This window comes from Papilio xuthus, unplaced genomic scaffold (genome assembly GCF_000836235.2).
Source record: "Papilio xuthus unplaced genomic scaffold, Pxut_1.1 DF826949.1, whole genome shotgun sequence".
Classification (NCBI taxonomy): Eukaryota; Metazoa; Arthropoda; class Insecta; order Lepidoptera; family Papilionidae; genus Papilio; species Papilio xuthus.
In genome coordinates, this window is record NW_013531700.1 from 495,905 (window position 1) to 640,083 (window position 144,179).

At 33.4% G+C, this 144,179-nt stretch overlaps 2 protein-coding genes across 3 annotated transcripts; both read right to left on the reverse strand.

Moving 5' to 3' along the window:
- Positions 1 to 56,986: 56,986 nt before the first annotated feature.
- kek5 (leucine-rich repeat, immunoglobulin-like domain-containing kekkon 5 protein) lies at positions 56,987 to 117,202 on the reverse strand. Of its 2 annotated transcripts, XM_013316206.1 has the most exons (4): positions 116,648 to 117,201; positions 78,850 to 78,892; positions 59,272 to 60,715; positions 56,987 to 59,106 (listed from the first exon to the last, which is right to left on the reverse strand). In XM_013316206.1, the coding sequence occupies exons 3-4, from the start codon at positions 60,698 to 60,700 to the stop codon at positions 58,016 to 58,018; spliced, it is 2,520 nt and encodes an 839-aa protein (XP_013171660.1). In that variant the 5' UTR covers positions 60,701 to 60,715; positions 78,850 to 78,892; positions 116,648 to 117,201; the 3' UTR covers positions 56,987 to 58,015. The 2 variants fall into 2 exon arrangements, with proteins under 2 accessions (XP_013171660.1, XP_013171659.1); XM_013316205.1 differs by lacking the exon at positions 78,850 to 78,892 and having other exon boundaries at positions 116,648 to 117,202.
- Positions 117,203 to 129,684: 12,482 nt separating this feature from the next.
- LOC106120839 (venom acid phosphatase Acph-1) lies at positions 129,685 to 137,321 on the reverse strand. The gene is made up of 8 exons (XM_013316298.1): positions 137,185 to 137,321; positions 134,016 to 134,126; positions 133,660 to 133,770; positions 132,941 to 133,198; positions 132,120 to 132,302; positions 130,881 to 131,001; positions 130,375 to 130,592; positions 129,685 to 130,087 (listed from the first exon to the last, which is right to left on the reverse strand). Exons 2-8 carry the CDS (start codon positions 134,124 to 134,126, stop codon positions 129,920 to 129,922), a joined length of 1,170 nt encoding a protein of 389 aa, XP_013171752.1. The 5' UTR covers positions 137,185 to 137,321; the 3' UTR covers positions 129,685 to 129,919.
- Positions 137,322 to 144,179: the final 6,858 nt, after the last annotated feature.

Here is a 144,179-nt window from a genome sequence, read left to right on the forward strand (position 1 = left end):
AGTATTTTATAACGTAATATGGTCACTTAACGCGCAAACTTTTTCAAATGAACCAACTTTGGTGCACACGTTGAGTTGCAGCGTTATTAATTTAAAGTTTAATTGCACTCCACACGACACACGACACACGACACGGTACATAGGATATATGAGACAAATTAATTTACTAATATTCTATCAAAGTGATATAAATGCGAATGTTTGGATGGATGTATGGTATCTCCGGAGCTGTTCAACGGTTATTGCTGAAATTTGGCATAGATGTAGAACATAGTCTAGTACTTAAGCTCCATTTTTTTTTAATTTTGCGGTCGACAGCTAGAAATTAATTACGTATTCGCGCGTCGAATCCACGAGCGAAAAAATCATCTCAATATGTTTTAGAAAAGTAAAAACTAAAAACACACAACAATACAAGTAGACAACTTTATATTAAAAATTTAAATAAAAAAACAAAAGCTTAAATATGTTGTTCACTAACATGAAATATTTTTAGGCCTACAGCTTTAGACCCATTAGCCACCGACGCTCGAAAATATAGACAATTTAACTTCATTTCTAACAAGTAAGCAAATAATCTTGCTTATCCATGTGAATGATTTTATAAAATGAAATCAATATTCGGTTTTCTAGGAAATACGAAAACGCTACGGAGTTTAGTTTTACAAAGCGGAATTTTTTTTCGTGGAAATTTTGTGCGTCGGAATATTAGTTTAGTAAATATTCTATAAACTTAATACTATCGTTTTTAATCTCTTTGAGTATGAAATACATTTTTAAATTTTCACTCTATGGAAAGATAAAATAATACACAAGAGATTAATTAAAAAAAAAAAACAAACTGATTCTATCCTATGCCGACCCTCCATTGGGATTAAGTTGATGATGATTATACCCTATGCCCTACCCTACATATACAAATACAATCATCAAGAAGCGACTGTAACTCTTTCTGTATCCCTGTATGTATCAAACAAATCCACTTCCACTTCTCATCCTTTCCTTATAAGAAAAGGATGGGAAGGGAAAGAGGACTAAATTTAGGTCTCCGGCAGACGTAACACTGAAATACTTTCACTTCATTTCTGTCTTCAGTATGATCATTGTATTGCCGCTTTTTTGATATAAAAAGTGGGTTCGGAGTTAAGTGCGAAATTACATTATAAAATATCAAATTACTTTGTCATCGATACAACGTAATATAGAGTTAACACCCTTTATAGTATATGAAATTCGATAAAAAAAAACTTTATTGTAGTCATCATCAAAGCCATTACGTAAAGTGCGAAAGCGTTCGGAGACGAACAAAAGACTTTGAATATCATAAAAATCTGAGGAATCGCGTAAAAACGGTGTAAAACCTACTAATTCTATCTTCGGCAGTAATCATAAAAATATATAACATAGAGAATTTTGTTGGGATTTTAATCAAATATAAATCGAGTCCATTTTTACTGTTAAAACCCAGTAGTTAAGAAAATACAAAGATCGAAGGAAAAAGACTGAAGAAAGAATGTTAATATCTTCAATAAAAAAAAAATTGTCTTACTTAATGTCCTATGTCCCCGTAGTAGGGGAGAGGGCGCCTACAGTTCGTCACCAGCTCGCTCTATCTTGGACTCTGCGTTTGCTATCAGGCCATGTCAGCGTGATCGTCTTCATGTCGGCTGCCACAGAGCACCATCACGTTTGTTAAAACAGCCATGTCTTCTAGTTACTAACAGGATGTAAAAAGCTATAGGGTTCTATTAATTATATTATCTTGCCATTGTCATCCGTTGTCGATGGTTTTGATTAAACTACAAAAAAGATGTATAAACAACAGAACATTTTGTGGTTGTCTGATAGAAGATAACGTTGTCTTTGTCCGCCGTACCACAAAGTTCTGTTGGCAATTTCATGCTGCGATGCATTTAATAACTTCTGATCAAATTCTAGGAACAGGACCAGTGTTTCGAACACTTTGTATTTGAAAATGGTTTCCCGTTGGCTGATAGAATCAATATTAATAAATACTCTGTAGAGTTTCTGTTTGACGGAAAATCAATACAAGCTTAGTTCAAGGCATATTTATTTTGAAAATAGAATTCCGAATTTAAATAGGGTACTCAATAAACTTACGCAAATGTTTGGAAGTATGAATGCATATTTGTTAGAAGTTATGTCTACAAAGCCTGCATGGATCTCGCTAAGATTTAGCATAGATGTAGAACATGGTCTGGAAGAACATATAGGCTACTAGTTAAGTTTTTTTTTTAATTCGCGCCGACGGAGTCGATGGCGGTATCTTGTTCTACACATACAAGGCAGTAAACATGAAGTTTACATTTCAAATATATTATAAAAACAGAAATGTCGCTCAGAGGAAATCAGAAAAAAGCTTTCATTCCTTTATTACACTTTTAAAATATAACCGATGCATGAAAACATTTTGTCGTTTGTAAAATGTGTACTTTAAAGAACACTATTTGTAGGAAGATTTAAAACATTAGTTTAGTGAGAACGAGCGCGTCAAGACGAGGCATCGTATTACGTGAAAACAACATTACCTGTGTCGCTAAAAATACATTTCGCAAACATTTTGTCTCGAGAAAGTTCCGCACTGCACAATGCAGGGGTTTTGTATTTTAAATTGCGGTGAAAATTCTCGCAACCGGCTCACGTCAATTGTAATTTTTTTCAATAACGGTGGACTGTTTTAATTTATTGAACTAATATATTTTAAAGAAAAACATGAATGAAAATAATAAATTATTCTGATACTTCATCATCATCAGCTCACTATACGTCCCCACCGAGGGGCTCGGAGCCTACCCTATGTTAAGGGTGATTAGGCCATAGTCAACCACGCTGGCCAAGTGCGGGTTGGTTGACTTCACACATATCTTTGAATTTCTTCTCAGATATGTGCAGGTTGCATCACGATGTTTTCCTTCACCGTAAGAACGTCGGATAAATGTACATATGTAAATCGGAAATCGAAAAACACATTGGTACATGGCGGGATTCCAACCTAGGACCTGCAGATTGCAAGTCAAGTGCTTGACCACTGAGCCACCGACGCTCTGATACTTAGTGACATGAAATTAATGAGTAATAGTAGCTACAGTAATAGCTAAGTAATTTATACCTTGACTAATACTTGTAATATAAACATAAATTGTATAAAAACTAGTTGTACTCTACTCTACTTGTATAGAAAAGACACGTTAAAGGCTGCAAAATGTGCAAAAAATATTTTGAGAATGGACAATTCAGAATGTAAACGCAAAAGCCAACCTTACATTCAAGATAAAAGAATAAGTTAAGTTATTAATAATATAAATGCGATTGTTTAGATCGATGGATCGATGTTTGCGATGGATACGCTTGTTTGATCGTACCTCCAGAACGGTTGCATGTATCTCGCTGAAATTTGGTATAGATGTAGAACGTAGACTGGAAGAACGCATAGGCAATTCGAGAACACGAGCCAAATCTAGTAATTTAATAAATGAGCATTGAAGTTCCATACAAAGTATCACGAAAGTAGACTTCATGAATAATATATTCCATGAAACAAAGTGAAACATATAACTATATCTTAATGCTCAGATGTTCGGGGACGCGAGTGCACAGAATTTAGCATCACCTTTGTAAAACTTTCTGTAGCATGCATAAAACATCGTACTGTATTTGCATGTGGAACAAGCACGAATTTCAAATTCTATTCCTTTCTCAGAGACATTACGATGACTGTCAAATGTTACACATTTTCATTAAATAAAAAAAATGACGATCATAAATCGAACGGAATTTTTCATATTTTATTATTTTTAATTACCATCCAATGATTCAAGAAACATCAACATAGGACTTCAGTGTTATTCTATAACTATTCTATTGGTGGAGCGTCAGTGGCTCAGGGGTCAAGCACTTGACTTGCAATCTGCAGGTCCTGGGTTCGAATCCCGCCATGTACCAATGTGTTTTTAGATTTCCGATTTACATATGTACATTTATCTGACGTTCTTATGGTAAAGGAAAACATCGTGATGCAACCTGCACATATCTGAGAAGAAAATCAAAGATATGTGTGAAGTCAACCAACCCGCACTTGGCCAGCGTGGTTGACTATGGCCTAATCACCCTAAACTTAGGGTAGGCTCCGAGCCCCTCGGTGGGGACGTATAGTGAGATGATGATGATGATGATGATTCTATTGGTAATTTCTCATATTCTGTCGATACATTGAAACAGGCATAATAAAAACAAATGAATGCCGCGGATTTCATTTCTAATTGATAACGTATTTAATAAATCATTGGGCGCTGTCTATTCTTCAATAAAATGATCCCTTCTCAATCTAAACTTATTATATTCAAATCATGACCATAACAAAAGGCCGAGTTATTCGAAGCGGCGCGTCGACTGATTACAAATGAAAATCGAAGGATCAATGGACTGTGCAAGTCTGCTCCATGAATAACTAGGCCGTGAAAACAGCTCAAAGATTTTCTTTATTATGAATCAATCGTTTTTCCCAAAGTTATTTTATTCGAATATCAAATAAATATATTTCATCTCTTTTTATAAAAGTTTAAAAGAACTTTAACCTCTTATGATTTAATAATCTTTGATGAAAAAACTTTAGGAGAATGGTGAACAAATAATATTCTTTTGACAAATTATACAAACTAATTTTGAAACGTCTACACGGCGTAGCATTACACGAACTGCTACGTAGACATTCTACGAACAATCTACTTGATTCGAGAAATAACATCAAGGTTTATTTTTAAAAATTTCGTTCAACTCAGCAATGCAATTACAGAAATAGGAACCAAGCAATATTAAATTCAAAACATTTATGGGTCACCGAAACATGTAACAAAGAAAATTTTAATAAATTGAAGAAATTTGCTAACAAAACATTATATCAAAAATGTTTGCTGCATCTAAAAAAATGGAAATTCCGTGGCCAACACAAGCTTAACACTTCTTTTCTAAGAATTGGCAGAGACTAAGGTCTTCTCAAGATTTTGTGATACTAGTTGTAATCTACATACTCCTCCTACCCTTATGTTTCATCCTTGCCTTATCCCATCCTCTGCCTCATTATTGTAGTCAAGTATTAAAATTCGGTTGCTGCTTACTTGTTCCTGATAACATAAATAAACTATATAGGTATAGACTAATATACGCTGACGTCGAAAAACAGGAATTGTCAGGAAGCAGGTTTTGCGTCAGGAGTTAGACGCTACCGTCAGAAAGCAGGTGTTCATGTGATTAATGCAGAAGCAGTAGTTGGCAACGTGCCAAGCGTTTGCTCGCAACTAACGCTATTTTCAAAATATTGTTCCTGTTATTTTAAAAGATTTCTGTATACAGTATGTTGTTTTATGGCTTACGATAGCTTGTAATAGAATAATAAATATAAGAAATTATTATTTAAAAAACGGGAAAATAATTTCAGGAATATACAAATTTGTACATTTCAATGCAATATTTAGTATAAAAGCATTTCTGAGTCGAACTTTCGTTCCTCAGGCGATATGCAAATTAGTTACCGCAACATCTCAAAGTTTGTCTTACCTTTACAAAAACTTGTAGTACAATAAACTTCTCGTATTTTGCGCAATTTCTATATAATTATTCTAATAATTATTCGAAGACCTTAGCGATCTCTTGTAAAAGCCAAGACCCTCTTTGGGTCGCTGCGCCAATGTAATAAGTATTTAATGTTGGGAATTGATGTTTTCTTTAAAATATTATTACTAAGAAGTTATTCACTTCTTGATAGATTTAAATTAAAATAATATGCTCTATTTCCTTTAATTCTGGTCGCTATACTATACATGCGGATTATCAAGAGAAGTTAGACATTAATATGACAAAGTTTAATGAAATGCGAATTATATTTCTTACGTCAACTATTCACTCACTGGCGATATCGAAAATGTTTATACAAACTTCGTTTATTTTGTATTTTTTTATGGATATAAATGTACATTCCAGTGAATTCAAATATACAATATTTTGTATGTGGGATAGGATACGAGTTGAAAGCTTTATTTCACAAAGCTGTCGACATGTTTCCACCGATTCAGCCGCATTTATCGAGGCTTAGCTAATTCATCTGTAGGAATATAAATTCAAAACACAAAATTCTTTTCAATATGTATTTAAATTTATTAATTTATGTATACTTGAAAAATGCTTATGACTATCTGTCGCCCGTGGATCCGTCCGTGCGGAATTAAAAAATATATATTTAATGGCCTATGTGTTCTTCCAGACTATGTTCTACATTTATGCCCAATTTCAGCATGATCCATGCAGCCGTTCTGAAGTTACCTTCAAACAAACATCCATTCATCCATCCATCTCAACATGCGCATTTATAATATTAGTAAGAAGTATAATGTATGAGATCAATTTACATTTAACTAGCTTTATCCCGTGACTTCGCCCACTTAAAAGTAAGCAGAGGAATTCGTTTGTTACTATTTTCGATTTTTATTTGTTACAAAAATAACAAAAAGCATCGAATCGTTCCAAACAAAAACTTTGCACGTGTATTTTAAAAGAGCATATAACGCTTGCTCTTTGTTTCAACTGTAAATCCTTCTTTTTTGTTTTTATATTCAATCATACAGAATCAATCACTGAATGTAAAAAACCATATTTTTTTTATAAGGCACCAAACTGCTGACAGTCGACATTGTTGTTGTTTCGTATCACAATTGTTTTAAAAACTAAAACATTGATATTTTTTTCAACTGGTTGAAGACTATTCTTATTCGTACTTCGTATCCTTTAAAGAGTAGTATTGGATAGACTCACCAAACTCTATGAATGAACGGGCTATAAGACGTTATATTTTGTGCGTATTTCATTTTTTTATAACACAAGTTGGCAAACGAGCGAGCGGCCACCTGAAATCGGTGAAATAGCGAAGTGACCGTTGCCCATAGACGTACGCAATTGCATATGCGTTACCTACCTTTAATCGACGGAGGAGAGGATGTACAGAAAGAAAATATTTTCCCATCCTATGCATCCTCTCATTCAGAAAGTCCACTTCCACTTCCCATTCTTTCCGTATAAGAAAAAGGGTGGGAAGGAAAAGAGGACTAAATTAGGCCTCCGAGACACACACTCATCAGACGAAACGCGGAATTGCTTCCACTTGACGCCTGTCTTCTGTGTGGTCGTGGTATGTCACCTTGCGAGCCGGGCCAATTCGTGCGAAGATGTTAAACCGGGCTCTACCACTGTTATTTTCACTGTTGTTTTCGCCATATTGGCGCTGATGGTAGCAGTTGATTGCGGTGGTGAGGATTCGAACTAATATTGACAATATTAACTGTTACATAACATCATCAGCGTTTAAATCGGAACAAAGCAAAAGTTGTAATTTCAAAGCAATGGCCTATCCATTTATAGAGGTCACTGGATATACGACAAAATATTTTTCAATTGTGTGATATAATATTTAACAAATGACAATCAAAGTAATAGTAAACTAAGTGTAATAAAAGATGACATACAATACTTTAATCTTTATATCTGTGATCCTTTAAACAACATCCGGCAACTGCAGACGCGGTGTCCTGGGAAATACAACGTAAAATGCTTTTACGTGCATAATTTAATACCTAGTTTATGTCTATAGTTTCAGTACATTTCAAACTTTACAATCTAGTAGTTCGTACTCAAGGCAAAGTTATCATTGTTACAAATAAAGTTATTAAATTGTACTTACTAAAGTAATGCGTACCTACTTATGAACCTAGGACATTATGGAGAAGCTGTTCTTCGTTTGAATTTCGAATGAACGTCGTTATATAAATGGGAAAAACAGAGACATGTCAAATTCCATACATAGCAGCCATATTGATTATTTATCTTTTTTAATTATTTTGTATAAAATATGAGATAAAATTAATTGATTTTATAATATAAATGTAACTAATGTTAAATATAATAGTTGTGTAAGAAAACGTGTTTCATTAGAAATATTATGATATTTACGAGTTTTGGTGTAAATTGTAGTTTGCCTTTGGTTAATGCTTTTATTGGAAAATAGATGTCGCCAGCGACACCATCCGCGCGAAATTAAAAAAAAACTTAATAAGTAGCCTATGTGTTCCTTTAGACTATGTTCTACATCTGTGGCAAATTTCATAAAAATCTGATTAGCCGTTACGGAGAAACCTTCAAACAAACATCCATCCATCTAAACATTTATTATATTAGTAAGATTGATTTACAATAAGCATAGTAGAAGTACGACAGTGGAATACTACGGTTAAGTGTAAATAACGTTTCAAGGATATTTTATTCTTGTTATGTGTACAATGTAAACGTTGCGGATGCAAGTCTGCTATTTCTTTTTGTTACTTTAGCTCTCAGGTTCGCAAGTGCGAAAAGATTAATGTTTTGTTTGCTTAGAAGTTTTTCATTCTGCGGAGACATTCACTGAAACGTTTAATGGAACGAAGATTTTATTTTTATATTATAAAGATTATTTTAACGCTTTTTTATATAGTTAAGTATTTTCTTACATTTCTTTGAATTCACGTCAGTAATCTAGGTAGACATTGAAGTGTCAAACGAGTTAGCAACCTATAGAAGAGGGGACACAGAACAATAATATTTCACCTTCCTATGCGTGCCTTCTCTGTCTCTTCTTGACTTTCTTTCTTTATAAGAAAAAGGTGGATAGGGAAAGAGGATTAAAATTGGACCTCCGAAACGCAAAAACTTTTCCTTTGTATATTATTACCATATTAAATATGGTTGGTCATTTCTGTATTTTCGCTGTGCTACGATATTTCACAAATGTATTCGACTTTGTGTGTAAATTGTGTACCGTGACACGATTTGATTAATAATTGAGTATACAAATGGCTATCCTTTTGTGTTCGGTTTACTTTGATTGAATATTCCGGTCGCTGTCGGCGGAATTAACTGGCCCCTGATAAATGCTAACCGCTGACACGCGTCCGACCGTCGACTTTGTTAACAAGACAACGCTTTTATACATTAAAATAATATATAATTCCTTTTTAACTACATGTAGGTATTATTATAGTTCATTACTGTGTATCAGGTTACCATCAAGTAGGTTTGTCGTCAAGGACTAGTTTCATGATAATCAGCTCACTATACTTCCCGGCTGAGTCGTTCGGCGTCTTACCTAAGTTGACTTGGGTTGACTTCACACATATCTTTGTATGTGTTCTCAGATATGTGCAGGTTGCATCACGATGTTTATCTTCGCAATGACGTCGGATAAATGTACATATGTATATCGAAAATTGAATAACACATTGGTAAATGGACGGGTTGAAACCCAAGACCTACAGATTACAAGTCAAATGCTTTACCCATGAGCCACCGACGCCCTAAGGCATTAGTTTATTCGTATTAGTAAAAAAACTTTATTTAAAAATGTTAAGAAGCAGTATTATAAGAATGAAATAAGAGAATCGATAGCTATTGTAATATAGGCGGTCTCCGAGGCCAAACCGGATGCGACCTACATAGCTTAATGTCTCGTAAGACGTCAAGAGGCCACAGTTATTGTGCTATCAATGGAAACATAAATTGAAACGTCGCCACTTTCTATGGTGTTGTGGAAATTTAACACAAACATTGTCGGATATGCTAGATTATCGCTTTATAAATGTAGATTAGAACTCAACTCCAAGGTACTTAAAAAAACCTGACTTTAATGTCAGTAAGAGTATATACTCTTATAAAAGTCAGAAGAAAACGACAGGACTTTAGAGACAGCTACCAAAATACACTTCATACTAATATTTTAAATGGTAAAGTTTAGATGGATGGATGTTACAACTTCTTTGATTGATTAAACGGATCTTGATTAAATTTTAGCACTGATATAGAACTATTCTATCCATATTGTTAGGAAGAATATGCGAAAATGAGCCAGTGTATTGACGCAACACTAGCCTTACTAAAATGTCGACGTTTGTGTCCGTCACTAATCATTCTGACCCTGGACACTATCCCAGAATTCCACTACACTGATAATTAAATTAATTTAGCTTTAATTAAAAGTATTTTCTACATGCTTCACTTATTTGTTTGCGTAAAAAAATTCTATTTTGTACCAAAGTATAAAGAGAACATTACTACATAGAAAGTGTACAAAAGGCGGGAGTAATGCTGACATAAATTTTAGTTTATCACCTCCAAGTAATAACGGAGTCCCCAAAGTTACCGAACTATGTTAGTATCGGTGCTTACAGTGTTCTGATTTTATTTCTGAGGTCACGAAAAGAAACTTCAATATTGTCTGTAAATATTTATGTAACTAACTGCAACTTCAACTGTAAAAACAATTGAATGTTTGTTTCATAGTATTGACAAAAAACAAAAACTAATCTATATCACGCAAATATAAATGGACAGGCAATACGACTTAGTGTTTTGTGCCTATTTGATATCGCCATTTTGGCGCTGATGGTAGCAGTGGTGTGGATTGGAACTATAAATATAAATAGAATTAACTGTCACGTAACTTCAGGTGTGTTTTAATCCTAGCGAAGTAAAAACTGTCATTTCCAACCAATTCCCTATCCATTTATAGAGATCTCACGGGACCGTTATATTTTTCACGCTAAATATAATATTATTATTTACATTTAATGCAACGAAAAAGAGTTTTTATATAATCACTTGTTGAGTGCGGTAGGTTTTTAGCATTTTCAACTTTTACCTTTAGTAGAATCATTTATCTTTCTTAAATATCTAACAATGTTCAGTGGATTTAATAGAGACTAGAGAGATGCGCTACATAAATTTCTCTCGGGTCTTGGATAAAATGAAACATTCAGACGCAACAAGTTGTTAGTGAAGACTGCTCGAGCTCGTATACTTTTTTCTCTAGACGTTTGAGATCTTTGTCGCTTTTATACCTGAAGATTCACTAATAGGAAGGGAAGGTGATTTTGGTGGACGAGGGAATATCTATCTAGTAAATGGATTTCCTTGTAATTTGGTATAGATGTAGAACATATTCTGGAAGAACATAGGCTAATAATTAAATTTTATTTTAATACCGCTCTGACGGCGTCGTGGCCGACAGCTAGTCTGTCTTAAGGTAGAAGACGCATTTGCAACCTGCTGCAAGTGGTAGGGGTTGCTTAGGGCATAGGCAGCGGTTGCTTTGCTTTTTACTTCCTGTGACTCTGATGTCATCGTACTGAATTATCATGTTATCGTGACCGGCTTGTATAAGATCCACCGATTTTCTGATTATTAAAACCATTGAACTTTGGATTCCATTTGTAGTCGGAGGCTGAAAGCTGAGAATAATTCACGCCTTTGTTATCCCCAGCTGTGATTTGAATTTATTAAGAGCACCTGCTCAGATGCGCGAGTCACGAATTTTAATGGACGTTAGATCTCCCTACTTTACGGAGGATTCCCTGTTTACGTTAAGAAACACTAACAATTTTACAACATGATTCTTAATGCAAATATTATATTATAATAAAAAGGCAGTTATTTAGAAACCGCGCACGTCGTGAAAAGGTTCCTTTCTCTGCAGCCTTGACCACTGGTTGCTTGAGTCATGGGATTCCGCAGCCCGTGGTGCTCTATTTTAAATATATAATTTAAATTGCGAAATAATAATAAGACTTTTATCCGTTTAAAAATATTATAACACTTACAGTTATTTAAAAATACGATTCAATTAAAATAATCCTCTTCCTAATCCGAGCAACGTTTATGGCGCTTGAAGAATCATTTGGAACAGCGTGTCTATACGTTACCAGAAATTACGACATCATTACATACGTACAGGGGAGATGTCTCAAATTGCGACGATGTTTTATCGATGTGCGTGGTACAAACGCATAAGCGAAAGCGGAGAACTATGAACCTGTATTACTGTTTAAAATCTCCACACGATCACAAATTATTATTTTCTAAGGAGTGTGTGTGTGCGTGTGTGAAATTAAAAGTAATGTATTAACGGTCTTCATGGTCAGTGGGAATTAGTATGTCAAAGTATATTTCAGACCTTATTAGCGATAGTCTTTGTCTATGTTTCGTTAATATAAACAAAAGTATCAATAAATTTTATCATTAAGTGTACAGCCAATTAGGAGATTTTTTTTGGGTATGCTTAAGCTGCATTTTGTAGTGTAATATTAATGTCGCAAGTTTGTAACTTGGACCAAACACCGCGAAGACAATAACCATAAGGAGTAACTCATGCGGCAGCGAACATCCCCTTTTAATGGACGCACACCGTTTGTTTCTTCTAATGCTCTCAGAGTTAAGATGTTATAACATTGTTCTACGTCAGATTATTTTCCATGTATATGGAAAACTCTCTTATAATTTAAAATAAATAAATAAATTAAAGTTAATACAGTATTTTTAATGTGTGTGTAGTGAATAGATCTTAAGACACACTCCTTGTCACTCCCTAGTTTATTATTCAATAATAACAATAAATAAAAGAAAACTATCACTTCTTACTAATATTATAAATACGAATGTTTAGATGGAAGGATGGACAGATGGATGTTTGTTAGAATGTATCTCCGTGACGGCTCAACAGATCTCAATGAAATTTGGTACAGATATAGAACATAGTCTGGAAGAACACTTAGACTACTCATTAAGTTTTCTTTTAATTTAACACGGACGGAGCGCAACAGTTAGTTTAAGTTTATAAATGTTACCAACTGTAGTGTAAGTTGTCAGAAGTTGAAATAAAAAAAACTCTTGCATAAATAAGTGCGTCAACAAAATTCGATTCAATTATAAAAACGCGTCGAAAACGTCCGCGTCAGAGGATCCACAAGTTTTACTTATTAAAAGTTTCTAGGTAACCTAGTTTAAGCTTTGAAATAAATGTGAAAGTTTTGTTGAATGGAAAGAAAAATGTAGCCGCTTGCAGTCGCGGGAATTTATGCAAAAGACGAGGAAGGTAAAAACTGAATGTTGGTGATGATATTTTATAGAAAACTTGATATAAACATGAAGAGCATTGCTATCAGTTTTTAAAGCACTTCGCTATTTGTATAGTTTTACATTTAAATACTGAGAACAACAAATAATTATTATATTTTACTGCTAAAGGTACGCGTCCATTGGTCCACACCGAACGTACCGTACGCACGGAATTAACGGATTTGCTTTGTCTTTTGATGCCAGCAGCGCGGATGATGGACGCAGAGCTAAAATCATACAAAGCAAACTATAATCCATTGCGTACTGTGCGGGCCAATGAACACGTACCTTAAGAATACATTAAAATAACTGGATATAATTTAAAAACGGTGACAATATTAAAAAGTCTATGCAGATTTATTTATTCATAATGTCGCCAGTATCACTCGAAAAAATAAATTATTCAACTTAATCTATATCATTGGCAGCAAACCTAATATTTACGTCAAAGAATATACGACGCAATAAAATTGGGTATAGGCATAAAACGTTGGCACATAACCACGAGGTCACGAATCCTGTAGCCCATGAAGACGAACAAAGGAAAAAATGTTCATTACTCTCTCAAGATGGCTGCCGAACAAATAAAAACGGTACCAAAATTTAAGTGGCTTAAATAAAACAAAACAACATTAAACCTGAAGTAATCCAAAGTTGTTAATAAATAATCTGTTAAATATATTCAACACTAGCTGTCGCCCGCGACTCCGTCCGCGTGGATATATAAAAAACTTAATTAGTGTAGCCCACCCATCCATCCATCCACATCACATCCACCTAAACATTCGCATTTATAATATTAGTAAGTTATATAAAAAGCAGCTATTCAAGGCATAAATTCGTTTTTTTTTTTTTTTTTGTGACTGAGTAGTCACTGTTTGCCTTGAGGAGGCATTTACAGTTTCACCGGGCTTGAGGTGGCCGAGCGCAGATGGCGCTTAGCCTGAACCTCGTTTATGAGTAACAAGACTCGAGGGCTCCCTCAGGAGCCTCGGCTCGGGCTGTTACTTCATTATAGTTACCGGGTTGGGAGGTCACCGAGCTCTTAGATCGCTTAGGTGGACGCTCCATGGAATGACTGGTCTCAAGGGACCCCGAGAGGGGACCTCGGCTTGGGCTGTCACTCATTACGCGTTTAGCATTCCGATTCAAGGGTGCCCGAGAGGGCCGAACCTCGGCTTGATCGGTTGCTATTATCTGATTGCTATTAATACATCTAACATTACTACCACTTCGGAAAGCGTTATCGCTGGGAGAAGAAGTGGCGGAAGAAACTCCAGCAACGCTTCTATTATTAATAGGAGAAAATCTACCTGCTATGAGGCCGTATCGCGAGAATGATTGCCGCAGCCGACAGCGACTGCGGCGTGTGGTCTGTCTGTGTTGTTTTACCTTAGCTTGAGCGATAGTAATTGGATCGTCTTGAAAGTCAAGTACGTTTCTAGGTCTACGATGATCCCGACGGAATTTACCGAGCGCGATTGGATTGTAAGTGGCGGCACTTACAACTAGTGGATTAGGATGGCCGACGGCAGAGTCAAAATAACGACGCGACGCTAACTTCAGGTGTTGGGCGATGGTGGGCAAGTCCAAGTCTATATGAAGATCACTGTTGCGCATGTACCACGGGGCTCCCGTGGCTCTACGCAAGAATCTATTCTGAATCACCTGAAGTCGGTGTATTTGTTTCGGAGCTATGTGCGCGAATACCGGACTAGCATACGTCATGACGGGACGTACTACTGATTTAAAGAGTGTCACCTTGTTCCGAAGGGACATTTTACATAAATTCGAAAAAAAAATTGAATAAATAGTATCCTATGTTCGTCTCCTGGCTCCAAGCTACCTCCTCACCAATTTTCAGCCATATCAGTAAAGCCATTCTTGAGTATAAATAGTGTAACTAGCATGACTTTCTTTTATATATTTAGATTAACTAACGAATGGTTTAAATACATATTAAACTTATTTCCCACGATTCCATCCGTGCGGAATTAAAAAAAAATAGTATGTCTTTTTCCAGGCTATGTTCTAGATCTATGTAAAACAGTGTGATACATGCAGCTGAAGATACCTTCTACAATTATCCATCCAAATATTGGCATTCATAATGTTAGTAATATAGTTCCAAACAGAATGATCAAAAATGTGGCGAAGTTAATACAAACATTAAATTGATTTCCGGTCATGTTACGTCACACGTGGCTCGCTGGGAATTAAAATAATGACGTCAGGGCAGCTCCCAGCTTATAGTGAATAACGTTGATATAGAAAATAAAAGATTTCTTTCTACAGCACAAATAAATTACGTAAGAATTCCTTCAGAAAGTCTTGTATTAAAATAAAAATTATGTGCAACCTGTAAAAAATTAATAAGGAATCTTTGTAGACTAATGGTCACTAAGGAACTCCCCTTAGTTTAAATTTAGTATGATATCATCATCAGCTCACTATAGGTCACCAACGAGGGGCTCGAAGCCTACCCTAAGATAAGGGTGATTGGGCCATAGTCAACCACGCTGGCCCAATGCGGGTTGGTTGACTTCACACATATCTTTGAATTTCTTCTCAGATATGCGCAGGTTGCATCACGATGTTTTCCTTCACCGATATATTAACGCTAAAATACTGATTTACTAATTATGTTAAAGAAATTAAATAATACTAAAATACAATTAATTTCTTTCACACAATTCATAGAAGTTTTTAAATTTTCAGTGAACAATCATTATATTATGGGAAGCAAAAACTTTGTACCCCTTTTTAAGGTAATTGAATATTAACACAATTAAAAGTGCATAAATTTATTTATTATTATTATAAAAATAACTATTTATTTGACAGTGAATTATCATCGAATTTCGACCAATCGGATACTAAAATTAATAAAAATGTTAAGTAAAATACAGTTACTTAAAAACCACAACTCGTTAAATGTAAATTAAAAGGTTTAAATTCTACTAACGTAGCGGCAAAAAAAGCATAAATTGAGGTCAAATTCATTATTCTCTCTCAACAAAAGCTTCACATTTTTACAAATGACATTTTAAATTATTCGCAAAATGCAGTACAAATGCACGTTCATATTATGTAAAAAAACTGAAATAAGAGATCTGTTAAGAGTTTTTTTTATATCATAAGGTGGCAAACGAGCGAGTGTGGTCGTGGTATTTCACCGGGCGAGCCTGGCCAATTCGTGCGAAGATGTTAATGCGGGCTCTACCACTGTTAAGAGTGAAAGAGAGATGTAAACAATTCAGTTAAAGTAATAAATAAACAAATACTATTACTAATCGTAACTTCTACTTTTTCTGAGGTTTTCATGAGAATCGAGAGTTCGGCCAAAAAAATTTAACAGTTTACCTTTCGATTCAACCAGACAATGTAACAATCTGTAGGCCTTACATGAATATTTGCGACATGCTTCATTTTTTTTTTACAAAAGAAGGGGGCAAACGATCTGCGGGAACACCCATGGACATCTGCAACACCAGAGGAACTGCAGATGCGTTACAGGCCTTTAAGGAGATGGCATGCTTGCTTCTTGAAGGTCCCAAAGTCGTATTGGTTTGGAAATACCGCCGAGGATAGACCGTTCCACAACGCGGCTGTGCGAGGCAAGAAATTCATATCGTTATTGTAATTTATGGTAAAATTAGTAGGAGATTTTGGTATATAATACTTTATTAGGGGCACAAATAATATAAATTTTGTCGATTAGGATACGATGGCGCTTGTCACAAACATTCGTTTTAAAACAATAGAACGAGTTAAACATACGATGTGTTCAATAAACAGATATTTATGAGCGTGTTCCAAATTTAAAATACTAAAAATTAAAACGTCATTTTAGCTCAATGTAGTACTAAAAGATTATATAAAATATTACATAAGAAAAGAAAGAAGTAAAGGTTGAAAGTAACTTGGAATAAAAATACTTAATACATAGAACTCAGTCGGCGGATTCAAATTGAAAACATACATCACATGACACATCCTCAGCTCACTATACGTCCCCACCGAGAGGCTCGGAGCCTACCCAAAGTTATGGGTGATTAGGCCATAGTCAACCACGCTGGCCAAGTGCGGGTTGGTTGACTTCACACATATCTTTGAATTTCTTCTCAGATATGTGCAGGTTGCATCACGATGTTTTCCTTCACCGTAAGAACGTCGGATAAATGTACATATGTAAATCGGAAATCGGAAAAACACATTGGTACATGGCGGGATTCGAACCCGGGACCTCCAGATTGCAAGTCAAGTGCTTGACCACTGAGCCACCGACGCTCTTATAAATTGAAAACATTACTCGTAATTATCCTTCTACTCCAAAGATATATTAGTTTCGTATATCTTACATTAATTGCACTTAAAGAAATATCTTAAAACCTTTCCCCGAGCACTAAGTGAGCGTAATGCAATCTATTTTCCAACTTTATCTTTGCGTCGGTATTAACTTCGTTTGGAGACATAGCGCATTTCGCAATAAATTGAGCAGAGAATTTAATCCCCCGAGGACATTCAGTTGACAAACTCATCGGATGCTCAATTAGAAAAGTTCTGTAACAAGACGTTTCAAATGTCTCACATAACATTCTATTTTAATTTAATTTCGTATCAAGTTAATTTTACAATCTAACAAAATATAAAACGATAAAAAGCATTGTATTTTGTTTAAAAAAAATCAATATGCGATACAAATGAGTTTATCATCGTCCAATTGCTTAAACAGTACATTAGTATAGACACGGTCTACGCTAAGACTGAAATGTATAGTTGATACTTAAACTTTGCTTAGACCTTACGCTTATCTCAGAATCGAATTTATAGTCGTTATGGGTAAAACATTTGCTAAGCCAGAGCTAATACAAATTTTGACAGTGTTTCTATTTGCATAATATATTTTTGGTGATTAAAAAAATCGATATTTACAAAATTAATATTTATAGAGGCACTCTTAGTAATTAGTTAACCACTATGATTAAGCTTATCTGTTTCATAGGAGTACTTGTTTACTGGACAGACTTTGTCCTGTCTTAACTATAAATATTGCATTTATACGATCCGCATTTTCTTTTTTTTTAGTTTTTCTTTCATCCAAAATTTTTCCAGTAATAAATAGTGCAAGGTCAATAGACATTCGTTTAGTTTTTATTTCAGTTTAAACTTATCGTTGTTGGCTGACTTCAAAAGGAAGGAGGTTATCAACTCGTCTGTATTTTTTGGTTTAATCTTTATTACGTTTAATAAAGACCATTTCTTTTCTTTCTTTATAGATAACTGGAGTATAAAAAACAAAAAATTAATGTCGCGAGTTTATTTTTATATTTCGTTGTTTTACAAACTGTAAAATAACGAACAATTCTGGCGAGGGGCAATGGTGACCGTCATAAATCACTGGTTAAAAAACGACCGCCTTAGTTACTTAATTAGAAAAGTTTCGCTAATGTACTCTAAATAATGGAAATCAGCTTCGCTAGCCGGCGTTAATTCTACTAAGTTTAAGTAATCGATGTAAGTAACAACACAACAAATAACACATTTAATCTAAAGCACAATTACAAAAACATAGTCATCTCGCTCACTCTCTTTGAAATAATGGAGTTAACTATATGTGTCTTTTTCGAAAGACAACTGTTAATAACTCTCGGTTAATATTGAAAGCTATTACTTAAATATGATTTTTAGGACAAATATAATAATATAATTTTACTAAAATTCGCTGCAACCCAGGGGGTGTAGGCAAAGACCACGGACGTTTGGCGCGGTCCCGACACACCTCTCGTATCTATGTTCATAAATCTACGTATTCATGCACGTTCATACGTAAAGCACACGACGTAAAAACAATCTGAACCTAACTCCTCTCCAAAGGTCCTGAATATTACAACTAAAAGTTGACTTGTAACCCTTGAATCATCGACGCACTATAACATGAAAATTGCGAGCAAATTCCATCAAAACTTGTATTCAAAAATGATGCAATTCTATGAATAGATTATGCATACTTAGGAATTTTCTATAGATTTCTGTGAAACATAGTTTTTTTCATTTTACAGGAGAGCCGGTACGTTATTTGCATTTAAAATATCCTTCGCTTAAAGTTACTCTGATAAAGTAAAAAGTACGCTTAGTATGCGGCTGCTGTTGTACTTGAAAAAATAACCGACGGCTTAAGTAAAAAGTTATAACTTTAATTTCCTATCCAAAGTTTATAAATAAACAAGAAATACGAATATGTTAATATTATATAAATATTTTATGAATACTTCGTAATTCATGTATCTTATAGGTAACTAGCTATCGCCCTCGAATCCGGCCGCTCGGAATTAAAAAAAATAGTAAGTAGCCTATGTGTTCTTCCAGAGTAAGTTCTATATGTACACCAAATTTAAGCAAGATCCGTTCAGCCGTTCTGCCATCAAACCTTCTAACAAACATCCATCCATCCATCCAAATATTCGCATTTATAATATTAGTAAGATGGATTAAGCAGTGACATAAAATTTCATTAAGCACAGTCCTAAATCTTATATTTAAATTGATATGAAAATAAATATAGATTAAAAAAGACAAAAATATTTCAGTATTTAAATACAATTTTCTGAAAACTAATCGTTGATAATATTTAAAAGCATTTCTTTATTGAAGAATTTTTCTTTGCATAAAATGTTGAAAATAATTCGATTACACTGAAGACACTAATTGGCTCTTATTTCAAATGCCCTTTTGTTTTCTATACGTTCGTGAGATTTCTTTTTTTTAATTTCATCGTAAAAATCGGTCAACATTGTTGTTATTGTACACAATAGGAAAACATCACAATGAGAATTAAAACTTGTCGAAATATTCATTTGTTCACTGCAAAATGCGACCAATATTTATTTGGAACAAATCTTTTATCAATGTTTTATTCAAAGAGAATTATCGGGACCGATATATGTTTTGGTCACTACAAAGAACTGTTTTGGAAGAGGTAACCTCCGGTATATTGTGGAATAAATCTATACATTTTAACTCTATACACATGTTAATAAAATTATATTGTCTTTATGATAAGTAAAAACAATTTCCAATTTTTTCTCGTTTGCCTGCACGCAGCCGACCGAAGTCGCGGGTGATCGGTTGTATTAAAATAACAATTGCACGGTTATATTATGTCGATTCGAATTCAAGACCAATCCATCATGTCATTTGACAAGTTGCCATTTATCCACGGATAAAAACTAAAGTTTGGCACAATTTATATACTGAAGCGTATACAGAGCGACATACGACAAATTAGCTCACTAGCGCCCCCCTGGCAATGTCAAAAAGTATCACAAAGTCCTTTTCATACTAAATCCGTCTTGTCATGTTTTTCTTTACATATCTTCTGACAGTACTAACTACGGAAGCTGTGCCAGATCCGGCCAAATATTATTTGTTCCTGTATATCTGCATATTATTAACTAAAGTAGTATATGTGGGTAGATTAAGAAAAATCATCACCTAAAATTAAAAATAAATTATTAAGATTTTATAACCTTTGTTAAGACAGTTAAAGTTAATTTGGAGAACTGCATAAAGCTATTTTTAAAATAAGTAAGAAACAAGAATTCCGAACCACTCACGACTAGTAATGTTGATTGTAATTTCACTTTTAATTACCCGCCAATTGTATTCCGTAGCACGAGAGGACGTTTCGTTGAAAATAATTACGATACGACCCTGTTCGCATAAAAATCATGGAAATTAAGATGAAATTATAGTTTCCATTACTTGTAGAAACAAATTAATTAACAGCATTTTAAATATCACAGGAATTTTGTAATGGAATAACAAACATTTACATTCAAAAATATTATTCCATATTGTATGATACGAGCGAAAAATATCCTCTATCAGTGCACTTCCCTCGTCCGATAATTAAAAGTAAGCAACGCATCTACAATTGCGGATGTCTATAGGCATTTGCTTCGCTATTTGGACGAATTCAGGTTTGCTACTTTTTCGCCTTATAATATAAGCAAATATCACAAGAAAAAATGAGCATAAAATGTTTTCATATTTCGTTATACACTGCTTTTTACTTCGTATCTCGACATAATTTCTTTTAGACAAATAGCGAGAAACTCGACAAATTTTTCATCTTACACGAGCAAAAAAAATATTATCTGGTCATGTTACAAATGACGTCAATAACTCAAGGCAGTCTTATATCTCATTGCTCGTCCGTGTCGGCTGTCTGACATTTATCTTACCTTTAACGTGTTCCATTCACTGCGAAAAATTGTACTTTTTTACCTGACAGCTGCGAAAGCGAAGCGGAATCGAAGCGAAATAAGATGGTTATCAGCGAACCATTTATAACAGCTTTATGCCCCACACCTCTGTGGCCACAGGGAATCTTTGTGTACAGTCAGCTGCATAAATATATGCACACAAACTTTTTTGTATACATATTTATGCAGCTGACTGTACACTTCTCATACTAAATGTACGCTACGATTCTTGTTAATGACTAATATGGCACTAGAACGGTAGTTAAAATACAAAACCAAATTAAGCTAACTGCTATCGATTTTCGCTTCGTATGTGGATCTCACGTTACTTCTCTTCGGTTTCGGTTCGTTTTCCCGGTACTGTTTCAGCTGTGTAACAATCCTGTTACATTGGAGAAGAAATTGAACTATTACTTTATTAATATTAAGAGTTTTAACCTTTGCGTGTTATTATCAGCTCACTATATACGTCTCCACTGAGCCTCTGAGAGCCTACCCTAAGTTAGGGGTGACATCTAATAAAATACATTATTTGCTTCTAACAAACGAAAAATACCTCATAAATGCACCAAAAAAGATCATGTGTCTTAAATTAATATATATTTTAATGAAGAAACTAATTTCGGAGCCCTGAATTAAGTTTGTTTTCCTAAATACGTTTAATCATTCATATTATAGCAAAAATTCCTAAACAGTTACAACAAAAAGCATTTTCTAAAGGCTAAAAAAATGTTTCTTAAATTAGCATCGTTATAAGAAATGTTGTTCCGTTTACGTAAAATAACAAACGTTATTTTTCAAATTTCTTTCGCTAAAAGCAGATAAAAGCGAATCGTTATCTTTATTTGATAAAAAACCTGAATTTTTCGCTTTGAATTACATCAATTGCGTAAACAAAAATCTTCTAGATATTTTTAGTATAGTCTTTTCATTTCATCTTATCCATTTATAAAATCATAATCCTTTTAAAATTAAATTTAGTGAAAGAGTTTGTATATAGTTCATCAATAACAAATAGATAAAAGAAATTAGTCATCTGATAATCGAATCCTGGATTCAATATTAACTATACTAGAATTTTTTTAGTAAATTAAAACAGATAACTAAATAAAAACAGTTGTCGAACGTAACCGCATTTAAATCTATATATTAACCTAATTATAAATTATACGAATACTAGCTGTCGCCCGCGACTTCGTCCGCTCTAGATTATAAAATACACAGACAGACCTACTCAATATGCTCACAAAATGTCATGAGAATCGGTCAAGCCGTTTCGGAGGAGTATGGGAACGAAAATTGTGACACGAGAATTTTGTATATAAGATTTTACTTCAACCATTTATTTCTATTCTAGTCAGTTTTTTGTTTTTGTAATTACTATAAACAAACAACAACACAACTTTAGCTCACATCCTAGAGTGGAGAGCGAAGACCACGGCATTCGGTGTCTGGTTTTGGTCCGGGTTTGGTTTTGAGTTTTAAACCAATCGGGATATTTAAAAATACGTTTTTATTAAAAATACTAATTTCTAAACTGTCTACTTGGGCTTTATTTTAAATGCTTTACTGAATTCTCAAAATATCTGTCTACTGGAAATGAATTTAATCAGCTAAAGGCGACTCAATTAATAAATAAATACCGCAAAATATAATACATAATAATAAAGAGATATCTGAGATCTGTCACAATATAGAAGCTTTAATACAAAATGTATGCTATTTCATTTAAATGAAAATCCAATTTAAAAAATCTCTCGAGACAAATTTGAGCAATTTCCTCGAGCAAATAAAGGGATTAACGTCAACAATTCGCTGAATACGTTAAAGAGCGGATTAGACGCGCGTCTTCCAATTAACGCGGTTATTTACGCGGCTGTGCTGTTGTAGCGAGAAGAGGGTTAACTATAGCTATATGTATTCGTAAAGAAACATTTACTTGTGTAAGCAGTCAAAGGGTTAAATGCAAATGTTCAATTTATTTTCCTTTCGTTAAAGTAATAAATTAGTAATCCTTTTCATAAATAGTCTTACAACAGATGTTTATGTCTAAAAGTGGATTGCTTCTAAAACAATTAGGATACTTTTAAATGCAAATTAAGACATGATTAAAGGAGGTTGTATGCAAGTTTTATTTTTAATTAATTAGCATCGCAAATAATTTTTACTTATCTTTATTAATTAGTTATCTTTATTATTAGTTAGTTAAGTTCATAAATATTATCATTACTTGGCAAAAGCATGAAAATCACTTTTGGTGCATTATTTTTCATATCACTTTATACACTTTTTAAATACCTTGATTTTGTGATATTACATGTCAATAAAATAAAAAAATACTTAGTAATAAAAAAGAACACAGATTAGTAGAAATCTTCATAATCTGACAGATGTAATGTCCAAAATAAATAAAAAAAACTGAAGATATGCACACGCCAGAAAGCTTATGTCTATTTTATGGACAGTCAATTCGTCACGTAAATCCGCCGATAAGTCGCGTTGAAAAACATGTAATACACATACAATTTAAAAGCGTGCAGCAATAAATAAAATTGTTACAACAAATTTTACCTATTTAAAAAGTATTATAAAGGTGTGTTTACACATGCATTCACGAACCCGGATGTCAACGAGATTTGGAGTCCGTAAGTACATGTCACTTGTGTGCACCACATTACCAACAGTTGGATACCACATATTGTTTTCACGTCTACAGAATACGTGTAAACGCCTCCTTAGTGATTATTCAAACTTTCGTGAGACATTATACTAAACTGATATATAAACGGCTAAACACTCACGTATATTCGTCAGGTGGCGGCACCGACTCTCATCGAGTGAGCGACCGGCCGCGTCCGCGAAATAATACCAGCACCACTCATCCTGATGAAGGGCCCCTGATGGGCTCGAAACTAGTCGGTGCCGACACTGGACTGGACTGGTCGGCAATACGTAATTGTTTTGCCGTTTTTATATCAGCTTCCTTAGTGCTTGGTAATAGTATAATACATATAGCGAAACAACCATATGACGTTGTATAAAAGTGTTCCCATGTAAAGCGGAGGATCTCGCGATTTAGTAATGATATCAAGTAATTTAAACTGGTTTGAACCGGTCTATCGCGCCAATGAACCGGTTTAAACCGATCTAGAGCGCGCTACCCTTGTACATATGACCGCTAGCGCAAGCACTTCGGAAATTAATGTTTTTCATATCGCAACTATAATTTGACTTAATCTAATAATAGATATGAAAGCAATGTAAAATAATAATTTGAAACGTAGCATAACACAACTTTTAATTGACTTTTGTTCATATTATATTATACGTAGCGATGGGAATTAAAATAATTACTCAGGGACCAAGTTCAGGATTACATCGAATACAACGGAAAAGAAAACTTTGCTTATTTACTTGTTTACTGATAAATATATAACGTTATTTATATTAATTCTTATATATGTTTACATTAGTAAGCAATACGTAGTTATTAACGTTGTGTAAAATTGTTAAAAAGCCTTGAATTGTTTTGAACGTAATATGCAATCTAGTTTTTCATTTTATTAAATCATAAAATATACTACGTTCCTTATTTTTAAATCTGAGAAGATACATCTCGCTATGGAATCAAAGTAAATCCGCGCCAAAATAGCTCGGATCAGGCGAATGATAACATATTTCGAGATTCTCTTCTCAACTGAAACACCTTTTGATAGAAATCCCGCATCCGAAAAGTGGATTTATTTATAGAAATTTTGGTTTTTTTATTTATTTACTCAATTACTTTAATTAATGTTGTATTTGAAACACATTTTGTTTATGTATACGTAGAAAAGTAAATCCCATTCTGAATAGATTCGACCCTAAACAGTGACAATTATAATCATAGATTTATACTTCTAGATGGAGAGTTTGGAGCATAAATGTGTGGCGTGGTAATGCCTCCGGTGGCATTTTTTGTGACAAATTTCCCTAGTAATGTCATTTAAATTCATCATCATGAGCTCACTATACGTCCCCACCGAGGGGCTCGAAGCCTACCCTAAGTTCAGGGTGATTAGGTCATAGTCAACCACGCTGGCCAAGTGCGGGTTGGTAGACTTCACACATATCTTTGAATTTCTTCTCAGATACGTGCAGGTTGCATCACGATGTTTTCCTTCACCGTAAGAACGTCAGATAAATGTACATATGTAAATCCGAAATCGAAAAACACATTGGTACATGGCGGGATTCGAATCCAGGATCTGCAGATTGCAAGTCAAGTGCTTGACCACTGAGCCACCGACGCTGATTTAAATTACAATATTTAAATTAAAGAAGTAAATCGAATACGACCTTTTTTGTCATATTTATATTTGTCACGTAGTTTTTAATAAATTTTAATATTATAATTATAACAAATGATTAAGTTTATATTACTTCTAATTTTTATACACTAGTTTTTCGAAAACTTGATTAAAAATGTACTCTTAAACATCTGTGTCAAGCACTAAATAAAAAACAAAATGACATTTGAAAAATCTTCTTACAATTAAACGTCAAACTTGTACGATATACCCCATCTAGATGTTATATATCAATGTTTCTAATCTAATTAACTATTTGATTTATTATGTTTTCGGATGTGGCCTTTAATTTATTTATTGTCTACACTGAGCCAAAAGCTTGTCGACCTCTACAGCTTTGCTTATTACGTCAGACTAAATTTAATTTATAACTTTAGAGAAATTATTATAACACAATGTCAAACATGAAATGTTTGTTTTGTTATTTTAACAGTAAGAACATGTCAAAACTTTTATAATAGGTTATATCTTCAAGTTATAGATAGAATAGCTGTCGTCCGTGACACCTTCAGCGCGAAATTAAAAAGAAACTTAATTAGTAGCCTATGTGTTCTTCCAGACTATGTTCTATATAAATGCCTTTCAGCGAGATCCATACAGCCATTCTGGAGATACATTCTAAAGATTACCATCCATCCGCAAACATTCGCATTTATAAGTTTTTAATATTTATAGTAATCATAACTATTCTTTGAATAAAGCACGATTTTATACAAATTCAAGTAACGTAAGTAAGATGTAGGTCTTCTGCTGCGCAAGAAAGATATGTCGGGTACTTTAATATTACGTCGTGAAGATTTATGAGGACATTGTAATATTCGCCACGCGAGACCAAAATGATAAAAAAAAATGTTTAACGTCACAATGAAAATATATCTTTCTATGACAAATATTTAACTTTACAAATATATTGACAAGAAAAAACAATATTTTTAAGAATAAATTAATGATGAATGTCATAAATAATTATTACTTTACTTTTTTTTTTTATTTATTTATTTATTTTTCATACAAAAGATTTCACAAAGAATTTTATCTCGCCAAGCTGTAATGCTTAACGGCGAGACGCGCTCGTTATCACAAGAAAACAAAAATGTATTCAATCAATAACATTTACATTTACTTGATATTATTCCATCTAATTCACTGGTATTGCTGATGTCCATGGGCGTCGTTGAACACCTCGGTGTTCCAGCTGCTCGTTTGCCTCCTTCTGTTACAAAAATACAAACTAAGCTTGTACTTCTTGTACTAAGATATGGTATACATCAGTTTAATAGTTGGATTTCGAAGCAATAACCACATGATCAGATGTCCGTAGCTTTAACTATTAAGCTATCGGTACTTTCACACTACGAAAGACTACTTATCGTTGGTTTCCGAGACTAAAATCTCTGTCTAAAGATAATGAGAGAAATAACGATATGTTTTACACAGGAGTTTTGGTCTCAGAAACCAATAATAAATCTGGGTGATTTAAGTAATAGAACTGATCGCCAACCTTCTTTAGTCGCAGAAGCACCTCAAAAAGAAGAAGTAAAGTTTAGGGCTTCCCAGGCACTGTAACAAACTAAATTATTATAGGTAAGCAAGAAGTAACGTAACATAAATTGATTTTATTTCCTCTTTTTATGTAAGGTTAGAATATTTTAGGGTTTAAGGCCGAGTTTCAAGTGCTATTAACCTGAATATTTTAGTTTAAGTTTACTGCTTCTTGGAATAGAGGACCATTTACTTGATACCTTGAGTAACTTAATGCTTTGGATTTATTCCTTCGTGTGGCTAAAATACTTTAGAGCAAATCTGTACTTTCTTTTGTAGTTAGTTCATCATTAGCTCTGTTTACCTCGACACTGAGGGGTTCGGAGCCTACCCTAAGTGTGGTGAATATGCCATAGTCAACCAAACCCAATGCGAGTTGACTTTACACATGCCTTTAAAATGTTTTCGCAGATATGTGCCGGTTGCATCGTGATATTTTCCTTCACCGTAAGAACGTCGGATAAATGTACATATGTAAATATCAAATCTAAAAACACATTGCCATATAGTGGGTTTCGAACCCAGGACCTGCATACAAGAATAGTGCTTAACCCCTGAGCCACCGTGGCTCCATAACAGAAACTGAACATTTACTACTTATTTTAAAGAAAGAATGCGTACATAAATAATTTAGCAGTTCAGAAATGTTAATTTCAAAAGTATGAAAATTTAAATTTTTAATTTCCTTCGTGATTATTTGAAAGCTTTTTAACTGAGCACATTGTGATGAAAAGAATTCTTTGAAATAAAATATTTTTTGTATTATTTCTTCTTATATAAAAAGTATTTTACTCGTTTATTAGGTAACAGTAAATTAACTGCTGTATAATATTTAACGTAGTTCTAATTTAATGTTTATTTTTTGTTTATTTTAGAGAATTACTTGATAACAACATGTTTTAAAACAAGTGTAACAACAATGGAAACCCACAGCTACATTAAGTCGAAAACCAAAGAGGCGAATAACCCTTTTGTGCTATATTAAAATTTATTCGTCGGTTCTTAACAAGTTTTGACATTTAAATGACAGGACCTGTCAAAAGCGCGCATTCCCCTCTGTCTTACTAAAAACAAATAAGTTCTAAGCTTGCTTGTTTGCTCTAATTAAAGTTCTTATTAATTATAAATCTAGCTTAATTGTGTGCTCGCTTTGTTCGTATCAGCATGAAATATGTGTGATTTTCATCTTTATCTCCGCGAACAATGGCAGAATTTTAGTACAACGGCGGATTGCCTAGTCCGTTTCTGTATAATCAAGGTAAACAAGAGTAGCCACTGTGGTCATGTCTAATACTCATTAATCACGTCTCGTCTTAGTAAGAAAATAAATTATAACGAGACTTGCATATAAATTGCTTTCGCTTTATAAAAAAAAATGTTTACAAAAGTATCACATTCTTTGCAATTTAAGACTTTTGTATTTTCAAGCATTAAACGCGAAGTTTTCAAGAAACTGTATCTTTTAATAGTTAATTAAATATTTCCGCGTTTTGTTTTCTCTGTTGTTTAACAGTCTGTGTTAACCCTTAATTCGATGATGTCCAGTGTAACGAACAACTAATTTAAAAAAACTACTGAACTAGTTTAGAGAAAATTACGTAAGTATGACTTTACTAAAAAAAAAACAGTTTTTTATCTACAAAAAATTTTGTCGAATTAAGTGTTAATTGATCAGAGATATGCAATCTCTTGGCAAAATTGTTTTTAAAGAAATTACGACAGTGGAGACGCACCTTAATTATACAATATACAATCCTACTTCTACGGAATGGCTCAACGAATTTTGATGATATTTGGAACACATGTAGAACATAGCCTGGCTACTTATTAAGTTTTTTTTTTTAATTGAGACGGACCTTGCGGGCGTCAGCTATTTTTAAGATAAATATATTCAGCTACTGTGTCTTCCTTAATCTACGGCCCTTAAATTCTTAAGTCAGCACTTATCATTAATTCCCACACATTGTCAGCCGTTACCATGACGACGTGTTTCCCCTATTTACTTTCCCCCCGTTGAACAGCATTATTAATGTTAACTGTCAAACACACTGCAGGGAAATTGTTGTACATAGAGAATATATAAGTATGATAGAGACCAATTTAAAGTATACGCAGTTTGCTTATTTTTATGATATATATATAGGAAATTATTGTTTTGGACCTCAAGATAACGTTGGCATTAAACACTATATTATAAATAATATAAAAAAAAAAACTAACAAGCCTTAATACTACCTACTAGTTACCCTATGATAGTCAGGGAAAAAAATCGATTAGAATAGTCGGGAACACCGAGGCGTTCAACGACGCCCATGGACATCAGCAATACCAGAGGAACCGCAGATGCTTTCATGTTATATTATAAATTATAAAATCCAGGATTAAGTTAAATGTATCAATGCTTATTGTTAATATTAATTCGCGAAAGTTTAATTTGCGGGAAATATGTTCAATACACTAATTATTATAAACTTAATGCATATATCCGTTAATTATTAATTTTAGTTACTGAATGGATTTCATTATAAATTAATTAAGTATTTGGTTTTCATACGGGAGCTACAAAATAATCTCGCTAAAATACTGAAGTGAAGCAACACAGATATTATGGTACTTCGTACACAAAGCGACTTGAATCCTCGAAACCCAGTTATTTTAGTCGCATCGGCGACATTTCTGTCTTCGCAAAAGAGAGTCGCTCGAAACCTACAAAGATCGTTGTGAGAAACGTTACTGCAATTTTCAAGATGGCGGAACAAATCTACATAGTTGACGTGTAGTCGCTATACTTATACTGGCCGAATAGACAACTCGCGTAGAAGATTCAAAGTTGTGTGTACGGAGCACGCACAACGCGATTCTCGCAACGCAAATACAACATAAGCTTCAATAGCCTAATGGTTAAGGGTACGGATTTCCGACCACGAGGTCGGGGATTCGAATCCCACCATTCGACTATTGTCGTAAACCATATCCTAGCACAAGCCTAGAGCTTAGTTTGAATGGTTAAAGAAATATTAGTAAATTAACAAAAAAAATTGCTAATATTTTACTAAGAAATAAAAAAATATTATAAAAAATAATGAGTTTCGACGTTTTTTCATTGCTTTGTGTACAGGAAGATCTCCTTGTGATCTTCCACACTTTACGCCTGTCTTCTGTGTGGTCGTAGTACTGCGGACAAAGTCGTTCGACTTCAAAGTACCAGGAAATCATAAACCGATATGTATACAAGTAATATTGTACTACTACAAATTCTGCGGACTTATTTGGTAATGTTTCGATAGTTAGATATATAGTTTCGACACGATGACAGCGTGTATCACATATCGTGTAATTAACGTGACTGCATCAAACAGGACGCGGAATAAATTAGCATTTACTTCCGTCATTAATCAACATCACTTACTGCTTGTATTACACGCTTGTCAAACTCTTCATTACTATGAGTTCTCATTGACGAAACATTTAAACATGGAATAAATCGATACATACCAGGACTTCAGCTGAAGAGTTTCATAATTTCTTGTATAGAATCCTATACTGCACACGTCCTTTTTTTCCAGAGAGAAATGCTTTATGCATACTTCGCGCCCCCAGGGGGGGACGCGGTAGTTATGTGGGATTCTCCTCCATAGCGGAGGTATACCCACTAAACCTCTCTGTTCCGCAACGCATCGGGACGGGACTACGGGCACGTTTTCGCTCTCGTCCGCGGCCATACTGCACAAGTCCTGGATTGCTTCAAGCGATGCGATTCACTCCCAACTTTTTCAAACCAAAGCAAAGTTATTTAAATATTTTTATTTACTTTTTAATTTAACAATTTTAATTCAGTCATGTAACGAATTAATGACCTGAAAAATATTCATGCCTTCATATCATAAAATGACAAGACAATGGCAATTTATTCCAATGTAATTTTATTTAGACTAGCAAATGCTTACGCGCGGAATAATAAAAACCTTATTAAGTAACCAATGTATTCTTCCAGACTATGATCTACATCTATGTCATATTTCAGCGAGATCCGTTCAGCCGTTGTGGTGATACCTTCTAACAAACATCCATCCAACTATCTAAACTTTCTAATTTATAATAGCATTAAGATTCACTTTAAAATATTGTCAATAATATAAACCGTATTGGTATTCTATAGCGACTAACCTGCATATAATCTTTGAGTACAACTCCAAAAAATCATCTCCAAAGGGCAATTTCAATTCCATTTCCGTATTTTTAATTGCCTTCTTTCCCGGCTGCGTCAACTTATCTGTGCCGTTAATTATATTTAGCTTTAATTTACGTTAATAAAAACGTTTTGCTCTTTTAATTGTCCACAAAGAATTTTAACGACTATTCTTTTTAGCAGACTTTATAAAGCTCTTCAAGTATTTAGATAAATATTTTAACGCAGTATATTTACTGAGGAATGTTATGTAAGAAAGTATATAAAATATAAAAAAACCCTGCATTATATATTATATATGTATTATAATAAATGCAGGTGGAAAACGCGCAAGCGACTACCTGATTCGTTAAAATAACGAAAACACTGCTGCTCAAAGACATAAGCAATTGCAGATGTGTTGCCGACCTTTAACCGACGGAGGAAACACACAGAAAGAGACTATTTCCTTTTCCTATGCGTCCGTTTCCTCTATCTGCTTCAAATCCTTTCCTTCGAGTTTTATGATTTGTAACGAGTGTAATAAATAAAATGAATTACTAATAGATTTATTATTAATTATGATTTTATTTGTTTTATTTAAGATAAATGCTAAATCATTGAATTCATCGTGATTGTATCTCGGACATATTTGGTTTAGTGGAATTATCTGTTAATTGTGTTTTGTAAATTTAGGGCACTCTTAATTGGATTAAGTTGTCTAAATAACGTGCAGTTTGTAGCCGTTTATTGTAATGGAATGAACATTCCACTAAATTTATTTATTTATTTATTTATTTATTTATTTATTGGAAGACCAACAGCCATTTTTACAAATTAAGTATGGCAAATGGCTATATAGATATACTGACATTCCTAGCATACTATAATACATACAGGTTTGACAACAGAAGTACGTTTAATATAGATATCCTCTAGTCTGTGACAAACTTAATAGTTATTACTTTTAGACATTATTTAGAATCTCTTGGCGCGAATGACGTGCTTTCGTTACAAAGTCCAGTGTCGGAATGAATAGGGAGGGGACATAAACGTCGAAAAGGTGACTAGTGTTAAGTCAATATACTACCTCATTTCCGGATTTTCTTCCTAACACTACTTTATTCTAATTTAAGGAGTTATTTAAAAAAAAAATATATTTACTGGTTATTAGGTTTTTCTTTTCTCTTGTGCTTGAAAAAAAATATTTGCGTTCTTTCTTTATTACTGTTTACAAATCCATCCGCGCGGAATAAAAATAAAATTTTAGTAGCCTATGTGTTCTTCCACACTATGTTCTTATACACTATGCTAAATTTCAGCGAGATCCATGCAGCCGTTTTGGAGATACTTTCTAACAAATATCCTAAACATTAACATTTATAATATTAGTAAGGGTATTAAAAATTTTTTTTTTTTTGAGAAAAACTCAAATATTACTCAACCGATTTTTAAAATTCTCACATAAAAATAAAGCTTATAATAGCGTGTAACATTGACTATATTTTTTACAAATCGAGTCAAGAGAATATGAAATACGGTAGGCGGGTTACAGGTTATAAAATAAATCTCTCTTTTTCAAACATTTTTCAGTATCACTAAAGATAAATAATTCTATCACTATTTAATGCTCTGTTGCTTTTTCCTCCGTGAAGTTTGGTTTTATATGAATTTATCCTAGAAATTGAGGAACGAATAAATCGCTTACTTTTGTATTCATATAGCAGATCCTATAAACAATAATGCGTGAAATATAAATTCTCTCTTTTATTGAGATTGTTGAGTGGAAACATTTGGAAATATATAATATGAACTTTTGCAATAATCTCTTTAGAAATATTCTATGATATAACAGTCGCGGTGACTCCGACCGGGGAGTATTAAAAAAAATAGTAACCCATGTCTTCTTCCAGACTATATTCTACATGTTTGCTAAATTTCAGCCATATCCATTCCGCTTTCTGGAGATACCGTCAAACAGACATCCATCTATTCATTTATCCAACATTCGTATCTATATATATATATAAAAGAAGTTGTGTTACTTACACTATTTATAACTCAAGAACGGCTTTACCGATATGACTGAAAATTGGCGAGGAGGTAGCTTAGAGCCAGGAGACGGACATAGGATACTCATCATCATCAGCTCACTATACGTCCCCACTGAGGGGCTCGGAGCCTACCCTAAGTTAAGGGTGATTAGGCCATAGTCAACCACGCTGGCCAAGTGCGGGTTGGTTGACTTCACAGATATCTTTGAATTTACATAGGCTACACTAATTAAGTTTTTTTATATAATATATCCACGCCGACGGAGTCGCGGGCGACAGCTAGTTTATAAGATTAGTAAGATTGCTAAAACATAAACTGTTACCCTCAAAGCCGTCAATTGGTTACTAAGCGTGTTGTTTTGATTTAGTTTGAAGTTTAGAAAAACTAAGCGGCTGTTTAAGTATCCGTTAAATGTCTTTGAGTGCCCAAGTTAATTATGTATTTAGTGACAATTGATAGTATTATAATTTGCTCCTATTAGTATTGTTATATTCCAAACCAATACGACTTAGGGACCTTCAAGAAGCGAGCATACCATTTCCTTAAAGGCCGGCAACGCATCTACAGTTCCTCTGGTGTTGCAGATGTCCATGGGTGTCGATGATCACCTCGGTGTTCCCGCCGCTCGTTTGCCCCCATCTCTTATAAAAAAAAAGACGTCACAATTTTCAATAAAAATAAATACTTGAATTTTAATATCAATGTAAAGTGGACCATAATAATATCACATCTGTTAAAAAGAATTCTGTATCGTAATTTCGTTTATTCATAAATTTTACCTCGAATCAAAAGATTTTGCATTGAAATTCTATCGAATAGAACGGAATATTATAAATATATTTTTCGTTATATGAAAACAGAAACCTCATTGCTTGTTGAATTGAAAACCAAAATTTATTATTATTATAAGCAATTTCATAAAAATATTATTATAGCTTTCTAACAAAATATCCATTGACTTAATACTATCTTACTAATATTCTGAAGCTATTGTTTAGATCAGTCTTTCCCAAAGTTGTTGATAACGCCCTCTTGTGGGCGCTGCAGGTCTCAAGTTGCGGGTTATAGTAAAAGTTTTCTTTAGAATTCTCCGTTAATATACATATATAGGTCACAATAATTAATTAATTTAATTTGATTTATAGTTGTTTTTAAATATGTGAAAATATGGGGGACTAAAAAAATATTTATTCTCAAAGTGGGCAGTAGACAAAATAAGTTTGGGAACCACTGGTTTAGATGGATGTATAGATGGATGTTTGTTTTAAGGTACCTCCAGAACGGCTCAACTGATCCCGTTGATATTGTAGTTTTATGACATAGTCTGGAAGAACACATAGGCTACTTATTTAGTCTTTAATTCCGCGCAGACGGATTTGCGGGCAACAGCTTGTTTTATATTGTATGAGCATTTGGACATCTGCGATATTATGTTTTATGTATTCATAGTATTTGCATTCCTATGATCGAACGAAGTAATATTTTGCCACTCCTGAAGTAAAAAGTAGTCTTAGCCATTGAAATCGTCTTCACTAGCAAAACTTTGTCAAGTTATTTGTCTATGTACATCGTACATCGAAACATTATTGTCTCCTTTCTTTTCTAAGCTAATGAGCGAGACAATATTGTATGCAAGTATCAAACACTAAACCCACAATTTAGCAGTCTTAATAAAAACAAATTGAATACTATGTAGTTGTCAACAGACAACGTAGTAGGATTAAATTCTCTGCTCAATTTATTGTGAAATGCTTTTAGTGTTGTCTCCAAATGAAGTTAATACTGACGCAAAGATAAGTTGGAAAATAGATTGCATTACATTCATTTAGTGATGATGATAGAAATAAGGATATTTTTAAACACTGTAACGTAAAAGTTTGTCTTAGGGTTTATCACGAATATTTGTGTGAAAGTTGCGAAAACGTAATCTTTGTTGTTGGTGTAATCTACAGCAGGTAGATTCGCTGCACAAATTTTGTCGTTACAAAAACGTTTTCACGATTATTCGTGCTAGGCCCCCAGTTATAACGATTTCGGGCACCACAATATTAAGGCTATTTATGGTTTTATGTTTATAATAATTACAGTAAAAACACTGTTTTCTAAGCAACACAAACAGCGGAGTCTGGTATCACAATTTAGACGAGAATGTAAACGCATTATAAATTGCTTTAAAAATGTTATTGCAATCTTGCGAAGACAGACTTTTTCCATTCTTTCTAATTCGTTTTATTTTTCGCAAAGTTGCACCGGGCGGGTCGTCTTGCGGATTGTCGCCAATAAAGAGCAATTTCGCAGGCGATGGGGGAGGCAGAAAATTGTCTCGGCTTTACCAAATAGCTACAAACAAACCATTACAAATGCGCTTGCTGTTTAATAGGATCAAGAAAGTCGTTGCAATAACTTCCATTCAGTGATCATCGCAAATGTCTAAAAACTTTATCCTTGTCATCATTTATTTTATAATTTGATCTATTTAATTTTATACCTACTTAACGGAATAGCATGCAATCGGAGCTATCAAAACACCTAACGATAAACCAATTATAGAAGTTAAAACATCTTAAATTAATACCAACTAAACAATGAGTTTCTGAGACCATACTCTGTATAAAACATATCGTCATCTATGTCATTATCTTTAACAATATGTTTTAAATGTGGATTTTGGTCTCAGAAACCCATGATAAATCATTTACATTGATTATGTTTCTTTAATTATTCGTTAATTTCTTATGAAAGTAGACAAAGAGTTGGTTTTTTAATTGTCGTATAATTGAAAATAACGTTTTGCGCATATATTTAAAGAAAAATTCTAATAACTAATTTTTCAGAAGCCTAAATATTATCTTCTACTTATGTACATACCTAACTCTATGTATTATGTCTGTGAGTATTTTAACCTTTAAATAATTGTTAAAACGGTACGTATTAATACAGCGTCTGCTTTAAATTATTGTCGAGCAACAAAAGTAATTAGTATTCACCCCTTATCCGAGAGGTTGATAAATGGCATTAAGACACGAGCACATTGCCCTTACTGTCCGCCTAGTACCGAATTGCAATGCTGTTGTTTCCTGCGTAGACAGTACATATAGCTAAAAATAATAGTTTACACGTTTGTCCATAAATTCTCTTCATTATTTTACTTATAAACCAAAATCTTAAGGTTTATAAAACTTTCAGCGCTGACCCTATATTAGTGGGTTAACACCAGGAAGAAGAAAAATATTATATTGTATTGTTTTGAAGGTTATTTCACCTTTTATCTGTAAGCACGAATATTTGTGACAATCGCCATCGTATTGTCATTTATGTAAAAATTAGAATGAGATTTTTGATGTAAATTACGACCGATGTTGTACTAATTTTAATACAATTTTTTTCAATGACGATACGATGCCACAAATATTCGTATTAGACCCTTTGTTCAAACGAAAGAATTTTATATGACAAATTAATGATGATTAAGTTCACAATTTGATGTCTTTTATAACTAATTTATTAACTAACTCGACATCACAGGGGGCCGAAGAGCTGGCAGCTACCTCGGTCAAAGATTAAGTTTAGCTGTACAGAGGGGGAACGCTGCCAGTATCTTCGGGACCTTGCCTAAAGGGACTCCTTTTAATAACATATTTTAGTTAATTATTCGTTTTTTTTTAATTTTATTTTATATCATAGATTTAAGACTTTATGTAATCATAGATTTAAGGATGTAAATTAATTAAACGTATTATTATTACTAATTAGGCAGATTGTAAATTGATGAAGTTTGCAATTGAACTGTGACATATTTGAAATGTTTGGTTTGTGTGTTTTGTTCGCTTTATTAATTTTAATTTTACCGAGTAGAGACTTATAAAAAAATTGACGAAATTAATTATTCATTTAGTGTGGGAAGTCTTTAACTTAAAAATCTTATTACGAAGAAATTTCTTGAGCCTTCTCTTAATTCAGATTTGAATAGACTTAATTAACGTTTATATAAGTTGTGTTAATTATAATAATTATTTGTAAGGCCACATTTCTTAGCTTCGTTACTTGGTTACCTTTCTACAGTCAAAGTTCTTCTAGCAATTATAATTTTTAACAAATGTCTTTTTTCTAAAAGTTCGATTTTAACTTAATTTGAAACGTTCTTATAGTGATTCAGAACTTAATTATGTAGCAATAGACACTGTAATCTGACAATAAAATTGTCGAGTTTACGATTTGTTAAACAAAAAAAACGTTTTACATCTTTTACAACAATGAACAAATCAAGACGTATGCGCATTTCAAATATTGATGGCGAACTTTAAGCTGGTCGATGTGCTCTCCTACCACCACTACTGCGCAGCGACTCGTGTGTCATTTTCGATTGCCAAGTATCATCCTTTTTATTTAAAAAAGAAATAGCAATGTGTTTTGTTTTTTTTTTTTTTTAATTTGGATAAAATCAGTTTAGATTATTGTAAGTGAACACATACTTTATAGAGACAAAGTACCCGCCCGCGACTCCGTCCGTCAGCAAAAAAACCTTAGTTAGTATCGTATGTGTCCTTTCAGACTATGCTCTATATGTATGCCAAATTTTATCAAGATCCATTGAGCCGTTCCGGAGATAGGTTTAAACAAATCCATCCATCTAAACATTCGCATTTATAATATTAGTAAGATAGACAAATTTCTTTGTTATTTCAGTATTTAAAAGTGGTAATGGTAACGCCTCCGATCATTGTGTTAAATAACGATAATTATTTTGATGTGAAAATAATGTTGACTATTGTCTTATTTCATATTCCGGTCCCTCGACTCGTCTCGCCTCAGCTAACCTTTCAATTTCACGCCACTCTCAGAGCTTTCAAGAGCTTTAAGAGAATTGTAATTTAAACAAAATTTCATAGTTCAATCAGAATATACAATTTCGAAATCATAAAATGTAATTGCTTTCAAACAATTCGTAAGTCAAATGATTAAGGAATTAATTTAAACTTTATTTTTGTATCCGTATCCATTCACTATTCCGTCAGTTTATAATATACCTAGTTAGATTATTAATTAAAGAATTTATTAAAGGATGTTAAGTTAATTAAATCTCTAATCAATTGTTTTAAACTAGAAATATTGTATGTTATTTTTAGCCGACTTCAAAATGAAGGTTATCAATTCGTCCATTTTTATTTTATGTGTGTAACTCCGCCCCTTTGCGCTTCAATTTTGTTTTGTTTGATCGAAAGGTTTTACTTATATGTGAGTCCCATTTTTTTATTAATTTTTAAACTGAAGCTTAGTAGATTTTTAATTTAAGATTAAAATGCGTTCCGAATTTTTTTACTAATCAAAGGTCGCTTCATCAGTGTATTTCGTTTTCAATAAAGAACACTCAATCACTATAATTTATCATTTTTATTTGCATGCATATGGATTCTATTGTTCATACCACCTGCTGTGGTACAGTCGCAATCAAAAAGCATTTCAATCAAGTGAAATGTACGCATAGAACTATACAAAGAAGACAAACAATGGTACTTCGATTTCTAAGCGCCTTTAGAAATATTATAGCAAAGATAATAGTTGAAGGATAATAAGAGGTGTAATAAAAGAAATGATTGTCATAATTAATATCGAAATTATGAGATACAAAAACTGTATACTTATTATATGTATAGCAAAGTTGTCTATTTCTTATTTCAAACAATTTCAATGAGTTCAATACATAAATGATGTCCCACGAAATTCATATTTTGACCTCCCCCCCCTCAATGATGATGACACAAATTTAACAAAAAAATAGCAAGGCACAGTGGTGTTATGTTTATCAAAATACTACCTGTCGCCCGCGACTCCGTCCTCGTGGATATATTAAAAAAACTTAATTAGTGAAGCCCATCCATCCACATCCATCTAAACATTCGCATTTATAACATTAATAAGTTAAATAAAAAGCAGCTCTTCAGAGTTCATATTCTTAATAAATAATACTAAATAAATAAATATATACAATCGTCCTAAAGTAATCAAACTTGTTTAATAATATTGTAACAGAATACAGGCTTCAACTGATGCTTTCTGACAGCTTTGGTAGCAAAGTCGCTGTCACGTTATATTAATGACATTGTTTTGTCTTTAGGCGATCGGTTGTTGCTTCGTTGACGGTTTTTAAAACGTCAATTTCATTATCTTAAAATTAATTACACTTCAGTTGAGTTATAATACAACTACGTAAAACAAAACTCTTTTGCTGTCTTTAATTTTAAGTTATTTAGTATTATGATAAAACTTTTGTTGCTAAGTGTACAGTCGATATTAAAAATATTTAACTAATCGTGGATTTCTGAGATATAATCCCCTTTTTAAAATATATAGTTTCGTCAAACATAATGACAATTTTACACAAAGATTTTGGTATCAGAAACCAACCATAAATAAGACAAGAGTCAGAAAATAAAGGTAACTGCATAAAGCTCTGTGTTAAATCTAATTAATATTTATTCTTTTATTCAAAATATGGAATGAATATTAATAGTAAATATTTAAACTAGTTGTCATTTGTGACTTCGTCCGTGTGAATTTGAACCGAACTAATACAGACTGGAGTTTAATTTGTTTCTAATTTCATCCAAATCCGTTCACCCGGATTTATATAATAATAAATATCCATAAATCCATCTATCAAAACATTCGCATAATAAAACGTGTGTCGTCTTCCTACGACAGTAGGTTTTCGAGCCAACTTTTTGTCTTAATGTTGGTACAAAATATTTGTATTTCACATCGCCTGTTGCATCAAAATACTTTCAGATGATCTATCCCTTTCCAGTCAAATAAAAAGTGAACAAAAAGGTATGGAGTTAAATTGTTTTCTAGTATTTTCCTTGTATATATTATACAGTTTGAGTTATTTGTCTAGACTCTAGACTCTAGACAGACGGTCAATGGTAACAATTTTCCACAAGCACACGAATGCAATTTGTTTTGCTGCAGTTAACATTTACATATGAATGTAATAAAATTTTATCATTTCATACATATAGCAAATATCACAGTTTACATTGGATATTGGATTTCATTTTCAAAATGGCTGCCGATACAGGTGACCGATTTTAAGATAGATATTTTATTCATATTAATGTAGATGCTGGAAAATATTAGAAGCAACAATAAGATATTTTTCAATCTTACTAATATTATATATGTATATTTTTATATCATAAGGTGGCAAACGAGCGAGCGGCCACGTGAAATCGCTGAAATAGCAAAGTGACCGTTGCCCATTACCATACGCAATTGCATATGCGTTGCCTACCTTTAATAGACGGAGAAGAGGATGCACAGAAAGATAATATTTTCCCTTTCCATGCATCCTCTCATCCCGAAAGTCCACTTCCACTTCCCATCCTTACCTTATAAGAAAAAGGGTGAGATGAGAAAGACGACTAAATTAAGCCTCCGGGACGCACACTCATCAGACGAAACGCGGAATTGCTTCCACTTCACGCCTGTCTTCTGTGTGGTCGTGGTATTTCACCGGGCGAGCCGGACCATTTCGTGCGAAGATGTTAAAGCGGGCTCTACCATTGTTAAATATTTAAATGGATGAATGCTTGAATGTATCTCCAAAACGGATGAACAGTTGCCGATGAAATTTGTACTAGATATAGAAAGTAGTCTGAAAAAAACATATTGGCCACCTATTTTTTTTTTAATTCCGTGCGGATGAAGTCAAATTCTTGTAAAGCTAAATATATAATTGAAAGCTCTATTTATATAATACTAAGGTCAAAGTACATAACACTATGTAATAAGTTTGTTTCGTTAAGCCGATATACACGGGAACTGCTAATGAGAGAGAGAAATTGCGATGTCATCTCCTGTAACCAACTTTTCCGTTTACGGCTTTATACGCGTGAAGGATGGGAATACGTGACCTTCACTAGGCACTGATTTTAGTCAATTTCTTATTATAAGTACTAATCAATTGCATTTATGATAAAAGGACTTTATTACGTATTTTTATATCTCTGGCATTTAAGAAGCAGACTCTGCTAGATATTTCAAATTGTGATGTTTGAATGGATCAATAGTTAAATTATTATATATCGGATCACTAGTTGTTTTTGGTTAAAAGGTATCTCCAGAATGCCTGCATATATCTAGCTGAAGTTAGACATAGATGTAGAACATAGCCTAAAATAATACATAGGCTAATAATTAAGTTTATGGCGCGCAGACAGCTAGTATTGCATAAGATTAGTACGTTTTAAAGCATTAAGCATAAAACGCTCGTTTGTACACAACTGAAACGAAATAGTATAAATAAATTTCACTTAAAATGCATCATAATAAATGCAAGGAACATTTATCATTTGTAGGTACCGTATTTTGTTAAAATAATTTAAGCTGATGCTATACATCTTCATATACATGTACAAAGCAAAGCCTTTACAATGCACAATTTACTGCGCCCTGGGCAACTGAGGTGTTAGCTAAACTAAAATATTTCTACAAATGAGGCTTTTGCTTACATTAACATTGCATGTGCAATTTCTTATAATTTCTACAATTATTTTCCGAACATATAAAGTTTACTTTTGTTTCCCTAAATCATGAAAGATTTGAAATGTAATTTTTAAAATTTAAAACGACATTTTAATTTACGTTATTAATGGATTTTTAGTTGCGCTGCATATTGATGTTAACATGAATATATGTACTTACATACCAGTATAAGGCTTCACTTCATGATTTTTAAAATTAATAGATATAAAAACACCTTTATATTTTAATAAAAGTACTTTAGGTGAGACATTTTTAGCGCCTACTAAAATCTTGTCGGCAATGATTATATTTCGTATTATTGCATCTAAATGTCAGAAGAAAGAAGTTCACCCAGCTTCCATTTCAACTATTTCATAACATACACTTAAAAGTGTAGTACAGAGTATAGTATCCATTACAGAAAACATTAACCCTAATTTAGAAGCCAATGTTCGACCTAAATGATAATAGTCGATATTGTAAAGTTTGCCCACCCCTTACCACCCAACCTAAAGCTTAATGTATCGAAAGATGTCGGGCAGCCGGGAACGTTATTATGCTATCAGTGCCACAGAAAAGGGGAAAGAAAGTTGTCTTAGCGCTCGATGACGTCACGAAAAGATTGCTCTTATTCGCTATAAAAAGTGGAACAAAAGCGACTAATGAACATATTTAATAATAAACAATTATTTAGTAATAATTTATACGGGTAACTATTTTCAAAATTTTAATTAAATTAGGTTATGTTACAAATTGTCTTAGTATTACAAATGCGAATGGTTGGATAGATGTATAAGGTATCTCCAGAATAGTTCAGATGTCACTGAAATTTGGCATATAAGTATGTAGAACATTGCCTGGAAGAACCCATAGATGGTCTACTAAATATCTTTTTTAATTTCGCGTGGATTGAGTCTTAGACGCCAGTTGTGTATGTATTTTCAAAATTTTGGTATAGAAGTAAAATGTATTTATCTATTTATTTCTTAAAGTATTTAAAGCGCTGAGCGAGCTAGTTGGCATTGAGTTTTTCACAAAGACATAGCTAACTAAGTTACAAAAGAACAGAAGAGGACGCTTCGCTAAGAAATTGAGCTAGAAATTTAATTACACGCCGGACATTGTGCAGGCGACTAACTCGCTTGAATTATCTCATTACAAGTTTCACCGCGTTGTGTACCAGTCGGCCAGTCGACGATCTCTTGTAGATATTTCTTTGAACTTTGATTGAATATCAGGAAACTTTTGCGACCTCGTTATCATAACGAGAAGGTCAAAGGTGGACGAAAAATAATACCAGTGTAGGAAATATTTATGTTTATTATTTAACTAAATTAAATCCAACGAGACTTTTATATAAAAATATTGATGGATGAATCTCCGGAACTGCACAACGAATCTTCATGAAATTTAACACAGATACGGAACATAGTCTGGAAGAACACATAGGTTACTTATTATGTTTTTTTAATTCCGCGCGGACAGAGTTGTGGGCGACAACTAGTACCTAATATTGAATTATTATAGTAAACTAGCTGTCGCCAGCGACTCCGCCCGCGCGGGATTAAAAATAGATGTTGGCCGATTGTCAGACCCACTCAATATGCTCACAAAATTTCATGAGAATCGGTCAAGCCGTTTCGGAGGAGTATGGGAACGAAAATTGTGACACGAGAATTTTATATATAAGAAGAATATCAATTAGCACGACTCTCATGATGCCACAAACGGTAAGGCCTTCTAAACTATGGGAAGTCAAAATAGGATTAATATTCATATTTCATATAGCAGTATCCCGCGACTTAATCCGCGCGGACTTTAAATAAATATAGCCTATATCACTAAGGGACAGTATAGTGTATCAAAAGTGAACAAAATCATATTGATTCAGTAGTTTCGAAGTCCATGTAATACTTCAAATCTTTTTATATAATATATTTACATATCTGCGAAAAATATAACTTGTAAGTAACAGATGAAGTGGATAGAGATTTGAAAGAAGAGAGAAAAGCTTTTATTGTCAATTTTCTAGCCGCAACTTTTATTGTGGTGACTTTATATTTTCTTTGTTCTAACCTTTTGTACGCCGGACGTAAGCTTTCACTGTTCTCTTTAATGTTGTCATTTCTGTTACAAATTGAACATCGGGAAAAGGTTAAAAATATATAGATTTTAAAAAGATCTTTAACAAAAAAGTTTAAACTGGATTTACTCTCGGATATTCAATTTGAAAAATATTTTTTAGTATAAAAGCCAAATGAAACCAATAACATACTTAATAGTTTTACTCATATAAGAAAGAAAAAAAATTTAAGGCAATAGGAAGTAACGTATTTTCAATATGTCCTAATTATCTACAGCTGGTATGCTGTGATGACGTCATAATGAAATAACGTGACGTCAAACGTCAACACATGAGAGTAACAGCAACGTTTGTCACATGTTTGGTATTAATTGAGGGTCTATTACGAATGTAACGATATAAGTTTTCGTAAAGTCACCGACAAAAAGTGCAAATGGACGCTATAAAAATCTCACAAATTTTTTTTTTTGATTACGAGAACGTTCTCACGAATATTCATCATAAGTTCTACGACTGCAATACGTATGGTGCCTTTTACAAAAAATTTTTCAAATAAATGCCAAAAAACCTATTGTCATCTGGTAATACTAGCATTTTTAATCTTGTTTTTTTTAAAAAAAAAAAAAGTTTTTTGCAGAGAAAACTGACAGTTAATTTCTTAACTGTAAACAAATAAAGAGCGTCGGTGGCTCAGGGGTCAAGCACTCGACTTGCAATCTGCAAATCCTGGGTTCGAATTCCGCCATGTACCAATGTGTTTTTCGAGTTCCGATTTACATATGTACATTAATCCGACGACCTGCACATATCTGAGAAAAAATTCAAAGATATGTGTGAAGTCAACCAACCCGCACTTGGTCAGCATGTTTGACTATGGTATAATCACCCTCAACTTAGGGTCGGCTCCGAGCCCCTCGGCGGGGACGTATAGTGAGCTGATGATGATGAAACAAATAAAGTCCATTGTGGACAAAATCATTATTTGTCAAAAACAAAAAAATAGTATTATCGGTTGGAATAAACGACCCTATCCAATGGATTACTGGTTTAGAGTTTAACGATTAACCGTTCGTTGGTGATTTGGACCGCGCCAGTAAATATTCAAGGCTTTATTTCACATTAGGATTTTATATAGCATTCAAATTCAATTGCCTTTATATTTATTTCAATGAAGTCATTATTTTTTTACAAAGAAACATAGAGAAATTGTAAATAGACTAGATCAAGAGAAAACTACGGAAATTTTCATAGACTAAAAACATATTGTTATTTCTGTTTTGTCAAAGATAATGACAGGGATGACGATATGTTTTACATAGAGAAAAGGATTTAAAAAATATGCTCTTTGTTTTGTTATAGAATTAAATGAAGGTTTAAGTATTTTATTTAAGTTAGTTAATGTTTTCATACGACAAAACTTCACTAATATTGTTTTCAAAGTTATCCTTGAACAGCGTTGAGACAAAACGGAATTCAAGAGAACTCTCAACAGTACATTTCTAAATTAAATCTCGTAAATCTTACTAATCCGATTATAAAGTCAAGGAAATCTTATTTTGAAAATTAACTCGTTTATATTTAATATCATTGTTTTAAAGTAATTAATAATATTTATTTGTCTAAACTAAAATCGTAAGCAACCGCTATATATGTTTTGGTAAATTTAACCATCAACAGTGGAAAAATGAGTGCCGGGGGCTCAGTGGTCAAGCACTTGACTTGCAATCTGCAGGTCCTGGATTCGACTCCCGCCATGTACCAATGTGTTTTTCGATTTCCGATTTACATATGTACATTTATCCGACGTTCTTACGGTGAAGGAAAAAACATCGTGATGCAACCTGCACATATCTGAGAAGAAATTCAAAGATATGTGTGAAGTCAACCAACCCGCACTTGGCCAGCGTGGTTGACTATGGCCTAATCACCCATACGAGCCCCTCGGTGGGGACGTATAGTAAGCTGATGATGATGATGATGAGTGGAAAAATAGTCATTTCAAATCATTACAGCCTAGGATACATTAAGTTTATTATGCAAAATAAGTTTTGCAGATTCCAATCTAATATACCTTCCAAGTCTTTACTTTTATAACCCGTTGATGTTTCCAAAAAGTAGCCAATTCAGTTGCAACCCACTGACTAGGGGTCATGTAAGACCACGTTAAGTGTACAGCATAATATTTCCATTAAAAACAAAAGAAAATCAATCACCAAGATAGGATTTTCTTTTTATATCAATACTAGCTATCGCCCGCGACTCTGCCTATATGTTCTTCCAGACTATATATACAGACTAAATTTCATCGTGTTCCGATAAACCGTTCTGGAGATACCTTCATATAAACATCCTTCTCTAAACATTCGCATTTATAATATTGGTAAGATAAAAGTATAATGACATCATCAAATCAGTAATTCCCCCGACCAATACTTCATACGGCTCTACTCGTATGATATGGAACGTAATATTTACTTAGTGGAGTTTCATAACCTCAATATAAACGATGTTAGTACGCATAAAATATTATAGCTCTAATCTCTGCTACTTTATTGATGTTAACTAAACATATAGTAAACTTATATTGCCAACTTGTGTTCGTTATTATATTATACTAGCTTTCGCCCGCGACTCCAGACGCTCCAATTAAAAAAAAAATACTAAATAAGTAGCCTATGTGTTCTTCCAGACTATACTCTACATCCATGTCAAATTTAATTTGGATCCATTCAGCCGTTTTCGAGATATTTTATAACAAACATCCTTCTAAACATTCTCATTTATTTTTTATACAAAATATTATCAGATTTTTTTTTTGTAAATTTTTTATTAGCTGATTTTTTTTGTAAATTTACTAATATTTCTTTTACCTTTCCCAACTAGGCTTGTGCTAGGATATTTATTTACGACAATAGTCGAATGGCGCGATTCCAATCCCCGACCTGGTGATCGAAAATCCGTTGCCATAACCATTAGGCTATTGACGCTTAAATTTTATTAGTAAGATTGAATAAAACATCACATTGAGGCAATTCGTTTTATTCTTTACATTATTAGAATAAAATCGAAGTTAATATTTTAACATCTATCATAATTATCTGAAAAGGTATACTCAGAGTATGCGTATATAAAATAATTTTATAGAACAAACGTGAGGTATGGAAGCTACTAATTTGCACCCCCACGCCCCCTGGTGGGTGCGGACATGTCGCTAACTTTGTACCGTCGTTCAACTTCCGAACACCTTTTAGTTTGAAACATTACATACTAACGCGTTTAAATATTTTTTTAATTACATTATATTATAGTTATTTACATAAAGTTATCTATGGATATTCTCACTTAAATTCTAGATTTAAAAAACCTCTTGTTCTTCATACATTTTTCTAGAGTATTTTAAATTTATATTCCATTGGGTTCAAAATAAACAGATTGCAGATGCGTCCTTTATTCAATGGAGGAGGGGACGCACAGAAAAAGGACATTTCCCCCTTTCTAAGCGTCCACTCCTGTGACACATTCACTTCTCCTTCCTATGCTTTCTTTATAAGTGGGGGAGAAAATTAGGCCACCGATAGTCTGACGTGACTGACTTCTACATTCAGAGTTATTATATGGTTACTTAAGTAGTATTTTAATTAAGATTTCTTATATTATATCTACACTAAGGGTCTGTTATTGACAAATATTTTATGTATTATACTTACAACTTTAATATCACCCTTTTCTCGAAACCCCAACGCGATATCGCCTTTGTCTTCCTCAACATAAAATACCCTCCATTTATAATGCTCACAATGAACCAGTTGTAAGAAACTTTTAAACGCTTCGAAGACTTTGTTTTTAACGACATATTGCGCTTTGTTTGGGCACAATAGACTTTAACGTCTCTGACTTTATGTTGCGCCGTAAACGCGAAATATGCAAGGAAATCTGTAAAATATATATGGTAATCAAGAAGTATAACATATACATTATATGATTTTAAAAGATTATTCTTTAAGCTATCAAAATATATAATAAATAGCAGTTTCTCACGACTTCGTCCGTGCGGAATTAAAAAAAAACAAACTTAATAAGTAGCGTATGTGTTCTTCCAGACTATGTTATAATTCTATGGCAAATTTTAGCGATACCCATGCAGGTGTTCTGGGGATACGTTCTAACAAACATCTATCTATCTAAACATTCGCATTTATATTAGTAAGATGTCAAAAACAATGGCTATCCATTGTACCCGGAAAACGTCTATCGAATACCCTAAGCACGTCAAAGACAAATCACTGGGTAAACTTCAAAGGGGAATAAGTTTTTCAATTTGTCATAGAAAATATATTCTCCATAAAACTTGTTATAGTAGCTTATATACGAGCTAAATTATAGCGCTTATTTTACCTTTTGATATGAGATATCTGATACCAAGTGGAAAGCAAATTTAATTCTTTGATTTTACTTACCTAAAATATTTATTATTGAAAATGTAACTTAAAAACTATATTATTGATAATCTTGATATCATTGAACTCATATAAATACTAGCTGTTGCCCGCGACTCCGTCCGCGCAGAACGTAAAAAAAAAACTTAATTAGTAGCCTATGTGTTCTTCCAGACTGTGTTCTACAACCGGGATCCGTTCAGCCGTTCTGAAGATACTTTCAACAAACATCCATCTATCTAAACATTCTTATTTATAATATAAGTAAGATTAAATTTTATTAAATAAATCCTAGACCCTAGAATATTCTATCTATAAATAGTAAATTAGTCATAATATTTGATAGTCTTCATAAAACCTAACATCGGTAGCTGACCTCAAGAGGCCATAAAATCTTGGCAAGTATTAAGCGTACATTCGAAGAGACGAAATCTCGGTTAATATTGATTTAAGATAATCCTTATACAGGAAGATAACTTAATCACGTTAATGTCAAAGCTTTCAAGTTCTTTACTTTAACGATAAAATTATTCGGATTTCGTAAACTTAAGTTACTGCCATTATGTACAAAATCATGTTATATCAGGAAGGGAAGTTGATTTGATGGTGGAGGAGACGCATAGTAAGGGCGAAATTATTTGCGTTGCCTGCCTTCAATCGGCGTCTCTTACACCGCCGATTAAAGGCAGGCAACGTTCCTACTTTGCCGCTTACTCTTTTACTATTTACATACCTCGCTAGCGCCAAAGTGGGTCTTGGTTTCTGACACAAAATATCCAGAGTCCATCGCCTATAGGTCTCCGCAGGTCCAGATCTATAGCGTCTCGCCAGCGGTATCTGGGCCGGCCGGCGACGGCGGCCAATCGGACCAACTTGCCACCTTATGATATCAAGGTGGCAAAAAAACAAACTTATAAAGATAATGAATGTTTTGGCAACTAAAAACAATTGAAAGATCATTCTTAGATCGCGTGTTCTTCACCACGACTATGAAATATACATTCACCAATTCGTTAATTCGTTCGTCTTGAGCTAAACTTAACTATGTCTGGTGATAATAGATAAACAGTTTTATAGTTTCTAAGTCAGTTTTAAACGTTAACTTTAACACTTCGATATGTCGCACCGCAAACTTGCCGAAGTTCTCCGGCGATATTTCATATCAGCTCGTGCGTTATTCATGCTCCCTCAATAAACCAAATTAATGAACGTTTACATTAATTAAAACTTAACCAAAGTATTCCATTGTCTACACGGCCATTGAGCTGGCTAATTGGCTGAATTTTGAATGAATTGATATATTACACATTGATTATTATCGGGACCTTGCCTAAAGGGACTCCTTTTATTAACATATTTTAGTTAATTATTCGGTTTTTTTTAAATTATATTTTATATCATAGATTTAAGAGTTTATGTATTCATAGAAATAAGGTTGTGAAATTATATTTCCTATGTTATTTTGGTTTCTAATATTAAATCAGGAAGTTACACATGTAAAGTTAAATGTTCGCACATGACTTATGAGTGAGTAAGATTTTTAGTTTGAATTTTTAATTTTTTAAAATTATTTCAAATAAAATTGCTTCGTATTCAATATTTACAGTTTCCTTAATTGAAATTGATACTCTTAGTATTGTACTAAGTACTTAAATAGTTTCCCTTAGTGTAGAATATCAGAAACGTACATTAAGAATCCTTAGTGACCAATTGTGAGTAAGACAGTAAGACAATCCCTTAAAGGCAAAAATTAAAACAAAAACTAGACCTATTAATATAGTATTATTCTTACAAAATATGGATTATATTTTATGATATACATAAATTTCATGAAACAAAAAACTCCTTGTAACCCCTTTTAATAAAATTTTATTGAAAAACAATAATTTTCAAGGCGACGATCGACGAGACGCGGCTCAAAAACAGCGGGCATTGTTTGTACCATGAGGGCGCTTTGTGTTTGGTCGCGACACTTCGCACAAATAAACGCTTAATGACAAAAGTTTCGTACAAAGCATGTGAAAGTTGAATCTCAAGCCAAAAATAAAGTTGAGTAACGTTTAAATGCACACAAATGTATCAATAAGCTAAAGTAAATGTAAGAATTGTGAACAATAATCAAAAATGTAAAATGGGATATAATTGTTGAATATTATTAATGCTTTAAATTTCGGAATTTTCAACAGCAATAAAACTTATTAATCTTACTAATATTATAAATGCGAATGTTTCGATTGATGGATGTTTGTTTTAAGGTATCTTCGGAACGGCTGAACGGGTTTTAATGAAATTTGGCATACGTCTAGAGCATAGTTTGAAAGAACATATATAGGCTACTTATTATGTTTTTTTAAATTCCGCCCAGACGGAATCGCGGGCAGCAACTAGTTATTACATACATTAGCGAACTAACCTAATGTCTGAAATTACTTTCATAGGCATAATTCTAAAATGCCGTAACAGGAAGCAATAGCGGTCATTTGGCGGGAAGCCAACTTATGTAGCTTAAAAATAAATCATGCAAGGCACCTGCATACTGCGTTCAGCAATTACTGAACTTAACGCGAACGACTGAACATTGCATAGGAATAACTTGTGCACTACATTAAGGACTTAGGCAAATTTTTCAGCTTTACTTTTTGTTAACATAAATAATAAAAATGTATTTTGTTTGACATTGATAATTTTTTTCTTAATATTCACAATTTTAAAATGCAGAATGATCGGAAAAACAATTTAAAAAACACTAACGCGGTTAATAAAATGGAAATTGAAATAATAAAAATATTTTAGATAAAACATGAAGAGTGTAAATAAGAGTGTCGGTGGCTCAGGGGTTAAAGCACTTGCAATCTGAAAACATCGTGATGCAACCTGCACATATCTGAGAAGAAATTCAAAGATATGTGTGAAGTCAACCAACCCGCACTTGGCCAGCGTGGTTGACTATGGCCTAAACACCTCTAACCTAGGATAGGCTCTGAGCCCCTCGGTGGGGACGTATAGTGAGCTGATGATGATGATGATGGTGACGTTTAAGGTTGAAAATTTTCAGTAATTAACATAAAGCGTAACATGTAAGTTTTATTGTACTTACTGTTAGAAAGAAAACCCGACACCGTGCCGGTGTATCGGCGCAACACTAGCCATATTAAAATGTCAACCCTCACTAATCAATCTGACACTTGACTTGATAAAGAAAGCGCGTCATTCGCGCCAGAGGATTCTAACTAATAATGCCTAAAACTACTTATATAGTACATAAGAAGGTAAACACTAACTTTATCAAATGTTCTAAAAACAGCTGTTCTTTTGTTCTTGAAAACTGTGGAAAGTTTAATGATTGTTTAATAAACATAAAAATGTAAACAACGTTAATATATTCAGAAGCGTGATTTAATTTGGGCAACGACGGTTTATTTAGGATTATTTTGTTAGTTCATTATAAATAATAAATTTAACATAAAATTTTGATAAACAACTCATAAAACTGTACCGTAGACGAACTTGATCTCAAGAGAATCGTAAAGCGATGTCAGGAATTACTTATATAATATTCATGAGTAAAAACAGTGAATGAATTTCTCCTAAATTAAAGAATACGCTTAAGATTGTCAGATCATGTTTATTAGTCGAAAATTAATATACGAAATGAAATAGCAAAATAGCTAACAAGCCAATTCCGCTATTCAATTTAAAAAGGCGCTATTATTTTACCTACATAGTTTCGCTTGTTTAATTTGGGTTATATTAAAACCGATAGATGGCGCTGTATTAAATTATGTCAAAAACCTTAATGATATTTTGTTACTGGTAAGGAAGTAATCATTACGAAAGTCTCTGTCAGTTACTGGAGTCATTTACAAACAAATGAGGATACCAATGTCAATTACTTGGACACGATCGGCTTTATATTGTGCGGTCAACAGCAAATTGAAGCAATTATCGATATTCACTTCACTAGGCTTGCTTTTAATTGGTTCCAATGACACATGTGCTTTTAAGCACAAGTGCATACCAGTAAGGCACCTGATTTGCAGTTACACAGTTGAGAGGATAGCAGAAAAGGGACATTTACTTTTCCAATTATCCTCTCCTTTTCCCTTCCTTATTGGAAAGGAACATTTTCATGTAGTCGGTACATCTGATACCGCAATGTTTACTTTGTCCGGTCATCGCTCTCCGCCCAGTTATTATTTGTAGTTACAATGTTTACGGAAACGTCCGGCACCATGTGCGAGAATGTACACTTTTTTATATTGGAATTCATTGCGTCGTCATAGTCATTGCGAATGAGATTTTAGTTGTAATTAATGAGAAATTAGTAGTCTAATTGTTGAGACAATAATCATTGTATTAATCATTTCGTCATAACTCTCATTATCTTTGACAAAAATGAGACAATGTTTGAAGGAATTTTGGTCAATAAATCAAAAGTATTTGGCTTATGTTCTTTGGCAACTTTACCGACTTTTAGTCGGAAATAAATTCGATAAGGTTGACAAAAAATATATTTGTTGTGAATATCAGATTTCTAAAATAAAGTTTATATATTATACATTATTATGTTACTAATTTTATGTATTTCTTATCTACCTATATTTGAGTAATTCTACATGGATGAATCCTCAGGAAATATCGCTGTGTAAAAAGCAATACAATTTGTTTCAATTTTAACACTAAAAAGAAGTTTTTACAAACATTTTTTCAAGTTCGTCATCTATGGTCGAATTTAATGGATTTAAGAGATTATATTTACACATGTAACTGGCTGAAAATATCATTTATTGGATTTATATTGGAATTTTTCAATGTTTAAATTGACGTTACAAAGGTAAACTTGCTTAGCTTGTTTTTTAAATATTTTTGTCATTACTTATTTAAAAAAAACTTGTAAGTAACTTAAAAATAAACTAGCTTACGTGTTACGCGTGACCCGAGTAGTCATTAAGCTTAAATAATTAGGCGACCACGTCTCAGATGACGCTCCAACTAAAATAAGACATCTGGATAAATTCTTTCATCTACCCTCACTTATGTTAACACGATCGTTAATTTGAGTAACTGTATATCTTTGAATAGTTGTCAGCGGACGGAGATGTTTATTTAAGTTTTATTATTAAGTCTCTATCTACAATTTTAGTAAAGAAATGATAATCATCAGACTTACCGTGAGTTTTTGAGACCAATGTCACCGACAGTGATGATAATTTTATACAAGGGTTTATGTCTCAGAAGTCAACGGTCAAATGAAGAGTAGGTTTCATTACGATAGTGAATTGTCACGTAAGTAAACTTGTAAAAAATGGTGGTAATAGAACTAAAATAGTAATAATAAAATTAAATGTAAGAAAACAAAAGTTAAATTTACTTTTAATAGTAAAAAAGGGATTATTTGTAATCCGAAACCGACAAGGACGAATCTGTACTCAGAAGTACTTAAACAATAGCCTTCAATCCTTTGTTCTAAAAAATTTACACAGCTTAAAAGTGTAAACTTAAAAATGTTAAAAAGGGAATCGTCGAGTGTCGTTCATATAAAAAACACTTTTTTATTGAAAACAGTTCTCGAATTAACGGCTGTGAAAACAAAGGGGGCGCTGTTGCGCTTTAATGAGATTTTATAATTATTACAGAGTTAAGTGCGTGCAGGCGTTTCGGCTTAAGAGTTTTACGAGGATTTGTTGGGCTCCAAACTTGAAGAAATGAGAGTTGCAAGAATGTCTACTTTGACTCTGATATATTTAACTAGGGGCTGATTCAACGAATTATCGTGAGCTGAAGTTAAACAGACGTATTTATACTTTTACTTACGTATAAATTAGATATTTAAATACCCATCTTCTTTCTTCTAGAAATTGGAATAAAGCGTACCAACGAATTGGATGAAATTTAAGTTGTAACATTATTATACAAAACTAACGTCGCGATCTTTAGCATTTTTCTAGTTATATCAAAACTGCCTTACACCATACAAAATTAAACATATTTTTTATTATTTAAATTTTAGAGGTAGTGCGACAAGTGGTTATTACGCATTTGTTTCAGACTAACTCCCTTTGGATTACTGCGCTGAAGAAGTAACATATCTTACTAATATTATAAACGCGAATGTTTAGATTGATGAATAGATAGATATTTGTTAGAAGGTATCTCAAGTATGCATGGATGCTTACTGGAAGAACACATAGGCTACTTAAGTTTTTTTTTTTTTAATTCTGGGCGAACGGAGTCGAGAGCGACAGCAGGTTTTAGCAGCAATTTTGTGTATGTTGTGGTTGCTTAAAATATTTTATAGCACTTTCTGCAGTTATTCAGTAGCCAGGCTTGAGCTGAGTGCTTCAGATCCGTAACATTTTATGTGCACTTCTACTTTATAGATACGTTATTAAACTCTTAAGTGGCCATGTTACATACGTTGGTACTTTGTAACTTGAAGTTGAAACATCTAAACTTGGCAAAACTTAATATAAGTAAACAATTTTAGTTGCTATTTTTGGAACACACACAGCCACAGCCTAAACACTAGAATACCTGAAATCACTCTCAGATTTTTTGATCAGAGAAAACATTCTTTTGCAGTATGTTTGAACACCCTAATATTTATGTACTAAATTATTTTTTTGGTAAGCAAGGTTATTAAAGAATATACAGGCTGTTCAAAATTATAAATGTTATTCTATTTTGTTAGTTAGGGATGTAATTTTCTGCAGAAATTTGTGTAATTAAATATATTTTAGTACAGCAAGTAATTGTGATTCACTTTGGCGCGTTGCCAACAGGTCGAAGCTTTAAATAAATCATGCTAAGTTCAGCACCTGCACGCAGAGAGCAGCCTTTATGTTGCAGTTAAGCGTATACAGCATGTTACAAAATGAGAATTTAATTAATTTACTTTTTTTTGGTGATAAAGTATAATTTTGTTTAGTTTTGTTTTGAAACAAAATCCATTCGGTTTTTACTAGTTTTCATTTTTAAATTGAAAATTTGACGCAATCGAAAGATTCGAGTTGTGTCCACGTTCTTGGTTTTACAAACATATTTTCCTTTAATATGAGTTTTTATTAGCAAAATATTTATGAAAAATATATATTTTCTACGTTTTTTAACGACAATGAAACATGTTTTTACAGATGTTTGGGTGTAAATACATGATTTTTCGAAGTATTTATAAACCGAGAGCTAGTAAATAAAATATATTTTTCTTTATGTGTCTCTTTCAGTGAAATGATACATGTACATATCTTATCTTTGCTTCCTTTCGCTTTGTTGACGTGTTCGCAAACAACACGAACAAAATTCCATGAAGTATTGTGAAGCGTTGATACGCCTTCTAATTATTTAGGGTTTTACGATTTACAAGAAAAAAATAAAGATCAAAGTAGATGTATTTCAAGAAGAGTATTAAATATTCCATAAGAAATGTGTAATATAAAAAAAATTGAGTCAATTTTTATTTTTGCAGAAAAAATTGTTTTAAGGAAAATTTATAACATATTGTTTTATTCTTTAGGTAAAGTTAAGATGAAGAAAACAATATATTTTACTGAAATATAGCTTTAATCAGTTTTTAATAATATGTTTGTATGTACATAGCACTTAAAGACTACATAAAAAACTGGATGTCTACAGTAAAATTGTAAAATACCATACATTTGGGAGCGTCCATAAATTACGTGAGGTGTTAAAGGGGAGGGGGTCGAGTTAAATCTCATCTCATCTTACGTTGAAGAGAGGGGGTTCTCGGCAAATATCACGCAATTTTTTTTCTGATTAAACAAAAAAAAAAAGAGCACGAAGCAATTTTTCTTTTTACAATAACAATCCAACGAGTTTATGTAAGAAACTCACATTTTGAAAAATCTAACGTGAGATTGGGGGTTAGGGGAGAGGGTTAAATAAAATCTCACGACATCACACCAGGGGGTGAGGGAGGGGCAGAAAATAAAAAAAAAACAACTCACAAAATTTATGGACGCCCTATTTTCGATAATGTAGACGTGAAATAAAAATGAACCAATAATAAAGTTCAATTTATCGTTATTTGTAAAAACATAAACAAGTTAGTTAAAAAAAAGTGATAAAAGTTTCTCATTAAAATGAATCATACTGTATATCTAAATATTGATATAGTTAAAATGATCACTTCATTGATTTTCTTAATACGTATTGTAATTTGTGCAAGCAATTACAGGGTGATATTGTAAATTAATGATAAAAAAGAAAAAATATTAAAAAAAAATTAGCACCAGCACAAGTCTTATAAAAAATCCTTGTATTCGACTTGTGCTAATAAATATTACTAGATTTTTTTCTTTATAATTTCATTTATCTCTATTTTGCTAAATAATGATATCGTTTCATAAATTGTTAGCTTTTAAAAATCAATAATTGATAAAATACACAAACTAAATAAGATTTAAAGAAAAATTTACAATTCCTATATTATATCGTCAAATATGTGACTTAGAGTGGGTTTCTGAGACCAAAATCTTTGTATGAAATATAAAGTCACTCCAGTCGTTAGAATCATTATGTTTTAAACAGAGATTTTAGTTTTCATAAACCCACGGTTTTTACAGAATTTTAAAACAATAGTTGTCATTTTAGGAACTATATTTACTATTGGAATTACACACAAAATCCAGTTATCAAGTTTCCAATACATATAGAAACAAAACTAAATAAACATTTAATTTGTTTATCCAATAAAATACGTCGATCATATTATAATGTTGAACGCACTGACGAAAACATTCACATAAAGATGTCCTTTCTCACAGAAAAGTGAGATCGCAACATGTTTTGTGTTAATATTTAGCCAGTGCGAACTCATAAGTAAACATACATCTGAATATTATTTCGTAAAATAAACCGTTGGGCGTAAATAACTAAAATAATATTAACTTAGAAGAAATGAAGTTAAACATTCTAGTATGGGATGAATGGAAACCACACGTATTGCAAATTTTATAATTGCCAAATATTAAAATTATTGATTTAAAATTAGAAATATCATTTTTAAATTTCATACTTTCAAACTGGTACATGAGATCATTTTTGTTTGCAACAAGTGTGATTTTATTTGAAGAATAAATGAGGAACGCTTTTAGTGAACTATTGACGTCATCAATAGTGCCAAAGCGATTAACATTTTCAGTCTTCCAAATAACTATCTAGCGTTTAAACAAACTAGTATCACTATAAATATAATGCCAAAACTTTTAATATGCTGATATCGGGAATGTCATGAATCAATTTCATATCAGTCTTGGAAATGAAGTTATTGATGTAACTGGCAAGTTATAAACTACCCTCACTCTGCCTTAAATCAGTACCACAAAAGAATAAATACTTAAACGTAACACAAGATTTACAATGTCAAACTGTTCTGGCATGTAACACTACGTTAACTTACATTAAAACTTCCAAATGGTCCGTAATATTTTACGCAATAGTAAAAAATCTAGCACAAGATTTATGTACACGAGCACCGCAAAACAAATTATCCGATTGCACTTTTCTCAGTTCATTGATATCACTGCACTGACGTAATTACTAAAAGCTCATTGGCACTTGGTAGTCCGTATTCCTCTTTAGGCACATCACTAAACCTCCGTGCCATCTTCTCCTTCATCTTCAAACAAAGGTTCGTTGGAATTTACTTCGGCTGTAGGCTTTTTCTTAGGTTTAGGAGGTGGTCTCGGTGGAATTTTTCCACTTCTACCCAAAGTCCCAGATTGATTCAATGATACGTTACTCTCATTCTTTCTCGTATCGTCTTTAGACGGTGAGCTAGGGTCTTCTTTGCTGTCCGTTCGAATGTTCTTCCGCAATGAACCAGTTTCAGGTTTTCCTTTACGGCTTAATGTGTTACTTTCGGAATTATGCGATGGACTTTCAAAATTTCTATTGTCTGAATTAGAAAACAAGGCCTTTCTCGGTTCAGGTTGTGGGGTAGAAGTACTCTTTGCTGTCCAACTCATTCTTTGATTGACAGGTTCCTGAGGCCCTGGTGTAGATAATTGAGTAGACAATTGCGAGCTGATACTATTTCTGTTGGGAATGAAAGCAGGCGGCACGGGCGAAGGTGCAGGCTCCTGTTCTTCAATGGGTGCGTAATACAATTGATGTGGGCTCGGGAAAGCTGTCGGTGTTGCTGGCAAAGGCCTGTTCCTCATAGGAGAAAACTGTTGTTCCAATCCAGCCTTGTTTAAAGAGAGTACTGAACTCCCGTCTGCTGTTGTTCTTAATCCAAGATTATCGTATAAAGGTTCTTGGGCCTCGGTGCTCGGGAGGATTTGCGTGCTGGCTGTGCTCGACCAGCTTGGTACTCTTGGTCTTCTCGGTATAGTGACGTATCCTTGACGGGGTGGAATATTTGGAGGCGTAATGGGTGCTGTGAATGGCGACTGAGAACGGGAGTAAGGTAACGTTCTAAACAGATTTTGGTTAGTTGCCACGCCATATATTGGCGAATGTATGGGACTAACAGGATTGATTTGCAACCTGCTTGTGTCAGGCACAGTGGAAGCGTTGCTAGCCGCCGGGGATATCTGTGCCGCTCTTGCTGGGAAAGAGAGCAGGTCAGGTGGATATGCTCGACCATCAGTACGACCGTATTCCACATTGAGAGCATCTTGAGATCGCTTTGTTTGTTGTTCGAAATCTAGCGACCGTTTTTCATCGTCGTTGTGAGCTGCAAAGAATAAAACATGTATTAGTTTGTATGTTGAAAAAGTCTTCTTAAATTTTCTTGCAAAATGAAATATTTATGTTTGATAATTACTCAAATTCCAAGTTACTGTTTTTTACTTATGACAACTTTAAAACATTAACTGAACATAAATAAAAAAAATCTTACCGAAAACAGAATCATTATCCAAAAGCGTTTTATTAAGTTCTGACATCTCTGTGGCGCCATTTGTAATGGTGGGCGGCATATCATACCTTCTTGGTGGTTTTGTCACTGGGTTAACTGCTGTAATCAAACTTTTCTCCATTTCTGGGATAACTGAACCTTCTATTAATGCTTCCCCATTAGATGCATCTCCTTTCTTCTTTTCTGAACTTCTTCTACGACAGCAGCAATAGCAGATAATCACTAAGAGTATCAATAGAATAGCTGCTGCACATGAAACTCCAACTAATACTGGTAACATATTGTTATCCATACCAGGTGGGACTATGATTCCTGGCGTTGTAGGTGCAATATTTAAAATTAGGCTTTGTTCCTCTACACCACCAGGGTTCTTGGCTACACATAAATATTCACCATTATCAGTAGTACCAACGTCGATAATTGTTAAGTTGACCCACTTACTGTTCTCTGAATTACTCTGCGTAATAAGGTACTTTACTTCACCTTGATATCTGTAAGTTCCGTCGATAATTTGGGCATTCAATACCCAATTTACCTCGGGCAATGGATTGCCATCAACCTGACAGGAAAGTGTAACATTTGTATCTGAAGAGCGTAAAGTAGTTTTCGTTGTGGGATAGACAATGCTTGGCCGGCAAGCAAAGTCACTGGAATCCAGTTCTTTCCACAGTTTGCCGTGAACTTTAGGCGGTTCACTACATGCTATAGGCGAGGTGTATAAATTTTTACTGATGACCCAATTCCGGAACGGTTGTAGATAGCAATCGCATCGCCATGGGTTATCGTGGATGTCCAAATTCGATAAAGGTAATGAATTTATAGTATCCAATTTCATGTGCTCCAACTTGTTACCGTCGAGTCGCAGGATATTTAATTTGGGTAAGTTCATGAAAGTTTTCAATCCCAGTTGAACAATTCGATTATTACTTAAATCGACTTTCTGTAAGAAGGGAAGATTATTGAATAATCCGTCTTCTAACTTCTCTATTTGATTGTCGTTGAGTAATATCCATCTTATTTTCGCTGTCTCTCTGAAAGTTTCCGGGTGTAATGTTTTTAAATCGTTTTTAGATAAATCTAATTCGATCATAATAGCGAGACCGCTGAGTCCATTTTTGTGTATCGTTATAAGTTTACATTCTCTTAATATTAGTTTCTTTAGATTTATCAGTCGGACGTCTTCGAATGCGTGTCTCGTTATTTCGTATAATTCGTTGCCTGTTAGGTCGAGAATTTGTATTTCTGCGCTGAGAGTCTTGGGTATGTCGTGAAAGTTGGCCTCTGAACAGTCAGCCTGTTTGTTGCCGCTGGCCCACACACATTTGCACTCCTGTGGACAGTTCGCAGTGAAGTCAGCTGCCGCGGACAACAGGAAACACAATATCAATATTGATATCTTTTTCGCTTCCATTTTTGCAGCCAGTATCTGTAACAAATGAAAGTAATTTAATAAACTGTTAGATAATAATGCAATTCTTATTTTAAATTTTCAAACGATTCTTAAATAGTAAACATAGTATTTGATGCAATGTTCTTTACATTTTTTTTAATATAATAGGTGGAATGAAAGCAGCGTATTTTATTAAATAGTATTTAGATGTTAACACGTGTCTTACAGAACCATAAAAATCAACCGCAGTATTTTCTTAGAGAGTTGTTAACCTGGTTATAAATGTAAATTATAAACAGTCGAGGGAGGCAACCGCGTCTGTAACATCTTGATAGTTTTATGAAGTGTTGCTTTGTTAATTTATTGCCTATAGCGCTTTAAGTGCTTTATTTGAGTTTCATAATCTTTTCGGTTTACTACAAGTTAGTTGTAGTAATACTGAATTATTTACATCTTACTGACACACTTAGTGTCGCTAAGTACGACTCTCGGTATATATATTTTATACTAAGTCTACAGATGACTAAAATATTTAAATAACTTATATAAATGCGAATGTTTCGATAGATTAATGGATGTTTGTTAGAAATTTGGAAATAACCTGGAAGAACACATAGGCTACTAATTAAGTTTTTTTAATTCCACGCAGACGGAATCACGGGCGTCATCTAATGAACATTATAATAAAGTCGAAGTCAGCGGACCTATATAAAGATAAATTAGTACCATTACGGCACAAATTTTAGTAAAAGTTCTTTTAAAATATAACAATGTCCAATGCGAATAAAAACTGAGTTGTATGACTCAGTGATCAGTACTTATAAAAGGTTAGAACTTTTATTGACACAATGAGTTGGAAGGAAAGAAATTAGTTGGACATAACGTGGACAGGCCGCTGAAAAAAATATAAGCTTATCCTTCATAATGAAAGCCAACAGTACGTGTTTTTCATTAACCTAACAAGATCCCGAACGTGCTATACATATCAATGTATAGTAATTTAAGTATAGAATTTTTGTTGAGAAATAAAACGGATTCAGGTGTTAGAGTAAACCTATTAGGTTTCTGAATCTCGATTAATACAAGTACAAAGTTTAGAAATCTTAAGATAGCATCTGGTTTGTCTCTTGATAGTTTGCTGCCAACTTTATATGTAAAATAGGTAATCGTCTTGGCAAAGTAATTTCCATTATCCATGTCATTCGTGGAAAAGACAAATGTGTACAACACGTATAAAGTCGCGTGGTTATTTCTGACTTTTTACTAGTGTTAAAACTATTCTAATGTTTCTTTGTCTCTGTCATCAGTAATATTGTTTTATCTTCTGCTCTCTACTTCGGAACAGCTTACACAACCCATCCATACTTTTTCTTCGTCGTATTTATAAGAATTATGATAATTGTCAGGTCCATACATTTCTAACATATATCAGATTAGTTGCGGCCGAGTTAAATGAATCAATTCTCAGTGATTGCTGCACGTTCTAATATAAATTGCTTTATTACAAAACTTATTTATTCGTAGCTTTATTGAGTTTAAGATTGAGTCGGAAATATATTACTTAAATCAGGACATAAATCTCGTGACCTTGAAAAATTCGATTTCCTGGTAATACTTTGCTTTAAGTCACGGGAGGTTTTATTGTGAATTACTTTCTTAAGGAAACAGATTTACTTGCATGTGCTTGATTTCGAAACATACTGCGCTGTTAAAATATTTGTATTTAAAATTAACATCTCTTTTGTTTCCAAACGAAAGAAAGGGATGTCAATAGGTTTGTACATTTCGCTATCGTAACTTCCGTGAGTTTTAAGCATCTTTTATTAATTAAGCATTTAAGAGATTTTAAGTGTTAAACCTACAAATACCACATAGATATCGTGTGTTAAACTCAGTTGAAGACCACAAATTAGGGCAAATATTAACAGATGTTAATGATGTTAAAGGGCCTGAGGATAATTGACATAATATGACGTTCAACTAATTGTTGCGTCAAAGGGATTATCCTATCAGGAAACGAACGTCGTTTCTTGACCCTATTTATAAGACCGATATTTTATAAACAAAACAGATATATTCAACAACAATAATACAACTCACGCCCGTATCCCAAAGAGGTAGACAGACATCTAGACATCTATTAACTAGGGAAAAACTCTCTCGTTTCTTCCGCATTTATAAATTCCCTGAGTGAAGACTTCTCTTACTTAACCTATAATAAGATTTCCCGCTTTATGATGGGGTCTCGATGAATATTTTTTTATATTATTTAACATTAAAAAAGTGTGCCAACAATAATCGTACTGTCCTTGTCCGTCTGACCGCATCTGAAGGCTTTGTTTACGAAGGCTTTCAAGGTCCGCAGGCTTAATGGGCATGTTTATCTTTTTCTTTAATATTATAAGCAAACAAGTTTCTCTGTTTCTATAACATTTTTTGCAAAATATTATTATATATTATTTTTTTTTAATCTATCTACTTTATTTTTAAAAGAGTTTTGATTGAGTTTTGTTTTTTGCGAGATTGATGCGGTGTTTGAGAGAAATGTTATAGATTAAACAAAAATATAGTCCCCGTTTTTTAAAAAAAATATATGAATATCCTTTTGACATAGACTTGAGTATTGAGTATTAAATAAAAAATGTTATGTCATAATTATATTCTCCGTCTGAAAATCTGTAATTTCTACCTATATTTATGGGTTATTATTGTCGGTTCTATTGTTGTAAAATTGTGTAGTTTCATATCGCTATTGAAAAAAAGAGAAATTAATAATTTTACAACATTCAATGAAAATAATTTATAAAACGGAAATATAGTTTTTTCCCGTACGTACTATACATTGTTATTATTCCCAAACCGACATTGATTCTGACCTTTTGTGTGATTATATCGTAAATGGAAAGGTGAAGGGAACGCGACGAGGGATTTGTTTGGTCAAAATTATTACTATACGGTTATTTTCATATAGAAATACGCAACTTAAACGTATCAACAACATATTTTGTCGCACAGAGATTCGTTAAGTCACTAAGGTTCTTCCTTATAATAGATTTAGTAAGAAACATTTCCACTAAGCTATTGTTAAGGTAAATTAAACAATCGAGTGAGACAGTTATATAGTTTTGATATCTATCTCTTTCTAATTGTACTGTAAAGATTTTGTGTGATTATTGCTGTCTCTGTCTAACTCTATAGTAATAATAGAGACAAAAGGTTTAGTTTAAGTTGTAAAAATGTTAGGTAAATGCTGGCGCTTTGCAAGTGAACGTGTGAAATCCATCAAGATTTTCTCGAATAAAAATAGATAGTATAACGTGGCTGTGAATACTAAAAAGCTAGGAACGAAGAGGACGTGGACGAAAACGAATTAGTTTAGTTTTTTTTGATAGCGAAAAGTTAGTGATTTACTTGTGAATTACTATGCCAAAGACATGTTACTTTGTTAGTCAGAATAAAAGAGGACTTATGTGAAGACTGTCTGCTGATTAAAAAAAAATAGTTGCCTATGTGTTCTTTCAGGCTATGTTCTACATCTATGCCAATTTGAGATACATACAGTCGTTCTGGAGATACCTTCTAACAAACATCCATACAAAACATCGCATTTATAATATTAGAAAGAGTTCGTCAGTGTGTACTCGTTTTTAGAGAAGCTATATTGATTCATATAAGTAAACTTAACATACTGCGTATAAATATGCTACTATGACGTCACCAACTATAGGTATCACTTTAGCATACACAGGCTACCAATTTTTTACTATCTCATAACATGTTAGTGTTGTTTTTATTACGTTTTTTGTATGAGTCAAACTGCATTACCGCTAATCTTACATCAAAGTAAACACATATAAAGTGGTAAGCACATCTATGAGTAACGACTGGAAGCGCTAAGTGCTCCCCCTAGTGGAGGGAGTGATAATTAATGATTCACCCGTACAAGTAACGCAGAGATTTAGTGGTACGTTAAAATTGTGTAAGATTTGAACTTGTTAGTGGCTGGATGCTAATATTATGGATACGATGTTTGGTGATTTGATATACTAATATGATAATGATTAAATTATACAAATATGAAATATAATATACATACTTTTAAAAGCACTTTTTACTCGTAATATGATTTTGTAAAACGCCTACTTAAAGAGCTCAAATCTAGGGCTGGGTAAAGACGGCGCGGGATTAAGGAAAGCGAAGACTTTATTGAAGGTCAAGGCTTGCTTGGTTCGCTGCGTCACACTGGTTAGTTATTTTACTTTAAGATTCAATTAACAATTGGTTAAAAATCATATGAGGTTTATCTTACTCTATTATAAAAGATATGAACACAACACGTTGAATGTGAAATTACGACAAATAGAAAGCATTGCACGGAAAGTTTGTCTGTTATAAAACAGAGCAAGTTATTATCAAACTTGCACAAACAATTCTACTTAGCGTAATAACGCTTAAACCTCTTTTGCACTAAGGAAGTAGCCGCGCGAATACTCTTACTATAAGCAGTAGTAGTACTATTATGGCGGACGCGTCTGGGATTGTCTTATTACTGATAGCAATAGCGCGGTTAGTCTGTTAGTGAAATAAGGGTTTAAGGTGGGGCGTTCATTCACAAATTAGTGTACGTTGCGTTCATTAAGAACTTCCGATCTACTGACCTACTAAGAGAGCAAACAGTTTTGTTGTAGTAACTGGGCCGATTGGCAGCAATTAGTGTTTGAAATATTATACCGATTACAATTATTAACAATCAAACTCGACTTCTAAAGATGAGAAATACACTTATGTTTAGTGATGTTCGTAGTATCTTATCAATTATCGATATTTAACCTAAATTTACTTTGACATTTAAAACGCAAAGAAATCCTTTCAGGAATTAAATTCATATATGCAACGAAAAGAGTTAGGTACTTGTCTTTTGAGATCTCTTAAAATGTAACAATTTTCGTCGAATGATTCAAAACGTGTCCCTTATCTTATAAAAACTTAAAATCTCGCTAACTTTTTTGGTATGAGATGTCAAACAAGAGTTAATCATCACCAAAATAGCAAAGTAACTACTGCTTATAGACATTAGCATTCAAACATTTGTTAATAAAGATATTTTGGTAGTGGCAGTAAAAGTCATAGATGGTCTCTCTTAACGTTAAAACTTATACTATGAATATTTTATATTCTGTATAATTTTAATGAAAACTTAATGCCAAAACGTCGCAGATTTTGCTAATAAGTATATTCATTATACGAAATTAGCTCTTAGAACATTGTAATAAAGTTGGTTATTGTCTAGTTTGTGTTACGACTATTTTAACGACATAGAGGGACTTCCGGTCGCGCGTGTTAATTACCATTGCCCTTAATTATTTCATTGTTTTATTTGGGTTATATAAGTTTGTTTTATTAATTAGTGGCCAGTCATAATAGAGGTCAGAGCATATATTTTACATATGTATACTTTTTTGTTTAAATAACACTGGACATTATGAATAAAAACATCGACGCTTAAATATTCGATGAGATAAACAGTGCATTAATTTCTTTTGCACGAATGGGTAATGATTTGGAAGTAATTCTCATTTCACTTCTCCTTACCACTATTTCCGTACAACGAAAGGACGGGAACCTCCTTCAGGTAAATTTGGCTAAAATGGAATAAAAAAAACACAAAAATCTAACTTAAAAAAAATAAACAAATAACTTGAAAGTAAATAAACTAACCAAATACATTGCAAAATAAATCGAAGATATCCAAATCACGATAATTCCGATCAAAAGAATTCGAACCTAGAAAAAAATAAACGCCTCAGTTATTCATCCCTCTCTCACAAAAGTGTTCCCTTTGTCATTCAAATCCCGTATCGGATCCACGAAAAATTTGCTCGGCTTAATATTTTAGCGAGTAACTTGAAAACGACCCATTGGATTCCAATAGAACGCTTTTTTAACTCATATGAATTACGATTAGAAATACGAGTTAGTATTATAGGAGATAATAAGTTTTCTAAAATAAATAAATATATATGCGAAAGTTAAAATGGATGTATGGATGAGAGGTTTCCACAGAACTGCTTAACGAATCTTGGTGTAAATTGTCAAAGATGTAGAACACCGTGTATAAGAACACACAGGCTACTAATTAAGTTTATTCTTTACCCCGCGCGGACAGAGTCGCGGGCGTCAGCTAGTAGTAAATGAGCCATTGACTGTATGCAAGATTCATAAATCTATGTTATTTCAGAAATTGGGTAAATTGATAGCGTTAAATAAAACATGAGCCTGTCGTCGCAACGTCCGCGAACTTCCACGTGCCGTAAATTCGCAAATTGCCTTTATCCTGTGTCAGGAAATGACCGCAACGCGCGTCCGTTGACCGTCACTAATTGGTAATTATTTTTAAAGATTAACACGTGTGACAACCCTATTTTCTATTACTAATTGATAATTATTTTTAAAACGGCTCAAACATCTTGGTTGGCAACCCTATATTGCTAGTTACATTTTCAAATACTCGATAAATTTTAAAACACATTGATGCGACAACCCTAGTTTTTATCATAAAAATTAGTTCAGTATTTGTTTTAATTTGGCAGCCCTGTTTAGTACATTACATTAAACAATTTACTTTAAATTGAAATCACGTTCGTAAAAATTATTAGATTTTATATATTTTAAACGATTGTCTCAGTATCTAAAATGTAAGCCCTCAATTTATTTTCTACCAACTTAATAAAAAAATAAAGTTTGTTGTGTTTGTACCGCACGCACATAAATTCTACTCCGACTCGACTGCATAAATAAAAATAACATAAGCGTCAATGAAAATAAATTAAATGCGCTTACATTCCGAGACGTTGCCATTTTGAATGATTTTAGACTTTATAACAAAGACGTTAGAATTCAAAGCCACAACATTAATCAAAATACTGCTCTGTAAAATATATGAATGAAATGACGTCATCCTGTCGTTCATGCGCTATTTTTTTATTTTAATTTTCAAGGTTTTTTGTGATGAATTTATTTTTTGACTACATTTATTTATACTTTAGCTTGTAAATGCCAAATCAATGACTACTATAATAATGAGGGAAGATTTTTTATTTTTGTATGTAACGAATTCACTCAAAAACTACTGGTCCGATTTCAAAAATTCTTATGCCATTAGAAAGCTATATTATTACTGAGTAATCAAGGCTAAATTAATTACTAGAATTATAATTCCGCGCGGTCGAAGTCGTGGACAAAAGTATGTAAAATATAAATTAATAAATTTAATATTCAGGAAGCGTTAACGTTATTTATTTATGTTTTTTTATAACAGAAGGGGCAAACGAGCAGCGGATACACCGAGGTGTTCAACGACGCCCATGGACATCAGCAATACCAGAGGAACCGCAGTTGCGTTGCCGGCCTTTTAGGTGGTGATAAGCTCGCTTCTTAAAGGACCTTAAGTAGTAGCGGTGAACTACTCGGACTAAATTTACTTTTTTTTTATTTATGTCATTTATTTCGTTCAAACCAGTGTACAAAGTTTCTTTTAAAACATTATCGTGAAGCTTGAATCTTAACAACACATATGTAATCAAACGTAGATTACTTTAACAAAACCATCTGCTTTGGCTCCGCACGTTCGTTGTCTATATTTCAATAGTGTTCGTGTATTGTATCAATCATCCGTCAAACCATTGCCTCATCTGCTCTGTGATTTGTTCAATTTATTTTTATAGCTCGGTTCAACGCCTCTGTTAGTTCGTTACTCTGTATCGATGAGTACAATTCTAGTAAATATCTTTGTGTTTGTTTCTATAGATTTAATGTCCGATGGTAAACTTCATGAAGTATAGGCAATATCTTCAATGTATGAACGTTTTTAAAATAATTATTAAAAACAGCGCGTCCCTGTATAAATGAAAATATGAAAAAAATTCATTTAAAAAAGGCTTGAAAGCGATGTTAATACATTTTGTATACGACCCTGGTCATGGGAATCTCGGAAATGTCAATTAAACGTCCGACCAAAGGCCTTAATTACGTGGCCACATCAATCAGCTGTGGTGGGGGGATGGCCGGGACTTTCCGGGAACATTTGCTCGGTTGTCTTTAATAGTTTTGTTTGACCATTGTTAAGCAACTTGTATGTCTTGTGAATATTTTTTATGGTTAGTTTCCAGTGCTGAAACACGTGTAAGAGAACATATTGCCGTTGTTATTATTTTCTTTAAAAAAGACAGAGATAACAAATGTTTTTGTTTAATTGAAAACACTTCAGGATATCGTTGTTTCACATTATTTAACGTAACAGTAAGGGAACATACCCATACTACGTGACATATTTTTTTGTTTTTTCTAAGTTTTTTTAAGACTTACTAGGCATACTTAAATTACTAGTGAATAATGTATTATGAAAAAGAACAACTAACGACTACGTCACAAAAACCTGAGCCACCCCCCCCTCCTCTCTCCGCTCGCTCCTGTGACTGACACTCCGCTAACCCCCCCCCCCCCTAAACGGGTCACGTAGTATGGGTTGGTTCCCTAACCACATAACTCTGAGTGATTTTATTGTTTAAACGGCCTTGAAATTATAACATGTCATTAGGTATGTTCTAAATATGTATGTGTTTGATGAATGGAATTGCGGTTTTAAACAAACAATAATACAATAGGCTGATAGTTTTATGATTCACAATTTGTAACACATTCAGATTGCTTAATGCAGAAACTGGAGTATGTTAAACGGTTTATTAATTGGATGGGTTATTGCAATAAGGTCAAATTATACGCAACTACAGACATAGATTATGCATTTCAGTATAGTATTCACAATTCTGTACCTCTCAGAGGCGTCTTTACTTAACAAAATATTTTGGAAAATAATATAAAGATATACCAAAACTTTTTTTTTTTTATATCATAAGGTCAAACGAGCGGACGGCCACCTGAAATCGCTGAAATAGCGAAGTGACTGTTGCCCATAGATATACGCAATTGCATATGCGTTGCCTACCTTTAATAGACAGAAGAATTGCACAGAAAGATTTTTTTTTCCCTTTCCATGCTTCCTCTCACTTGGGATGTCCACTTCCACTTCCACTTCCCATCCTTTCCTTATAAGAAAATGTGTGGGAAGGAAAATAGAATTAAATTAGGCCTCCGGGACGCTTACTTTTTCAGGTAACTTACAGCATCTTTGTAATAATATTAGATGGCAATAAATATAACGCATTAGTTTAATAGAGTACCGGGCATACGGGACATGAGTCGTAAATATTTATGAGCGTTGATATAACATTTATAATGTGGTTATGAAAACGGCAGTATGCTATGTTGTGTATATCCCTAGTGGCGTATTTAATTCCTTTATTGATCATGGTTGCTACGCAAAGAGTTGCTGGTAAAGGAGTTAAGAATTAAATTTGTAATCGTCATGTCCTGGGTTTAATCCCCGTCATGTACCAGTTTTTGTACCATAAACAATTTGGATTATTGTATAACATTCAAAACTTATGATCTAGGCAAATGAGCCTAGATTATTACATAAGTAGGAAACAGCTTTCTAAAGTCCAGTCTGACGTTATGCGTTCATTACCCGCTTTGCGAGGCGTGAAGCACCGAGAGCTAGCATGTTCAATTATCTACACTTTACAATTCGCTTTCTATATCTATTCATGAATTATAATAAAATAACTTTCACCAGGTTCGTCTGGAACAAATTAGAAATGAGAAACACTAGCTTAAGTACCTAATATGCATTAACCAAATTATGGTTATGGAAAACTGAACGTATGTATCATAGTTTTCAAATATCTTGGCGGCTCTAAACTTTTGCGAGTCACTGCGCATAACACAATTTTAAGTGTAGAGGGCGTAGCGAGATGCGGGGGGAGGGCACTGCGCAGCACGCCTATGATATTTGAACGCTAGGATATTTGAAAAGCTGTACACAGGCTTAAAAAAAAGATGAAAAAAAAACTTGACAATTCAATCAACATAAAAAAGTCAGTTTGCGTAACAATAAAACAAATTTGTATTTATTTGGAGCAAATATTGAGTTTCGTTTAGTCGATTTGATTTGTATCTCGTATATCGGATTACAATTTATAAGTAATACAAACACCTACGGAGTTGATTCGGCAAACATTGTCTCAGATTTCAATCGCTTTTTGTTTGACTAATGAATAATTTGACACAATTGTATCATCATCATCATCGGCTCGGAGCCTACCCTAAGTTAAGGGTGATTAGGCTATAGTTAACCACGCTGGCCAAGAGTGGGTTGATTGACTTCACACATATCTTTGAATTTCTACTCAGATATGTGCAGGTTGCATCACGATGTTTTCCTTCACCGTGAAAACGTATGATAAATGTACATATGTAAATCGGAAATCGAAATACACATTGGTACATGGCGGGATTCGAACCCAGGACCTGCAGATTGCAAGTCAAGCGTTAGACCACTGAGCCACCGACGCTCCAATTGTATCAAATAAAGAATAATCGGCTGTACATGTATAACTTGTGCCTGCCCACTATTGGACTGACTTTCCCAATGCCTACTTAATTCGGTCCTACGCCGTAAGCACTAAGTCATCGGTTCAATTACCTTGACCCTCATTAGAGAAAAATGTACGTTGATGATGAATAAAAGGAATAACAATATGTTTTATATACATGTTTCTGCAGTGGAAACACAGCGTAAGAATTAATAAAGTGAAACTAGGACATCACTGAAGTTGCGGAAGATATACAGCTGACTCATAGTTTAATAAAATAATTCCACTGATGCAAGTGACTATAAAAACAACGTATATTTTACGACGTTAATTCAATCAGTTCAGTTCTACTAAAATGTAGGTATATTGACAAAGTAATCTTATACAAAGTACAGTCGCAAACACTAATCAAATTAATTTTATAATTCAATACTAAATGGTTATATGAAGTTTGTTACGGACTCAATTCCTTTGTGTTTTTGTTTTAATATACCTTTAACAATAAGAATAACAAAAGTTAAAATTCATGTTCAAATTACAACTATCGAAAACCAACGAACTTGAAATAAAAATGATTTAACAGGAGCGATATCCTGAGATATCATATGTACTTAAAAACGTACTGGTGATTTGAGACATGCTCTTTTTAAGTAAATATATAAATCTGGACGTACGTAATTAGTACAATCAGAGATTATAACGAAAATTTTACACGCCTGAGTGTCAAGTTTTAATGTAGACGACTGTACGTGTTTGTGATATTTAATTAAAACATATTTACTTTTTAATTAACCCCGCACTTACTGACCCGTGTACTTACAGATTATGCTTAACAAATATGGATATAATTCTTGACTTACACTTTCCACTGGGAATTTTCCATTTGATTTAAATTTTAAGGCTATAAAGAACAAGGTAATCCATTGCCCGTTTTAACACGACTAGCGCCCTGGGCGAGATTTCTACAACCTTTTTAACCATGCCTGTAAGAGGTGCAATACGGTTATGTGAGCCGTGTTATTCGTAGACCTCTGGCACCCCTATCTGTCCAGGCCTTGGGCGGTCGCCTAAAAGCGCCAACCCTAAAGCCAGCACCTGCCTGTAATCGACGAATAAATTACGAATGTAGGAGATAGAACTTTTACCGATATGGTTCCATCGTAAATCTTATTTTAGTAATGTAATCCGTAATATATATTCTATGTCTACGTTTTATACAATGCATCTATTCCTCTCGATTTCTTGTCAATTATCCAATTGAATCCCATCTACGACCATTCTAACTATGAATCTATCGATCTTTACAAAAGGTCATGTACGCCTCTGGCATTTTAGAATCTGGAACGTTATTATTTCGGCTAGGAATTTGTCACCTCCTTTAAGTGGTAAGTCGTCGAATTATTTAACTATTTAATAGTCGGTTTCTTCTACCCATTATGTTTAAACCGCATTTTCATCTTAGTTTTTTCGCAGAGAATTTATTTTTGTATGACGACACTGGCAATGTATACCAACGGCTACACATTACATCAAACGATAAATAAAAGTACAAAGCGATATCGTAATGGGGCGACTTGATGTCTCGCAATGTATCTACAGACACTTCCAGTAATAGAATTTATATTAACATGAAAAATAAACAAACAAATGAGTCGGCAGCGTGCACTTAGCGGAATTAGCGTTGTACAAGATCTGATGTAACTAGATTAAACCGGAATTACTGTCACACTCAGAGATTCCAAATGATCAAGGAAAGCATCCCTAAGTGTAGATTTAGTACCTATAAGGAATCTACTTACGTATTCTAATTTTTTTTCTGTTAAACTATTTTCGAATAAAGGCAAATATATTGTATGTCATGAAAAAAAATATTTCATCGTATGATAATTTTCTATGAACTTGTAATTAATTGAAAAATCCACAACGGTATTAAAACGAGACAAAAACTGTGGTATTTCGCGTTTTGATTACATTGATAAGTATAATTTCCTAGTATTCCTTAAACATATCGACCACAATAGGTAATTACTTAGTTTTGTTTAAAATCAAATTCCACTGGTGTGTACATATTGTCTCTGTTGTTTTCATAGATAATGAGAGAGAGGGCAATATAATTTTAAACAAGATGTACAGTGGAAACACACTCTGATTAACGTGGGACGTACGTATTGTTGGAAACAAACGCGTGGGATGTTAGCTTTCAGTGACGTTTGTATATTATAAGTTTTCCTTTTTACTTTATACAGTCATTTCTTCGTATTCATTCTGTTCAAGTAATGTTCGTGTTATTTTTTAAATGTTTATAGGGAAATTAAAAAGAAAAAACAGAATATAAAGGTACTTCTCGATCTGAAGGCTAAGAACGACTCTACTTATTGTTATATTAACACTCTTGCTATTATACTTCATACTAATATTATAAATGCGAATATTTAGATGGATGGATGTTTGCTTGAAGGTATCTCCGTAACGGCGTAAGGGATCTTCATGAAATTTGACATAGTCTTGAAGAACACATAGACTCTACTCATTAAGTTTTTTTTTTAATTACGCTTGGACGTAGTCGCGGCTGACCAGTGTTTTATATAAATGAAAAATTTGATATACATGGTAATATTATTAAAAAATAATTTAGGTATAGCTATAGGCGGTAATAAACATGTTTGCCAACCACAGTGAAGTCAACGCGTACAGAATTTAAATTACTAGGACGTTGATAAGTTCTAACAATAAAACGATATAGTCACGAGAAACGAATTTTGGATGGTCCTTGTTGGACTTCTTACTAATATTATAAATGACTGGAGTAATGTATATGTCGGAAGATTTCTGAGCGGTTTATTATTGAAATGGTCGATATCATTATCCGATACTGCTTTATTCAGTGAGTGCGCACACCGGCGCGGGCGCTGTCTCTAGACCAAGCCTATCACTTGACAAACGACCACGCGCACTACTGACAGATACAGTGTCACTGACAGATGTCAATCACACACCCTACAAGCGATGTTGCCATTCGAATGAATGAATTACGTCATAAATTGCCATTATCAATTTGATAGATAAAAGTTATTTTCATAGATAGTTGGTTTTGCTAATGAATGTATTTGAAAACTTTCGATGTCCTTGTATTTTATGTAAAATTCGATTACCACGCTTTTGGACGTTATGAGCAACAGTTTACTAAAGGTGGTATAAGTATCCTTTGTGAGTAGGTCGGTGTTTGCGTTGCGTGGAGAGCGGCGATAGCGGGCCACAAAGCGGGCATTATCTGACATCTGACCCATCCGCGACCCCGCAACAGAACACTACTCTACTTTGCTGGAGATAGGAATGTTGTGTACAAGATAATTTTATTAAGAAATAATTGTAACATTACCGGGAAAATGATAGTGATTAACATCATCACAGCTTAAGGATTACGTCACCGACGGTGAAGCAATTTCCAATGTTATATTGACTGGGCAAGTCTATATTCCCGTTATATACAACGTTTCTTATTTCTAATTAAAATTCTCACTTTTTGTCAGAAAAGTCGGGAGATTCCTTAAGGGAACCATGCCGCATCGATCAGATAGATGGATGGATGGATGGACGTTTGTTTGAAAGTATCTCCTGAACGGCTGCATGAATCTCGTTAAAATCATAGATATGGAAATGGGAGAACACATTGGCTATTAATTAGGTTTTTAATTTTGTGTGGACGGAGTCGCGGGCGACAGCTAGTTTTAACAGCACGTTAAAAAGAAAATGCATGAATCCGCGCAAATTGTTCATAAAGACAAAATCTATTACTTTACTAACTTATCGTATTAATATTTATTTGAAAGCCACATTGGAGAACGTAACTATAGCGTATTGTCTAGATGGGCGTCTGTTATATTGTCGTGAGAGTAAATACCGACCGTGTACCAATTAGTTACCGTTCTAGCTCTGGCTGTTTCCAAGCGATGAATAATTTATTGCTATAGATTGTTTGCGTCTATAATTTATTAGTCTGTAGATTGTATAGTCTTTATAAACTGTCATTTGTCAATGGTTGTCTTTGACAAGTGTATTAGAACACGACTATTCTAAAGAAGGGTAGATAGAGTTTAATACTATTAGATACAACGAACACTGCTGTATTGGATGTTACGATGTTTAACATAAAATACTTATGTTGGAAAAAACTTTACTGTAGAAGAAAAATTAAAAACGATATTGTTTTGTTTAAGTGTACCAAATCAAATCTGGATAAGAAACTCTCGCTTACAAAGGTTTCTCTCTAACCCGAGTTTCTCTCTTATGTATGTCGTCTGTAGAGACCGGACTCTAATTCTCTCTGTTTCTCGCTTATTCAAATTCGACTGTATTTCATTCACACGATTCACAAATATTTTTATTCAAGACAATGTTATAAAAACATCCTTTTAAAGCTTACACACGTGGAGGTAATAAAGCTAAAGGTTGTACCTCACTGGCACGTTCTTCTCGATATCAGATGAAATGGCGTAATCTACATACCCGTATAGCCCGGGTCTGTCGTTACCCTAAACATTCACGTTTATTGATAACAGAGATTGAACGGCGTAAAATCCTAATGTCTACTTACAATTTTACAGCTCTCATTCTGTCTTTCTCTTTTACTCTAACGGAGTTTTATGGAATTATCTCATTTGAATTCCGTTTATGAATTTACAACAAACTAGTTGTCCCCAGCGTCTTCGTCCGCGCGCATTTAAAAAAAGACATAATTAGCCTATGTGTTCTTCCAGACTATGTTCTATATGTGTGCCAAATTTATCCAGGCTCGGTTTAGTAGTTCTGGAGATACCTTCAAACAAACATCCATCCATCCATCTAAACATTTATAATATTAGTAAGAAGTAGGATTATTTGATACTTTTCTTAGTAAAGTAATTATACCAGGACCGAAATACTAAGTTGAATGTCAGCACGACATACAGACAAATACATTTTAACATTATATTTAATGTTAATCTTAAATAACAAGTCAAAGCATGTGTATTCTATTCTTAACCACCTCTTGAAGCTTGAATGGTCGGTCTATTTTCGTAAGGGAGGGTCAGTTTGCTTTGGATTCGCTTGACTGATTGCACAAGCACTCGTTCGGAAATTATTCTCGTATTAAGTTTTACTTTACGAATACTTTGTTGACCATAAAACAATACATATATGGTAATACTAACTGTCGACCGCGACTCTGTACGTGCGGAACTAAAAACTTAATAAGTAACCTATGTGTTCTTCGAGACTATGTTCTACATTTGCCGTTCCGCAGATTTTTTAATAAAAGTAGGGGGAAAACGAGCAGCGGGAACACCGAGGTGGTAATCGACGCCCAAGGACATCTGCAAGATCAGACAAACTGCAGAACCTTGAAACAAACATCCATTCATCTAAACTTTTGCATTTATATTAGTCATATTACTAGAAATAGTATGTCAACAACAAATATTATAGACACGAGACTGGAGTCTCGACTGAAGTTAATTAACTAACAAAAGCCATTATTAGCGAAAGATCAAAATAATTTGGTGTTTAAAAGATGCCTTTGCCATGTTGACACATGATTTTTATAGCAAGTATCAAGAATGTTGGGTAAAGATAAATTTTATATGTTCTCCACGCCCACAGAATATTTAACAAAAGCACCCAGATAAAAAACGTCCGCAATAACTTAGTGAGTTGTGTCACGGAGACATGTTACATTCAACAAAAGACCTCGAAAGCTTGTGAAGAAAAATTGGATTTACCGTTATAATTGGGTTAGGACAAATTTAGTTTGGGCATTGCTTTGTCAGTTGGAACCCTTTGGGCAATTTTGAACAGTATCAATAGGTAAGGGTTCTTTACGAAATCAATTTTAGAAGTAATTCTGTACATGTTTCACTGGATTTATTTGTTGTTTATTTTATTTTTGTACTATTAAGTTGTAGTAAACATAATTTTTGTTACTTTGAAGCAGATTAAATTAAATATAACAATCGTCTATCAATACAATTATTAACTACACAAATAAAGATGTAAAGATTAAGCATAAGTTTAAAAAAAATCCTCCCTTTGTTACCTTGTCCAAGTTTCATGCCTTGCGGCACTCCACGTTGAGTTTAAAAAAAATTCTCTCTGCAAATTACCTTTGAAGCGTGAAAAAGTTTTTATAGGCGCTCTCTCTCTTCGCAAAAATAGCCTCTGGAATTGAACTCTTTCCTTCCATCCATTAACCGCATTAATTTTATTGCCGCTTTATACAATCGCACTAAGACTTGTATCAAAGGGCTCTTGTGGGAGTTGAAATTTAATTGTTCGAGACGGTTTATTACTTTCTATTATACTTTTAGAGTAGGAAGAAACTTTTGACGAAGATCGAGAACGCCTTAAAGTTTATTCCAATGTTTAATTGCTTTAAAAAGGTTACTCAATTCAAATTTAACACTTTAATATCTGATCAGATCAAGATTCCAAGATTCATTCCGATTAAAGTAGAGGACATAAAGTTTTTACTAAACATTCCAAATTACTCAATACTGTGGAAATATTGAGGAAGGCCTCTGTCCTGCAGTGGAATAACCTCAAGACTATACAGAAGACAGCCGTTAAGTAGAAGTCATTCCGCGTTGGATATGTATAGTGGTCGCTGAGCCCTAGAATTCAGGTGGTTGTTTGCTTGTTCGCCACCCTTTAATATTAAAAACATAGGTTGATGGTTGATCCAAAATTAGATTCGTTATACGCCTAAGAAAAACATTCAATGCTAATTATGGTTAGTAAACACTATCTAAAAATTATCTTGCATCTTTTACTGGAAACATATAGGAGTAAAACTTAACATTAACATCTATTTCGCCATAAGTTTTATAAGGTCAATGGTTAGATTCGTTCAGTCCAAGCACGATTATTGCTCTATATATCATTGGGTAGTACAAAGATTTGGGAAAGCCACGACCGAACAATAACTATGAATATACAACAAAAAATACGCCAATAAATATGTAAAAGTATACGAGGAACATGAAATGTTGAAGAGTTTTATCTTGTACAGTGTATACGATCGTATTCGTTTATTATCTATTAATCTAAAGTAGGAAAATATTTTTTTTTTTTTAAATATCAGATTTTTTGGTAAATTTACTAATATTTCTTTTACCATTCCAACTAAGCTCTAGGTTTGTGCTAGGATATGGTTTACGACATTCGAATGGCGGGAATCGAACCCCCGACCTCGTGATCGGAAATCCGTACCCCTAACCATTAGGCTATTGGCGCTTCAAAATTATTTGTTTGTTTGTAATAACTATGACTTTACAAACAGTATTTAACACGTTTGATGTCGACTGACGAGTTTAATTACATGCAAATAAATTGTAGTGGCATTGAAAGTGTTAGATAAAGACAGATTAAATTCAAAGGTCGATTTAATGTTAATGTCTTAGCGTCAATACCCCAATGGTTAAGGGTACGAATTTCCGACCACGAGGTCGGGGGTTCGAATCCCGCCATTTGACTATTGTCGTAAACCATATCCTAGTACAAGCCTAGAGCTTAGTTGGAATGGTAAAAGAAATATTAGTAAATTTACAAAAAAATCTGCTAATATTTTTAAATTAAAAAAAATATGAAAATAACATATTATATTTAATATAAGATATTGTTCTAAATTGTTATTGAAATTACCTCAAAAATAAACTGGACTTTTCCTTATGTGTTGTGGTATCATCTGAAAATGAAAACAAAAGTATGAACATTGTTTAAGTTTTATAAAGATTTAACAATATTTAGAAATTACTCAATTTTAGAAATTACTAAGTCAACAATCTTTTCTTAATAACCAAGTTATATTACTAACATAAGGTATCTCCAGAACGGATATCGCTGTTTGTAGATGTAGAACCTAGTCTGAAAGTACACATAGGCTACTTATTAAATATTTTTTAATTCCACAGACGGAGTTGCGGGCAACAGCTAGTGTTAAATAAGAGCCCTTTAATTGTTACGATAAATGTTGTAACGAAATATGGCTATTAACAAACTAAACATGACGTAACAAATTAGAATTTGGGACACAAATGAAAGTTGAAGTATATTGGTATAGAAACAATAATTGGACTGTTACAGACCCTATTATTGAAAGATCACAATATGAATAACTCAACGATATATCGAAATATCGGACTCATGACTTAAGTAATCAATGTTATCAGTTTCGAACAAGAAGATTTTAGCGTTCCTTAATCAATAGAATGTTGTTACTACTGTTATTTACGGAGTATATAATCTTAACTGAAATTTTCGGTAATTAAAAAAACCTTAAAGCCTTATATTTAACTAGCTTTTGCACGCGACTTCGTATATGCAGAATGAAAAAAAATCGATCAAGTAACTTGTAAAATTTCATCAAGATACCTTATGTCGTTTTGGAGGGTCTATTCATATATGTATACATATATATTTGAACACTCGCATTTATATAATGAGTGAGACGTAGAATTAAAATATTAAAAAAGTGGGCTATTTAAAACAGCTGAATATTGATTGACAATTATTTTTCTTGACATTAATTGATAGAAGACCTAGTTAAGACGAACGTGAAATTGTAGTCTGAACACAATAAATATTATACATTGAACGAGTTATATTTTTAACAACCGAAGCGACTTCGTTATTAAAGTCGGTCAAGCGAAATGAATTCTTCATAATCGATTTATGTTGACCGTTCTCAATATTTTTTGCACTTAAATACTTTGAACGTATAGCCTTGTTTCTATAAAGAACAAAACACTGTGCTCTGAATCGCTCTTGTTAGAGGTCATTTTGTTTTCGATAAAATATTTAAAAACCTCTGTTATTAAATACTCTGTGCTCTTCATTCAATAAGTTGTTCCTGCTAAGATTTATTGCGTATTTCATAAAAGCTATTAAAAAAGCATTTGCACAGGTTAGCTATAAAGCTTTTAACAACTGCAATATCAAACAACAGTACTTTTAAAAGCATACAATCCATAATCTCTATTTTGCTCTACTCTGTGCGAGTTATGAATGTTGATACATAGTTTATACCAGAAACGTGAGGTGGCCGCACGTGCTGTCTGTACCAAATACCACAACAAGGATCAAAGTTTCAGTTTGTGTAATGTTTATGCCGACCGTACTTATGTATCAACGGAGATTACTCTGTCAGCGGGATAAATTGAAGATGCTGCGCTTTATAGGATAATAAACTGGATACGGATTCCGAGATTTATTCCTAAAGCTGGTCCGGTCCGACTTCTGTCAGAAATTTGGTGAGGATTAATTAGCATTAATTGGACCTAAATTCCTTGTCCTTGGGAACCTCGATTATTGGATTTGACGTTTAATATGAAACAACACGAAATGTCTTGAAGATATTTCAATAATTTAAGGCTTAATTTATATCGCCTATAGAATATATTTAATGATAATATTAGTTCAATTTTGTATTATTCTAGACATTTGACGCCGATTTTTTTTTAAATAAATATTAGCAGATTTTTTGTAAATTGACTAATATTTCTTTTACCTCTCCAACTAGGCTTGTGACTAGGATATGGTTTACGACAATAGTCGAAGGCGGGATTCGAACCCCCGACCTCGTGATCGGAAATCCGTACCCATAACCATTAGGCTATTGACGCTTTGACGATTATTACTAATATTTGATTATAAGTTATTAAATAATTTAGAAGCAAGGTTTACACAGTAAGTGCGCAATCATTACTTCATTTATTATTCTCTTAGGCTTCCAAAACAACTTACACAGGCACAAAGCAGAAAGCGTGTGTCTAACAAAACAAAGTACAAAGTGTGAAGCTAAAATGCTTTGTTTTGCTAAATAAGGTCAATTGCTTCCTTTTACAATGTTTTTTTCTACGACTTTTACAAGAATTCTTACATTTCAATCAAAAAAAACGGTACCACCACATTCGATTCTTAATTGGAAATCTGCAATTAATAACCGAGGACGTGGTCGTGCCCCCGCCGAATGAGCATGGTATAATTATTTTCTCAAACCTACTCATGATACCCCTGACACACATGTAACTTTATTTTTTAGGTATATAAGTAGAATTAGGCGTACCGGAAGCTTAATTTAGTCATCTTTAGCTTCCCACCTAAAGGGTGATGAGAGTTCTTATATGAAAGAATGGGAAGTGGAAGTGGAATTTCCGAATGAGAGGATGCATGGAAAGGGAAAATATTTTCTTTCTGTGCATCCTTTCCTTCGCCGATTAAAAGGAGGCAACGTGTATACAATTGCGTATGTCTATGGGCAACGGTCACTTCGCTATATCAGCGATTTCAGGTGGCCGCTTGCTCGTTTGCCACCTTATGATATAAAAAAACACTGTAATAATATTCTTATTATATATATAAAATTCTCGTGTCACAATATTAGTTAACATACTAATCCGAAACGGCTTGACTGATTTTTATAAAATTTTATATACATATTCAGTAAGTCTGACAATCACCTATTATCTATTTTTTTAATCCCGCGTGGATAAAGACGCGGGCGATAGCTAGTAATCTATTTTAATGCATATAATGTTTAAATCCATCTCATCATCTTCACCTTTCAGTTTCATTCAAGGACGATATTCGTTACCGACGTCATAGTAAATTCTTCCCTTGTTTTTCTCCCCTATCCAAGCGATGTGTCCCCTATTTAACTTATCTAGTTTATTGCTGCGTGAGTCCCCCAAATCGTTTATCCACCGGGGGCTAACGTTATTCGTTTTGGAATAATTCCACACTTTCTTAGATAGGTATCTTATCAAGGTGAAAAATTATCGTCAGGAATCTTAATTGAATACAGAAAAACTGGGGCATTATCGATCTTGCATAATCCAGGCATATCGACCTTATTTAATTTCTTTTTCTATGTTCAAAACACCTTACTATATATAACCTATCAAAATACACCGTTCGGCCTCTCTTACTGATTGTAGATATAATTTATTAATCTTACTAATATTATAAGTGCAAGATCAACGAACGTCGGTGTAAAAGGAATTTAGCAATGATGTAGAACACATAGAGTACTTGTTTTTTCTATACGGACGGAGTTGCGGACGACAACTAGTTAATACAAATGAAATTGTCATCAAATAACAAACCGAGCGTCTTTTATACAATTTAACGACGTATTGAGAACTAGCTACATTTTAATAACAATTAAGATATAGGATAATTTATTATTAATTCGAAATGTATTTGAAACGTCTAGCTTTTGGATAACATTAATTAATTCACATTTGATACGCTCCAATTTGGCGAGACTTAACTTATGCCCGTTTCACACGAGGGGCAAAACAGTAAGGCAGAGTACACAGTGCAGTACTCCTAGTTGTTGAACAAACACTTAAGGTGCGATTTCGCAGACAGTAAACGAAAATGTCGAAACTTTGCAGTACTCAATTTGTATTTCCCGTGTGACAGTTAATGCCATATATCGGAATACTGCTAAGTAGTATAGAGCACTTTTACTATGTAACACTGGTTCTGATCTGTTTCGGTTCCTTTAAACAGCAGTACTGCAATGTCTACTACTCTGCCTGACTGTTCTGTCTTCGTGTAACACATTGGGAGTCGGTTGGGTCCTAATGCAAATAAGTTAGCTCTTGTTAGTTTAACAGCATGCGGGTACCCGTTTGTAGGCGGGTAATCAGATATTAGATATTTAGTTTGATTTACTCTTAGACTTTGGTACATATGTATATGTAAATCACATGTCGTATAAATTTTAGATGTTATTTTTATGTAACTTATCGTGAGCAAGCCATGTATTCAATTATTTTTCATGCTAGGGGAGATTCTATCTAAAATTCTAGAACATTTCTTTCGCATATTTAAATAGTAGATAAATGTAGCCACAAAACCACTCCACAAAAATCGTTACAAAAATACAGCGCCATTTATCGTGAAGGAACAAAAATAATCAGATAAAAACTTCTATATTTAAATTCAGAATTATAAATGTAACAATCACATTCGAGCAATGAATATATCAATTCTGGACAGGAATATTAATCAGAGTTAATCGAAGCGGCCACGTGTTGCTCAAGCTGTGTTGGACGTACCGACTTCGCTTTAACTTGCACGTGTTACTTTAATGTTAGATGTTACTTCCCAAACTGTTAAGAAAACATAAATTAAACTAAAACAGTTTTATTAACTCTATCTTAAGAAATATGAATTACTGATTTGTTATAAAAAAAGTTCTTACGTTGTCACGTTTTCAGGTAATAAATTAGCCGAAGATATATGAACTATTGGTCTAAAGGTACGCGTTCATTGGCATTTGCTTTGTTTTTAGATGCGGGCGGTGCGGATGATGGACGCAGAGCGATGTAAAATCATACAAAGCAAACTAAAATCGTCCGTGCGTGTGTCCGGCGCGGGCAAATAGACGCGTACCTTAATATTTCCTGACATGGCAGGTGTAACTTCTTATAAAATTACTAGCTGTTGCCCGCGATTCCAACCACGCGGAATTAAAAAAACTTAATTAGTAACCTATGTGTTCTTCCAGGCTACCTCCTATATGTATGCCAAATTTCATCGTGATCCATTCAGTCGTTCTGGAGATACCTTCTATCAAACAACCCTCTATCCACCCATCCATCTAATATTAAAAATAAAATGATATCGTAACACTTTGGGAGCCATTGGGGCTATATTAGTCACGGTTGCACTACACTAATTGCGCTCAGCATTATCGCAACGATAACGCAGACCAATATTTGTTTAGCCAACGCTCAAATATACACGATTACTGATAACCATTTATTACATTTGTAATTTTAGATTTAAACTCTAACGCGAGAAGGTCAATACACCCTGGCTACACGTAAACTTGAAATTTGATCATTCTGCTTAAAATAACTTGTACTTGTTTACTTAACATATTTTACAATTACTTTTATTAAATTTGTCTCCATTTTATAGTAATACGTACTTAAAATATGGTTAATGGAATGGTTAAAACTAATTTTATAGGAATTTATATAAATTAACTAGTATTTAACAGATGAACATAAGCCAAGCTTCGATCTTATGTTTCTAAAATATATAATCTTTATCACGAAGGCCAAGACACTATTCGATACTTACACCGAACATCACGTGAATTAAAATAAATGTTTTAATTATAATTACTAATATATTTACTATAGATTTTGGTTTGAAAAGACATACTCCTTAACAAGCAGGATGCACGATTCGTTGGTTTATAAAATAAAAATAAATTAAAAAAGGTATTGGAGCAAGTAATCAACGGACCGGCTGCGTTCGGAAACGCAAGGGCGGACGATGAATGGACACTTTCTTCACTGCATGCAGGGACCAATGGCCGCCTGTTACACCGTATCAATTTATTTAAATATTATCCTGGAAAGTGTTACTCAAATAGCAAGAATATTAATAAAATGTGAACGATTGTAATACGTCCGTAAGTTACTTTTATCAATATTAATACAGACAGCGTTCATCGGTTTAATTAAAAAATATAATGACACCACGTTCAAGTAAATATAACGAAGACATAAAATATAATTTAGCACATTTTTAAATTGGACAAAGAATATCAAATTCTGGCTCAATTTCAATTCTGGAATTTAACAAATAAAATAAAAAATGAATCCAATTTCTTTTACCAACTATTAGAAATCGCGTCGCGTCGTAACAAAATCTCAGACGTGTTTGGCTACGGTGTGAGAGGCGCCTCTTTTAACTCAAGGGATCGAGGGGATGGTGCGCTAAAATAGAGGGGTTTAGGGGGGAATTAGGTTGCCATGGCGACGGCTTGCCCTATAAAGTAATAGAGCGTGGCGTTTATACAAAAATAATGTAATATGAATGCGGGACTTGGGTCGGGGGGAAGGAATGTTTGATAGGAAAGCGTGAGATGCTTTCGTACTCGTATTTTGGATCTCGGTATATTTATTAAAATTTCCGAATATCCTGACTATATTTTATCTTACATATTCTCGTATCTTAATGGTAGTTACCATACTCATCTGAAACGGCTTGATTGATTTTTATGATATGCATAGTCAGTAGGTCTGGGAATCGATTACTATATATATTTAATCCCGCGCAGACGGAGTAGCGGGCGACAGCTAGTTTGATATAATCTTGATAAATCCTGAATGACTGTAGGAAAATTATGAACTATAGTGAGAAGCTTGAAATAAAGCTTTAATTTTTCTACCAAGTAGATAATATACAACGTGAAGTGACCGGCGGCAATCCCTTTATTGCTGGAAGTCGGGGCCATGTGCCGTGATTATCCTATTATCGGACCCCATTGTCTGTCTGTTCGTCGCCTGCACGTCCGAACAATACAGAATTATTTTAACATTGTACGTTCTAAGGTAAATGCAATTTGAACTATCCACACGAGTGTACATTGTGTCACAATGCTAATTAATAATGAGAATATAAGATAATAATCCTTTGACAGTTCTTGATAAATTTTGTCAGGAGTACAAAAAAGACATGATATACTTTGTATCTCAAATAAATAATAAAAAAAAGTGTTATATATTTCAATATTACATGAATGCATTTTATGTACAAGCTAAAATCCGAAATAAATAATGCATAGATCCATTTTGTAGAACCCCTGTTACTCAGTCACCAAGGGACGTACATAGGAGGCACTTTGTCAAGGGACGGAGATCCCTTTCCCGGTTGGAACTGAGGCTTACACGGCCATTAACTTACAAGGAAGGGTCCGTTTGCAGCGGGGAAGGTTGTATGACCGCTTCATCAGTTCCCTAACATAATTTTTTAAAGTGTTATATGTTCAAGTAAATAGCAAATAACATAAGAATATAAAACTTCAAATTAATTATTGTTTTTTGCTAATATTTATTACTCGTAATGTTGTTTTTTGTATTTAAAAAACTAATCGCTGTCATGATCCTTTGCTTTTAGGGAGGAAGAGAGGGTTATGTGGGATTCAACCCACTAAAAACCCCCTCGGCCAAACTCAAGTGCAATAGAAGAGGGTTCCGGGATTTGCTAGGAACGCATCGGATCCCTCAACACTTAACTTCCCAGAAGAGGCAGAACACTCCCTGTGGTTCCACACTATAAAAGCAACGTAAGACCACGCTATGACACGACCTAGGATCCTTTTCTTACTGAAATTTTCACATCTTTCCAACAACGGTCAATTTTTTTTTAAGAAGTTGTAGGATTTTTAATTCCATAATTCCGTTCAGTGTGGACGTGGACTTCGCAACGACCGTATTTTATTAAAAAAAGGCAAAGAGAAATGCTAACTTAAAGCCTACATACGTAAAGTATCAAAGTTTTAAGTACACTAACAGGTTCTGTCGGTGACCTAAGTACGGCTAAAGTCGTGACAACGTTCCCCAGCAGCCGCATTCTGCCTTGTTAAAAACTTTAATGATACAAACGGTAACAAACTTTGAATCACTGAAAGTTTTACTTTACTTATAGGATACCAGAATCTCGTATTACCTAACTTATATCATGTATTACTTTACTGTCACTAATGTTATAAATGCGAATGTTTGGATGGACACAACGGCTGTATGAATCTCGCTGAAATTTGCCTTAGATGTAGAACGCAGACTACTAACTTTTTTTTAATTAGGCGCGAACGGCATCGCGGGCGATTATTAGTGTAACATAAAATCGAAGAGTTGACTTTATAGTGATATTTGATTGATTATTTGTTTGGATAAGTCTAGGAATGTTACGTAATTTAGTTCGTAAGTTTAAATAAATGTACACTTCAAGAAAAAAGTGTTTTAAAAAACAAAATAATACGTCGTAGCAACAGTTTGAAGTACAGTCAAATAAAGAAGTCTATTTGTTTAATAAACTTGTCTTGAATGTACACAGATTAAAAATCATAATCGCATACGAATAGCTCATATTTTTGTAAAGCGATTTCTATCTCCATATAGAATAAGCGAAAACTCTATATTTAAATATTCCTCAAGCATTAACGTTAACAATGTGACGTGATAAAGTTGGATAAAGATTGAGGCACTCAAAGTAATAAGATCACGGATGGCGGATGGCAATTTAGCGACAATCAATAGCAAGAGAAGACATTTTCACCACGCGTTAGTGATGTGAATATATCGATATTCGATATGCGCAGAATGAAATAAATATTCATGTTCCAACGATGTTATGCGTAAAAGAATTATAAGAATGATGCCAAACAACTATTCTATTCATTAATAATATTTTATGAATTATAAGAGATTAAATTCATAATATTATCAAACGCATAGTTAAGGCATCTTTAGTTTAGAAAATAAACCATTAATCAAGTAGCCTAGCTAGTGATGTGCTATCGTAAAAGAAAGAAAATATTTTTGATTATATAATTTAATTTCTTTTCTTTTTATTAGTATTTAATGAATAGAACTTTAAGGCACAGCTTTGAATACAAAATTATTTTCATTTGTGCCTAATAAATATAATTGCACGGTCTCAACGTTTATATAATAATTAATCGCTTTACTGACAATCGTAAACAATTTTCTATGATATTGATAAAAAGTTTTATTCAGATGTCAATTAATAGTAAGGTCAGCCTTCATTGTCGAGGGAATAGAGTGTTTTGGTGATGGTGTTCATATCGATAAAAATTGAATACATACATCGCAAGGGAAAACTTTTGTTTATTCCTTTTTTAACAATAAAGTTGTTAATACCAATACGTAAAAAACAAGTTACTTTTAATTCGGCTTTGTTAAAGTTCATAAGAAATTAGAGTTTTTTTTTTTAATAACAGAAGGGGGCAAACGAGCAGCGGGAACACCGAGGTGTTCAACGACGCCCATGGACATCAGCAATACCAGAGGAACCGCAGATGCGTTGCCGGCCTTAAAGCCGGCCGGAGTTCCGAAAAGAGGTTGGGGAACGTTAAACAACTTGAATCATCGACACAGATTTCCTAAATCTACTAATCGACTATCGATCGTCGGACAGTCAAGTCAACCAGTCAAATGTGTATTCTTAATTAAAAAATATCGATATGATTAATTACATTCAGTAGCCCTTCACTAGAATCGCGTGACTCGGCTCATTAGTCAAAACGCGATTCAAGAGTACCAACAACAATACAACGTTAATTTGTTTTTAAAATTTTTGTTTTTAATTAGCATCGTGGGACATAACATTTTATAACTCCTACAATTGTTCAATTTAATTTCACTTGCTTGTTTCATAACTACTGAGGAATATGATATGGCAAACGGACATGCAACAACAAGATGCTTTCTTTTTTATTTTTATTCATACTTTGCATTTGTACGCAGCAACCAACCAGCGCTGCGCCAGTGTGGTTGTCTATGGCCTAGACACACATAACTCAAGGTAGGCTACGAGCCTCTTCGGTGGGGGATGTATAGTGAACTGATGATATTTGAATATTCGTACATTGTAGGTACTGCAAAGGACCAATTTGCCGCCGTCAGTGTTTCCGTCCAATTATGACCAAACCACAATTGAGAGAGTAAATAGGTTAATGCTTTAAACCACATCATTATTCAAATCAGATAGATTTGCTGAAGGCTAGGAATTCTATGGAAAGATAAAGTTATAAAAAAAAATGTTCAATAACATTTGGGGAAGAAACCACGAAATATGATTCGTAATAACTAGAAAGAAAACATAGAAACGCCTAATGAAGCCCAATAAATTTAACCCTTGAAGGAGCAGGAAATGAACGCATGTTCGTATCAAATTGGTGAATTCGTTGAATATTGTAACATGTTGGTTTGGTTAGTTGTATGTCTTCTTAAAAGACAGATAGTTTCAAAAAATGCTATAGCCGTATCGTCACGTAATTAAGTCTACAACTCATCATAATCTCCCTGTCGTTGTCCCCTTGACGCTGGTGCACCAGTTTTCTGACCTCCATATCAATGTATCTACTGTCGTCTCACTCATCACTCTCGTCTTGTATTAAAGTCACTACCAGAAATCTGCGAAGTAATTCAAAGATATGTGTGAACACAACCTGCACTGGGTCAGCGTGAAAAAATAAATAATTAAGCAATCGTATATTTTAGATTTCTTCATATTAAGTATATACTGACACCCTTAGTGACACATTTTGTTTTTCAAATCGATCACATATTCTTTCAAAGCAATAAGGAATAGTAAAATGAGTTCTGAGCAATATTCGTTGTTATTCGAAGTTCCGTATAGCGTCCGTCTCGCAAATCGGACTGTCAGCTATTCATACGAGATGAACAAAGCCTTAACAAACGTGTGTCACGCTCAAGGGGACTATATTTCATAACAGAGCTGAATGCGAAGCAAAACAATAGCAGTACTTGACTGACCGGGTTACCGTGCCATCTACGTGCTGGCATGCTGTAGGTACGGTCAACAGAAAAAGTATAAGTCTTTCTCCCTCATTATTATCTAAATAGAAGGAATCGGGTATTTTGAATCTTACCAGTATTTTAAATAGAGCGTCAGTGGCTCAAGGTTTAAGCATTTGACTTGTAATCTGCAGCCCCCGGGTTCGACTCCCGCCGTGTACCATTATTTTTTTCTATTTACGTGTGTACATTTATTCGACGTTCTTACGGTGACAGAATATATCGTGATGCAACCTGCACATATCTGCGAAGAAATTCAGTGTGTGTTTGCGTGGTTAACTATAACCTAGTCATCTCTGACTCAGGGTAGGCACCGAGCCCCTCAGTGGGGAGGTATAGAGAGCTGTGATGATGAATATTTTAAATGTATGGATGGATGTATTTTAACATGTAAATGCAAAACGGTTGAATGGAAAATTGCCAATACTTTTTAACGACCTAATGACATGATTTTTTTGGTTAAGGTTTTTCTGTGTGAAGCCAACCGTTACTAATGCAGTTACATGGCTAACGAAATCCACTCTTAGGATGACAAGCGTAAACGCTTAAACCATTGTGTTGCATAATCTTTAATACCACCTATACTATCTGGCAGATATCTAAACTAGGTAATACACATCTTTAATTTTGTAAAAAAAACTAACCTAACCGTAGATCTGTGGGTCTATAACGAAAAGCGATATGCGTTTCGTAACACCGTCGACAAAATTATGTCATTTGTATGAGATTTGTCGCTGTGTTTTACGCCTATACCGTTGTACAAATTTAATGGAATTTTTTTTATGTACGATTTTTTTTTTGTCAAATTTTCGTGCTGGGTTATCTGCATTGTGTAAACATTCGTATAAAAACATGATATCATAACTCTTATTCTCTCAAATAAAGATATTCTGTGTCGCGATGTCTCGTCCTGGCAATCTTTCGTAAAGCCTACCATTCTGCGATGAAACATAGTACATGTTTTGAATTTGTGACAACTCACGTTTCCAGAGAACTCTTCGTGTTAATTTTCTCGATCAATTATTACCTTCACTCAAGTTTCAAAATGGCCGCTCTCCAATCAACTTCGTACATTGATATAAAGGTGACTTGGTAATAGCAGTCTAATTAATTTTCTCTATCGCAAGTGAGGCAATAACACATTGATTACGTTGGTGAGTTCCCTTTGTTTGAAACGAATTATACTCAGTGATTGTACACAAGTACAGGTTTTGATATTACAAAGTTAAGTTTAAAAAGATTTAAAAAAATGTATTTTGTTGCTTTTTCAATCAAGACTCAAATTTATAGTGAAATAAATGAAATTAATAAAAAGTTCAGCAATTCATATTATAATATAATCTTTTTCGTACTTTTAAAACTAAACGACATATATTTGTATGTCTATAAGTTCATTGTAAACACAACAATACCCTCGCGCAGCAGATGTTGCGCACACCTGGCGCGTTTTTTTTATCTGTATCACTTACAACGCTCGATTTTATGACAGACATCCAGGTGTCACAAACTTTTGGATCAAGTACCGACCGAAGACTTGTGGTTATTTACTGTCGAAACAGTATAAAATATTGTCATCTCTTTCATTTTCTTTGGAAAGACGAAGACAAGAATATGTTTTAATACAGAACTATGTTGGGTATTGAAATCCAATAATGTTTACTGTCTACATTATTGTGCCAAAGTAAAATGTGGTAGTAATTGATTCATATCTTTTGCCTTTGAATCTCGTAAATTTAAATTATTTTACTTACTCATTTCTTACTAACATTATATATGCTGTTTGGTTGAATGAATGGATGTTTGTTAGAACGATGAAATTGTGCATAGTTGCAGAAAACATAGGCTACTAAGTTTTTATTTCTATATCTAATATTAAAGAAGAGAATCATGATAACTATATGACGTATATTAAAGTATAATATTTATTATATATCGTTCAACTCACGGTTATTATGATATAAGCAACAAATATAATATAGACGTACAGCAAGCCGCATTAATATAGCTCCAGGCTCTGGGCTCGAGCGGCACCGCAGTGTAGAACCCCTGTTCCCTGCTTTTATATTTTATACAACGAGTTTAGGTGAAACTTTTCAATATTTTTTTTCATTAATTAACAAGCGTAATATTGGATAAGGAATTATTTATTATTATATTTATTTTTTGTAGAGTTTTTATGAAGAAGACCGACTCCAAAACAAAAGGATAATAAACATAAGATTAACTTACTGTTACAATATCTTTTGAGTATTCCTTAATTATTTAGTTCTTACCTGTAAAAGAAAATAAAACGTTATTTAGTTGAAATTCATTACATAAGTTAAAAAAAATTACATTTCTTATCTGCTATTCTTCAGATCAAAGGATTGGAATAGCAATCGAAAAACGTAATCTACAGATCGAACAATACAATTTTATACTTACACCTATTGATTTTAAAGTTTTTTGAGTTTAGTAATTATTCTGACATACTTAAGTTTTCTACATAATATGCTTTGTGTTTAATATTTCCGTGTAACAGAAATGATGTCAACAAGTTTTGTCGACGACTGTACATTCGATTATCTCATCTACGGCGATGGCACTTAATATGGTAATACGTTTAATCATAGCTGCATTGTGAACGCGAGCGTACAAAGGACAATGTCTTCACGATCTTATAGAAGAACCTTTATAGTAACCAATCAACGCTTTTGTACTTAGTTGTACTGTATTTAAAGATGTTATAAAGTCTTCGATGAGCGTGATTCATCTCAGCGTTAATGTGCAATCGTAAGGTAAACATACACTAGAGCATTTTCTCGAGCATTTCTATGTAATTTCTTATGAACGGTATAATGCAGGTAAAAGCACAGTTTGCAAAAGTGTGGTACGTGAAAGGGCGACACACTATAATATAGAGCGGCTCGTTGTTATGTTACAAGGAAATTTTCTATACAAGTCTATATTCACCTTTACTAATATTATAAATGCGAATATTTTGATGGATTGATAGATTTTTATTAGAATAATTCTCCAGAACGACTCAACCGATCTCGCTGAAATTTGGCACAGATGTAGAACATAGTTTGGAAGAACACATAGGCTACTAATTAAGTTTTTTTCCGAACGGAATCACGGGCGACACCTAGTCTCTTATACTTATTGATTTTTCTTATTACAGTCGAACCTGGATAAGCAAGAATACAAGGGGCCGCGATGTTTATCTCGCTTGTAGAGGTTTCTCTATTAACTGAGTTTCTCGCTTATGGAAGTCGTCCATCGGGATGGGACAATGACTCTCGCTTATCATGGTTATATTGTATTACTATCTGTCAATCTTCGTATTGGTTTGATAAGAGTAGAGAAATCATACAAAGACATACCAAATAGAAACAGGTTTTAAGAAATTAAAATGACCAAATAAGTATTTTTACTATTTATCGTAGTACAACAGGAAAATTGTAACATTTTCTTCATAAAAATAAAATCTAGTAACACATCTCGACATACAAAAGTGCATACTCTAATATATTCAACGTAAGTCTGTTAGACCGGTTAGGTCCAACGAGTGTACCTAAATTGGAGCTAAGCTAGGCTCCATTAACGGCTTAACCGTCTGCTCGATATGGCGAGGCGGGCAGTTTGAATTCAGACCTAGATTCACTTAGGCGCCTTGCCCATATCAATCCAAGCTTCAAATACGCTCTCTGAATATTCTAAGAGATTTCCAATGATACTTTTCGCTTACTTCGCACGTAAATTCAAACGACAATTGCAAAACGGTTTGAAGTACGGACTTGGTGCTAAGCTTATATGGTACAATAACAAGAAAAATTAGCAAATTGCTATCAATAAAAACAATATTCCTCATTGGAATATAAGACCATAAATAATACTAATAAATATGTATAAAAAAGAAAAAATAATAATCTATTTAATCTAAAATAAAGCATAATACATAAACATTTAACAACAGTATTGACTTATAAAAATCGATATAATGGCAAGCACATCACTATTCAATTGCTATCGATATTACACATTATATTAAACAGTACAACACTATAATAATTCAACAAGATACACTACAGCTTACAAAGTTTAAAACTACACATAAAGCATGTAATGGTGGGTTTCTGAATACCATATAAACAGTACCAATCTTCTTGAACCGTCCCTAAAGTCCTGACGTAGATAAATACTGCGGTCGACTTTTGTATGCTTTATTACTTCCAGTAAGCATCCGGCCCGCGCTAATATTGATGTAAGAGAACCATTTCTCGTTTAAAATATAACATAAGTATAATTTTTAAACGTAACTCTTATTCCAGTCAGAGATTTTATAACAGAGTGGTACCATTTAATTGTTAATTCTGCCTATTTGTAATTTGTTAAATACTTGTAAAATTGCATATGGAATGGATACATTTTTAATGTAACATTTTTTTAAAGATTAGTCAATATATAATATCGTTCTATGCGATGTACAGTTTGCATTTTTTTAAATTGATTAGTTATATAACAAAAGGGCGGGATTCGCGATTTGCCAGTGACATGAATAAGAGCCGGTTGTGAGAGTCGCGATCTCATATTTTGTTATGAATCTTATAACAATGAAATTCCGGTTTTATTGCGCATAAAATATTCACATTTCTTTACGGAGATATTCTTTATGTATTACATAGGTTTTACGACCGATAGCTATGTAAAAAGCGATGATGAATATAAGGCTGATAACGAAAAAATAAAAGAACAAATTTATTAAGTAATCAAGTAACTCACCAGCAAGTAATTCTTAAAAGTTTAACCGTTGGTTTCTTAGACCAAAAACTTTGTATAAAACAGACAACACTATGTTTAAACAGTGGTCTTTGGTCTCAGAAACCCATGGTAAGTAACAATATCCATAACAAACTATACTTTAACAATTTATTAACTGTAATATTTTTTAAATCTAAACTTTATCTACAAACAATTGCCTTTCTGACTTGAACGTGACCACAAAAAAAGTTGTTATATTAGTTTGAAGTTCAATAAACTATTGTATCTCGAAGGCCGGTGTCGTTTTACGGCTTTATTTTGTATGGTTCAATTACCTGCGTCTGCGTCCGACGAATAGTCGGCAATCTTTAAGACTCCTTTAACATTAGACTTCGTACTTCGTATATGTAATTATTTAAATATTAATCTATATTCCTTAAGTGGTCCCACATGGGCTCCACCAGGACTTTGGGCTTCACTGATTTTAATCGTGTAATAAATATTTCTTCTTCTTCTTAAGGTGCCTCTCCGACTAGCGAAGGTTGGCGATCAGTTCTCCATATTTTCCTTTGTCTCTTGCGAGGCGAAAAAGTTAAAAAGTTAAGAAATAAATGTTTCACTGATTATAAATACAACAATAAATCGTTGTTCATACTAAGAACAATCATTTCTAATTCTGTACTCAGAATTGATAAGTGGTCATCAAGTGTTCCTTAGTTTTGATTAACCCACGCTAAAGTGTCGTAAGTGACTATTTAATTGGCTTTAATTCATTAGTAAGTTAGTGAAATATAAAATTAAAATAACAATGAGGTTACCATTTTTTTCGTGTAATATAAAAACAGAATTAATTTTCTGACAGTCGACAGATTTCCCAATACGTGGATTGATTAATAAAATGTGTACGCGTGTTGGTGATGTATAAATCATGTCTAACCAAAGAATGTTTCGTTAACCTTTTGATATATGGTTCGCTATTGATGTAGCTTATTGAATTAATAAAAAACATCGAAAAAAAATCTATTTATTATGAGAAAACTGCAATACTTTCAGATAAAATTAAACACTTTACATTATATTCATTCAATCATCATCATCAGCTCACTATACGTCCCCACCGAGGTGCTCGGAGCCTACCCCAAGTTAAGAGTGTCTAGGCCATAGTCAACCACGCTGGCCATTCATTCAATACTTTGTTAATAAATAAATTAAAAAAAAAAATGTTTTGGATTGAAGGCGGCACTTCAATTGTCTATTTGTGTCTATGTATCAGTGTCTGTTATTTTACATAATGTATTACCGTTACTTGACTATGAGCGTCGGTCGCTCAGTAGTCAAGCACTTGACTTGCAATCTGCAGGTCCTGGGTTCAAATCCCGCCATGTACCAATGTGTTTTTCGATTTCCGATTTACATATGTACATTTATCCGACGTTCTTACGGTGAAGGAAAACATCGTGATGCAACCTGCACATATCTGAGAAGAAATTCAAAGATATGTGTGAAGTCAACCAACCCGCACTTGGCCAGCGTGGTTGACTATGGCCTAATCACCCTTAACTTAGGGTAGGCTCCGAGCCCCTCGGTGGAGACGTATAGGGAGCTGATGATGATTACCGTTACTTATACGGTAAACCATTTTTTTTAATTTTCCTCTTTCTATACGCAAGTCCACATTTGTTGCGACGATTTCACAGATTTATGCTTATGGAAGGTAGCTGGTATTTGCGAGAGTGACATAGATTACTTTTTTTAAAATTCCACGCTGATGACATCGCCAGCAACAGCTGTCCCACTATGTGCTTATAAAAACTATCCTTATATCCGCATTTTACAGACTTAAAGTGTTTTAAAACTTGATTAGATATCTCCTACAAAATCAGATTAAAAAGGCAAGTTAAACAAGACCTATATTTCACTTTGATTTCGTGCCCAAGATTTCAAGTGCTCTTACCTTCCGGCAAATATACCTCTCCAAACTCAAACACCCATTTGTAGAAATAAATTCAAATATTTCAATATCTTCACAGCAGGGGATCGCGTCTTTGTTCGAAGCTTAAGGGGGAGTTAACGAGAGGGATGCAGAAGACTAGGGGTACGATTATACTTACTTAAGGTACTTGTTAAGTTGGGGAAAAGTGAATAGCGAACTTTTATATTTGATGAAAACAGAAATATGAATAATTTGTCACGCATAATTATTTGAAGAAACGCATACTATAAAGTCGCATTCATTTTTATCTTATGAATAAAATCATTATTAAAACCAATTACAGTTCATACTACACTTATTTACGACTGTTTAAAAATTTTATAGTAATACTAGCTGTCGCCCGCGACTCCGTCCACGTGGAATTAAAAAATAGCTTAATTGGTAGCCTATGTGTTCTTGCGGACTATGATCTATATATACATCAAATTTTAACGAGATTCATGCAGCCGTTCTGGAGATACCTTGTAACAAACTTCCTTCTATCTATCCATCTAAATTTTCGCATTTAAAACATTAGTAAGATTTACATTTAACTATCAAATGTGTAGTTAAAATACAAGTTCTTTCATTTCAATTTGCCTGACATTAAAAAATCTTGTAGTATTTAAAACATTGATACATTCATATAAATTAAAATAATATTTAAAAAACAATTGAAACACGTTACCATTCATAAATTACTTCATTGTATAAAATCACGATCACGTTGCAGTTGCAGTTAGAATATAAAACTCGTCATTTAAACAACTGACCAATTGTGAATGCAGCACGCGCGCTAACACGACAAGCCATGTTGATTTCCGCTCTCCTAATGGAGTATACAGGCGCCGATGTATTTGGCATAGTTTTGGAAACATATTTAAAAGATAAGATCTGTAAAACTTGTATCCCATTATAATGATATGCGACGTCATTCGCGACTTCCTAGAAACGCTATCAATTTTTCGGGATGAAAAGTAATCTATCCCATTTACAAACTTTGTATGTTTAGCCGTGAGTTTTCACTGCTGAATCTATACACAAACATATTGTCATTACTATCATTCTCTGTAAATACAGAGATAAGACAAATATCGAGTCAGAAATTGAAAAAAAAACATTTCTTAACTTAGAATAATAGTATGAAAACAAAAGATGTACAAGTTTAATAACTATGTAAAAGTACATCAAATATATATTTTTCTGGCACGGAATACGTGATTATGAGACAAAGTACGAGTATCACAGAACTATATCTTCCTATAGAATCTAAGTAGGGTGAGATGACTTGAGTGTACTGTTGACTCCCCTACACACCCTAGCGGAAGACAAGCTATCAATGCCGAGATATCGATTCGAGACAAGACTATCTAGTTATGCACAGAGTAATAAATATATAGAGATATTTTAATAAACATTTTTCTAAAAAGACAACTGAAATAAGACAAAATTAAAATGTTAAAACAATAGAATATATGTCTACATATCTACTAATTAATTTTGTGGTCGAGAGTTCGAATCCCGACAGTCGATTACTGTCGTAAACCATATTCTAGTATAAGAATAGAGCCTAATACACATACTACCAGAAAATTCGTAATCTTCTAATATTTTATTTAAAAGAAAATATATACTTATACACTTCGTTGATTCATATAATAACTTTACACGATTATGTGCATATTTTTGAATAATAATTATTATCTTAACAGTTATTCTTGTGTAAGCATAACACTATAAATATTCTTAGACACTCCCTACTATTAATCTCGATAGTAAACTGTGAGGTCTATTCCATCGTGAGGTCTATAGCACTATGAGGTCTGATACGGTCACGAAACAGCCTCGAGTGTTCGTGAATCTGACGGTATCAGTAAATGGATTTAGTACTGCACCGTTAGGACTGATGACCCCAGTTGCTTAAGAGTTTCTTTTCTTTGTAACAAATGTTCCAGGCAATTCAACAAAAACGCTTTGTAAAATTATGTTAAATATTAGAAATATAATAACATCACAGATTATTATAAGGAATCTTTTAGGCAAGTATTTGCTTAACAAAATGTGTTTTTCATGCCTAAAATAACTTGACTATAAAACCCAAAAACACATCCTTTACGAGAAATCTTTGAGTTAAAAAGCTTAATATTAATCTAATCGTCTGATTATAATCTTACTAATATTATAAACGCGAAAGTTTATATGGATGGATGTTTAAAGGTATCTCCGGAACGGCTCAATGTATCTTGTTTTGGCACAGAGGTAAAACATAGTCTGGAAGAAGATTAGGCTACTTATTATTATTTTTTATTCCGAGCGGGCGGAGGCGATGTGTTAGTACACAATTAGGGCGTATTCAAATATAACATTTCATACATGAAAAAATCATCATCATCAGCTCACTATACGTCCACACCGAGGGGCACGGAGCCTACCCTAAGTTAAGGGTGATTAAGCCATAGTCAACAACGCTGGCCAAGTGCGGGTTGGTTGACTTCACACATATCTTTGAATTTCTTCTCAGATATGCGCAGGTTGCATCACGATGTTTTCCTTCACTTCGGATAAAATGTACATATGTAAATCAGAAATCGAAAAACACATTTTGTACACGGCGGGATTCGAACCCAGGACCTGCAGATTGAAAGTCAAGACTTGACCCCTGAGCCACCGACGCTCTATATTTTTTTATACATGAATAAAATATCTAATTAATTAACATTGTTAACTCTGTATTCTTATACTAATTATGCTTGAAGCAATAAGATAATTAAGCGGCATGTTGGAAACACCGACAGGAAACAATAGATAAATATTATTATTAAAACAAAGGAAAGCGAGACAGTGAGGCACGAACTACGGTCACGTCTCTACTATCTTTATAAAGACGTGCGGTGTACAAAATAAATATTATAATAAACCTAAAGAAGTTAATTCAATTGACATCGTATCTATAAAGTAAGTTCGAACGAAATTCTTTATGAAGACAAAGTAAAAATTGAAATATTAACATCCCTAATGTGCTAGCTGCCATGTAAACAACATAACTCAAATTTAGATTAATAATTTTTGAGGAGAAAAAGAATTTTACATTTCCTTGCTTTATATATTTTTGCAATTGTTATAATGTTTTATGTTTTAACGTATTATTATTTACATTGGAACCATCCAAATACAGTTAAGATGAAAAATAAAACAATGTACAATCTATAACATTTCTAAAAGATTTTATTATTACGTTACATAACTTATGTGTTTATTTTTATACAGATTTTATTTTAATAACGAGTATGTAATAACGTTGAGACAAACCGCAGTACTCGTATATATCGTTCACGGCAGCTGCTTTAAATTGATGTTAATTAAGCCTTTATTAACGGTAATTATCTACTAGTCTTAATTAGTCAAGTATGCGCCACGCCTACTTGTTAAATCAAATATAATATTAAATATAAGTAGTTTTAATAATACTAAAAATTATATAAGTATACTAGCTGACGCCCGCGACTTCCGCGCGGCATTAAAATAATAGGACCCGGTTCTCACACTTACTGAATATGTATATAAAAATTTCATAAAATCGGTCAAGTTGTTTCTGAATTTTTTTTAATGTTAGCAGATGTTTAGTAAATTTACTATTTAATTATTTCTTGTACCATTCCAACTAAGCTCTAGGTTTGAGCTGGGACATGGTTTACGACAATAGTCGAATAGGGATTCGAACCCCCGACCTCATGATCGGAAATCCGTACCCTTAACCATTAGGCTATTGGCGCTTCTTAATATGGTAAAGAAATAGTGCAGTGGTTTCCCTAGTAGCTAACTTTATGGAAGAGCCAAATATTCCAAGTTAGCGGCCAACCTTCAAGACTGAAGAGGCACTAGAAGAAGAAGAATATGGTAAATAACATAGTGACACGAGTATTGAAAATAAACCTATTACTAAGTAGAGTTTTTGAAATATGTGAGAGTGGAAATGCAAATAATAGTATTCAGAAGAATTAAGTTACTACATCAGTCCTAGTTCGTAGCCTAATTAATTGCCCATATCTTGCATTTAACTCATGACATTTGAAACGAAGCATTACTTAAGATTCAACCACAGACTGCCTTATAATTTAGAGTACTTTTAACAATTTATATAAACTCCCAACTCTAAAATTGTGTTTGTGTTTTAATCAACATTTTAAAGTTCGTAAACTTTATTCTTGTTATTTACATAATGTTTACAAAAAAATCTAGTCTATATTTTCGTAGAAAACTAATAAACTTGACCTGAAAAATTAAGGCTTGAATGAAAAATCTAGTTAGTGTCAAGACGTGCCAATATGTTAATTTCGTCGATAAGATGCATGATTTAGTGCATTCGATTATCGACTTAATTCGTATTGTCATAAAACATTATTTTTGAAGTGATAAATCTCATTTTTGGTCAAGTAAGGCTTTCCTGATAATGGTACACTCAGGAAATATATCGCAGGTAATTAATAAGATTTATATAGGTCAGGTTAACATTACGTACCATTGTCTGCCTTAATTTTAGATTATTTAAAACGATATTCAATTTTAGGTTAATACTTCTTCTTTGTTATATTTGACATCGTTCAAAAATTACTTTACCATTTTCATCATCAGCTTACTATACCCATTGAGGGGCTAAGAACCTACCCGAGTTAGGGGTGACTAGGCTATAATCTACCTTAGCCCAGTGCGAGTTGGTTGACTTCCTTCACCGTAAGAACGTCGGATACATATGTAATTTGAAAATCGAAAACATATTGGGTACATGGCGTGATTCGAACCCAGGACCTGCAGCTTACAAGTTAACCTAATTCTTGAGCCACCGACTTGGTCATTTACTAACAAAAAAACTTGAAACATTCGCTTTTCTAATCTTCATAACTTCTAACGTAATTTAATTCATCGAAAAAATGTTAAACACGATACTGAAACTTGAAGTAGTGATGATTGCGTGAAATCAACATTAGATTCGAATCCCAAACACGCGGACATAAAGCATGTTACGTAACTTATCGAGTCAATAGAGTGCTAATGGATGTTCCGTCTCTCTCGCACACCAGATGTTGCCACACCTGGCGCCTTTGTTACTGGACACTTCCGTTGATGCTGATTCCAATATACATAAAGATAGTCTCACAAAAAGGTTACGATAGATAAAAAATACGTACAGGTTGACGTACAAAATACATCTTAATTACGAAATGCATTTATATAGATCGAGTTTTATCACAAACTAGCCATCGCCAGTGACTCAGGCTGTGCTGAATAAAAAAAAACTTAATTAGTAGCCTATATGTTGTTCCTGACTATGTTTTAATTCTATGACTTGAATTAAAATTTATCGAGATATATGCAGCCGTTCTGGAGATACCTTCTAACAAACGTCCATCCATCCATCCAAACATTCGCATTTATAATATTAGTAAGTACAAGTAATTTATTTTAAGAAAAACTACGTTAGTTTAACACTTTATCGATTTATTAAAAAAAATATTAAAAATCAAAATTCAATGTTTTTTTCGTGTGTGTAATAAGTGATAACAGTCTTACGATATCAAACTGAACAAATTCTACTAAAGGTTCAGACCTTGTTAATAATTCAGATTTAATCCTTGTACCTCCGTCCTAGATCAAGGGTTTAAGAACATTTATATGCTTAATTTATAAACTATCGCTTTTCGTCTTTAGGATTGGAACACAATTTATTCTTCAAAGCTTTAAGCTGTATCACTTTAAAGTAATTTGGTTTTTTACTCAATAATAAAAACAAAACAAGTTCAATAACTTCAACTTTTTTAAAACACGCTAATTTTAACTAAAAACACAAATCAAATAATTTTTCGTCTGGTTATTTTGACAAAATAAACATACTGTATAATTCAGCATTTAATAACACCCTGTAGCGGACACTATGTCAGCATTGTATGTACAAAGATCATGCTATATGTTCCGCAAGATGATATTACAAACGATATCTGAGTTGTTTGACATCAATACAATTTATTAGGTCGAGTTGTCGAGAAAAATTTATTGTGACAAATGAATATGTCGATGTAGAATAATTATACTTCGCCTTAATGGGGTAGACAGACATATAAATAATTACATTATTTAAGAGAGGTACCAACCTGTACTTTTAGTAAACATTTGCAAAAATATTGCCATCTCACTCATACTCTTTAAAAAAACCAGATAGAAGTATATTTCATTTTTTTAATAGTTTTAGTTTTCAACGGTGTTTTAAAACTGGGTCGTTATACTAGTCCTTAATACGAAAAGTCCATAAAAACCGATCCATAGAGAATGGATTTAACGTTAACTCGCACTTTAACTGCGGTAAACTAAGAGATAAGCTGTACCGGGAAGCTGGAATGTATATAATCCTTCTATATTTTAATCTCAATTCTTAACTCAATTAACTAAATCGCTTTAACTAGCATTATTCATTATAGTTATACTAAAATGGAGAATAAATTTACGTTTACAATACTTTTTTTTTACAAATATGACAATGCCGTACAATGATAGCACAACTGGCCAGCAATCGGCAGATCTAAATTAACCCATCCGTTAAAAAAACAAAGCCCGTTGACAGTCGTGTTCGAAATTTAAAATTCTATTTAAATTCCGAAAACGCAAGCAATAAACCGTATCATATCGCGAGCGGCTGCATAACGTTCGTGCTCGAAATAGGTGTACACGAGTTTCTGTGGATATAGCCTAGGGCCAGTGACTACGAGCTCTACGTGACTGTTCATCCGACACAATGAAAAATGAACCTTATTACATAGGCAGTACCGCTAAGAATAAATAAAACTCTTCAATCAAAAAAGCCACTTGAGAATAACTCTTATGATTTAGTCATAAGGTTGGTTTTGAATTAAAAGGTTTGCGTGTTATAACAATTCAGTACTAACGCCGCAAAACCGGTGCGACTGGTGTCTGGCCAGACTACAGCAGTTGCCTTAAATGGCAAAAAAAAAAATTATACACTGGGAAACTATCGTAGGAGTGAGGTTTCGAGTTGAGATTTAACTTCTCGTACGAGTTGTTTTGTTATGCAAGTTTGGGCGTTCAAAGTTAAAGTGCTTTATGAAGTTAAGTTAACGCATATAAAATTAATTAATAACATTTTTAAAACGATTGGTTGCCGGTGGCTAGTACTTGGAGTCCTTACGAGACTTCGTTGGTATTGAGTCTTGCTCAAGCCATAAGTTCTTGAAATATTAAAGACAATTGAATAATTACAATATAAAAAATTAAAAACGATCAGACCAGTTACGAACTTTTCTAAATGAAACAAGAATCCTGTCTTATTTGTAGGACTTAAGAAAGTAAAAAAGGCTTGCGACAAAAATAATGCATAAAAATCAATTGTCTGGTTGAAATCGGTACGTGCGGAAATAGCCATGGATAAAAAGCCCTGTCTAGACACGCGGGAACATTTAATACTGGCAGTATATTTAGTTCATGCGATGTCTGCCACCAATGTCATCGAACGACTCAACATTGTAGGGGAGAAATTTATTCATAAACATGCATTGCTTTTACCAACGCCGGACAGTGGTTGTGAACATTTAAACTCATACTATATTTCAATTTCGACGCTATATTTTTATTGAGACGAGATTTGGAGAATCAAATTACTTGTTTCGTAAAAATACAGAGCAAATGAAACAAAAGTTACAAAATACAACTGAAATCTAGTCCGAAAAGCAAAAATAATGTCTGTCTAAAAACCTCTGCAAGCATAGACTAAAATTATATTATATTAAGTATATTTAGGCTTCTAATCATTGATTTAATACCTTAAATTACCGTATTTTACCGTAGTTTCTGAGGAAAAAAACTCTGTATAAAACATATTGTCATCCCTGTCTCATCTTTGACAAAACGGAGATAACATTATTTTTTGGAATAGGGATTTCTGTCTCAGAAACCCACGGTTAGTTCTAAAAATGATTGCGACAATCCTGCACTAATGTGTTTTACAATTCAACTCGTGTCAAGTAAATGCATATCACAAAGATCTCATGTCTGTATGTCCATTGAAGTCTTGGCAAACGGGTGCAACGTACGGCGCCAAGAAAGTTAGTCATGTTACCAATTATCTTGTTAAGTTTTTGGCAAGCCACAAATGCGGATTGAAATCAGCCGCACCCCCGCCATGATTAACTTACTCACTTAACTAAAGTCTAACCTAAAAGTTAAGTGAAGGTCAGTATTCCATTAAATAATACCACGTATGTTAAAAATACACGTAGACAGTAAAAGTAAAATTTTACTTCGATTCGATTAGTTATTATTTTCAAATATCTTGACAGCTCAAGGTCATCGGCGTGCTGCAGTGCCCTCCCCCCGTATCCCGCTACGTACGAACGCACCTACAATTGTGTTCTATGAAACGACTCGCGCGGAATTAAGAGCCGCCAAGATATCTGAAAACAACTATACTCTATTTTGCTACCAGACAAAATCTTCTTTCCTTATTTTAGTTATTGCTTAATTATTTTACAGTCCTGTCGTAAATCTACGAAAATTCCTTAGTTTACATATAGAAAAGTATTAAATCAAAGTAAACTGCTTCCGAAATTGTAACATTCCGATCTTCTAACATGTCTAAACAAATTCACTAAAGGTATTTCCTTCGCGGCATTTTTCGACTGTGGAATGTGTTGAACTGTTGAAGATAAAAATGGCGAAGTTAGGGTGCGGAGTAATCACTTTAAATTAGTTTACTAAAAATAAAGTCGAGTCACTTTAAGTTGTAAGTAAAGTCGGAATTTTTACATGAATTCATTTCGCTTCTAAGGTGGTTCTGAAATGAATTTCTCAGTAAAAATGTGTCTAATAGATAACAAAATATCTAACTTATATGTCCGAAATTAAAATAATCCAACAATTCACAAATCGGTAAAATAAAATCATCGTAATCCAAAACCGACAAGTTAAATCCCATCACTTTATGAAAAAAAAAACATTTTATTATGAAAACCTATCAGTATACGAGACCACAGACCTACGTAAATACTAGAGTAACCATTTTATACACAAAAACAAAACCTCAATAACTAACATCGCTTGGACTGAATAAAAAAAAAACAATAAGCCCACACGACACTATATTCTGTTGCGGGTTTTTTACACGTAATTTACGTTTATTCAGTGTTTGTATTGAAAGTTTATTGGTGACCCAATCCATTGACCTATTTTATAACATACTAGCTGTCGCCCGCGACTCCGTCCGCGTGGATATATAAAAAAACTTAATTAGTGTAACCCACCCATCCATCCAAACATTCGCATTTATAATATTAGCAAGTTAAATAAAAAGCAGCTCTTCAAGGCATAAATTCGAAAAAAAATAGTATCCTATATCCGTCTCCTGGCTCTAAGCTACCTCCTCACCAATTTTCAGCCATATCGGTAAAGCCGTTCTTGAGTTATAAATAGTGTAACTAACACGACTTTCTTTTATATATATAGATTTGTATGGATAAAAAAAGTTTATGTCTCCATTATCCTAATAGGGTTGCTGCTTACGTAATATAAATGAGTCTTTTAACTCATTATTTTCAATGTTATAATGTTCTAATTCATAATCAAAATTATCTTTGAAGAATAAAAAGCTAAGCTAACAGGTTGGAAGGGGAAGTGGATTTTACTGAGGAACGTTCACGTTTAAAAACACACACACATAGTCATCCTTACAACTTGTTGCATATATCAATAGACTAGGGATATTTTGGTGTTTTAGCGAAATTAGCTAACCATTTGCTTGTTGGCCACATTTTACTAAAAAAAAACTCTTAACAATTATATAAGAAAATCCTTAACCAACATTTCCTAAATAAATAGTAGTAGTTGGGATTAAATAAAGTTTTATACTGTCGCCTTAGCATGAAGGTCCTAGTTTAATCAAAGTCTCTGGGAAAGGTAAATCTGAAACATTCCAAACTTGTTAACCTTTACTGTTCCCGTTGGAACTAGTTTTGGGAAGATTTTTGACAGGACTTTCGAATAGCCGTAGGTGAACAGGAATTACAGTGCCGAGGAAAAACTAGTCTAACAATTAATCCACGTCTTAAATATATTGTTTTTTCTGTTCTGTCAAAGATATGCCCTGCCATGGATGAGGATATGTTTTATACAGAGATTTAGGTCTCAGAAAGCCACGGTATGGCAACAAATAGATAATGAGAATATAAAACTTGAGTCATATCACCTTTAGTAACTTCACTTAAATGTTAGATTTCAAATCAAAACAACAACAAAGCGATTTACCTTTCTATTCTCTTGACGTTTTCCAATTGAACTAAGTATATGTCGCGTCTGTTCTCAACATGTCCGCCCCGGGATAGCGACGTGTCTATCCCACTCAATGGGCACAGATTAAAAACGTCTGGAGAGCGCACGTGACGGGTTAAATGATGGATGTGCCGGCGTCTGAACTAAATCACTCCCGGTACTTCAATTAAATTAAATATAAGAAGGATCACTAATCACTCTAAATCAAAGATAGAGTGCTTCTGTCCGATCTATTTATAGTTCCGAGATAAATATGACCTCTGGTACGAGTAATATAGTGAATTTATACATATTAAAAATTACAAATGTATTTGCGTTAATTATAAAAACAATTTTAAAAAATTTAGTCGGTGTCTGTCCGTAAAGCCGCGTTTGTTCCGCATAATCTCCGCAACGTCTGCCCTATTTTGACGGGATTTTAATAGCAAGGTAGCTGATGGATGCGGGTATTTTATAGACTACTTTTTTCTTCATGAAGTCATGGGCGACCACTAGTGTTTTAATAAATAAGGTGTATAAAACACAATTGTATTAAGAAAGCGGAAATTACTACATCAGTGTATCATAGAACATAACATTTAAAAGAAATTCCACGTTTACTTTTATATATCAATTAAGAATCAAATGCTGACAAGTTGACAAGAAATCTAGTCCCTGACACGATAATTTTTTTGCACATTCATCGAACTGATAAATTTAACTTTCAAAAATGAGTCCATGTCAGTTTTTATGCAGAGTTCTTAACGAGGTGTTCAAGTCATGAGATGTCGACTGGTTTTTTAACGAACATATATCTGAAATCAGCGAATAACGATCCATTGCGGTCCTCTTATTTACGTCCTCCCTGAGGCCACTAAATGATATTCGAGAGAGCATTAAATATAATTTATGTTGGACAATTTTATTTGGGATATAACTTGGTGATACATCGGCGAATTACATTAGTTTATTACGGCAAAATACTTATATTTTCATAGTAATTGTATTTTTAATAAATAAGTAAGGACACTCTTCTTATATATAAAATTCTCGTGTCACAATTTTCGTTGCCATACTCCTCCGAAACGGCTTGACCGATTCTCATGAAATTTTGTGAGCATATTGAGTAGGTATGAGAATCGGCCAACATCTATTTTTAATACCGCGCGGACGGAGTCGCAGGCGACAGCTAGGTTAATTATAAATTACACAATTTATTACTTAAAAAAAATAAAAAGAAGATTGACTAGTCATATAACAATCAAGAGAAGAACATCAATCCAATGCACAAATCCCACATATAAAAAAAATTACGTACGCGCGAAAAACGAGTCAGTTAACTATTTAAATTAATTAAACTTGAGATAAATGGATTTTGTAATTCATAGCTTATAGTATTTTTCCGATAGATAAATAAATACTTTAGTGTATCACTTACTTAAACTTGGGAGCCTCGGCTCCTGAACTAGGGATAAACCCTATGTTTCATACCCTATGTGACATATTCTACTTTTTATGTTTAAGACTAAATATAAATAAAAATCAAACATCCTCTATAACTGTTCATAATCTTAATATAATGCAGCGTTGTTAATACATAGATATTATGTAAGAAGCATTCTATTAACAGCTTAATGTAGTCGGAAGATAAATCATACGATCAAAGCGCTACCGCACTTCCTCTCAATATTAATACTGACGATACTTCGCTTATGTTAGTTTCATAGTCAATAAACGTAATACATAATAGTGCAAGTGGTACACCAGAGAAACTTCGATAGTCGGAAACAACTTGATATTTGTTTGTATTTCCCATGATCAAGATGAGTTGATGGAAAGTGAAATCTTACCAGAAAAACAAATTGCCGTTGTCTGGGTTTCTGTCCACGTAAAATGTGACGGCCCTTTATGAGAAAAATAACCATTTAACATCGTCTTGTGGCCAAGAGAGAAGAAATAACGGCTTAACAGATCTTCACGTTATTAGGCAAAAAGGACATAGTCTGGAAGAACACATAGGACACTTATAAAATTTAAACAACTTGTATTTTATAACTTTAAGATAAGTTTTCTTTAAAATAACTTGTTATTTAAAGAAATATTTACGCTAACAGAATAACATTGTAGTAATAAAAAATAAATATATATAATATGAAATAACGTACACCTTTTGGAATCAAATGCAACGTCCATCGAACCTAATCCATACCGATAAGCAGCAGATAGCAACTGATAAAAACCCCAATACGATAAAGCCCCTCCTATATTGTAACCGAGTTTACGCGATCCATAAATCTTTGGATACAAACATGGTAATGTAAACCTTATACTATGGATATAAGGAGCATAATTGTTTAAATTATACATACATTGTAATATTTGTTTTCGTAAATGTCGATAAAATTACATATCAAACATGTAGGGTGTGGTAATCTGCCTAGTTAAAATTGGAGAAAATACGTAGTATAAATTAGTATTAAAAGTATTGCTACATTTTGTGTTGACTTAAATGGCTGGTTTTGAGTTAATCCAACATCAACGGCTTAAAACGCGTGTTATACGTACAAGTAAAAACTATGCCATTGCAATATTAAATTATAACTGGCCAGTTATAAAAATGCTTTTATTTTTCTAAGTGGCCAGACTTATTATTTTAATTTTGTTAATTTCCTTTATTTTTTTATATTAACATTAATTTCCATAAGTATCAACATTATAATATAAATTCCAGCTTGATACCTTCACGCGTTTTTGAGAAAAATAGTCTTGACAGACAGACAGACGGACAACAAAGTGATCTTATAAGGGTTCCGTTTTATTTCCTATGAGGTACGGAACCCTAAAAATAAGTGTTTTAAAACACGTTAACGTTAAGAAAGCTTTAACTTTCTGTATAAACCGCAAAGGAAACATTTTTAAACTGAAGATATAAAAAGGCACAAACAATTCAGTGACACCGTTATCTCAAAGTAAGAGGTAAAGCACAACACATCTCGAAAATAATTATAATTGAAAGTTACTAAAAGTAGAACTCCACTGTCAAGTTTGTGGGTACAACTTTTTTTTTAATTAAATTTCCACAAAGAGAATAAAGATTTTATACAGCCAGTAGTTTCGAGGTCAAAGAAAGCAATTAAAGTGGACGTAAGTAAAGTTTGCTTTGAGAAAAATTCACAATTTTCATTCATAATATAAAGTAGGTCCCGAGTATTATGTTAATTTTTATAAATTCAATTAACTAGAGCCACATAACGAATACGCAATTAAAACAGCTGATGTACAGGACAGCCTTGCACTATTAATCTTCTGAGTATTAGTAACATAATACTGGTCGCCCATTTGTCGAAATATGACCATATTTCATAACCATTTTTTTTTATTAAAAATGGCTTTACACACTTCTTCACAGTAAATTGTTTTTCAATGGGATACCGCAATTTCTTTAAAAGGAGGTACAAAGTTTTAGCTTCATATTGATATCTTCTATTATCTCATTCTTACGGTGGAGGAACATTTTGCACCCTGCACATAACTGCAAGGAAATTCAAATGTGTGAAGTCAACCCGCACTGGGCCAGCGTTGACCTAGTCAACCCCAACTTATGGTAGGCTCCGTGCCTTTCGGTGAGGAGTTATAGTGAACTGGTGATAAAGCTGTACCAAAACCGTTATATTATTTTAGAGAACGTTTTCATTTTATTACATAGAACTTATAAAGTTTGTATAAAAAATGTCACATCTATCCTTTTCTAGCCGCATTTGATCAAAATATAAAAAAACTTATAAATTCATTAAAATAGAATTGTTTCATTAAAATATACTGCATCGAGTCATGAATATGTAAAAGAATTCATCGTTTATTCATAATGGTTGCAGTAAAAATATTTTTTAAAAAACACATTGCACACGTAGAAAATATTAGTTGATAGAGAATTCGAAATAGCATAACAATTGACAACATAAACGTAAAACATACATTCGTGTTTAAACATATTTGATCTGTGTTGTTTTTAAAGAGAGTAAAAAAGATAGCAATACTTTATTGCATATCTACCTGTCCTTATCCCACTTTATGGGGAACGCACCAGGTTTACTTCCTTCATCTTTCTACATTTCAGTCACTCCCTGTATCATGTCACCTTTCACACAATCTTGGGGAATTAATAAAGTACCAAATAACAGGGGATATGAATGCCCAATGAGAATAAAGTGGTAGAAAACAATACCTTAACCCTTATTTTAAGATAATAAGGGGGTCGACATCGCGTCTGTTGAAATGATAAAGGGCCTCTATTTCTTAAAGTGCGATGCCTATGCAAACCTTTGGCACGCAGCCCTTACATCAAGGGTGCACGTAAGGACGTACAACGCTTTAGGCATTACGTCACAACACTAAGAAGGTACTAAGGGCGTGTAACTTTACGTGACGTCACAAGAATACTCAAAGACGTCTACAATGACCCAAAGATCACATAGACTTGTGTTTTACGCCTTTAGTATGTCGGCCTTTGAGAAAGCAAGTCACTGTCAAAATAACTGCAGATCGCGTGACACACATTCATATTTCATGGCATATTTAAGTGAACAGAATAACATCAATGTGTTATTTTATTGGTCTCATTGATATAAAAATTATTATCATCGCAGTTGGGATAAAACTTCACTCATATCCTTCTAGAACACTCTAGAAAACTCAAATCCTTCTTAACAAATCCGGACACCACAAAATTAGTGAAACATTTTATATATAATAATGTTTAAAAATTTATTTCTATTTATATCAGTCACTTTTATGAAGTCTACCAACCCGCACTTGGCCAGCGTGGTTGACTGTGGCCTAATCACCCTTAACTTAGGGTAGGCTCCGAGCCCCTTGGTGGGGACGTATAGTGAGTTGATGATGATATCAGTCACGTGTTAATTCAATGATAATTCTCAAGGTTCTAAAGATATTCTCTCCATAATCAATCTCGGTGATTCGCAACGATAAGTAATTGTCTAGTCAAGTACGTTTCCCCAGAGGGTCGGAGAGATTTTGCAACATTTTCTCAATCGCTTTAGTGTCTACCGAAATGGATTTCGCTTTTCGATTTCCTGAGAAAGGAACATTATCATAGAATCAACTTCTTTGCGTACCGAAGCGTGAATGTGGCTCAAAAACTTTCGTGAACAAACAAAAATAAATCATCTCTCTCTTTATGTTTTTATAAATTTTATTTAAAAACATAAACCCATGTATCCTTGGTTGGATAGACGGCGTAAATAAGAAAGCAAAAAAAGTGGGCATAGCAAATTGGAAGTCCGAGGCCAGAGATACACCGAGGTGGAAAAAGTTGCTGGACCAAGCCAAGGTCCACAAAGAGTTGTAGAACTAGAAGAAGAAGTATCCTTAAATAATCATTTTACATTTCGTACTTACAAACCAGCCAAGGAAACGGAGAACATCTTCAAATAATTATTATTACCGTTTTATTGCCAATCTATCAAAGTCTACTACTAGTCTACTAAGAACACTCCATCGGCAATTAGGATGACATAATTTCCTTTATAAACGTAGCGTCACAGAAGATTGTAGATAACTCAGTAGTCACAATGTCTGGTCCTTCGAGCAGGCAACTCAAGTAACCACTTACAGGGACGTGTCTAAGTGGTGATATCACGATGCCACCCTCATCGCTACCCACTTGATCTCTCGTCCTCTTGACTTCGTTCTGTACTGAATTACAATATTAAACATAACCTTAATTAGACCGCACCTACTTTATTACCCGACTTACAGGGGGGTAAAGTTTCGCGGGTTTTAAAGTTTAGTTCGTTAATTTATTTCTTTTCTAAATTAAGTGCTGTGTGTGAAACTGTTGAAGAAGCGAGAGAGGTGTGTCAGGATGGTACCAAATGGAAGGTCGCTGCCTACCCATCTGTGTGATAGACGAGAGTAATGTTGTGAAGTGACAATTATCCCAAAAAAAATTCTCGATTCAATGTTTTCATTTCATCGTTTACGCATTAGTTAGGTTTAAAAATTAATTAATATACGTAAATCTTATATATAAAATTCTCGTGTCACAATTTTCGTTGCCATACTCCTCCGAAACGGCTTGACCGATTCTCATGAAATTTTGTGAGCATATTGAATAGGTCTGAGAATCGGCCAACATCTATTTTTAATCCCGCGCGGACATAGTCGCGGGCGACAGCTAGTATTCTATGAAAATATATCTCTTAGTAATAGTTTTCTATGACCAATTTGTCGTAATAAAAAATAAATATTGCCAATTACTGTCCGAAACATATCCACAAATAATATCGTTTGATAAAACTTTATTGTTATATTAATCTTATAATTTATTATTACAAATCACCATTATTTTCAAAGACAAAAACACATTTTGAATATTTTGTTCTCTTCTTCGCATACGTCATTACTGAAGTAAGAAGAGTTGTCCTCGTCTGTATATGCCTTTACGGATGCGTAGACCACCTTCCTCCACGTCCGTTGATATTTTGATATCATTATTATATTCTCTTACAACGTAAGGTGGCGAAACGAGCAAGAACCGCCTGAATACGTCGAAATAGCGAAGCGACCGCTGCCAACAGACACAGAAAGTGGATACAGGAGGATAAACAGGGCACAGGAGATGACAGAAGAAAGTATAGATTTGTGTAAGAAAGGAGTAAATATAGATATGACGGCTGATAGAGATGCAAGGGAACAAATTACTCTCCGTAGTAGAAGGTCAGAATGACGATGAATGTAATTACGGAGCTAGAGTATATCGCTAGTGTAAGAACAGTATGCAGACATTGTCCGTGTTAATCATACTCTAGAGAACAATATCGATTCAATAAGATACTAGTCACGGTAAAATTCATTCTTTATAACAATACCAAAAGAAAATTCAATCGATAAATAGTTTGCAATATCCCGTACCAACGCCATCTATTGTTTCATTAATTAATCGATTTTTTATTGTTAACTTGTTAACCATTGTTTATATAACCCAGTTTAAAGAGTTCGTTATTGTTTTGTTCTCGCAAAGGGTTTACTTATCTTGTGTAAATGAGGTCAAAGATATACAATACTTAACTGGAAACACCGAGAGTATACTCAGAGACGCTTAAAAATACTTTATTAGTTGATCTACAATTTTAGACTTGCACATTGCTTAAATAAAAAAAAAACTTCACAAATTAATTACACAAGATTAAATTTTAATATAAACTCATCACAAATTTAATTTTACACGACATTTATAAAAAAAATAAAAAATTAACTGTTAATATATTTTACAGTCATAATTCCGCACGCAAACGCTTTAAAAGTGTTCACAAAAAAGCTCAGAGGGAAAAGTATTACCGACGTACTGCGGTACCTTTATAATTAGCACCATGAAGGTTTTATGTGCCAACGTTCGGATTTTAAAAATAAAAAGAATTTTACATTCAAAGAGGTTTTTTCCGGATTTAATTTATAAATATTATGTAACATTTTTCATTAACGTTAAACAAACAGTAAAGAAACTTAAAAAATAAGTTTTATAATGTTCTTGTTAATCAAAAGAACTTATCAAATCATCTAGGCGATTTAAACGAGCCGAAACTCGATCAAGTTGTGTCATTTTATTGCGTAGTCCCTATAGCCACCAGCTCTGTTACAACTTCATCACCATGTCATCATAATATAGCATTGTAATACGATTTATATATGTAGGTATACAAAATTTTAGCTCAATCAGTAACCGAGAAGTGTATCCAATTTAATTTACAAGATTTGATGCCAACCATGGGATAGGTGACACTAACGTAAAGTATAATTTGAAAACCAACCATGAGATTCTACTGACGTTCGTTAAACAACTATTGATGAACGTTGAATGATGACCGATGAATGAAGATCGATGAACGACGAACGAGAAACGAAAGATCAACGAACTTTACACCAGCAACTCATGGACAACTTTTATAACATATTACTTATCTAGTATCATAGTAATTATAAAATATAAGAAGATATTTATGAAGACGGTTAGACTTGCAAAAATCTTTAGCGTTTTAAAACGGTGCTTTGCGAATTGAGGTGGACAGTTAGGCACAAGCCACCTTTCACCTGGGGCGATTTAATCCCGAACGTGACGAGGGGATAAGCCAAGCCTACGTCTGACAAATAAACGATATGTTTACGTCAACTCAACGTACTTTTTGAAGAAAAAAAAATCTTTTAATAATTCACACAATACCACCACTTTATAGGTTAGCAGTCGCTAGCGACTCCGGCTCCGCGGAATTAAAAAAAAAAACTTAATTAGCCTTTGTACTCTTACAAACTATGTTCTATATCTATGCCAAAATTTCGGCGAGATTCGTGCAGCCGTTGTGGAGATACCTTCAAACAAACAACCATCCATCCATCGAAATATTCGCATTTATAATATTAGTAGAAAAGTGTCACCAGAGTTGTAGGTACTCATTTTACGTAACAATTTTGAATAGACAACTTATTAATATCACATCTATAATAAAAATTATTACATTTTTTCTTTTAAACATCGATAGATTAAGTCTACTTGACTTTTGTATTAGTTACATTTACTCTATCAAAGCAATAATTCTAGATCTAACAATGATACCTACATAACGTAATTTTTAATTAATTTTAACTCTGAAAGTAATAAAAACGCCGGCATACAAAAACATTCCATTTACAAGCGTGAATGCGAGAAAGTGAAAGGTCTTATTAAAGCGCCGAAGCGATTATTTATCAAAAAAAAACCCTTGGTAATAGACTAGAGAGAATCTCGGAGTTTCTTTTGTATTTCTTAGCAAGATTACTGCCGGCAGCGTCGAAGCAAAACTCACAAAGAACGCTATTACATCGAAAAAAATAACACGAAAGAAAAAAATTTAAAGCAAACACTGATGACGAATTGTACTTAATTTAATATGCATTTTTTTGTCAAATTGTGTAACCAGGAGTGCAAACTGTCGACTTCTTCTAAATAATATCAACGAATCCAACCAAAAGAGATACATTTCTTATGATACATCTTAAGATATACGGGGCGATATTATTATCTCATTTTGTTCACGAAGATGAAAATGGATGATAAGTTTGGGTGGTGAGGATACAAGGTAATGCTAGTATGGAAATATTATAGCAAAGAAGGAAAAATATGTGCTTATTAGAGATAGAACATGGGAAGATAAGTCTATAGATGTAGTGCTAAGAAGGAAGTAACTGAAATAGTGCCAGATCAATGGACTACAAAAACCTGTTGTACCAACCCCACAAAAAGTGGGAAGAGGGCAAAGAGATCATTATTTACATTTTTATATACATTTAATTTAGAATAAAGGAATATATTGAAATTTTATATTGTAGACAAAAAACAATACTTTTGTAATGTCTTGGAAACATCGCTAGCCTAAAAAAAACATTTGCATATATTATTTGTATTAAAAGTATGTTATATGTCTATGGTCTTCTCAATTGAATTGACGTAAAAATATGAGGTAGCTGTTCTTATTTTAGTAAATATCGCTTCTTTATGTATTATCATTTTTTTATCTATATCAGAAAAGAACAGGTTAATCAAGGACTGATGTCATAAGTGCGTGAAAAAAAACACATGCATTAACTTTTTTTATGATGGCCGGAAGTCAAGACCGCTTGGACCTCTGGTTATTCTAGGTTAGTTTTAATTAACGTCATTGTCATATCAATGTCTTAAAATCTAAACAAATAAGAATCTAAAAATAGAGCTAAAATCGCATAGATAATTATAAGTTCATATAAGTAAAGAAGCCGATAAAATTCCAAGAGACAGATAAACAAAAAACAAAGAATTTCGTTAAACCGTAACTTGGTGGGTCTTGAGCCCGCCAAAAGATAACCCGAAATGTCTTTTGTAAGACATGCATTGTCAGTTTGTTCTTACAAAGCAATCGATTGTAGGAAATTCCGAAACGTTAACCTCACAGGTAAAAAAATCAACTTTTTACCGTTAAAAGTGAATAACAGAATTTAGATTTAAATAGCTAAGACTTACCATATTATTTATCCAACTGTAGAAGTATCTTCTTATTAAGAAATTCCAGAAAATCACATAAGTGTGCACATTACAACCGGCACATATACACCACGACACAACGGATTTCTTGTTCACGAGATGAATCACCAAGAATGCACAACGTTACACATAGATTTGTACACTCAGAAATACACAGAACACTTTTAATTAACCATATTTAATTAAATTAAAACTTTTTTAAAGCGAATTACGACTTTTTTTATTGATCACGACGCTAGATAAAAGTTTTTCAACGCTAAACAGCGACACGGCATCCTGTGTAACGCCCAACGAATGACTGGTCGACTGGTAGGAGAAGTATAACCCAACAAAATTAAAATGGCCCTTACTTGCAACCGCGCATCATAATCCTTCAATGTTTTCAATATGGTAGGTTAAACTACAGAGTTTAATAAACAATAGTTTGTACTAACTTGATATTAAGTTACCGTGGCATGTAGGTTTACTATTTTTACAATAATATTTTCGTTTGAATCGTTAAAATCCCACTCCATGCGTGTTTGCAAGCGTCAATAAAAGTTTAAAACAGGAATTGTTTTTGTTCGGGGCACGAAGCACAAACGCATGCACCTGAACACAGCAACGGTTAATATTGCAGTTGCATTGAAGAAATGCGTAGCTAACTTCGCTATAGTTAAGATAGCGCCATACGATACCTGCTTCTGTAGTTTTTTTAAAGCAAACTTCGCTCCTTTTATTAAAATGAACGCAACATGACAGCTGTGAAAGATTGTTTTTTTTTTAATTTAGAAAGTTGTCACCATACATAATTTTTTGTGCAATGTTATTATTTAAAATGAGATGAATATTTAAGTGATTATTTGAATAAAATCATACCAAGATAATAGTACTATTTCTTAGAAATGAACAAGCACCTTTCATAAAGTAAATTAAACCTAACTTTTAAAAGCTTTTGAAATTTCAATTTAGTGGATTGATTAGTGTTTGGATTTTATTAATGCCTTCGTAAGAATAGTTCTTACGATGAAGGAAAACATCGTGATGCAACCAGCACATATCTGAGAAGAAATTCAAAGATATGTGTGAAGTCAATCAACCCGCACTTGGCCAGCGTGGTTGACTATGGCCTAATCACCCTTAACTTAGGGTAGGCTTCGAGCTCCTCGGTGGGGACGTATAGTGAGCTGATGATGAATAAGAATAGATCGTATGCTAGATTTATATACTCTTTAGAGGAGCAAATGATGTAAGCCCGTGGGATAATGAGAGTAAAACAACGAACAGTTTGACATTCTGTCATTGTTTAATTGTTAATCATATAATCCACATTTGATATACGGGGAGAGTTGTTTAAATAAACAATATCTGTAATAAAACTTACATCTCTATTCGTACTTTATTCCACAATTGCGTTGACTACCTTTAATCGACGGAGACAGAAAAACATTATTTACGTTTTCAATGCGTCCCCTTCTCTGACAAAACCCCATTCCCTTCTCATCCTGTTTATAAGAAAAGTGTGGGAAAAGTAAGAGGACTAAAATTAGGCCTTCGGCACCAAACTCATCGGAAAAAACGTGGAATTGCTTCATGGTACTGCACCGGGCGAGCCGACGCATTCGTGCAACAGATACTGGCGTCTACCACTGTTAAATACTCAGTAGACGCTGACTACGAAATTAAAAAAAAAACTATTAGATAGATGACTGTGTGTAACCCTGTAGCGCCATAATTATGATGTATAAATAATCACAAACATTACGTGCTTAGTCGAGATTTTAAAAATAAGTATTTGTGTTGTAGAAGATTGTTATCGTTTAAATAACATGGAGCACGCAAGCGCTTACAGCGGCTTTAAACTGAAATTATTAACTCTAAACATACCATATCGACGTATTTAACAATTATTAATAGTTAGCTTTTACCCGCGATTCCGTCCGCGCGAAATAGAAAAAAAACTTACTGCGTAGCCAACGTGTTCTTCCAGATTATGTTCTACATGTGTGACAAATCTCATCAAAATCCGTTGAGCCGTTCCGGAGATATCTCCAAACTAACATGCATCTATCGATCTTCTTCTTCTTCTAATGCCTCTCCATTACTGGAGGTTGGCCGTCAGCTCAGCGAACCCTTTCCTGTCCTGTGCCAAGCGAAAAAGTTGTTAATCGCTGGCAATAGTGGTCCATTCCCGGATGTTTCTCAGCCACGACTTATTAGGAAGATTACTTAGCGTTCGCCCGCAACTTGGTCTGCGCGGAGTTAAAATAAAATGTAATAGCCTATGTGTTCTTCTAGGTTATGTTCTACATCTATGTAAAACAAAGAAATCCATGCAGCTTTTCTGGAGATACCTTCTGACAAACATCCAACCTTCCATACAAACATTTGCGTTTATAATATTAGTAAGTAAAATTATTGGAGAAATTATACAATGTTACCTTAATACACCCTACATTTCTCAAACTTGTCTAGAAATTTCTATATTCAATAATCCTGTTTTAAAATAAGTACACATTCACAGAAGCAACGCTTAACTTAAGCTTTTAACTATCATATTTAAACTGTGTTAAAATTCAAAATCGAAAATCAAGTAAAGCGGTTGCGAAACAAAGGAATCGCCAATTGCGAATGTGGTGTGGTCCTTTGAGCCGGATGGGTTTTAAAACAACTATTTTTATTCATAAACGCCCCTACCTGGCCCATTTCCGAGTAAGATGCTAAACGTCTTGGATTTTTACGAGCGCCCTCTTTTAGTTTAATAACAAGTTTTACAACTTCCATATTTATGGTCTCGTAAGCATATTAGTTGTATGGAAACGTCCCTATTAAAGTCTTGTGGAGAATTTAATATTGATATATAACATCAGGCAAGATGCTCTCGTATCATTGTTTTTAATATTTGTGATGTTCGATATTCAAATTATTTATATATTTATATTATTAGCAAACTTAATGACCTTTTTAAAATGAGGTCAGGACCATTACTAAACTATAAATGCGAAAGTGGGGATGTTCCCACGTAACTCAATAACGACTGAACAGATATCAACTAAATTTGGAATAAAGATTGTTTACAGTCTGGACAGTCTGTAACATCTAGTTTCTCAAAGGTTGGCAATCCTCAATCGTAAGGATTTCGCGCGACCTGTTGCCTCGCACCGCTGCTGCCGCGTTGATATCTATTCTCGGCGGTATTTTCAAACCGCAACGACTTGGGGTCCTTCAACTTCCTTAAGTCTGGACAAACGTCTGTGATTCTTCTGGTGTTGTGGATATCCATATGCGACGATGACCTCTTTTTATTAAGTTTCCCACTGTGTTTTTATACGGGAAGGGGACAAACGTGCAGCGGGAACACCGAGGTGTTCATCGACGCCCATGGACATCAGCAACAACAGAGGAATCGCAGATGCGTTACCGGTCTTTGAGATGATGATACGCTCGCTACGCTTGTAGATTGTAGAGATCAACTCTACTTTTATAAAAATAACATTGATTACAATTCATTGTAATTGTGTGAGATGTTAGTTAAATGTCAATCGAGTCATTCGTCTTACATAATGTCAGCGAGAACAGACTGTTTGTGGAGTGGAATGGAGTGGGCAGTGTGAATAATTAATTTACGAGCAATGATATGGGCAGTAACACGTATATACTGCACTATTCTACATACTCTATGGAAATTATTAATTCAATAGCCATTGTAATACGTATATAATGTTATTCACACACTATTAAGAATAGCTTTGCTAAGAATAATTTAAAATAGACATATAACATTAAAAAGGTGTTGTCTAAGTGTGATGTCAAAGTTCTGTATGATTTTTTTTTCATATTATAAGGTGTCAAACATGCAAACGGACACCTGAATAAAACGAAACGAAGCAACCAAAGCCCATAGACATCCACAATTTCAGACGCGTTGCCTGCCTTTGATGGACGGAGGAGACGAACAAAAAGAGTCATATTTCTCCTTCCTTCCTTGTCTTCTTCCATCAAATCCACTTCCATGTCTTTGCCTTATAAGAAAATGGATGTGAGATGAATAAAATAAGGTCCCTGGAAACAATTTAACAATTGTTAAAACGTCAATTTTTTTTATAATATAAGGTGGCAAACGAGCGAGCGGCCACCTGAAATCGCTGAAATAACGAAGTGACCGTTGCCCATAGACATACGCAATTGCGTTGCCTACCTTTAATCGACGGAGGAGAGGATGCACAGAAATAAAATATTTTCCCCTTCCATACATCCTCTCGGTAGACATTTAAGATTTGTCCTATTATTATCAAATAGTATTCTATCTATTCCTACTCATTCATGTTAATAATTTAAATAAATAAACTTACATAAATGTAATACAATTAAAGTGATAGTTAACGATTGTTTGATCTATTGTTTGTCTGTGGAATGCTTGTGGCATTAGCTCGTTTCCCGCCAACTAGCGAATCCGACCACAGAGTAAATGTAGTTCGGTAATTACATACAAACTATTCTTCGATGTCAATGTACAATTCTCACGCATATTAACATTCTATTTATTATGTAAACAAATTAAAAATTCCATTTGAACGAATAATTATCATATTGTAAATTGATTTTAATCCGGTTATGAAATATATTTTTTAATTTATACAAATTTCCATTTTGAATTGGTAAATTGTTTGTAGAATTTTTAAAAAGGATAAATAGTTTAGTCTAAAACTGTACATAACTATTTCTAAAACAAGAGTAAATAATTATTTATTTTTTTGTAATGAAATTCAATCAATAAAAAATCCGTTTTTCATTTAATAAAGACAATCGTATTTTATTATTGGAACGAATTGATTAAGGTAAATTTATACAAAATGTATAGAATTTGTACAACGAAATACCACAATGAAATATACTGAATGTTTAAATCCATTTCTAAGTACTTTACTATGCAATAGATAGCACATTTCTAAAACTTTCTGATCTCTAAGCGCCTGGCGTAAAACCTCCGCAAGCATACTCGAACCAACTTCACGATCTAGGTTTTCAGGTAAGGCGCTTCACAACTATTTTCCACAAAATTCTCTCGAACGCGTTGGCTAAGTTGAAAAGTAAACGACTTTCAAACTTGAAAAAGATTTATACTAAATCTTTTTTGATTTCTTTACAAAGCACTCCTAAAGGCTAAAGTTACTAAATAATTTACAAACATCAAGTTTATATTAATATTATATAAATTATTTAGTTTTCCGTCTTAACTTAGATTAGAAGTAGAAATGTTGTTTCAAACTTTTTAAAAATTTGTAAATGCGTTAAAAACTTTAGTAGTGTGATTCAGCTACGATCGCATCGAAGTTGCGGCATCTGACGTATGCTAATTTTGTTCCACTTCTTTCACTAGCAAACACCTGCAAAGAACATAAAACTTCAAATAGCAATTTCAATGCTAAATTAAACTCAGTGCGTGGCATAATTTTATTGGTACCATAAACCATTCTTTGATATAATTTACTTTATAAGTACATGAGACTTTAGTTAGAAGAACAATTAACAGAAAAAGGTGTTGAGAAATGTATTTCCGAACCAGTACGGCTTATGGTCTTTAAAAATCTCTTTCTCAAAGGCCTGCAACGAACCGTGGAACCTTGGTGTCTCCGCCACTCGTTTACCCCTTTATCTTAAAAAAGTTGGCTTCTGACCTGCAAAAATTGAGACACGGCAAACAGTAAGCCACTTTATTTTCACCAAAAAAACTAAAAATACGAAGTTATTAGAATTGGTTACTAAACGATAGTTTTTTCTAAAATAGCTGTCGCCCGCGACTCCGTCGGCGTGTTTGTCTAAAAAATAAAAATAAAAATGTAGGGGTGGACTGACTACCCTTAACATTTAGGGGGATGAAAAATAGATGTTGGCCGATTCTCAGACCTACTCAATATGCTCACAAAATTTCATGAGAATCGGTCAAGCCGTTTCGGGGGAGTATGGCAACGAAAATTGTAACACGATAATTTAATATATAAGATTATTTTGAATCTTTACAGATAATATTGCCAGTAACCTTTTGAAGAATCTTTTGAAGTTGCAATTAAGTTTCACTGAAACCGTCACTGAACTAAGAAACAAATAAAGCGTCGCTCTTGTTTACAAAGCGCACTTTATTTGTGCTCAAGTGTTGCCCTACTTCAGTGAAGAGCTACGTTTATTTAGATTTAACACACGCTAAGATGTTTTCATTTTAAAAAAAGATATTCTAGAACTTTATTATGTAGCTGACGGGATTATTAAACTTAAACTGGATGACTGGTTTATAATTTAATAATTACATCTATTTTATTCTTTCTTTTTGTCTCTAAATATTAATGAATTCAAATCTTACTGATATTATTATACAAATGCTAATAACGGATGAACGGATCTCTATGAAATTTGGTATAGATATTGAACATAGTCTGGAAGAACAGAAAGGGTACTAATTGTCATTTTCATTCCGCGTGAACGATCGCTAGTATTAAATATAACTAGATAAAACTTTATTCCACACTGCAATTTGAGTATGGAATAAGTTAGCTACTGAAGTGTTTTTTACTACAAAAATCTCTTAAGCCAAGTGAGAAGCGACAAAGTTTGAGTTCGCAAGGTAATAGTCTAGTTTCTGTATCTTTTTCATTTCATATCCTGCGCGATAGTGAGAGTATTAATCACGTAACTTTTATATTAGTTCTAGCATTTAAACGTAAGTTTTATAATAAAATGCTTATTACTATTTGATAGTGCTTATTCATTTTTATCCCCACCCCTTCCAAACATCTCTATCAGCATTTTATGTTATTGTGATAGTCATTTTTTATTTAGATAAACGAACGAAATAATTTCTTTATAAATGTAAGAATATAAATAATTTAACCTTATCTTACTTATATTATAAATGCGAATGTTTGTATGGATGGATGTTTGTTAAAAAGTATCTTTAGAAAGGCTGCTTGGATGGTGCTGAAATTTGGCATAGATGTAGAACATAACCTAGACGATTTTTATATTCCGTGTAGACGGAGTCGCGGTTGATATCTAGTTAAAAATAAAATAATATTATATCCAAATTATCTAGTCTTTAAAGATATTTTTTTTTATTTATTATATTTCTTTTAAGATGTTTCTAGAACAAAACGCTAAAGGGTTATTGAAATATACATTTTATTTAATCCTTGGCGAAAGCGAAATAAGAAATATTTAATTAGCAATTACGAAGTAAAACAAAAGGTTGCTATTTAAATTTTCTAGTGCTTAAATTCTCGGTCAACTTTTATTAAAAATATAGTAAAATTTAACAATTTAAACCTTAAAAAAAGTGGATGAGTTTTGTAAATGTAATTTTTAAAATATATTATAAGTACTTGTATGTGTGTATGGATGTATTATTGCATTTACATTATGTACTCTTGCAAATTAAACAGCTTTAATTTAAGTAGCACTTCTTAAGTTTGTCACTTCAAAAATTGTACAGTGCCGACTAGAACATACATACGACTCAAACGCAAGTGTTACTGCGGTTAGCCCGTAGGCAACTGAGCGTCTGCAGGCCCATGTAGACTTGTTGTTAGTGTTTGTGTCGTTCTCTAAGTGCACTACATTTATTTAAGGACTTAAGTCTGCTGCGCCTGCAGTTACATGTGTACGAAGCTAGACAAATAGTAACAGAAATTGTGATTATATTTACAAATGCTTGTACAACTATGTTTCTGTTCAGTTTGTTAACATTATTATGTTCTAAATATTCACCTAATAATATTATCTCGTATGCTGTATCAATAAATGTTTAATAAAATTCATAATTATGCCAAAGTTTAATGTTTTAGTCTAATATCAAACATGCATCATTGCTATTAAGTTTTGAAAGGCGTTTTAATTTTATTAAAAGCACATTCATAAATCAAACTTTAATTATAAAATCTTAAAATAGCAATTATTTTCCTGTTCTCAGTCTTTTATAGTGAATGATTTATTCATTACCGGCGCACACCGCAACTCGCAAAATGTTTGTTCGCTTGTCTTTAATTAAACTTCACATGTCCTTGTTTTTAATTAGACTTGTAACTCGTCGGCTGTTTTCAAACTTGGCGTCTTTGAGTACTATTTACGGAAACCACTAAAGAAGTATACACACGTACGTAATTAAAAAGATAACATTTTTTTCTTATTTCTTCTTACTTATGTAGTTTATCAAAAAGATCAAATCAATAATCACATGTTTTGTAAAATACGTCGATGCATTTTTGCTAAAGAGAGAGATTTTTAAACTAAAAATAAAGTTTTTACAAACATATAATTCTTTAATAAAATGAATTAGGTTAAAACTCTAGTTACCTAAAGGATGTATCATTCTAAACAGATAACGTCTTCGTGCCCGACATAAAAGCTTACAGAATGAAGAGGCTACTTCTCTCCCGGACGTGTCGTATCGTACGTCATCACTTGTGCGGGGATCTTGATGTTGCCACGTCAGCACGATAATATGGGTCATGAAAGTATTCGCGAGAAATATTGGTAAAAATTAAAAAAATCGCCATTAAATTTTTAGTAACATCTTTAACGACTTCGCGGATATAAAAAAAACATTAATTAGTAGCCCATGTGTTCTTCCAGACTATGTTCTACATCTATGTTAAATTTCAGAAATAACTTAGCGTTAACTTAGAAACATTTTCTCGTACATAATACATTGTTTTACAGAATGTAAGTTTTAAATAGAACTGTTATTGTTTAAATCTCAACTTGAGTAAACTACGTCGTGGAGTTAAAAGCAATTTCCTAGTCGTGTTTATGGAATATTTTGAATGGAACAGAAGAATATTCTTTGCCAATGAATAACAATATAACCTAGAGAATGCGAGGATCGTGACAAATAGAAATCCAGAATCTTTAATTTTGTATTTATTTTTTTGTTGCTACAAACATAATAAATAGCTTATATGTTCTCCCAGGCTATGTTTAACATATATGCCAAATTTCAGCGACATCCATTCAGCCGTTTTCGAGATACCTTCTAACAAACAAACATCTAAACATTCACATTTAGCATTTTGGTAAGACTTTATTTTTGCTCTTCGAAAAATTCAGGGCATTCAAAATATGCAAATGTCTACATCAGCAAGCTTGTAGATTGATCGATTAATTAATGCTATATTGCTCACGTGGAGAGAAATAAATCACAAGGTCCAATTACATTGCGTCGCGCTTGTATTAAGAGGTCACACGGATTCGAACCGGGGACGAATTCACATTTTCAAATGTTGACTGGTGAAATGTTTATTTTATTTCATTTAATAAATCTTACTTCTTACTAATATTATAAGGGCGAATGTTGCATGCATGGATACATGGATGGATGTTTGTTAGAAGGTATCCAGAACGGCTGCATGGATCTCGCTGAAATTAGGCATAGATGTAGAAAATAGTTTGAAAGAACACATAGGCTACTAATTTTATTTTAAAGAAATAAAGGATGAGAAATAACATCATTTTAATATGACTAATAAATATCGTTGTGGTGAAATAAAAGTACACGTAACATTAAATGTAATATCGATAATTTTAAAGAATATCGAATATCGATATAGAATTATTTACTTAGTACATCCCTAAATAGACATCTGAAAAGTACATGAACTATGTTCGCACAACGTGTCAACTTGCTGCGTAGTCACAGTATTGCAACGACATCGATAGTGTATTTGCATTCTCTGTGGCACACCGAACCATGAAAACATTTTAGTTGCAAATTTCATTCATTAATCTACAGTTCCTTGTGCTTACGTTTTGAAAATTACACGTGAATTTTTAGTATTGTTATTTTGAAACAGACTAAGAAATAATTGAAACAAGTAAATAATAAAATAGTGGTGCTAAAGAATTTGTTCGTATGCAATCTCTAGAAGTTATTGTTGGTTTTTAAAAAGATTTATTGCAATTGAAAGCCTGTTTATTAAAGATAGTCAACTAATCACGCTACCATATTTACAAATCGGACAGAAACGAATGAAATTACTGCAAATAACAAAGATATTTTATATGTCTCGAACACAGATTGACTAGACTCCATCCAGAACTATAAATACTTGAGTAAAATTAACACGTCCGATAAATCCAGAGGCTCTGCGGATGAAGTGAAGTATGGCGTCTAAGTGTCCGTTCATACAGACCATGACGGAGAGCAAAGCAGATTTTTATCGTAAATAAAATTGAGCTTTAAGCGATTGAGATAAGGTTTAATTTTACGTAGTAATAAAGATCTATTTATTCATCAAAATTTTCGCATTTATAATATTAGTAAGTTAAACCTACATAATTAGTATAAAGAATCAATTAGTTTACAGCTATTGATGATTTTATTATCTAACAAGCTGTCGCCCACGACGCCGTCCGCGCGAAATAAAAAAAAAAACTTAATTAGTAACCTATGTGTTCTTCCAGACTATGCTTAACATCTATACCAAATTTCAGCGTCATCCATGCAGCAGTTCAGGAGATATCTTCAAACAAACACCGATCCACCCATCCATCCATCCAAACATTTGCATTTATAATAATAGTAAGATTGTAAAAAAAATGTTCCATGTTGACTTTATTTTGACAAATCTTGTCACATACTGTTTGGTCTAGGACTCATTTGTAATGTAATCCACTAAACTCCTTGACAGTCTTGTAGGTGAAATTAATGCTCCAAAGACAGTTTGCATACTGCCACTGCAACTGTGGAGTCGAGCACGTCGCGTAAATCAACACCGCGCCATCTAGGGCTGTCCAAAATAAATAGTAAATTAATTCGTTTAAAAATTTAAGTTAGGAAATGCTGACTTAATTATTTACTCGGTCTGAATATATGATAGATGTATGAATGTAGAAGAAGCGAGGGAGCTGTGTCTGCACCGTACCAAATGGAAGTCGGTAGTATCTGCCTACCCCTCTAAGTTACGGACGTAATTTTAATGTTGTAAATCTGCTTACCAAAAACTTATTCATATTATAGCGTGGCTAGCAAAATAAAACACCTCGCCATAATTTAGAAATGTCACGGATCTCACTTCATTTTTACATTAAACTTTAATTTTTTTTTTACAAAATCTGCTTTTGACAACCCTAACGATATCAGAACAACTCAAATACTGGCAGCAAACAGTGTCACGTCTCATAGCATCATACGTTACCACGGACAGATACAGCAGTGGATTACAATTTATGAAAACAAATGAATGCTTCTCCAAATAATCGAATTATCAATAAGGTGAAAGTAAGGTAGCGACATCTATTGACACAAACTTGAATTTGATTATCATGAGTAATTATTTACTGATAAACGACTAAATATACTTTGGGTACGGTTTTATTAAAATTCACTCTAGGATATTGTTATATTGCCATACTTATTGCAGACTAGATGTTGCCCGCGACTCCGTAGGCGCGGAATAAAAAAATCGTATGTCTAATCTTCTAGGCCATGTTCTACATTTATGCCAAATTTCATATCTATTTTAGTAAAAAAACAATGCTTAACTAGTCCAAAAAGTGATAAATGCATAAATGAATATGTATGGCACAGTATAGTCTAAGTAAGAGAGACGTCCGTATCGGAATTTAAGCGTTCGGAATTAATACCAGAGTTCCCGAAATGGAAATGGCGGGAAACGATCGGGTCCCGTTACCTAAAACCCGACATCGGCCTAGCATTCAGAATACGCTCTCAATATAATTGGGGTGAACTTTTTATTGGGGCTCATCCGATTTAATAGGAATGAACGAATTGTGAGCTCTCTGTGTGAAAGGGTCTTAACATGTGCGAATTTATTCATGAATGGTGACCCAATAATCCTTAGTACTCGTATTTTAAAGGGAATTTTGTTGGTTTTTATAACTATAGTGTTTTCAGGTTATTAAGTACATAACAAGCGCTACATCTAAAGACCCTGATATTTTCTATGTTGGAAATATTTAGATGGAAGGATGGTTGGACGTTTGTTTGAAGCTATCTCCGGAACGTATCAACGGATGATGATGTAATTTGGCATACATGTAGAACATAGTCTGAAAGAACACATAGGCTACTTATTAAGTTTCATGTTTAATTCCGCGTGGACGGAGTCGCGGGCGACAGCTAGTAGTGTTAAGTTAGTTAAAAGTTGGTGCCACATTTTTAATTAAATAAAATGTTATATTAGTTACCTATTAGTAAACCGTAGTGAGTTTATTAGGGGTATTTAGGGTAATAAATTTACCCAAGAAGTTGCATGTTCACCAAAAAACTTTAATCCTAAACAATAAGTAATTTTGTTGTCGATTTATCAATTTAATAACAAGAAACAGCTTCCAAAAATAAATAGCCAGTCTGGTTGACGAGGGCCCGGTCTATTTGTGCTTTAAGGTTTGACAACATAATAATTTGCACCCTTGTCACGCTAACTTCAAAAGGACTGCACCCAAGGTGTCCGGCTTAAAGGACCAAAATGTATTTAGTTACTATTTAATAAGATTGCTACAATTTGATACTTGTGGTTAAGACTGCATTATGTAAATCTTATAGTGAAAAGTCATGTTAGTTTTATTTATTTATTTACTTTTAATATATATTTATTTGTTAAATATATGTATATCACAGACTATGCTCCTTAGATATATATTTACTTTATATAAATAAACTGCGATATTTACATTATAATATTTTAAAATTGCTACAAGTATTATTATGTGTACATATTTGTTCGTATGTATTAAAAAAAAGAAACAATTGAAACTCCAAAAAATAAAACTTAACCTAGAGAACAATAAAAAGAAAACATTCTATTAAAATTAATTTACAAGTATCAAAAACAGTTAAAAACTGTCAATTACATTTTATCACTCAAAGTACACTTGTGTACAAAAGTGTTCAAGTTAATTAATTAAACTATTTTTCTTCGTAACCGTAGAATTCGAATGCCGCCGTGACTGATTTATTACATATCTCATTAGTCATATGTCTCTATTTTTTCAAAGGGAAGGAAAGAGATGACAATATATATAATATATTTTTTTTATAACAGAAGGGGGCAAACAAGCAGCGGTAACACCGAGATGTTCAACGACGCCTATGGACATCAGCAATACCAGAGTAACCGCAGATGCGTTGCCGGCCTTTGAGATGGTGATAAGCTCGCTTCTTGAAGGACCCTAAGTCGTAGCGGTTTTGAATTACCGCCGCTGATAGACCATATGCATTGAAACGAATGTCAAAGCAGTGAAATTCTACGATAACTTCATGCATTATAACTCAGTCTTGATGTTACAGATTCTGTAGAATTCTTTTTCTGGTAGTACAAAATCCCTGGTTAGTTCAAGGAACTTATGATAACTACAGTAGCTGTTACTCTCGCAGCCAGTGAAGTGTAGGTTATGGGCGACAGATTCACCTGCCTTTGGCAAGTACACCGGCTGCAAAAAAAGTCGGGTGTTAATTTCGACTAGCACTATATAAACTTTGATTTTCTATTACAGAAACAAAGAGTACTACAATTCAATCAAATAAAAAAAATAATAAAAAAATAAGATAATTTAGGTTACTACAATGTTGTGCGCAAGTGTACTTGATGAAATCTGTATACAAATTAAAAAATGTCGCATATTTTGCTGTTGTTCTAAATAGTAGTAATTCTTTAATTTCCTTACTAAGACCGAAGTCCAAACATTAGGAAAATAAAAGTAGAAGGATTAGAACTTACCAAAACAGAGAATTCTCCATTACTTTTCGTCCTATACAACTCTAAAGCGAATAAAGATCCGTATTCTGGGACAGTCTGTTCACTTCGCGATATCCTGGTGACTTCCATCAGAGAGCCGATGTTGAAATCGTGAGCGGAGTACATTCGGAACCTCTTATTGATTCTCTTTCCGGCTACGATATCGTTTGCGGCTGAGATGAAATCGTTCAGAATAACACCTGGAATTAGAAGATAAACTAAAATTCACACTTTCACAACTTATTTGGTAAGTATAGCGTTTATAAAAGGACGTCAACGAGGCGTTCCACCTTAGTAAAAGTTAAATAGACACATAAGCCTTGATGGAAATATTCTGGATGCTGGTACAAATTTTAAAATGTCATAATTATACTCAGAGTTACGTTTAATAGGTTATAAATCTATAGCTTTGGAATGCTTGAAAATAAACAAGTGAACGATTGAGTTAAGTGGACGAAGGAATTTTAAACTAATAGAACTGAACTCACCTCCTCCAATCTTTTTCATCTCATCAGTCTTGAAGTATAACCTATAAGCTAGTCGAGACGCTTCCCCGAGTCTCGCTAGTATGGGATTAGCCCACTCAGGTACGTCTAATCCGAGAGCGACCTGGAAATTACATAATATAGCTCATCTGTAAAATTCAACAATGGTGACATAATGTTCTCTCTTTTTATCAAAGGGAAAGAAAGGGATGACAATATAATTTTATACAAGTGCGTTGACAGTCGAAACCCATAGTATGAGTTGCAATTTCAATTCCAAACAAGTGAACATAGTATTTTGAATTACTGATCTTTATAAATGGATAGGTTATTGCTAAGAAATAACAGCTTGTGCATCGTTCCGATTATTAGTTCGGATCCTCACCACCGCTACTATTGCAACTGTCAGCGCCAAAATGGCGATAATCGAATACGCACAAAATGCAACAGCTTATAACCTGTCTATGTATAGAGGTAAGTGGATTGAAAAAGAATACTGAATGGTAGTTGTTTTCATAAATATTTTATGGCTGTCTAAAATGATTTGTATAGCACACTAAATTGTACTAAAGATATAACATGCCTTTAATTCATAAGAACAATCGAGGTCGTCGAGTTTACCTGGCGCTAAAACAGCTTTTAAAAAAACAAAAAAAAAAGATACGATTGAAAAAATATGCTATTAAATATCCGCTAACGAAATGTCACAGGTTAATGTACACATTAAAACAAAATATAAAATCGTGGAACGATCTTTTGAAAGGCGAAACGATGTTGTTGAAAGTAATTGTGTCCGTGTGAGTTGTGTGACCCTGAGTATCAATTTGTGGGAAATATGATATTGCAATAGATGCAATATGACCATATTTTAAATACAAGCTGTCGCCCGCGACTCCGTTCGAGCGGAATTAAAAAAATAATTAATAAGTAGCCTATGTGTTCTTACAGATTATATTCTACATCCATTCCTAATTTCATCGAGATCCGTTCAGCCGTTTTGGAGATAACTTCAAATAAACATCTATTCATCCATCTATGCATTCGCATTTATAATATAAGTAGGAAGTAAGATTTATTCCATTATTTTGAAACAGGATTCACCTTAAAAATATTGACTAAGCAGGCCCACTTAGTAACAAGAGTAGTAACAAGATTGTGGTCAAGCACCGGTTTATTCATTGTACTATTAATATATTTTCCGAGCGTGTGTTATGACACGTTTATATTAACAAAGATTTATACCTGACTTCTGAATAAATCGAACAAAGCTTGAAACAGCAATGGATTTTCTGTAAAGTTGCGTCCTGTTTCCTTCAACAACTTGGGTAGCAGATCGCTGAATGGCGCAAACTCTTGATAGAGCGATGTCTTCTTAGCTTCTTCCATCAGTTCCTTGAACCTTTGGCAGTTGGAATAATACCTAAGCTGTGAAGAAAAAATATTTAAACGTGACTTTATCCATTGTTTTCGTGTCAAAATTTATGCTTAATATAATCTTATTGAGTTTTCTTTTAAGGCTATTAAGGTCTCTAACTCTTTGTTCTATAAATACGTAGTAATATTGACTAATATTTAGAATTAATATCATTTTAATCTAATCTTAAAGTCTAAATCTTTACGTATATTACTGTTAAGTATAAATTAATTTACCATTACTTATTCCTGATAAAAAGGGAATCGACCCAGACTTAGTTCCGAGTATATCTCTATAACTACAAAAGTGACCGCTTTATTTTATTATCATAACGCAAGCGCCTCATTATCAATACGATAATAGAGGTCAATGTTGCATAACAATAAATCCTAGAGAGAACACAATCACGATTTATTCGCATGATATAACATAGAGTGAACCGAAAGCTGACTACGGCAAAGTATCATGATCTCTCAGAACTGCTAGCTTAGGTTATATATTTCTGGCGTCTTGCTTCTTGGCAGAATAACACGATATTTATTCCTAACTATATCTCTTCTCTTTTTCCTTAATAAGTCTTTGAAAATGTTTATCTGTAGTTACTTAACACCATCATGTGTTAGCAAACTCCTTTATTAAAAGTACTTACGTAGTCTTCGCTTAAAGGTACAGCAGTGTAAGGAACTGGCTGCCAGACTTTTCCAAGACCCTCGTCCCATTGTTGTTCCAATATTGGCGGGTACACTGCTGCCATCGCCATCTGTGCTGTCATTTTGGTTCTCTCCTTGTCTGTACTCCTCACAGCTATCTCATCTTGAAAGTATATGTTTGATAGTAACTTGGAACCTTGGCAGCCGTAACGTTGCTTAATGAATTTTCCGATTTGGTACCCTCTGCGTTTACCGGCCTACAATTTAACAACGTAAGACAAATTAAAAATTTTAGAAAGAGATATGCTGAAAGGTTTGAACGAACGAGCCTAAATGATGCCAATTTAATATCAAAATGTTTTAAGGCTTCTAGGCTTTGCTTTCACGGTCTTAGTTGTTAGTGTTGCAAATGATAGAGCCGTCAGTAGTTTCCTCTTCCTCCTACAATTCATTGACATTTAACAAAGTTAACCTTGTGATAACGAAGGGCCTCCAGGGCTTCACTCTGCGATATCGTACCATGACATCGTTCAAGGTGACGTATCTTACATAAACCATGACATTGCTCTTTTATGTTTTTATTAAAATTTTATCTAAATAATAAATTATAAAGTGTAATTAATAAATAAGTGCTTAGTAACAAAACCGCTTATTAATTTTATTAGATAATCACTTGAGTAAACTTGAATAACCAAAAGCTGTGAATATTTGTGCTTACGTTAGTAAGTCCTTCGGGACCTTCGATGTATGTCAGATTCTTGAGTCTCTCCTGTTCATTGGAAAGTGAAAGTTCGTCGCTGTCTGGCGCTCGCTCGCCGTGCCGGTTCACCTTTGAACATTTTACGTTACAACATGAATATAGTCACGCCTTTGACCTAGATGAATAAAGTTCAGGAACTAAACCACGATAGATTGATAACGTTGTAGAGGACGAGGATGATACTGAAAATTAAATTGCGTCACTAAACAAATATGGAATCACAGAGTCAACTATGTACCCATTTTTCTGGTACTTGGAGCATAGGTATTTGGCCAACGGCATTCTGTACTGCAAGCCAAGCTAAATATACTTACAACAAATGCCAATAGCATTTCCCTGTTGTCAAATATTTGGTTTGTGATCGCACTGCCTCGTGATGGGACCAAGACCGCGAGGCATACCACGAGGAAACATTGAAACTTCATCTGGAAAGAAACATATAAAATTGTGAATTGTATAATAGTTCGGGGAACTTAAATTTTTTAAGTTTCTCATTGAAAAAGATAAATAAATATTATTCGACCTAATATATAATTTTAGGTCATGCACGTGTCCGGCGCTACGGCCCGTGAATCTAATCTCTTTGACCTTTTGATATATGCAGATCTTTGTCCCTCGCGTACATTATCGTTGTTTTGCTAAATAAATATATACTATTTGATATGATTATTAAAAAGATTTTAATTAAGATTTTAAATGGACTAAAGAGATGCCCAAATGTTTTTGCCACAAACTCCTTTTAAATAATTACTAGTTTTGGTGAACCCTTTCGGCACCTTCCTTCTTCAACATATAAAACCTTAATTTTGTTTTTCGCCACCCATTCGTGGACCTTAAGATCCAGTCTGATACAGGTGAAAATTGTTAAATTTGCATCATCATCTCACTATACGTAGCCAACGAGGGGCTCGGAGCCTAAATCAAGGATGACTAGGCCATAGTCAACCAGTGGCCCAGTGCTGGTTGGTTGACTTCACACATATCTTTGAATTTCTTCTCAGATATGTGCAGGTAGCATCACGCTGTAAATTTGCTTATACATAAATTATTTTTTGGAGCCTAAAATTGTGATTCAAATGAAAAAAATCATAGCATAAAGACAGTAAAACATACAAAACCGCATAAATATTTGTACTTAGTATTTATGTAGAGTTACTTTGAAATAAAGTACAACAATATGTATGTAAAAGAGTATTTGAGTATTGCATCAAATCCTCAGAGACTTGAAGCCTTTACAATATCAAAGGTTACCTCACTCGGGATTGCACAAAGCGATGCCTAGAGGGTTTACTTGATCACTGTTTAATATCTAGTCACGGGGAATAAATTACGTATCGGATTAAAATTAAATATTTACTTTGTATAAACAATGACAAACTGCTACAGAGTAATTCAAGACTTACTTAAAGCTACCCTAAGTACAGATTTCACATCTCACTAGTCTCACTAATATATATGCCAATGTTTAGATGGATGATTGTTTGTTTGAAGGTATCTACAGAACGACTGAATGGATCTCGCTGAAATTTGGACATAGTCTGGATGAACATATAGGCTACTAATTAAGTTTGTTTTTATTCCGTGAGTATGGAGTCACAGCAGCTATGTAGTTCTAAATAATTATTTGTCTTTGCTCATAGAAATAACAGATAAAAAATGATAACAGTTTATTTTACATACTGGCCATATTCATAATACGTCAGTCGTGTAGAGAACACAACGCGTTCAAAATGATCTGGAGCATGTCTTTTGTTTATTTTTCTACAAAAAAATAGCATTGTCCGGATCTGAGTGTGATGGATACACACGTAACAATGGCCAGTTCGTTTGGCGAGTGACAAAAACGTAAACAATACGATGTTAATTCCGACCTTGTACGAATCTGCGGTCGTAATTGAAAGTAAGAATTCAGTTCCTCATAGTAACAGATTAATAATGGCTGTTGGAATTTAAAAAAAGAACACTAAATAAGTAGACTATATGTTCTCCCAAACTATGTTCTACATCTGTGCAAAATTTTAGCGAGATAACTTGAACCGTTTTGGAGATACCTTCTAACAAACATCCAATATAGATGGATAGATTGTTCAAATATTAACAATTGCAGTTCAACTTCAAAAGTGTTACATATTTTAGATATTACGACATCTTTTAGGCAATAGAAGGCTCTTCATTAGTAACCTAAGGTTTTGATTCCTATTATTTAACTAAGTTGCTTGTTTATTATAAATTCTGATTGTTAAATCACGCTTACCAGACGTGGTTTTGCTTAATTGCTATGATGTCACACGAAACACGCTGTAGATTACAAACTTGTCTTATTATATTTACGTTTGTTTTAAACACGTGTTATTTTATTTATCAATCTATGTTAACGACTTTTAAATGTTTATGACATTTGAAATAAGACTAACCGCGTTTATTTAGAGAATAAATTAAGTTTTTGATAATTAAGTTAAACGTAAAATACATTTTAATTTATTTGATTGGGATGCCTCAAACGGTGTTACTAATATTGTTTTTATCCGACTTCAAAATGAAGGTTATCAATTGGTCTGCATTTATGTGTGTTACCGCGTAACTCCATTATTGGTGATTTTTTTAATCGTAAGGTATTGCTTTCATGTGCGTCCTCTTTTTCTTATTAATATCAAACTGACTTAAAGACTAGTAGATATTGAGTTTAAATTTAAATTGTGTTATTATATTTAAGTGTCATATTTTAAATTTGATTTAATTAAAAAGATATTTTTTATTTTATTTAATGTATTAATCCACGGTGGCTGAATAGGTAAACAACTTTGCCTTTTATTTATATTTCTGCAAAAAGTTAATGTTCACAACAAAATCTTTACGATTGTAATTAACCTCATTGACGTATTTTGCTGAGTAAGTTCTCATTTAAATAATTAACATTAAGCAAAAGATAAAAGGTTGGCGACTCGACTAGCGAAATAAACTAACAGTAGGTTTCTGAGACCAACATCTCTGTATAAAACATATCCTTATCCCTGTCATTATCTATGACAAAACAGAGATAATAATATGTTTTAAACGGAGATTTTGGGCCTCAGAAACTCACGCTAAGAGATACATTATTTGTCTTTCCCCTTTCATTTATGTAGAAGTATGAATTCCGATTTCAGTCATAAATGTATTGACCCGTATTGCTGTCTCTGTTCTTTCAACAATAATGAAAGGGATGGCGATTACAATTTCCAAATCAAATGATACATTTTAGATTCGAACCTACGTTCTTATATTTTGGATTTTGTTTTATAACCATTATGCTATTGGCGCATACGTACGTCAGTTTGCCATAGATTTCGTATTTTCATACAATGTTTATTAAATTGAATTAACATTCTTTAAATTTTATTTGAACAGATACTAGTTTTATAATAGCGTTTCTATTTGATTTGTTAAATTCAATAACAAACTAGTAAGTTAACAGTAATTTTTTTTACATAAAAGTTGACTTACCGTAAATTATTGCTTATCACACACTATATTTATAAATATTATATGTTTATATATTATATTATGTACATTATATAAATATATACAAGTGTATGTGATGCCTGCGCGCTAGTCGCGCTATGACTGAACGCACGCGCAACCTTTTCAATTCTGTTCAGTATGTATTACTTTTCCTTTGGATATGCCTGATACGGTGTTGCTCCAGATATCCATACAATTTTAATAGCGACTTAACATACAGACAAATTACTATATTATCAACTTAATTACATAATTGCGAAAGTTTAGAAAGAAGAAAGAAAGAAAAGTTTTTAATATAGCTAATAAAGATTAAACCAAGAAACAATAACTAACATAATAAAAATTGCACATCACTAAGAAATTAAATTAAACTTAAGTTAAAATGTATAATATAAAAGTGTATGTACGAATATTTAAAAGTTAAATATGTTAAAGGATATAGGATTGTATCTTCAAAAGTTTCTCAGTATCATTATAATTTAAAGTTAGCAGCCACTTCTGTAGGGTACATTTGGCTTGCTGGTGATGGACACGGGGGAGACCATCACCAGCAACTGAGGGCTGCCTCCCCCCCGAGAGGGAGCTGCCTCGGCAGTTGGCGCAGACGGGGCCACGGACGAGAGCGAAAGCGTGCCCGTGGTCCCGTCCCGATGCGTTGGAGGAACAGAGAGGTTTAGTGGGTATGCCTCCGCTATGGAGGAGAATCCCACATAACTACCGCGTCCCCCCCGGGGCGCGGAGTATGCATAAAGCATTCCTCTCTGAAAAAAAAGCGTAGATTTGGCTTGTGGTAGGGATGTTTTGGATGGCTATTTGTAACTACGTTATTCCAGAACGAGTTAACGTATTATATAAAAATGAAATTTTAAATAGAAATAGATTATAGCCTAATATAAAATTTATGCATTCATTTAATATTTTGTACGGGTTTGTTTAATCGTTTCTCGTAGATTTTTATTACATAAAAACATTAAGCGACTAATAATAAGTTTTTTTTATTCATCGCAGACTAGGTCGTGGTCACCAAGGCGTCTTATCTTACTAATATTATAAATACGAATGTTTGTGTGGATGGATGGATTATAGTATGAAGGTATCTCGAGAACGGCTACATAGATATCGCTGAAATTTGGCACAAATATAAAACATAGTCTAGAAGAACACATAGGCTACTAATTAAGTTTTTTTCACGAGCGCGGTCGAAGTCACGGGCGACAGTATATCAATAAATAGTAAATTATTATCAAGTAAGTACATATACTGAAAAAGGGTTTAGGTAGGCAGGTTTTAGTAGTTTAGTAGGTCGACTAGCAGTAGTACTTATTATTAGTAACTACGCATTAAGGATTTGATCTGAAGACCTTTGACTTCCTAGTCTTGTTTACGATAGTACGTAGTCTATGTTAATTAACACAAGTGAAGCTGATAAACGCTTATTAGAAACTGGTGAAAACCAGTGATAGTTGGATCCACAGTTCCATTGGGTTCTGTGGGTCTAGCACGAATATTTGCGACAGTAAAGAAATAAAGAACTCCCATACCCCAGTTCCCTGACTCAAAATAGGTGGCACGAGAAGGTAGCATACCGCCCGGCCAATTAAAAAAAATGCGAGAAGGGCCTCCTTATCGTCATCGTCAATTGTGTAAAAGTCGCCTGCGACTTCGTATACGTGAAATAAAAAAAAACTTTATTAGCAGTCTGTGTTCTTCCAGACTATGTTCTACATTTATGACGCAAAATACACGCCAATCGTGAAGTTGCGGAAATCAAGCAACTAACCGTAGAATTGTTGTCATCCCTTTCTTTCCTTTTGATAATAAAGAGACAACTATATTTTAATAAAAATTTAAAGATAATGTAGTTGGCACCAAAGAAAACCTCTTAAATAGCCCTTTTATTCACAAAAGAAGAATTTCTCTACCGTCTCATTTCAGCGGCAACAATTAGACTCGGCGGTAATTCAGTCCGCGTGGAACTGTAACTTATTAAGAGAACGTGATATCTAAACTAAGTTCAAAGGTCGAACTCTAGCACATTTCCGCGTTGTATTGAATTTAATGTTCTATACTTTAAGGGAATAGTTGAGTAATTACACATCTCTGAGTTCGACAATCGGTTAACAAAATGATTTGAAATTTGTATTTTTCAATAGCTGTCACCCGCGACACCGTCCGCGCGTTGCTATAAAAACCTAATTAGCTTATGTGTTCTTTCAGACTATACCAAATTTCAGCGAGATCCATACAGCAATTCTCAAGATACCTTCATATAAACCATCCATTCAAACATTCATCATCATCATCAGCTCACTATACGTCTCCACCGAGGAGCTCGGAGCCTACCCTAAGTTATGGGTGATTAGGCCATAGCTGGCCAAGTGCGGGTTGGTTGACTTCACACATATCTTTGAGTTTCTTCTCAGATATGTGCAGGTTTCATCACGATGTTTTCCTTCACCGTAAAAACGTCGGATAAATGTACCTACATATATAAATCGGAAGTCGAAAAACACATTGGTACATGGCGGGATTCGAACCCAGGACCTGCAGATTGCAAGTCAAGTGCTTGACCCCTCAGCCACCGACGCATCGATCCAAACATTCGCATTTATAATAATAGTAAGATTGCGTTGTTTTTATAAAAAATACTTGACTGTTTTTAAAAGTAGTTTTTGAAAGATTTTTTGGTTAGTCTAGTCTTATCTTTCGCTATGTAATTTTACATAGTAATTTCCATTACAATTCATAAATCATAATAAAATTCACTTATGTTAGTGTTCGGAGGATATTTTTTTCAAAAAAGATTCCATTAGTGCTTTCAACATTATGACTTTGGAATTATGCCAAAATGAAAAATGTTACCAAAGAATCTATCAGTTTAAGTGATTAGTTTGATTTGACTTTGAATCTAGAAGTTTCTGATATATTTTGAAACACGAATTTGTTTACAACAGCAGTACTTTTGCGTTTTGGTTATAACTATTCATTAACCAACTTAATAACTAGCATAAATCTTTATATGTATTCACAAAACCTTATCCTTATCGTCTCAGTAAATACGTTCAATAGTTTTTGAGTTTATTAATTTTACCAAACAAAAACAAACACTGAAAGGTCTTTGTTTAAGTGTTTTTTATGTTTTTAAATTTTTGTAAAAGTAGCTGTCTCCCGCGATTACGTCTACGCGTTATTTAAAATAAACTAAACTAACATATGTTTTTCTAGACTATGTTCTGTATCTATGCCAAATTTCAGCGAGATCCATACTCACGAGATACCTCTTAACAAACATCCATCCATCCAAACATTCGCATTTATAATATTAGTAAGATGAACAGCGTACTGTTGCGCTGCGTTCCGTTTACACAATTCCTGAATCCGGAACAAAGATCACGTGCGCTCCTAAATCCAGATTCAAGTCAAGTCGAATTAATTCTAAGTGTAATTGGTTTTGCTTTGAGAATAATGATAATATAGGAATGCAGTTAAATAGTGTTAATTACAGTTTAATGGACTGTTATTTTAAATAACATTAATCATTTATATAATAGAAATTTAAATTCTTGTACAATGTACATTGTATTGATGGTGTGTTACAGTCCTAATTTAATTAAAAACCTGGCAAACAAACTAAAGACTAGAATATTGATATATTAAGATCTATAATTCATTTTTTTAAATTATAGATCCAATAATGTATTATTTATTTATTTTTTAGGGTTACATACCTCATAGGAAAAAACGGAACTCTTATAGGGTTACTTTATTGTCCGTCTGTCTCTCTGTCAAGGCCCTTTTTCTCAAAAACGCGTGAAGGTATCAAGCTGGAATTAATTTATAAAAATATGGCACAGAAGTGGGTCCCTGAATTCTTCAAAATATGGAAGTGACCGATACCCACAGAATTCCAGATACGTTACATACCTTTAATCGACGGATGAAGAGACGCACTCGCTCATCAGCTACGTCCCCACCGACGGGCTCGGAGCCTACCCTAAACTAAGGGTGACTAGGCCATAGTCAACCACGCTGGACTAGTGCGGGTTGGTTAACTTCACACATATCTTTGAATTTCTTCTCATATTGCATGCAGGTTGCATCACGATGTTTTCCTTCACCGTAAGAACGTCGGAAATAACAAAAGACGCTACAAAATCATTACAGGTATTATAATATGACAATTATCCTCACAAAAGAAATCTTATACAGTTATATTAAAACCATCTGTTTATAAAACATTTATTTTGCTTATAATGATGGTTATTTTCTTACCGATTTAAAAAGGAGCAAGGGCATTTAGAAGGTTCAGGAAATAGCCTCTCCGCAAGATAACGAGGTTTCCCTTCTTACCCATAATCGCTTACCATTATATGAAATTTACTATTGCTTTGCAAGGAATGTTTATAATCAAAATTAAATATACAATAATCTAACCTTACTATTAAAAAAAAAACAAAAAGATTTATGATGGCTAACAGATGAAATAGCGCCATCTATTGTCTTAATTTTAAAACTAGGATTAAAAAATCATTTAAACCAAATAAGCTGTTAAATGTAATACTTTATTGTATTCGAAAATACCTCAAAAAATTTAATAATGAAAACAAAGTTATGGCGAAGTTGTTTTGAACTTGTTCTTTTCACATTATTTTGAACTTTACGTGATGGAACTAGGTATTATTGGTTTTTTCATTAAAAAAAGGTTTACCAGTTTTACTCATAGATGTCACTCTTTACACCAAGTTTTGTATCGGCCGCGCCATCAAGTAAAATGGGCCTACTATTATCTACTTTAATGTGAATAAAATGAACGACGACCGTAATAAATATTATCATATCAATTTATGTAAAGTCTAACTTTATTTATATTTACTATAATTCATATTCAAGACCTCACTTTCATTTCCTATAATAATTTCGCTCGGTCAATTTGTTTGTTATCCACTCGTGCGGTACTTTTTTCGGTTCATGAACCAACTTAAAGGTTGAATACGAATTTTGCGTTACCTTTTATAACTTCAGTTAGGTTTTATTTGCGTAAAAATGTGTTATACGATATTGTTGAGGTTGATTTCGATTGATTTTATTTGGTACTTAATATAGTACTTTCAAAATACTTAGTATTAAGCATATATAAACTTACTTAGGAAATTGCGCGAATAGAATAAATTAAAATTTGACACAGTTAAAGTTAATGTGAAGAAAAAATTGATAAAACTATTTTAAATTAAAAACGATAATTAAAAAAAAACTATTTTGAATTTTGTTTGAATGTGCGACCAACTAGTAAACTTAAGTAATCCTATTTTCCAATATTAATAGTTTACTAACGAGACATAAAAATTAAAAACTCTAATTTTCTACACTTTATTTAACTACATTCTACTAACCATATTTTAAGTTCTGTTCCTGCAAAATTTGTTGTAAACGATTCCTACATACGTCAAGTAGGAGCCATCAATATGCCAAGACGGTGCCAAAAAGAAATCTGTAAACCTATCATCTTTATAATAAATAAATTCCAGCTTGATACACGCGTTCTTTAGAAAACTTGAGTCTTGACAGACAGACGGACGGACAACAAAGTGATCCTATAAGGGTTCTATATTGTTTTCTTTCGAGGTACGGAACCCTAAAAGTATGTCCATATGTTACAAAGCTTTTCATTTCCTAACGAGATAGTATAACATTAAGTTGGTACTATTCATTAGAAAACATTTTGTTGTTAGGCGTTTGTGAATCTGTAAAACGACCATTTAAAAATAATATCCACGCCACTGGCTGTGTGCCAGGCTCGTAATGCCTTATCTTAGTAGTTGAGAGGCTGTTACGGTTATTTAGGACGATGTTACACTAAAGAAAACATCCTTTCAAAGTTACATAGTATTGTAAAGAATATCTCTTAAACTATTCGATGTTAAATAGTCTAAAAAGCTAAATAATCCGAGCACAATCTTACTACTTAATAATCTTACTAATATTATAAATGCAAATGTTTAGATGAATGTTTGTTTGAAGGTATCTGCAGAACGGCTGTCAAGGTCTCGCTAAAATTTGGCATGATAGGAAAACGCCTGTCATTTTTTTATCTTAAACTTAATTATGTTGATTTGCCATGAATTTAAGTTAAGGCACATTTTTTTTTTAATATTTTTACATTATAAAATAAGAAACAATATTGAAATTATTTCAAAATTACTTGTTTATCTTTTTACATGAAAAATTCAATTGCATATCATGACAAGGAGACTGCATATTTTTAAAATGTCCACGAAATATACGTCGACATTTTCTTTTCATAATATTAGTATACATTTCCAGATAGGTACTTTGAGAGGCGTAATATCGTCTGTCGAAATCCAACTCAAAGCTATTTGACAAAATCTCGGATGTAGACTCAAGGAATATTCCTTTGGTTAAGCTTTAATATAAATTTGTAGGAAATTGTAATTTATATATTTATTTATTTATTTATTTGGTTTGTCAACAAAAGTACATGAGTTCTTGTATACATTTTTGGCACTATTACTAAAGGTTTTAGGAAACATGTAATTTCACTTACAGACAAACACAGCATGTATAAAGTATTGGTGCATAAACAATAAAAAATAGAACAAAAGAGTATGAAAATTACAAACAAAATTTAACAAAAAAATCTGAATTAAATGAGTAGGTATTAAAACGAATTGTAAATTAAACCAAAATTAAAAGCGTGTATACAGCAATATACATACTTTCGCAAAACAAGAAACAGAATGTTAGACGTCTGCGACATCACTAGGATTCAATACACCAACTATTTTTGATTTAAATATGGGTAATTTGTCATGGAATATATCGATGGAGCTATCGTTGTTTATAAAGTGTTGCAGTAATCTGCACAACCTCGGAATTATAGAATGGTGGCCCAAATTTGTTTGGTGTAATATTCAGTTTGTAGAAACGTGACTTATGTTATGCATTAGGCTTTTCGTACA

Bases quoted from the DNA above. Each gene is read 5' to 3' on its own strand.
- kek5 (XM_013316205.1), bottom strand. The intron at 59,107-59,271 runs GTAAGATTTTTT...TATTCTTTGCAG, and splicing joins GGATAATGATTCTGTTTTCG to CTCACAACGACGATGAAAAA.
- LOC106120839 (XM_013316298.1), bottom strand. From the start codon at position 134,126: ATGAAGTTTCAATGTTTCCTCGTGGTATGCCTCGCGGTCTTGGTCCCA. The intron at 132,303-132,940 runs GTAAGTACTTTT...TTTTCTTCACAG, and splicing joins TACCTTTAAGCGAAGACTAC to CTTAGGTATTATTCCAACTG. The intron at 131,002-132,119 runs GTATAAATCTTT...TGTAATTTCCAG, and splicing joins TCGATTTATTCAGAAGTCAG to GTCGCTCTCGGATTAGACGT.